General features: G+C 41.1%; 2 protein-coding genes across 7 annotated transcripts; one reads left to right on the forward strand and one right to left on the reverse strand.

Annotated features, from left to right (window-relative positions):
- The first annotated feature begins 34,827 nt into the window (after window positions 1–34,827).
- On the forward strand, window positions 34,828–112,155 carry LOC148022746 (PH, RCC1 and FYVE domains-containing protein 1-like). 4 transcript variants are annotated; one of them, XM_087695660.1, is made up of 10 exons: window positions 34,828–35,738; window positions 35,851–35,998; window positions 40,861–40,947; window positions 44,608–44,697; window positions 44,817–44,903; window positions 45,569–45,757; window positions 45,872–47,974; window positions 100,583–100,729; window positions 101,103–101,560; window positions 110,791–112,155. In XM_087695660.1, exons 2-10 carry the CDS (start codon window positions 35,951–35,953, stop codon window positions 110,936–110,938), a joined length of 3,357 nt encoding a protein of 1,118 aa, XP_087551786.1. In that variant the 5' UTR covers window positions 34,828–35,738; window positions 35,851–35,950; the 3' UTR covers window positions 110,939–112,155. The 4 variants fall into 4 exon arrangements, with proteins under 4 accessions (XP_087551786.1, XP_087551787.1, XP_087551785.1 ...); XM_087695661.1 differs by having other exon boundaries at window positions 34,828–35,587; window positions 35,736–35,998; XM_087695659.1 differs by having other exon boundaries at window positions 34,828–35,998.
- Window positions 112,156–126,293: 14,138 nt separating this feature from the next.
- On the reverse strand, window positions 126,294–132,294 carry LOC148022747 (uncharacterized). Of its 3 annotated transcripts, none has more exons than XR_015693484.1 (2): window positions 131,805–131,899; window positions 126,294–126,615 (listed from the first exon to the last, which is right to left on the reverse strand). XR_015693484.1 is itself a non-coding variant. In XM_087695121.1 (2 exons), exons 1-2 carry the CDS (start codon window positions 132,280–132,282, stop codon window positions 126,360–126,362), a joined length of 414 nt encoding a protein of 137 aa, XP_087551247.1. In that variant the 5' UTR covers window positions 132,283–132,294; the 3' UTR covers window positions 126,294–126,359. The 3 variants fall into 3 exon arrangements, 2 of the variants coding, with proteins under 2 accessions (XP_087551247.1, XP_087551248.1); XM_087695121.1 differs by lacking the exon at window positions 131,805–131,899 and adding an exon at window positions 132,125–132,294; XM_087695122.1 differs by lacking the exons at window positions 126,294–126,615; window positions 131,805–131,899 and adding exons at window positions 129,509–129,615; window positions 132,125–132,294.
- Window positions 132,295–144,179: the final 11,885 nt, after the last annotated feature.

Consider the following 144,179-nt stretch of genomic DNA (forward strand, 5'->3'; position numbering starts at 1 on the left):
TTCTCGATCTTCGTCTCCCTTAGACGTGATTCGCACGAGACTTCAAGCCATTTGCTCAAGAAGAGGAGCAATTGGCTTGTGGGTTAGGGGATGAGCTCAGAGAAAAGGAAAATAGAAAATGTGTGTGGCCACCCTCTAAGGAGGGAAAGAGAAGGAGATCCTTCAGAGAGTCTCTCTCTCTCTCTCTCTCTCTCTCTCTCTCTCTCTCTCTCTCTCTCTCTCTCTCTCTCTCTCTCTCCAACGTGATGTTCATCTAGGGCCCCCCCTACATTGTGATTGGGGGGGTTTATAATAGTGGAGGCAGTTGTTATTGGGTGGGGGTGGGGGGATTGTGAAGGGGGTTGTTATTTGGGGTGGGTGTGTGTGTGTGGGGTGGGTGGGGGGGGGGGGGGGGGGGGAGTGTGTAAGGGCTTTGTAGCTATACCATGCCGTTGCGACCGAATGCACCTATGTAGTAGTGACTCAAAGCCCTGCCTTGTTTCCACTCTACGTGTGATTCCCTATACCAAGTGGTGAACCCTCTTATGTGCGGCGTCACGAGGGTGTAGTCCTGGGATGTGTCTATGTTGTCACGCTTTTTGGATTGAATAATACAAGAGTATACCTTGAGCTCATATATCGTGTTACCTTTCTATGCCATGTTGAGTGCATAACGAGTGCAGGTTTATCACACTTAGTATCAGAGCGACTCTTGCTCAGAGTGAAGGAGTGCTCACGGAAGCAGGAGGAAAGATCCAGTGCCCCGAAGAGATCGAAGTCATAACGACCCACAGCACGACGCCCCGCGTCGTGTCGCCCCCCGTCGCGTTGCCCCACGTCGCGAAGCCCCCCTGATGCATCGGCCCCGGCATGACGCCCCAACCTCGACACCCCACCGTCTGAAGACGTGATGTGGCTTCCCCACGGCACGACCCACACCGCCACAGGCAAAACGCAGCTTCCACGCGTCGACACCACCACCAACCACATGGAGGATGAAAGGGAGAACGTCACCCTCCCAAGAATGGAGGAGAGGAAGAAGAGGGCAAGAATGGAGAGTGGCCCAAGAGGAGAAGGTGGCCGGACTAGAAAGACAATTAGATAGTATGTCAGGCATGCTGGAGTCAATATGGAGGAACATGCAGATGAAGGAAGAGGAGGAAGGAAGGAAGAAAAAACTAGAAGTGGAGCAGGGCTATAGAGAATGGGTGATACAACAACAAGAAGAGGAGAAAAGACACAGAATGCAAGAGGAGATGGATAGAATGGGTAGAGAGGAGACATCTAGGAGGGCGCAAGATACTAGGAAAGAGAAGGAGAAAGTAGTAGAATTAGGGAGTAAAAAGAAAGACAAGAAGAAGGAGAAGAAGTACCACCGTAAAGAGGACGAAGATAGTGATAGTTCAGAAGATGATTATGGAAAATTCAAGATGCCCCAACTAGCCAAGTACAAGGGAGAGAGAGATGGGTTGGTTCTGAAGAAATGGATCGCAGAGGTGGACAGCTACTTGAAGTATTCACGAATAACCGAAGACAGGAAGGCGGAGGTGGCAGCCATTTACTTGGAGGAGGATGCTGCCAGTTGGTACCTGCTAGAACAAGAGCAAGGCCACACCATCTTTTCGTGGGAAGAAATCCAGGAAGAATTGAAGGACTACTTCATTCCAAAGATGGAAAAATTCAAAGTGAGATATGAATGGAGGAACCTCAAGCAAACGCAGGGGAAGATGAAAGAATATGTCAGCAAATATAGGCAGATCATGCTGCAGCTACCAAACATGGATACAGACACTAAATTACATGGATTTTTGTTTGGGATGCAAGAATGGGCTAGAAGAGATGTGGAGAGACAAGAGCCAACAAGCTTAGCAGAAGCCATGAGAATGGCCGAAAGACTAGTGGACCTGGAAGGCAAAAGAACAGCACAAGGGAACCAAAACAGGTTCAACAACAACTTCAATAGCAACAACTCATGGAACCAAAGGCCGAATGCCCCTAGAGGGGTATTCACAGATACAAGGAGCCAAAACACCACCACCATCACCCCCATGTCACAAACCGCTTTAGTACCAAGAGGAGCAGCAGGAAGATGGGGAAACAATCACTACAAGCCAATACCTAGCACATCATATGGCCCGCAGGATCAAATACATCATGGTGGAGACCCCCAGGCCCGTCCGTCGAAATCAGATGCTTTAGATGCGGGGGTCCACACTACCAAAACAAATCCCCAATAGAAGATACAGCTTCATCAAGTGGATCAAGGGTGAATGCAACTAGCGCATATGGAGGAGCAGAACCACAACCACCGCGCATCCAAGAAATCCCAAATGGAAGTGAGGAAAGCATGGACCACCCAAGGGTAGGGTCAGTTAGCACCCGACCCCAATGCATGGCAGCCAAAGTAGTGACAGTTCACCATCTATACATCAAAGGTTGAGTGGGTGAAGGAAACCAACCTATCATGGTGGACACAGGAGCAACACACAACTTCATGACACCAGGGTGTGCAGCAAAACATGGATTAAAACTATCGAAGGCCCCAGAAGGATTAACAGTAACATTCGCACAAGGAGAAGCCAAGGAAGTGAAACAAGTCTTTGCAGTCCAAGTAGAAGCCGACAAGTGGAAAGCAAAACTCAACTTCTTAGTAATCTCCATGGATGATTTTGAAGTGATATTGGGCTTGGAATTCTATGACAAGTATGTCATTGCAATGTTTGGTAAAGGGGTAAATGAAATGATGCTAGATATGCAAGGAGAAGGCGTCAGATTACCATGTGAAAGAATGCAACTGCCTAGCAGGACCCCAATCAAAGTGCAAATGAAGGAGAATAAGCCAGGAGTATCATGCCAAATAGTGAAGCCAACTACAACCCAACCAAAGGGCCAGACCCAAAATGCACTGGTCCAAGGGACAGTTATCAGGCCACATATCATGACATGCAGTGCCAAGCAGGTCAAAAAATCAGTCAAACAAGGAGATATGGTCTATCTATGGCAAGAAACCCTGACAACAGAATAGGAACACAGAGGTGGCAGAAATACTTGAAGAATTCAAAGATGTAATGCCAGCCGAGCTACCCAAGGGTCTACCATCCAGGCAAGATGTGGATCACAAAATTGAGCTGATCCCACGGTCTGCCCCATCGGCTTGAGCTCCCTATCACATGAACCACACTGAGCTCATGGAATTGAAGAAGCAACTACATGAACTAGAAGAACAAGGGTTCATTCGCCCTAGCAAATCCCCCTTTGGTGCCCCAGTGTTATTTGTAAAGAAGAAGGATGGGGGACTTAGACTCTGTGTAGATTATAGGGCCCTTAACAAAATCACCATAAAAAACAAATACCCCATGCCCCTAGTGGAAGACCTCTTAGATAGACTGACGGGTCCAAGTACTTCAATTGTATTGATCTTAGATCAGGATACCACCAAATCTGCATAGCCGAAGAAGATATCCCAAAAACTGCCTTCCGCACCCGATATGGTAGTTTTGAGTGGTTAGTATCAGGATTCAGCCTAAGCAATGGGCCAGGCACATTTTGTAGCATCATGGATGGAGTCTTTACACCGGAGATAGATATCTTTGTCATTATCTACATAGATGACCTCCTAATCTACAGCAAAACCTTAGAAGAGCACAAGCAACACTTACGCCGAGTTTTTGAGAAACTGCGGCAGCATCAGTTATATGCCAAGCCTGAAAAATGTGAGTTCGCAGTGAAAGAGTTGGAGTTCTTAGGCTTTATTGTAGGAGCAGATGGAATCAAAGTGGACCCTAAGAAAGTGGAAGCCATCCAAAGATGGCCTGTACTGAAAACTGTAAGAGAAGTGCGGGAGTTCCTCGGCTTCACAGTATTTTGTTGGAGATTCATCAAAGATTACAGCCTCATCACTGCCCCCCCTCTCCCACCTCACCAAAGAAGATCACTCTTTTACATGGGGAAACGTGCAACAGGAAGCCTTTGAGCAGATGAAGAAGTGCATGAGCCAAACTCCCATCCTAAGGGTGCCGAATTTCACCAACCCCTTTGAAATCTCTACAGATGCATCCGACTATGGCATAAGAGGTGTATTGGTACAGGAAGGTCACCCCATTGCTTATGAGTCAAAGAAATTTACCGATGCTGAAACAAGGTGGAGCACACATGAGAAGGAAATGTTGGCAGTCATCCACTGCCTTAGAAAATGGAAGCACTATGTTCAAGACAAGCATACAATAGTCTTCACTGACAATATCTCCCTCAAATACTTCCAATCTCAACCCAAGTTATCGGCAAAGAAAGCCCACTGGCTAGACTTCCTAGCTGAATTCAACCTGGAGATTAAGCACAAGCCTGGCTCCACTAACAAGATAGCAGATGCCTTGAGCTGGAAAGCTGACTTGAAAGCTGTCAGTGTGGTCAGCAGACTTCATAGAACTAGTCAAAGAGGCCCTAGAGCAAGACCAAGAAATGCACAAGATAATCAGAGATGTGGAAGCAGAGAAGACCCCACATGGAATGTATACCTTAGAGGAGGGTATCCTATTTTTAGGCAAGAGATTGTATATCCCCAACAATTTGGAGTTGAAGAAACTCATCATGCATGAGATACATGATGGCAAAATTGGAGGCCACAAAGGGCAAAGCAAAACCTTGGAGGCCCTTAGGAAGCAGTTATTTTGGCCGAATATGAAGGAAGAAGTAATAGACTACATTAAAACTTGTCCCACTTGCCAACTGGTCAAAGCACCACAATCAAGACCAGCAGGACTACTACAACCATTACCGGTACCCAACCGCCCATGGAACGTCATCAACATGGACTTCATTGTGGAACTACCTGAGTCCCATGGGTACACAATCATCTTTGTAGTGGTGGACTATTTTTCCAAACAGGCCCACTTTATCCCGGCCAAACCACCACTGAATGCCAAGGAGGTGGCACACCTCTTCTTCACACATGTATTCAAACTTCATGGCTTACCACTGGCCATTGTATCAGATAGAGATGGAAGATTTATGAACAACATGTGGAAGGAACTTTTCAAGACCCTAGAAACATAATTGAGATTCTCATCATCCTTCCACCCGGAGATAGATGGATAGACAAAACAAGTCAACCAAGGCATCGAAGATTATCTCCGGAGCTATGCCCGAGTGGACCAAAAAGATTGGGCCTTGTACCTTGATGTCTTGGAATTCCACTATAATAGCTCCATCCACTCGGCAATGGGGTACACCCCCTTTGAGTTAGCCACAGGAAAAGAAGTCATCACCCCATTGGCCTTAGTATCTGGAGCGGCCAAAGCGAAAGATCAAGATACAGAAGAATTCTTGAAGAAATGGAGAGACCGAAATGTAGCAGCTAAGCAAAGCCTTGAGCAGAGCAAGATCACCATGACCAAGCAAGCAAACAAGAAGAGAAAGGCTGTACTATTCACCAAAGGAGACATGGTCCTAGTTAGCTCTAAGGATATGTCACTTCCCAAAAACATGACCCCCAAGTTCAATCACTACTATTATGGACCCTACCGAATCACTCAAGTGCTGAACGAAGTCACCTACAAACTGGACCTGCGAGATAGTGTTTGTGTTCATAATACATTTTATGCTCGTCTTCTGCGCAGGTTCTATCTCGACAACCAATGGGGGCGGCGCGTACCAATGCTCCATTCCAACGATACCTTTGAAGTAGAAGCATTCCTCCGACGCCGCGAACAAAGAGGCTTCCCCGAATACCTCACCAAGTGGCACGGATGTCCACTCAAGGAGGCCACTTGGATCTCAGAAGCGGAGGCCCGCGAACGCGGAAAGGATGCCTTCGCCCTTTGGCTCGAGGAGAACCCCCCTGCCTCTTCCAACGACCCTTGAGCCTCTCCAGCAAACCAACAAATAATGCGATTCTCAATCATAGACTCCAACATGCCTCCACTCCTCAAATGTAATCGAGTCGAGGGTGGACCCGCATGGTAACAATCATCAAATAACTCCAAAAAACAAAGCCCCAATCTTCTAGTCTAGATGGTTGGACACTAACCAGCTTGCTAGAAAAGGCTGTGTTAGGACCCCCAAGTCCTAGTGCAGCAGACACTGGCCAGTCTGATAGTATAGACTGTGTTATGACCCTTCGGTCCCCCTTAGACTGGCAGACACTGACCAACTTGCTAGGAAAAGCTGTGTTAAGACCCCGGATGAGTCAAATAACAAATGTTATCCTTAGATTGCTGAGGACAGCAATCCAGTAAGCGGGGGTGAGTGTAAGGACTTTGTAGTTATACAATGTCGTTGCTACCGAATGCACCTATATAGGGAGTAGTAGTGACTCAAAGCCCTGCCTTGTTTCCACTCTACGTGTGATTTCCTATACCCAGTGGTGAACCCTCTTATGTGCAGCGTCACGAGGGTGTAGTCCTGGGATGTGTCTATGTTGTCCCGCTTTTTGGATTGAGTAATACAAGAGTATACCTTGAGCTCATATATCGTGTTACCTTTCTGTGCCGTGTTGAGTGCATAATGAGTGTAGGTTTATCACAGGGGGGTGGTCTTCCCCATCCACTACCTATCACACTGCATGGCAGCACTACTGTGGACTAGTGGCAGTAGGCCCGTGGCCTCAGCTTCATCGACATTGTCTTCATCAGATCTGTCGTTGTCACCCACTCCATCCATGTCATCGTCGTCACACTGTCTCTCCTTCGTTCTTTCCCTTTCCCCCCTCGCCACTTGTCGTCCTCAATGGTAGGGAGGAAAAATTTTCAACTATTTTTAATTACTAAGGGGGGGTTCCCATACGAAGGGACGAGATGAGATATTACAATAGAATATTGGAGATAGGGGGTTTTGAAGTTCTGTAGGTGGATACCCTTCTCTCTTGGCATTAAAAAAGTTCCACAATAGATTTCATACAATGAAAGTGCACATCACTATCACATATAAACCAAGTAAGGAAGCCTTTGCAATGTAGTTTTGTCAAACTATTGAACTAAAGTGTAAATTTACCAATATAATGATGTTTACAAAAGGGGATTGTTTCCTCTTTGGTTGACCTTTTTGTTGTACAAGATATTACCCCAATGTTGTTGTTGGGTTTGGGTTTTGGAGATGGTTATAGATACTAATTTATATTTCTTCTACTAATGCTTATTGTGTGGAATAAAATAAACTAGGTCTGCTAGGTTGGTTTTAAGAGAGTGTCATTGGAAGAGGAGTCACTAACCAAACAATATGAGTAGACAAATAAGAGGACAAATCTCCAAAATTCCTATTCTACCTTCCTAAGAAATTTTTCTTAAGAAACACCTTTTCACATCATAACTTTTATTGCCTTTACAAGGATAATCTAACATTTGGGCATTCACCTCAACCAAGATCCATGGACAATAGTTTTATTGGAGAAATAGAAGAAATATGTTAACCTAAGCTTCAAGTTGACTCTAGTCGACCAAGTAGAAACTCTTCCTTAAAAAGTTTGGATGGAGATGTTAGGTTTACAGGAACATCTACAAGGCTTTTACCTAACACTTTGAAGTCATTTAACACAAGTATGCACCGTCTTGCAATAAGTTTAGATTGCCCTTCAAGAGGTTTATGGCCTTTAGTTAGAGAATGAAAGAATACATATTATAATGTTTTGAAAATAATATGTAAATTGCTCTTGCTTTGAAAAAACATTAAGCTAGGTGAAATTCAATCTATTATAATGTTTTGAAAGAGAATAAGTAAAGTGTTCTTGCTTTGCAAAAACGTTAAGCTAGGTGAAATTGAATCTAGAATTTTTTTATTTAGGGAAATGTTAGAAGTTCCAAGTGGCACTAGTTTTTAGTTGAAGAAATGTTCGTATGTTAGTGATGGGGAAGGCCATGTATCTATTATATGTCTTTCTCAAAACTTTCATTTTCTATATTTGCTTCAAAATTCAAATTGTTCCCCAACTCAATTAGTTTTGAATTTATTAAAGCATATGATGGGCATATGTTGGCTCAAAAAAGGTTATTATAATATAGCAACTCAATTTGCTAAGAGAGGAGAGTGAATATATTACATGGTAAGAGACGGGGGTGGCATGTGGCTTGCACACCAACCTCTCTATTTTATTACAAGTTTCTCATTCTTTCTATCATGATGCTACATGTAGCATGTTTGCATACTCGGATGAGAGAGAGAGAGAGAGAGAGAGAGAGAGAGAGAGAGAGAGAGAGAGAGAGAGAGAGAGAGAGAGAGAGAGAGAGAGAGAGAGAGAGAGAGAGAGAGAGATGTAGTATGTTTGTATGCTTGGGTGGAGATAGAAGCAAAGACAAAGATAGCGAGAGAGTAAGAGAAAGACAAAGTGTTGTCAATTGCCTTCCTTAAAAGGGAGATTGAGAAAGGGAAAGGCAGTGCCTTGGGTTTCAAGTCAAGATCCTAGGATGAGGTTGCATCCTTAATTTGAGTTTTATCAATATTACACATGGGACATGCAATTTTGGAACAAAACCCACCATTAGCCAAAAGGCCATTTGAATGAATGTTCTTTCTAATCCACATATCATATGGGAGAGAGAAAGGGAGCATTGCAATCTCAATGCTTTTAAAATTATAATGAAACTCGTTATAGAACACTCTATAGCCATTAAATGGGTAGGTCACAGTTTTCTTTGTGAACGAAGATCTATGATGGATGCTTTCTACCAAACAAGGATTTTATCATTTGCTTCTATCTAGGAGTTCTCATTAGAGAAGGCATTATATATGAGGAGATTGTATGGCTTGAAATCATTATGAAACACAAATCATGCTTCAAATTCTAGATCATCTAAGAGGTACCCTTAAAATTCTCACAAAGTTGGTGATTTGACTTCTTGTGCACAATCATATAGAAACTAGCTAACTCTCAAAATAACTTTATTCATAATATGCCTACATTGATGATCGACTAACTCAGTAAAAAATTTGAACTGAGTAATTATATTTTTGTTCAAAAAATGGTTGATAGACATTCCAATATTCTCAATTGCAAGACAAGAGCAGATTATTTGGAATTCCATAATTCCTAATGCAAGAGGCAAGAATAAATGGGCATGTGGTCATGCTTAGTAAGTATGGAAAAACTTATAACTTTCAAAGCCAAGCATTTCTTTGTAAGAATAAAAACTTAATTCATGTACGATTTTTGAAAGAAACTAAGAGAGCAATAGAAAGCTCATTGGGGGAGGGGGCACCAAAAGGATGTTAGGCAAAAATATGAACTGGAATACCAAAATCATGAACCCTAGAATACAAGACAACCTTCAATTTGTGGCCACAAGATATTCCACAATGCAAAAATCAAATAGTAGTGTAACTTAATCAATCAAACTCTACCCACAACCAATCTATTGTTGGCTTAGCTCCATAAACCTCAAAAATGGAAGGCAACTTGTCAAACATCTATGAGCCATAAACCCAAACATATCTTTTAGGAAAAAAGAAATAGACAAATTAGTTATTCTAGAGTGAATTTGGCATATCCTCCCAAGTAAAACCCCATATCCAAGACCTCACAACCATAATCCATATTGCAATCAACTTGCATAAATAAAATTTTGAACCATTAAATAATAAGAATAAGTGTTTCCTTGCATTATATAGAGTACTTATACATAAGTTTTACATTAAGTGAGGCGTCAGGAAGGCAACTTCAAGGAAGATTTACATATACCCGGGGGAAATAGACATGTGTGATCCAATAGGTACAAATTGTACCCAAAACACATTTGGAATGCATAGGGGGTGTAGTATTTTGAGATTGTGGGCCTACCAAATAGCCTTCAAAATAGCCATCAAATACTCTTCATTTAAGCTAATGTGTGGGTTGGAGGTTGTGGAATATCTTACTCCTAGTCCTCAAATGGAAATCAATGCTTGAATGATAGAGAATGGATCTTTGCAATACCGAATTGGTAAATTGGATCAACTCAAAGAAATACAAAAGCATAGACATCTAATTTTGAATATGGTCCAATGATAATAGAAAAAGTAGGTGGATCACCACTAAATTGTGGATTTTTTAGAAAGGTGATCTATTTTGGCCTTTAATACTAAACTAGGCTGCTTTTAATAGGTAGTGGTGCTCTTGCATTAACTACAATGGAACTAGAACATGTAACATTCTCAAAAGCACCAATTTCTACTACACCAATAGCTTCTATAGCCACAACAAGATGTATGTCAATTCCTTATATAATGTTCCACAATCATGATGCATCATATAAGCCCATAGTGGATAGTTTGTCCCATCCAACTTTTACTCAACGCCCAACATAAGAAATACGTGATTATTATGAACCATAGCCATTGAGTGCAATTGATACAAAAGTTGCATGTATAGACCAAAATATGTCCTTGTGTTGTATAGTGCAAGTAGAATATGAAAGGCCATATATTCATGAAATGAATGTAACATACTCAATTTTCTTGAGATGAGGACACTTCTATTTCTGTAAGGGAAAGAGAATGTAACATGCCCATGTGCTAAACAATTATAAGATTTTCTATGTGAACTCCCCCTTAGATATACATGGGTATGTATTTAATTGCACGTGCATGAACATGTGCAAATGACAAATTTTTGCAAGCCTTAAGAATTTAAACTTCTACTGCACATAAATGCACACCCCAAATTAATTTAAAAATGTTAAAAAAGACACACACATGCACATGCACATACATACATACATACATACATACATACATACATATGCATGCATACATATATGTATGTATATGTGTATCTATGCACACGCACACGCACACACACACACACGCACGCACACACACACCCCCCTCTAAGTGATTAAATATTAACTCTCATTCTTTCTTTTTAAAATAAGTAAATTGATAATTGAGTGATTAAGTATCAACTCTTATTCTTCATTTTTTAAATAAGTTAATTGATAATTAAATGAATAAACATGCAAATAAAATAATCAAACACATACACACATGTGTGTACACATATGTATGTATGTCTTTTTGGATTACTGGGTGTATTCATGGAAGATAGGAGTTTAAATTCTTCATGCTCACATAAATTTTTAGCCTTGTTGTTATCGCACAAGTATGTTACAATACATATGGAAGTTCTCAAGAATCAACACATTCTTTGTACTTGTTCTAGTTCTCTATACTTCATTCAAAGGCATTCCTTCCCATACGTTAAATATTGTAGGGTTTTTTGTCTTTTTGATGCATTCCCCTCTTATTTTAAAATTAAAGTCCCATGCTACCTTTTTCTTTTAGGTTTGCTTTTGGGCTCTATAGACTTTAAAAACTCTTCAACTTGGCATGATTTGAGCATGTCAATGTGGATGGCTACCATTTCTTTAGGATCTATTTTCACCAATCTCTCTCTAATTGTCTTGGCATTGATAAATTGGATTGTCCTTAATTAGAAATATTTTTATAAGCATTTTTAATATTGTAGGATTTATAGTAGCAAGCCCTTTGCGTTTTGAATATTAATTTATGAAATTTTCACCAAAAAAGTGTATTCTTGATACATGCAAGATGGAGCCCATGGGGAAATAGCTAATAATTTGATAAAGCTTTGTATCCATGGCAGCAATTATCTTATATATGCAATAAGCACAATTGGAAGTGTAGTTATTTATATCATAATGCAATAACATCTCATGGGCTTTCATCTTTACAACCTTAAAATTTGTTCAGGTCTTATACTAATATCTAGCTTATAGTTGTGCATTTGAAATATTTTTATATATCCCCATGGTCCTTAAGCATTCTAAGGATATGTTGAAGTAGCCCATGGCACTAATTCTTTTTTTAAGATCTCTTTACAAAGGTTGGCCAATTTGGCATTAACTATAGAAAAACTACGAACAAGGAGATGTGCCATAAGATACTCAATATCCTAATTAAGTCATCATTGTGCTCCTCACTAACTCCATTACATTGTGAATAGTGTGGTGCAATTTGCTTGTATTGAATTTCTACCTTCTCATAAAGATGATCAATCGAGTCACTTTTGAAATTTGGACCACTATTAGACAACTCTAAGTTACACCATGTTTGCAACAATTTTCTTCATGAATAAAACCTAACTATACCTAAGTTTCAACTTTCTTCACTACCTTAGCATGTCCCACTTTGATAGATGGTCCATTGAAGTACGAATGCATACCTTCTTTTTGGTCATCATCAATAAAGGACCAAAAATATCAAGGCCCCACTTGTGAAACATATCAAAAGTCATAAAAGCATTCCTCATCTTTAGAATCTCTTACCATGTGTTGCATCATAATTAAGACTTGCACCAATGTTCTATATCTTTCTAAATAGTGGGATGCAAACATAGGCTTCAAGTAAAAATTTATGCAATGTCTTCTTTAGAGCATGGTGTCCACCAAATGCCCCTTCAAGATTTGCTTCCAAGATTTTATAAATTTCCTCCCTCCAAGGTATTCTCCTAGGTGTAAGTCAACTCTTCTCATAAGCAAAATATATCATTGCAACAAATACTTAGTTACCTTCTCACAAATACATACTCCCTAACTTTTTCAACTACTTTTGACTACTTGTAAATGTTGGGGGTAAAGGTGCCTCTACCTAGCCGCCCATGTATTATTATATTGACGGTACTTCCCGCACCTGCACACTGCAAGTGGCAATGCCCATCACTGTCGCTTTATTCTTTATTTTTTTAGTGACATTTGAATAAAGGGATTGGCGGTATGCACATAGGTGAGCCTTTGGCTCTTGTTCAAAGCTCTGATGTGCTATACTTGGAATTTAGCAGAAGCTCACATTTTTCATCTCTTTTAGCATATCTTCTTCATTGGGCAAATATACAAGCACTTATACACTTGTTTTTATGCTTGGCATTGATCCTTCCACTCTTGGCATTTGATTTGAGTGCTAAGCTTCAATTTTGGATTGTTATATCAGTCCAAAAACTGTCATAAAATAGGGCAGCACTTATCTTTGATGTCTAGACACATAAGCCACTGTAGACTGGTGCTTCTTGAGTGACTCATATGACTACATGAATGTATATGAAGATTGGCACATGTCTTGTATTGCTCCGGAATGCCTTTTGAGCTTCAATCGAGCTCTATCTTGGTTGGCATTTGATTGACCATCTACAGTGGCATGCTTTGTGACAATCATTATGCCTATGGTCTAGGCTTGACCCTTCAGTACATGCTTTAATTAATATGTCAGAAATGCATGCTTTTTACATTGTCTTCGTTTGATTGCCACTTGGAGCTTCAATAGTTGGGCTTTCATTTGCATACTTTGGAGCTCTTCGATGCTTATTTGGGTTACCAAAGATTTGATATTGATTGTTACATGATATAATGGATGTTATAAGTGATGCTTGATTGATCCCTTGCTCTGGATACTCCATTGATATACAATCTTGGCTCCATGATGCCTTATGTATTCACCTTTGAGCTTGGTTGCTCGATTGACATCGATCTTTCTGCCAGTGGAAGCTTCATGCTATCTTTAGATATTGTAGAGCTTGTGGTATATGCAGTTGAGCTTCTTGAGTAGATGAGACTCGGATCTCTTACATGTATATGCTCTTGATAGATACTTGTCGGCATTGGATGCTTTTGGGTTGATTTGATCTTGACCATACACCAACCTTTTGTCAGGTCCTATCAGTTGGGCATACACCTAGCTTGGCTTACTCTCTGAGTTCTTTATGCCAGGGCTTGTATCCTTCTACTGACATTGATTACTCTAACACATTTGCGTGTTTGGCTCATGGTTCTTGGCTACCACAGTGTTTGTTACATTCTCGCTTTTCATGTAGGATCTGACCTGGCAGTCATACTTGACTTTGGATCATTGTTAACTCATTGTTTGCTCTCTTTTTCTCACTATTATGATTTATTACAGCAAGCTGTGATGTATTTACTAAGCTTCATCATGTCATTTTGACATTTTTTTGTACTATTTGGTGGATAGCTAGTCATTTTAGTAGTTTCTCTTATTTTTAGCTTGTTTTGGCAGTGGTTTTTGCATGTTTACTACTAAATACAACAGGTTGTTTTCTACATAGTTTGCCTCTATTTGACTCATTATGTCTGGTCATCTCAAAGATATGGCTTTGTTTAACATTGCCAAGTTGGATGGCACCAACTATGGCTACTGAAAGTCTCAAATATGGTAGGTTTTGCTGTAAAAATTATAGATTAAGCCACTAAGAAACAAAGGTATTAAACCCGAGAACATGGATGATGATGATTGGGGCGATTCAGATGCACTCTACAAGTCCACTATCATTTTATCACTATCTGAAGAGGTCCACAATAATGTTGTTGAAGATGAATCAAAGTGCATGGAATCTATGGAAAAAGATTCAGGAACTTTAAGCAAAGTAGAGCCCTACTTCATAGATGTATTGGCTTAAACAGTTGATGGATCCTCGCATGAAGGAGGGGATTCCATTGTCTACTCACTTTAGCCAGTTTCATTCTATCATGAAGAATTTGCTTCAATAGGGTGTTGAGTTTCAGGATAATCTGCATCCTTTGTTTCTGCTTGGCACTATACTTGAGTCATGGGATGTATTTCACACTGCGATCTGTACCAACAAACTTGATGGGTTGAAATTAAAAGATGTAGAGAGTGCTCTTTTGACTAAAGAAATTAAGAGAAAAAACAATGATGCTTCACACAATTCATATGATTTATCCATTAGAGGTGGAAAAAGTGGCAAGAAAGATAATGATCATCATGGGAAGAACTCTCAAAAGTCCCAATCTAAGTCACGTGGACACATCGAGTCCCATGGACATAAGTCCGATCTTACATGCCATTATTGTGGGAAAGTAGGACACATGCAGCCGCAATGCCATAAGATGCACGATGACAAGCGCAAGAAAAGGGAAAGAAAATATGCATGAAAAATCCAATGATCGTAGCATTATACCTATAAAGTCAAGTGTATTGAGGAGATAAATGTCATGCAGCCTGAGGAGTCTAATGGTGACTACATCTTAGCAGTCTCTTCATGTGATGCCTCTTATAGTTGATCGAGGCTTGATCTATGCATGCACAATGTTGGCTCTTAGATTTGAATGCGTCTTTTCATGTGACCCCCTACAGTGAGTGGTTTCATACCTATCGCAGTGTATTTGGTATTGTGTGCTTAGGTGATGATCGGTCTCTTGATATTCTTAGCATTGGTGATATCACTGTACAGTTTCCCTTTGGTAGCACTTTTCTTCGTATAATATACGTCATGTACCTGCACTAACTAAAAGCCTTATGTCTGTTGGGTAGCTTGATGATACAGGTTATGGTATATGCTTTGGTGATTCTGCATGGAAGATAACTCATGGCAGGCTTGTTCTTGTAAGAGGTGCCAAGTCTGGCAACCTCTACCCCTTGGTTCTATCTAGTACTATTGACCATGTTTTGTCAATGGGTTCTATCCCACATGTATCTCTCTGGCATGCTCGTCTTAGGCATATGTCGCTTAAGGAAATGATAATGCTTAGTGCTTTGCAGTATCTTCCACCCTTTTGACTACTCGCATTTTGAGTCATGCGATCATTGTTTATATGGCAAGAAAACTAGAAATTCTCATAAAAATTTTGGTATTCTACATATGGGTGAGCCTTTGACTCTTGTGCATTCAAATGTATGTGGAACCATGCCATGTCAATCATTAGGGGATGAAATTACTTTGTCACATTACTGATGATTATCAATGTAAGGTTTGGGCTTATCCCATAAAGTAAAAATTTGATGTCTTGGTCATCTTTCAGCATGTCTTGCTCTCACCAAGAACCAATCTGGGCATAGGCTGAAATGCCTAGGGACCGATAACAGGGGTGAGTACATCTCATGTGCCTTTAAGCAGTTTGGTGACCAGTAGGGTATTAAGCATTAGTTGACTGCCCCTTACAACCCTCCCCAAAATGGTATGGTTGAGCATATGAATAGGACTATCCAGGAGAGGGTCTGCAGCATGCTTAGCCAAGCATGCTTACCACAAGATTTTTGGGTTGAGGCAGTCTCTAGATGTGCATCTCATTTAGTAGGTCACCTTACAGTGGTATTGACTTCCAAGTTGCAAGAGGTATGGACAAGAAAGCCTCCCTCATATGCTCATTTGTGTGTCTTTGGATGTGAGGCCTTCTACCATATGCCCAAGGACAAACACAATAAGTTGGATCCAAAAAAAGTGTGAAATGCATTTTCCTTGGCTATGGAGATGTAGGTCAGATGGGATATCGTCTTTGGGATTTGCAAGTGTGAAAAGTGATCTGCAGCCATGATATTGTGTTCCATGAGGACAAAATGCATATGCAGCCTAAGAAAGTTGTTGAGATACACATAGTTATCTTTCAGGAGGAGCCCCTTACTCCTCCATAGCCAACCAGATAGCCTGCAATAACAACTCATGGCCAGGATGTTAAACAGGATGTTGGACAAGCAGTACAGCCTGCATTGAGGCATTCTATTAGAGAAAGATGACCTCCTGACCGTTATGAGCCCTCCATAAATTATGTATTGGTTACAGATATAGGAGAGCCTTTCATCCATGATGAGGCTATATGCAAGGGTGACAGTCACTTGTGGGAGAGGGCTATGCAGTCTAAGATTGACTCATTGCATAAGAATCGTACATGGGATTTGGTTTCCTTGCCTAGTGACAAGCCGACTTTTCCTTGCAAGTGGGTGTACAAGTTGAAAGGTACCCTTGGACACCCCAGGCCAACATACAAGGCCAGATTGGTAGCAAAGGGTTTTAAGTAGAAGCATGGTGTTGACTTTTATGAGGTCTTCTCTCCTTTGGTTAAGATGACCACCCTACGCTTAGTCTTGGCTTTGGCTACACAGCTTGACTTGGACTTATGTCAATTGGATGTCAAGACAGCTTTCTTACATGGGGACTTGCATGATGAGATATACATGGAGCAGCTTAAGGGCTTTGCAAAGCCTGGTAGGAAACACCTAGTGTGCAAATTGAGGAAGAGTCTTTATGGCTTGAAGCAAGCACCTAGGGAACGGTACCACAAATTTTATGCATTTATGCAGTCACAAGGCTACAACCGTAGTGCTATGTATTCATGCTTGTACATGAAGAAAGCCCATAATGATTCATTACTAATTTTTGTACTCTATGTGGATGACATGCTTTTAGCAGGGAAAGATCATGATGAGCTAGATGCTCTTAAGGCTCAGCTCAAGAAGAGCTTTGATATAAAACATCTGGGACAAGCCTCTCATATACTTGGTATGTGCATTACGTGTGTGATAGGTCTCAAGGACTACTCTATTTGTCATCACAAAAGGAGTATATCCAATAAAGTGCTTGAGCACTTCCATATACAAGATATGAAGCCTATCGGTTGTCCATTGCCTTCTCATATGAGGTATCATAGGCCGATTGCCCGCAGATAGATGAGTAGAGGGCCGAGATGGGCAAGATTCCCTATGCATCCATAGTGGGCAATCTTATGTATGCCATGCTAGCCACCCGTCCAAATATTGCATTTGCAGTTGGTGTTGTGGCATGTTATAGGCTACACTTGGCAAGAGGCATTGGGATGCCTTGAAGGGTATCATGAGTTACCTAAAGGGCACTGCTGATATGTGCATATATTATGGTAGCCAAGATACAAGAGTCGTGGGATACACTGACTCTGAGTATGCAGGACATGCAAATAGTATGAAGTACACTTATGGCTATGTGTTCACTTTTGCTGGAGATGTTGTTTCATGGATGTTCAAGGTGCAAAAATGCATGGCCCTTTCTACAGAGGGCGAGTATGTTGCAACCACTAAGGCTTGCAAGGAGGCCATTTGGTTGGGTCGTTTGGTTGATGACCTTGGTATTGTAGATGTTATCCCTATACTGCATTTAGAGTCTATGAGTGCTATTCAATTAGCCAAGAATTTGGTCTTCTATGTGAAGATAAAACACATTGAGGTGAGGTATTGGTTCATTCGTAAGGTCATTGAGGATAGGTCTGTTGACCTTGCCAAGATCTCAATTGACCAGAATCCTACAGACTTGCTCTAAAAAGCCTCTTTACAGAGTGCTTTGCCTTCTTTAGGAGATTGATGGGCATTGGATGAGATGACATCTTTCCTCATCCTATTGTATCTATGTATATGTTGTATTGTCTTTTCTTTTTTCTTTTCACTCCTCATCGAAGCAGATTCACCTTTAAGTGGGAGGTTTTGGGAGTAAAGGTGCCTCTGCCTAGTTGCTCGTGTATTACTACACTAATAGTACATGCATTTGCACACTGATTGCGGTGGGCGCCCATCACTGTCACTTCATTCTTTATTCTTTCAGTGACATTTGAATAATGGGAAGGCCGATCACACATTGTGAATGTTGGAGTTCCCACATTGTGTGTGTCTCTCTTTCTCTTGCTCTTGCTCCTTCCACCATAGCTCTTGCTCCACTCATGCTTCCACTTCAGGGCTCACCTCCCTTCAGTAAAAAAGATGTTCCCCTATCCAAGTAGAACAAATTAGTAGCTCAAAGTATGAACATTTCAAAACTATTTCGTTGGGTCACATTATGTCTCTTCGTATTTAGTAGAAGGTTTGATCATGTCCATAAAATTGAGGCCCTACTTTTAAATTGGCTCAAGTGGAAGTATCAATTGGTGCAAAATCTCATTTTTCTAAGTGGGATGACCTAGTCATTTGACAAACATATCATTCCTTGTAAGAACTTTCAAGCATCACTAAAGATGGTTGGCCACCATACTAGCTTGTATAATCTTTTGTGCTATTATTTCAATCGAAAAGTGGCCACCACTTATTCCTTGATGTGCTACCATCAAAACCGCTTACTAATCCAACAAATGGACACAACACTAGAGCATGCAGTGGAAGGAGCACTTATATAATTGACCAACAATCTTTGGAAAATGCAAGCTTCGCAAAGTAAGACATTTGTGTTGGTCCCTTGGTGAGGTATTTAGGCATCGTGCCCCTTAGCAAAAAATGTAGCATCTGGGAAATCATCAATCATTCCATCCAAAGATTCGCCCATTTTTAGACATGAATGATAATCAACAATCACATACCACCTGACATGGGACAATGTGTAACTTTAAAGTCACATTCTTGGAGGAGCCACATGCACTAGGCCTCACATGTCAAGTTGGGTTTACTCACCAAATACATGAGCATGAAATGATCCACATGAAAGATAACCACATTACTCAATATATAATGCCATATTCTATTAACAAAAAATGCATACCCACCAAGGCTTCCAACTTTGTAACAAAATAGTTCCAATCAATGTTGTAAATCTCTAACTAATGTAACCAATAGGACCATACCTATGCCCATCTAGATGCTCATGCATTAAATCACTTCCCAAAACCACATCAAAAGCACCAATAAATACATGAAAGGGCTTTGTCCAATCTAATGACTACAAGGGTTTTAGTCATGAGAAATTTCAAAGTCTTGAAAGGAATTATCACATTTCTCATTCCAAAGATAGCTTGTCTCCTTACACAATAGCAAATAGAGAGGGATAGAAATATCTACCAAAAGCCTCAAAAAATGATTCTACTTTTTAACTTGGCCCTGAAAGTAGCCCCATTCTTGATTCTTGGGCGTTGAGGCTCTCTAGATACCCTCAACTTAGTGTCAACCACTTTGCACAACAAAAGCACACTTCATTTGGATAAATTGAGCTTGGCTTCTTAACACTTCTGCAAACATAAAGTCAAATGGTGTAGATGCTACTCTTAGCACATTAGCACACTAAAATCATGTGGGAAAAATTTCATAAACTTATTAAATAGGGTTCCAAAACATATTGTACTCTAAAAGGCTGTTGGGGCAAGTTTTAGCTTCTACCCCATAATTGTGCAACTAAAAATACCCCATTCTATCACAAATGCAATCTTATCTTGATCATCAGGGTGCATTTGTAGCCATTAAGGAAAGAATACATTTCTTGCCCAACTACATCATCCAAAATTTGATCCATAATAAGCAATGCAAATGTATCAATAAGAGTGGCAGTATTTAAATTCCAAAAATTAATACATACTCAAAGATGCTTATTCTTCTTTGTCACGGCCATGATTGAGGGCAACTAGGTAGCCTGATCCAAAAGGCAGATAACCAATTACTTTCAAAAGTCTATCCAACTCCAATTTCACCAACTTGGCATGGTTCAAACTCATGCAGCCCATTGCTATTGACTAGGGACTACATCCTCTTTCAAATAAATCTACCGTTGGTTAAAATTTCAAGTTAATTCCCTTCATGTATCTAAGTCCATCAAACACATCTTTGTATTGTTCCAACAAGGAAATGAACAGCTCCAAAAGGCTATGGCACTTAGCAATATTGGATCATTGGAGGTGGCCAAATTGATCTCCTTCAAGTTATCATTTAATGAATTATGATGAGACCAAATCCTACTCAAAAGTGATTGCAACATCCATATCACTTCTCATAAGTTGGAAGATTAGGCATCTCTACATGCTTTGCAACCAAGTTTGCAATGTTGCCAAAGACATACTCACGTTGAAATGGTTGAGGCATCTCTACATGCTTTGCAACCAAGTTCACAAATGTGGCTAGAGACATACTCACATTGAAATGGTTGAGGATTCATAAGTTCAATAGAGAAAAGAAGTAAAAAATTCACCATTGATAGATAGGCCACTACATTTATCTTTTTCCTACATGCATTTGAAAATTTGAAGTGATACTCCTATTTTTGGCAATCAAACATGTGAGTTATCAACATTAGAACTAACTTTTAATAAGATTGACATGACTATTAGCACTACAAGTTTTGCAGAAAATGCATTAAGAAGACAATTCAAAGTTGATATAGGAGTAGACATTGCATGGCAAGATATTGATCAAAAGTTATTGGAGTATGCAAGCTTCTCCTGATGACTGCTAGTCCTCCCTAGCCACCTTCATTTAAATGTTGCCTTGCCTTCATCTTGTTCATCCATGTAAGCTTGATTGTAGTAGCCTTCACACACTTGTGTATTCTTTCGCAACCACCATCAAAGCCTAAGGCTCACTTTTTGGATTGACCTTTTTGTCTCATGCTAAGTCTATCAACCATCTAATTTTTTATTATTTTCATTTATCATTATGCATGTTTAAAGCCTTATTTATCCTAAGCTCACTCCTAACTCTCTTAGTGTGCTAAATAATGACTTTCAACTATTATTTCTACATTTGCCCTAAGCTACTAGGTGTTTAATTTTTCACTGCATAATGTCATCCAAAACAAATTGATGGTTGAAGTCATAAAAAGGGGCCATAATCAAAATCATGAGCCAAGTACTAGGCAAATATATTTGGCATATTAATGTAAAAAGAGTTACTAATTCTAAGTGATCTACAATAAATTGCTCTTCAATGTCCTCATCTAAGCCTTCAAACATATTGATACCTTCTACCTACATTGGCCAAACACCATGAACCAAGACCCTCTTAGCAACACTAGAAATACAAAACTTCTTCCTACCATGGTGTATAGTTAACTAATCCTTCACTGAATCATGCTTGCATGAAACTTGACAAAATTAAGGATGGCCTAATAAAAGGGGATTCTTGTTTTGAATGTCCTACATAAACTGGAAAAATAAAGATCCATAGAATTGAACATGATTAACAATATAGATCAAAGAATACCCAAGGATAGCACTTGGTGCTAATCCACCAATTTTATTGCAAAATGAACCAAATCCATGTTTGTCCAATCAAAATCCTTGTAGATTTGTTTGGAAACAATATTTTCTCCACAACCACCATCAATCAGAATGTCTAAAAACAAATGACCTTGTTGTTGGATCGATAAATAAGAAATCTCTAATTCCACTAGTGGTGCAACAAGAATTAGATAATTTTTGGAATTCTTGGAGTATTAGATGCATGCACCAAAATCCCATTCCAAGGATGAAGTAGTTGTTTATAGAAAGTTGGGACCAACAACCACAATTTTCCTATCAAGATATCCACTTCTAGGCCTTAACCTTTGTCCACGAAACAAAAGAACAATCCAATTCCTTGCTAAAAAAGAATAGAGTATCAAACAAGCTGCACCAACTAGTCTAACATAACTTCACCTCTAGAAGTAATGTATTAGAAGTTGGAGCCAACGGAGACTCTATAAGGGCCATAATCAATTACACATAGCCATCGTGTAATAGTGGTCCAACTACTTGCTCTATCCATGTGAAAGCTTCTTCTAGACTTTCTCTTAATCTGCCCATTTGGTCTTTGCAGACTTCTCGATCGAGATTTAGCAACACCAATGGCTAAGACTTAGAAAGATTAGATCCAATTATGAACAACCAACTCCATTAACTTTGATTGATCGATCTTCCAAAGGGACAAGTTGAACCATATTAATGGTTATTATCCCTTTTAATTACCTAGAGCTTCACAAGAGAAATAAACACCATTTGGAAGGGAGTTTCCATGACTACCATGGCCTCTATCAAAACCATGACCACCACCAAAGCCTCGATCTTTGTTGCATCCACAACTTGCCCCATAATGACCTCTAAATGAAGTTGGCTACCAAAATCCATCCATATGTATGTAAGTAACTAGCAATTTGGACTTCACTAAAACTATTGGGTATGGTTAAACATTTCAAACAAAAATTGGATGCCAACGACCATTCTATACATCATTATCCATTTGATGTGTCATAAGTTTAGCAAAAATCATACAACAATTGATTCAAGGCACACTTTAAAGCCATATTCTTGGATTTTGACATTTAGTGAATTAGATTCCAAGCCTTGACACCATGCCCAAGCTAGATTTACTAAAAAGTAGAGGTCCTAGTATCCTTCCTACTCTAGGACTTTTCAACCTTGTTATCTTTCTCCTTCTCGGCTTCTTTTGAGATTTCTGCTCGTTCTCATTATTCGACTTCATCAATTCTTACATCATTTGATGACAAAACCAATACCCATGAATTTGAGTTCTCATTTGAGGAAGAGGCATCATTTGATTACATACCCCTCATAGATTTTCAAGATGTGGTTTGGATAAATAATTCAATTTGACTTGGACTTTAACGACTTGGACAAATCATTGACTTGGACTTGGACTTCCAAGATTTGGAATTGATAAATTTTGGCATGATAACTAGCACATCCTTAGCTTTCACCATTTTCTCCATCAAATCATCTAAAGTGGTAATTGCCAAGTCCAATGTGGTTATAGCCATCTAAAGATATTTGTTCATGCCATTGAAAAGCTAATAATTGTTTTAGGATTAGATTGGTTAGGAGCAACCAATTGATTCCACAATTTGTGAAACTTAGCATCATAATCCTCAACAATGAATTTCTCCTATTCAACATTACAAAGTCATTCTAGCATATAACAATCAATTTTGTTCCATCGATCAACAAGACAAGTAATTGTGCTTACTAAGCTCATAAGTCATAGAATCACAAGTGATTGTTGATTTGCATGGTACAACAAGTCCATGGTCATCAAGCAACTTTTGGAAGTGTGAAGTGGTCACCAGCCAAGGCATGACATTGTTTCTAGATTCCTATTGATAAAGGCAACATCAGTGTTAAAGTAGTAATAGATTTCTACAATTCTAATAATCAAATCCATCTCCACTCAACGATGGCTACTAGTGGACTCATTTGCCTAATATGTTGATTATTCTTACAATAAGATAATGTTATTGACAATATCATTATTTGTTTTGATAAGATCACATTACATTAATACTCCTCTATTATCATATCTTAACAATATCATTAAGATTATATGCATCAATAATGTTGTACTATGTTAATACTTCTTCATAATTATAACATGATTCATGCTTCATAGTAGTGTTGATTACAATCACATTAGCATACAATGTACTTTTTAATAAACATAACACTAGTTACGATGGCCAAAAAACAAGTTTTCTTATTATGTTGTTATCCCAACCAAGCAAAAACATAGCAATTATCAATATCTATGACTTTGAAATATGACTTTTTCTCAATAAGTAAGCTTACTCTCTTTTTTATTCAATCTTTGTATATATCTCTAACTAAACAAAAAGTTGTTAGTGAGCATCAATTGGTAGAAATACTTATTTAAACAAAGTTTATTGATAAATATATTTTCTTTTTATATTGAAGAGAAAATCAAGGAGATTGAGATTGATCCCCTAATTAAGTTGATCTAGTAGCACCATGTATTTTCTTTTTGTATTAAAGAGAAAATCAAGGAGATTGAGATGGATCCCCTAATTAAGTTGATCTAGTGGCACCATGTATTTTCCTTTTGTATTAAAGAGGAAATCGAGGAGATTGAGATGGATCCCCTAATTAAGTTGATCTAGTAGCACCATGTATTTTCCTTTTGTATTGAAGAGAAATTTGAGGAGATTGAGATGGATCCCCTAACTAAGTTGATCTAGTAGCACCATGTATTGCTTAGGCATTCCCTTGAACTATTTTGCATAGCCCGTTAATTGGTTTGCTAATGGTTAAGGTGCCCCCTCCAAGCTGGAAAAACCTAGAAGAATCCAAATTAGGGGTTCAATTTGGTTCATTTGTGGAATTTTTTTCTTCAAACTCAAAAAAATAAAATAAAATTGAAGACTCTGTGACAAGTAGAGAAGTACCTGATGCCTGTCGCATCTAATGCGCATACCAAGTATGTGAGCGGCCTGTCCCAGATCTTTCATCTCAAAGCTCTTCTTGAGCTAAGCCTTAAGAGCATCTAGCTCATCATGAGCTTTCCCTGCTATCAACATATCATCCACATAGAGTACCAAAATCAATAAAGAACCATCATGGGCTTTCTTCGTGTAAAGACACGGATCCATAGCACTAATGTAATAGCCCTGTGATTGCATAAAGGCATCAAACTTATGATACCACTCCCTAGGTGCCTACTTCAAGCCATAAAGACTTTTCTTCAATTTCCACACTAGGTGCTCCCTGCTAGGTTCTGCAAAGCCCTTATGCTACTCCGTATAAATCTCATCATGCAAGTCCCCATGTAAGAAAGCCGTCTTGACATCCATCTGGTATAAATCCAAGTCAAGCCGAGCAACCAAAGCCAAGACTAAGTGCAGGGTGGTCATCTTAACCACAGAAGAAAAGACCTCATCAAAGTCCACACCATGCTCTTGCTTAAAACCCTTTGCAGTCTAGCCTTGTATGTCGTCTTGGGGTATCCAGGGGTACTTTTCAATTTGTATACCCACTTACATGGCAAAGCCTTATTGCCCTCATGCAAGGAAACTAAATCCCAAGTCTCATTCTTATGCAAGGAGTCTATCTTAGACTGCATAGCCCTCTCCCAGGAGTGATTGTCACCCCTGCACATAGCCTCATTGTAGGTGAAAGGCTCTCCTGCATTTGTAACCAAGACATAATGCATCGGCATCTGTTGTAGCTATAGGCTATCCAACTGGCTGTGCAGGAGCTCTCGGCTCCTCCTGAAATATGACCTTGCGGATCTCAACAACTCTCTCAGGCTGCCGATGCATCTTGTCTTCATGGAAGACTATATCATGACTGCGTATGACTTTCCGCGCCTGCGGATCCCAGAGACGGTAATCCATCTCGCATGCATCCCCATAACCAAGGAAAATGCATTTGACACTCTTAGGATCCGGCTTACTTCTCTTGTCCCTGGACACATGGCAAAATGCCTCACATCCAAAGACACGGAGATGTGCATAAGAGGAAGGTTTTCTAGTCCATACCTCCTTTGCAACCTGAAAATCCAAACCACTAGAAAGTGATCTATTTATGACATGCATAGATGTACTAATTGCCTCAGTCCAAAAGCTCTATGGTAGGCCTGCATGGCTAAGCATACTACGTACATGCTCCTGGATGGTTCTATTCATTCTCTCAGCCAAACCATTCTTGGGGGGGGGGGGGTGTAGGGGGTAGTCAACTGATGCTTAATACCCCGCTCATCACATAATTGCTTAAAAGCACATGAGACATACTCACCCCCATTATCTGTTCTTAGGCATTTTAGCATATACCCAGACTAGTTCTCAACTAATGCAAGCCATCTCTGAAACACAGCCAAGACATCGGATTTCAACTTAATGGGATAAGCCCAAACTTTTTGTGAAAAATCATCTATGAAAGTAACAAAATACTTGGCACCACCCATAGACTGACAAGGCATGGGCCCATAGACATCCGAATGTACCAATGCCCAGGGCTCACTCATGCATGGCCTACCAAACTTCTTACGCGTAGACCTAGTTTGCCTGCCATAAAGACAATGCTCACATGAATCAAAACATGCATAATCAAGGGGCGGTAAGTACTGCAAACCAGAAAGCATTTTCATTCCCTTCAAAGACATATGGCCCAAACGGGCATGCCAAAGAGATACATGTGGGATAGAACCAATAGACAAAACATGATCAAGGGAAGAAGCGAATACAATCAAGGGATAGAGGTGTCAAGGCTGCCAGCCTTAGCATCTCTCGCAATCACAAGTCTGCCACGTGTGATCTTCCATGTAGAGTCTCCAAAAGATACATGATAACCTGCGTCATCAAGCTGTCCAGCTGACATGAGATTGCGTGTCAAAGTAGGTACATGACGTACATCTTGCATAACAAAACTGCTGCCAAAAGGAAACTGCAGTTTAACATCACCAATGCCGACAATATCAAGAGAGCCCAAGCGCACAGAACCCGAAACAGTATGGTATGAATGAACCATTCTCGACAAGGTGTCACATGAAAGTATGCACTTGAGTCCAAGAGCCAATACTGTGCATACATAGAGTGTATCTCTGTCATCTGCAAAGCACTAGAAGAAGTAAGGATATAATCATCATCAACATCCTTAGGCTGCATAACATTGATCTCTTCAATTTTAACACTGGACTTTAGGCACTATGCTGCGATCAGAAGACTTATCCTGCACTTTGTCTTTCCCCTTATCTTTGCGCCTTTCATTGCGCAGTTCATAGCATTGTGGCCTAATATGACCCTTTTTCCCGCAATGGTGACAAGTAACATCTGCATTCCTGCCACGGGATTTGCTACGTGACTTCCCACAAGACTTGGACCGAGATTTCTGAGAATCCCATCCATGGCCACTGCCACTGCCATGCTTTCCATATCCATCATTCCTGCCTCTAACTGTCATAGCATGCAACACACGAGAGGCATCCAAATTCTTACGGTTAACCTCTTCCTGCAGAAGAGCACTCTCAACATCAAATAATTTCAAGGTAGCAGTAGAGGCACATAATGCAATGCGGAAAACATCCCATGACTCATTAAGAGTACCAAGCAAGAAAAGAGGAGTGACATCCTCTACAAAAGTGATGTCCTACAAAGTCAAGTTCTTAAGTATAGCATGGAACTGGCTCAAGTGAGCAGACATGGTCACATTCTCCTTCATGCGCAGATCCAGAAGCTGCTTCAGCCGATACATCTAACTCGCTGGACTTTTCTTGTCATAGAGATTCTTGATTTAATCCCACAACTGCCATGCACTCTGTTCTTCCTCAAATACATTGTAATGAACATGTTTTGTGAGAGATAATACAATAGTGGACTTGCATAACTCATCAAACTCAAACCATTTCTCATCTGGCATAGTTGCAGGCAGCTGCCCGTTGAACCTCAATGGTTTGATCTACGATTTCTACACCAATATCTGCCAAATCTGGCTCTTCCAATAAGAGTAATTCGTACCATCAAGCTTAGTGATGTTGAAAAAGGCATGATTAGTGGACGAACTCGCCATAATGCAGGTTGGAAGACTGCAGACAGTTCAAAACTGCTTGTTGTTTACTGCAGAAAATGGCAAAACAATCACCAAAATCGAGAGAAAATGGCGAGTAAAGTGTAACCAAAGCTGTTGTCCACCAAGTACTAGTGAAAGTACATCATTTGTCACTAAAGCATCCGTCAGTGAGTAGGCATACCCCTTGGACAATAGGGCAAATTATACATAACACTGGGGCAAGACCTGACACCAGTAGGTGTATGCTCACAAGAGTGCAAAGCCCAAGCTCAAGTCAAAAGCAATTCCAAGATATCAATGCATGAACCATGCAACATGTAAGTGTAAGAGATCCCAAAGTCTCAAGTATCTGAAAAATGCTCAAATAGCATAAACCTCCTGCTCAATGTCGGTCAAGCATACAAGATGCTCCCACTGGCTCAAAAGGCGGATAAACAGGCTCAACATCTCAAGCAAACCAAGTCAAAGTACCAAAGACAGATAACCAAGACAATACCTCAATAGCATCCAAGGTCGTAATGAGAAAAGCCAAGTCGTAACGAAAAAATCCAAGTCAATGTCCAACTGCTCAAGGGAATACTCAAATGAATGTCGAGACTAGCTCAAACAACTGCCATCCACAGCCAAAGTATAAAGCATTCACCAAGACATCATAACCCGTACTAGGTAGCCTAAGCATAAACCATGTTATAGATGAAACGCCAACTGCAAAGAAGTGACAGTCAGACCCAAATCGAGCTCTAATCTCAGCTCAAAAGCATTCTGGAGCATAAACAAGACATGTGGCATAGTCCAAATACATCATGACATCATACTGAGTAACCGAGAGCACCTCGTGACCAATAGGCATAACCCAATTGTAGCATAAATAGCTTCAACCCTGAAGTTTCCAGTGGCATATAACCTCTGTAAAATGAGCAAATCGGTGCTCAATCCAAGCTCAAATCCATAGGCAAACCATAGACATACATTCTCGTATGTATAGGCACCAAACGGGCATACTCGGGCATCAAATGCCGAGACCTATAAGCATAAAATTGAAGTAACAGGTGGCTGCCCTATTTTGGACAGATTTGGGATTGTTCAAAATAGTCAATGACTGATCTAAATCAGCTCCAAATGCGTCTCACATAAGAGGCATAACATCCACAAGTGATCCGGTATCAATAGACATCAGTAGAAGCATCACATAAGCCATAGGCATACAAATACATGCTATCTCAAACCTTAAATCTGTTGCAGAATATTCTGTCATCAGAATTTAGCAAATCTGACATCACTATCGCGTCCAGAGTGTGCCAAATCCTCAACTTAGTTACAGAATATTCTGTCATCATAATTTGGCAAATCTGACATCACCATCGCATCCGAAGCGTGCCAAAACCCCAACTTAGACTCTTACCTTGCCTGAATCGGGTTCCGAATGCCCGAGATATAACAAAAAGAGTGATTTTTGGGCCAGATTTTGAAACAGCCGCAAAAAAAACGTGAGCTGTCTGGGGGGGTCTGCTGTCCCACGTGTCAACAATGGGGCCCAAAGGGGGCACAAATGAGGGCCAAAGAAGACCTACACCAAGCCTCAACAAGCCTTGATAGGCTGGAAGTAAGATCTAGGTGAAGGAAGCTCCAAGAGGTGTGAGCTATGGCTGCCCACAACCTGTGAAAACCCTGTTTACCTAGACTTGTGGGCTGAGATAAATCTCTGAAATAATGAAGCAATACCTCAATGTCAATGCCTTGATGGTGCCTTAATAGCCCGGGAAGAAGCTCGGGAAGCCGGGGAGTGACGGGCGCTCAAAAGAATGAGCTGGCTACTGGGAAGGAGACCCAATGCGAGTGCGGAGTCAATGGGAAGTTGAGAATGCCACGAGCCAAGCTCAAGAGTCGGGAAGCCGTGCTCTGATACCAATTGAAAGGTGAGAAGGATTGAAGCTTGCACTTGAGAGCTATGGCGAGAGAGCAAGAGCAAGAAAGAGAGAGACAAGAAATGGAAACTCCAACAGTCACAATGTGTGACCGGGCCTTCCTTTATTCAAACTATCACTAAAAGAATAAAGAATTAAGTGACGGTGATGGGCGCCCGCCACCTACAGTGTGCAGTGGCGATGACTGTCAGTGTAGTAATACACGGGCAGCTAGGCAGAGACGCCTTTATCCCCAACATGTAATTCTAATGAGATAACAAGAAATCATGAAACTAAACAAGATAATAACATAGTAGAAAAATATGATAATTCATTAAAACAAGTTAATGAAATAAAATGAGGCAACAAAGAGGACAAAAACAATGAAGAATATTTCAATTTGAGCAATCGCTTTGACTATATATTGCATGTATTAAAATTAGAGGATATGATAAAACAATGTAAATTATCTTATGATTACTCTATATATTGGAGTAAATACTTACTATTAATATAGCAACACTTTCCAATTAATTTCAAAGAAAATCCTTTTAAATATCAAAGTAAAACTCCTTTAGAAGGTAAATTGAATGGAATGAGTAGAAACTCAAGGAGAAACTACTTACTAATGGAATTGAATAACTAGTATATCTACTTTTTCCACAAGACTATTAAAAACAAAAACATCATTCCAAACATGGCTAGGATTTCCAAGTTTTGATGGTAGGAAAGTATGGCCATTATTCTCATTTCCACTTATTTAATTTACTTTATCACCTCCCAAAGCTACAAAGATCATCTTATCCATGCATCATTATTAGTGTTCAACTGTTTACCTTTACTTCCATCAAAAGCCACACCATGATACGGCAAAAGCATGATCGCTATTCTTGTTGTTTCCAAGATTTTCTAGTTCCCTAAAAATGAAATAACTAGCACATGGTGGATTTATGAACATAATTCTATTGACTACAACTTATTAATGTACATGGTTAATGACTAGATCTACAATGTTGGCATATGTGAAAAAAGTAGAAAAAATGCTAGATCAAAGATAAAAGGATCCCAACCCTCCACTCTACATCTGAAACATAATTACTTCCAAACATGAGCATAGCAATAGGTATGCTAAGTGGTTTGGTGTGTTTCTAGGGGAACAATGATGGAATTGGTTGTTAGACCCCTGAACAACTGGTATTCCTGACTTGGGGATGAGGATGCAACTACCATAAACTTCATGGTTATTGCAAGAAAATGCTAAACTGCTATTTTTAAGACGAAGCACGTGCACATAGCTTAAATAAATTGACCAAGCCCATCCTTAACAATACAATCTCATGATTGACCAGTCAATCACCTATATGCAGGTGCCATTGGAGTCCTTTAAGGCTCCATTCACTGAATGAACAAGGATTATTGAGGTCATCTCGAGTCGACAGAGGTGCAATGGAAAGACATGATAGAATGGAATGTGTATAGTTGATCTATAAGTACTACCTATATTGCACTTCCTTGAGGGTGAATGGAGGAGTGATTCAAATCACACACAAGCAAAGGATACTTACAAGTTGTACTGCATGGTTCCATTTGGTTACTAATGGACTTGCAATATGTTGTAGCAAATTTCATGCAAAAGATTAGATGGCCCATGCCTTGTCAATTCAAGAAAAATAAGAATCAATCCGCAGCTTCTAATATGACAAACGTGCACTCTAACCAACTAAGCTATTTCCTCATGCGTAATCAGGCTTCTCAGCCTACCTTGAGATGCTCTATTAGAGCAAGACATCCTCCTGATCAATTTCAGCCCTCCGTTGATTATGTGATGGTGGCAAATGCAAATGAGCCTCTCACGTATGATGAGGCCATGCGCCATGGTGATAGTCACTCTTGGGAGAGGGCCATGCAATCATAGTTTGACTCTTTACAGAAAAATCATGTGGGAGTTGGTTCCTTTACTTGGTGGAAAGCGTGCATTGCCATGCAAGTGGGTGTACAAGTTGAAGAGTATCCCTAGACGCCCCAAGTCTGCCTTCTATAAGGCTTGATTGATTGCTAAGGGTTTTAAATAGGAGCATGGTATTGACTTCGAGGAAGTCTTTTTTCTTGTAGTCAAGATGACTAGCCTACACCTAGTACTAGCATTGGTTGCTTGGTTAATCTAGACCTTTATCAGATGGATGTTAAGACGGCTTTCTTACATGGGGACTTGCATGAGGATATTTATATGCAACATCCTAAGGGCTTCGAGAAAAAAGGCAAGGAACACCTAGTGTGCAAATTAAGAAAGAGTCTTTATGGCCTTAAGTAGGTACTTAGGGAATGATACCACAAATTTGATGCTTTTATGCATTCATAGGGCTATACATGCAGTGATATGGATCCATGTTTATAAACGAAGAAGGCTCATGATGTCAGCCTTTTGATTTTGGCACTCTATGTGGATGACATGTTGATTTTGCTGGGAAAGTTCTTGATGAGCTAGATGCTATGAAAAGTCACTTTAAGAAGAGCTTTGAGATAAAAGACATGGGACAAGCCTCACATATTCTTGGGATGCGCATTACGCGTGACTGCTCTCAGGGGCTTCTTTACTTGTCACAGAAGGAGTATATCCAAAAGGTCCTTGAATGATTTCATATATAGGATGTTAAGCCCATTGGCTATCCTTTGCCTTCTCATATGAAGGTGAGCCAGGCTAATTGTCCACAATGCCTGATGAGCATAAGGTCAAAATGGCTAAGATCCCTTATGCATCCGTAGTGGGAAATTTAATGTATGCCATGATAGCCACTCGTCATAACATCGCTTTTGCAGTGGGAGTTGTGGCATGCTATATGGCTACACATGGCAGCCAACATTGGGATGCCATCAAGTTCTCCTGTGGGGATGCGCGACATGTGATTAGCCATGTAATGTTGTTTTCCCTTTCGTACTACCATGGAGAAATCGAACTCTAGAAGCAAAAGGAGCCAGCGAGCTATGCGCCCTGTAGCACAAGGTTTGTTTACTAAATAGAGCAGGGCTTGTAAGGAGGCTCTCTGGTTAGACTACCTGATGGTAAAACTTGATATGACTAACATGGTATCTACATTGCATTTAGATTCTATGAGTGCTATCCAATTATCCAAGAATGTGGTCTTTCATGCAAAGACGAAGCACCTTGAGATGCGGTACCACATTATCAAAGAGGTCATTGAGGACAAGTCTGTTGACCTTGTCAAGATCTCAATTGACCAAAATCTTGTAGATCTGCTCACAAAAAGTCTATTAGCAGAGCGTTTTGCCTTCCTTAGGAAGTTGATGGGAGTTGGATGAGATGACCTCTATTCCTCATCCGATGCTATGTACTACACAATAAGTAAGGTCTGTAGTTAAGGAGCCAAGGTTACATAAACACAACATAAGAAATAGAGTATGCAAAAGGAATGAAGTCATTAAACCAACATAGAAATGATGAGCTCATAGTTCCTACATAATACACATCTTGTAAGGTTAAGTAATCTAGGTGTTAAAGCTAGATAGTACCATTTGATTTTGCATATTGTAGGCTCAACATACATGATCAAAATTGGAAATTGAAAGACAGCTACCCAAAACCCTAAAGCACATTATGCAAATCAAACAAGTGTATAGGCTCTTATGTCTCACCCACCTTCACATCAATAACTTTAACAAATAGTGATTGCACACTCTATCTTACAAATCGAAGAGGTATGAGGGAACATAAATTTGGAGTTCAAGATAACATCACGGCCTAGAGTTAGATGAAGGTTAAATACAGTGAACAAGAATTTTAGATTAAGTGATGAACGAGAATTTCTTGCTCAAAGAGTAAAAAAGAATAGTCTTTAGAAAGCTTGCAACATGCATGCTTGAGTAACATGCTTAAGTAGCGTGCAATCTCAATAGTGTGCAATGAGATCAAAGCATTTAGTCTAACTAACGTGCTTGGCACTTTTTAATGAATAGATTGAAAATTTTGAAGGCTACTAAAGAATAAACTTGTAGGAGTGATATAACTAGACCAATTGTTGTGCTTTGATGGAGACATGCCATGCTATAAATCAATCAATATGAACCAATTGACACGAAACACACAACATGAATCAATGACATTTCAATCATTATGATCAAGCGAGTGGAGAAATTAAAGATATGAGTGATGAGAGAATCTGGTCGTGAGACAGCCAATGAGTGATTACACATGTGGTGGGAGGTAGAGATTTTAGAACAATTCCACTCCATTAAGCACATAGGAGCTACCTGCAACAATAGACAGTGGCACGTCGTAAGCCGCTGGGAATGTTACAAAACTTTTGCTTGAGAGGCAAAAGTTATTGAAAGGAACTTGACTAACCTATATTCCAAGTTGTGTCACGAGATGCATCGTGTGAAGGGTAAAAAAGTGCATCTTCATGTGCAAAACCTTTTGCATGAAGACGCTCTGTACAACTTTGACATCCATCTTACTTTCTTGGAGTAGTGGCAAAGAATTCTAGTGAACCAAAAGTCATGCCCTTTGGAATGTAGTAAAACATCAGGTCCTTGCGATTTACAACCTAGACGTGCATAAGTCCCTCAACTTGCATGTTCAACCTGACATGTACAAGCAAACCATACCCACATAGTTAAAAGTAACAGACTGCATGTTATTGTGCAATTAAAAAAGGCATGTGAAAGAGAGAAAGAAGGCCTAAATTTGACAAGAGAGAGGGAGAGTTGAGAGGAGAGAGATTGTCAAAATGAGAGATAAGATGCATGCAAGCACATTAATACATGCCATATCCTCATTTCTTAGCAAGTAAATGGAGTATTCACTATTTTTGAGGATACTCCATTCACTCGATTAAGTTTTGTTTTTCAAGGAATCAAGGTTAAATCAAATCAATTCTGTCATCCTCATGAGTGTTTTATATCGATTAGGTTGACTCGTGCAGGTCAATTGACCTGCGCGTGTCTTGGCTCTTATGTCCGTGCAGCTCAACATGTAAACTTTGAACTTTGAAGGATCGATAGTAGATAGAAAGCATCTTAACACGTGCGAAAAATTCCTACTAATGTGGGGAGGGAGATGAAGCGTCATGTGAAGGCGCTCTTGAGAGACCTCTTTTGCCAGCTTGCGGAGCTGAAACCAATTATTAAATGAAATGAAATGAAACGCAGAGGAAATGCGGTCCAAATGGGGGGGCGGGGGGACGGAAGGAATGTTCGTCGTTTTGCTAAATTCTGCTGCCTGCACTCTCTTCCACAACAACAACAACAAACAAAAGCAACGGCAGTGGCAAAGTGGCGGTTGCTGCGAGCTGCGGAGGATATAGAACTTCGATACTTGCCTTTTTTGGTCGCTTTTGCGGCCCCATGACCAGAGCTTCCTCTCCTGCGGCGAATCACCGTCTCGCACCCCCTTTTCCGTTTTTGGTGTCCGCCGGGCCCTCCACTGTCTCCACTCCATACCTGTGCCTGCATTTTGCCCCGCCCCCCCGCCTTCCCTCGCCGAGTCGCTATCATTTGTGCCTCCCGCGCCTCGAAATCCCGTCAATTAAAAAGGAGCTTGAGGCAAAAGCCATGGTTTCCTCCTCCCTCTTCCTTTCGTCATGCATTTCCCTTAAACAATAGCAAGCAGGATGAAAGGCTCGCCTTCGATTTGTTTAAAGAGCAGACAGACCGTGCCGTGGACTTATTTTAAAGAGACGACAGGCAATGCAGTGGTGAACAGGTGGATTCTTCATGAATGCATGTTGCTCCCGACCTTCCCTTGCACGCGAGATCTCTCTGTGAGCTGAGGGAAGAACGAAGCTTTCCTCTTTTGGGTTGTCTGTCAAGAACAATTGCTCGTAGAGAATGGGAGATGCACGAGCTTCGGTCACGGCACCTTGAGAGAAAGAGCAGCGATTTTCTTCTGCTTGTTCTCAGAAAAATGCTGATCGATTTCCGGTCAAACTAAGCATACTGAAAATGCAGGCTGCTCTACAGCTGGTTCTGCTCTGAATTTTCTTCTTCTTCTTCCTCCCCTTTTGCTTCTTCCTCCTCCTCTCCTTCTTCGTCGTTTCCTTTTCAGACGACAAAGTTGTCTGGAGTGTCCAGCATCACATATGTAAGCGTGTGACGGCAATTTCTGTTGCAGGAGGTATGAAAGAAAAAGTTTAGTTTACATCTTCCAAATGTGGAATCTGAAAATCGTTTATCGCGGCTTATCGGTGGATCCCTCCTTGAAAATCGCTTTCTGTTGGCGTTTCAAGACAAGTCATGCTCCTGGATCTCGCTACGGGGAAGACGAGCTATTTACACTTAATAGTTTATGCGGACTAAGATTTCCAGGGCTTTAGAGGTACATTCTGAATGGCAGAATCAATGCGAGGAGGAACTCTGGAACGAGACATTGAACAGGTGCGTGTTTCTATTGCCTTTCTCGAGTCAGCAAATTTATTGTAGCATCTTTAGATATTCAATCTGATGCTAATATAGATATTGTTATCTTCCCTTCTGGAAGTTTGAAACCATATCAGTATCACAAATTTTGTGGCTGAGTAGAAGCATATAGGGACGGGTTTAGTGAAGTTAAAAAATGTGAAATGGACATGCATCATTGGTGCTATAATGGCTTATTTTTCTTTATGCAAAGGCTTCTTTATTCAAACATCGCACCTGCTTAGCTTGTCTAAGCTGCTATTTGTATGCTAAACTAGGCAGTGGCTCGCTTAAAGATCTCAATTTTTGTAGATCTAGACGGAAAATTGTCATTTTCATGGTCGACTCGGCATCAACTTGGATTGCTGTGGGAAGTTTGGATAAATGCTGACCAGTAAGCCTTTGTATGCTTTAAATAAGAGTCACACCGAGTGCTTGGTAGTTCTGAAAAAGACTACTGATGCTGAAATTTCATTGAACATTATTGTTGGGAGACTTTGGCTAGCTCAGTATAAGCAGCCTGGATCAGTTAAGGTAGGCACTGTGACACATCAGATCAACCAGTGGCAATTAGTAGCAATTTGAATTTTGGATCAGGCCTTGTCTAACCATAGTCTGGGACTGTAATTTTTGCTTTACGTTTCTGATGGATCCTCCACCGCAGGAAAGTCCAGCCATAGCTCCAGGCATGCCAAACCTAGGAAAAGGCAATCCCATGTCTTAATCAATAGGGAAGAGAGCATTTGTGTTGTCAACTGTGTGAAGCTACAAACTCTTAGGGGGGCATATGCAGTGTTGGGATTGTATGCAGCCTCAAAAGAATCTAAATTTACAGTCAAAAGAAGATTTACTTTGAACCTCCCCCCACCCCCAAAGGAAAAACGAAGAAGAAGAAGAAGAACAGGAAAAATAAACGTTTCTAGTAAGAGACGATAGAGCAAGGTAACCATTCTCTTGTAGACAGGTGGCTACACAATACCCGTTGCTTTGATGAATGAAAACTTCTTTCAATAAAATAGAAACTTCTGGTGCTGTCAGCCAAATGTAATTCTTCCTCTTCTTTCACCTCCAACATGTGCCCCACACAAGGATATTAGAAGCTGGAACTCTCCAGAACTCTGCCTCCTGATTGTTCTGTGCCAAGTCATGTACCCAAGGTGTCTTTCTTAACAGCAGTAATCAAGTGTACAAGGGGTGGAACTTGATCATGAGATATACTGATCTTGGTGGTAAACTGAATGCATTGCTGCACTGTCACTGCTGGTGTGACCTGACCTATGTGGTCTAATGGACTCTGAAAAGCTCTTCGTCCTTTGTCCATAGAGCTTACCAGTAATGGTTATGGTTGGATGCATGTTTATTTGGGATCTACAGTTTTAATTTAGCCAACTTAGGAATTGTAGACTACGTCCAAGAGTTGATACAGTGAAGTACATTCTCTGCAGTTCTAATGGGTGAGAGTGTACTGTGTAAGTCCTTTCATGCCATAACATGGAATTTTCCTTTATTAGAATTTGCTTTCAATAGTATTGTTTAGGGTCTTGCAAGTGGCAACTGTAGGTTGAATTTGCTTTATTAGAATTTGCTTTCAATAGTACTGTTTAGGGTCTTGGACCAATATTTATATTTATAGTGAGAAATTAATCTTGGATTGGATGGCACTCGAGCTTATGAGTGTGTGCAACAGAAGAAACAAGGACTTGGGGTGAGAAGAGAAGATGGAGATGAGAGAAACATAGTGGAATGGAAGGAACAAAACTGATTGAAACTGAACATGCAAGGCTTCAATCTGTCAGCCCCTATATGTAGCAGGAAGCATCAGGGGTGCCATACAAAGGCAGGATGATGACAAAATGATGAGGATGAGTGGCTGAACTGATGTGCAACACAGTGGAGTGGGGAAAAGCTACAAACAGCCCAATGATGGGAATCTGGCTGACCAGCAAATTGGCCAACTTGCATTTAATGCAGGTTGGATTAAGATATGACAGCTGCATGGCCAAAACAGGGCAATCCACCCATGAACAATGGGTCTACCTGCCCATGGCTATACAACTTTCCTAGGAATCAGAAAATTAGGCTGCCCATTGGTCATCAATGGCCTGACACATGGGCTGAGAAAATGCCATATGCAGGAAGGATCTCCACCTAAAATGTTTCAGAGAGAGATTGACAGACAAAGATTGTGTTAGAGCTCTTGATGTCCTTGTCTGATTCAAATTGAGGCTCACAGGTAGGAGATGACCATAGAAGACACATATGTTTGTGGATAAATTGGTCGTGTAGGCTCACAGGTAGGAGATGACCATAGAAGACACATATGTTTGTGGATAAATTGGTCGTGTTGTGCTGCCGTGGAATCATAGGTTTTTTTACTTAGATATGGTGTTCTCGGTCTTGACTGTGCTGAGAGCAATTGGAGATAGGTCCTCAAGTTCTTATCTTTATTGTCATGTTCATGTTCTTGATTATGTTTTACTATTCCTCTTTTGTGCATTCTCACATTTGTTTTTTAGATTGCAAGAGTTATGCTTGTATTTGAGGTTGCTTTACTTAAGTCTATTGCTGCATGCCATCACACTTGCTTTTGTTGACATTGATGTTGGCATGTGCTTGTGTGCTTATGTGTTTGTTTGTGTTGATTGACAAATAGTGGCAACAATGCACTGTTGCATTATCGTGGGATGCCTACTGTCGCAGGTTTCATTTGTCTCAAATGCCTTGTTTACCAAACATTGTGTGCTTATGTGTTTGTTTGTGTTGATTGACAAATAGTGGCAACAATGCACTGTTGCATTATCGTGGGATGCCTACTGTCGCAGGTTTCATTTGTCTCAAATGCCTTGTTTACCAAACACAATGCAATGCAAGGGCTAATGTTAAACAAATTCTTTCCCTTATGCTTGCACCATATTCATAGCTCATGGAGGAGATCCATGTCTTTGGTGTTTCTAGAGATTTTCTCGGAGGATGGTGGTTTACTATGTTCTTGGTCATTCTAGGTTCTTGGTGCTTGCTCTTTGGTGGCATCGGTGATAATTTGTGATGCTTCATAGATGAGTTGGTGTCATTCTTTCCAAGTGTTGGTCATTCTTTCCATGTGTTGGTCATGTAGATGGATCAATGATGGTGATCAATTCGAAGAGCTTCACCAGGTTTCTTAGTGGCATGACTAGGTTTGTTCTATCATTGAATAGATGGTTGCTAGATCCTTGATTCCTTGTTATGTCATGGTGGCTTTGTGGCAAAGCGAGTGGCTGCCTCTTCTTTTGTTACATTGTTGGATCTCCGGATGGGTGCTCCTAGCATTGGTCACAATGATCATGAAGTGACTTAGTGACTTAGTGCGAATGCACTAAGGACATTTCAAGGTTAGTGCGACAGACTCCTAAATTGGACTCAAGTTCCTAACCTTGAAGTACCGTTAAGTGTATTCCTACGAAGTCTCTTCATGATCACTATGATCAATGTCACTAGCGCCCATTTGGATGTCCAAGAATGTAACACATGTATCAGGTCTAGCATATCTGGCTCCTTGCTTGCTTGATGCTATTGTAAGTGGTGGACTTCGTTGGTATCCTGTGCAATGACACTTGCTCTCCTTTGGCCGACATCTTGGCGGGTGGGATGTTGTCATTGTTTAATAGTGGAGCGATACCTCACACTTCTTCTTGGGCCCAAGGGATAGTGAGGGGGCAGTAGTGGGGCATGCACGCCTCATGCATATGATATGGTGGATCCTTGTGTGTAGTCTTCCATCCATGTCGCTCTATTTGGTGGTTGACAAAATTTGATGCTGCTGTGCCTTCAAGTCTATGGTGGTATGGTGGGATGGCTTGACAATGAGCTAGTGATTGTTGCTACTTAGTTTCCACATTAGGGGTGTTTGGGGGGGGGGGGGGGGGCGCTCTAGTAGGATGGTTGAGCCTTGAGGGTAGGGAATCTAGGATTCATAGAGTTTCATTATTTCTACTCTTTAAGTTTAGAATGGGGCAACATTGACTTCGGTGCTTTCTCCGAGGTGCATCTAGCACAGTCGATGGTGCTAGAGTGTCCATGGTGCATCTACGCTCATTTTAAGTTTTGTCAACCACCAAATAGAGCAACACGTGTGTGTGTGTGGGGGGGTGTACCATGATGTTGTGTGTGTGGGGGGGTGTACCATGATGTTGAGGGTCTTCTAGTGGCTATTGTGGTGTGGGACTTGATGGACATTTGATGGAAGTTCTAGTGGCTGCTTTTGGTACTCCATCATTGTATCTTTTTATTGTATACCTCAGCCATGATCTAAGAGAGGGTGTTTTCCTTCTCATGTCATACTAACATAGAGAGAGAGTGTACTGATAGTATAACATTTTCAAGTTCTTGTTGGTCCACACTTGAGAAAAGAACTAAAATCATGTTTACCTTTTATAGAAGAAAATATTCTCTACAACATGAAATAAGAGAACAAACCACCCCCCCCCCCCCCCCCCCCCCCAAAAAAAAAACAAAACAAAACCAAAAAAGCCAGAGTAAAGGATAATTTTGGGATCATAGTTTTAATAGAACACTCTCACATATTGCAATCAAACCTGCTTTATGTACAGCAATGGGGTCTCATGTATAATGTCAATTCTTTGTTTAATTCCAAAGTTGTCAATATTGGAATGCTGTTTTTGGTTGTTGTCAAGTTTTGTTTTTAAGTTTGGATTTAACTTTATGTGTATTTTGTGGCTTAATATGCTAGGAGGTCCTATGCATGCTCAAGGCAGAAGGGAAGGCTATTGAATCTGCTATCATTTGGATTTGTATCCTATTTAAAGACTTTAGAGTATCTGACATCTTAGGTCATTTTGCAGGCTGTTGTTGCTTTGAAAAAAGGTGCACACCTATTGAAGTATGGGCGTAAGGGAAAACCTAGATTATGTCCCTTCAGACTTTCAAGTGTAAGTTTTGTCGTGTTTTACTTTTCTTTCTTGGGGCTTATCCAAAAGAACATGTATTTGCTTGTTTGCTTACATCTGCAGAAACACACACTGATTAATTCAACAGCCTACTAAACACATATATGCATGCATTTATAAGAGCTTCAGATGGAATACATGACATGAAATTAAGCATTACAGTATTATACTGTCAAATGGCTTGTCACCCCATCTCTGTGCCAGACCCTCCTAAGTGATGGTTTGTAGGGTAAAAATGTGGTCAAGGGTAGAGTATCCTTGTTTGAGGTGGTAGTCCGGTCCTGGAGCCAATGTGACAATGTTGCCTTTGGTAATGTGTCAAACGCCTTGAGCAAATCCACAAAGTAACATTTTATCCTCCAATCTCTATCCTTGGCAAACATTGTGGCCGTCCTCAATGATGGCCCGTAGGGTGAAAATGTGGTCAAGGGTGGAGTATCCAGATTCCACGTCTTAATGCTATCGGCCCATGGCTTTCCGCCCATTTGTTCAACTCATGCCCTAGAATGGAACTGAAATCTTGGCCAATTTCAGCCCATTTGTTCAACTTATGCTCTAGAATGGAACTGAAATCTTGGCCAATCACGATCAATTTGTAGTTGTTGGCTCCATCACATCTTCGGTTTTGTCCTGTCCCCTCTTGTATATATGCCATATCATTATTCTCTGTAGGTCATGCGATCTCAAGTCTTATTGGATTGGCACTACTTATTAATCTTCAGTCGCATACAATTTTAAGGGATTAGTAAGAGAGACCATACATAACATCCTTTCTGGAATTCCAAAGTTGACCTGGCCTTATTCTTTTCTATCTATGTCTGATCCATCCTTTTTTGGGATTTGAGGAATCTTAAGGGAAAGAGAGCATGAGTCACTGGTAACCATGGATTTTTTCCAGCCTGACATTGCTTGCATCCTTGTACTTGTTCGGGCTATGAACTTGTATACCTGTAGTGCCTTCATTCACATTGCCTCACAGATGACCCAGTTGTTTACACTTCTAATATGCATTTGGAAAGAATGAGTACACTGCAATATTTATTGGGGGAGTAGGGAGACCCCTTTTGCTACTGCACTAGTTTTCCCAGCAATTGTGCTAGTGGAAAAGATGAAGTAAAAGATTGGATTGCGATTCTGAGCAGTAAATGTCATAAACTCCTTGGCAGGATGACAATAGAGGTCCCAAGGCATATCTTATGCAAAATGATCAGCCCCCTGTACTCCTGCCATACTAATCAACTTATATTCAACATCAGGATCAGAGCTTTATGCAAAGTAAAAGCCTTAACATCAAAAGGAAAGCACAATCTTGTGCTCTCCAAACTGCATAATTAACCCATGCCTACAGGATAGGTTTGGTTATGACTTATATGCACTCCATATTCATAAAATCCTTAGTGTTGAGCCTCCTTATGGCTATTTAAGTATGGCTTCTCTTTGCAGCTCTCTTTGCCAAATGACTTGATACATAGGAATCAAGATGAAAAAGGCAAGATAGGAGGAGCCTGTTTTCACACTTAATCAATCGATTGCCCTGCTTTACAGTCTCCTCTTGATTCTCACATATGTGCTAAAAGGATTCAGAAGTGTGAGATGTACCTGCAGCCTTAAATCTGGAAATATGATCATCTTCTTCAGTCTTAATTACTGTAACAGGTTAAGTTTTTATGACAGATTTGATGTGCCACAGATGCTGGCTATAAGATGAGTAGCAGCAAAGTTGAAGAAAGAATAGGTCATGATACCATATATGTGTGAAATTTGGAAAAAGTTAAAACTGCTGGATAAAATGGTCACTGCTATTGGAGACTGGGAAATCATCTGTCAAAACTGCTGTTGAAGGTGGTGAGAGGGAGACCTGATATCACTGCTGAACGGGATTGGAAAAAAAGGACTGCTTGAAACCATGCGAAGAACAAAAGCAAAATTGTTGCACACGATTGCAACCAGGATTTCTCACCATCAAAACTATGCACATTCATGCCAATGAGAGGCATGCCACATAAGGACCAGAGATTTTTCTGGGAAGACTTTGGTCTGCTCACCCTAAGTAACTGTGGCTTTTTCCTATTGGAACTTTATCAGCATAGGCTACAATGCTCAAGGGAAACCTCAGCCAATGGACCACTTTAACCCTCCTCCAGCATGAGCCTACATGAAAATCACCTTGCTTTTTCATTGACAATTTATGCAACTACATGGGAGCATATGCTTAATTTGATATCACATGCAAAACTACCACCCTAGAGTGCTTGGGCAGTTATCACAATTTCATTGACAATTTATGCAACTACATGGGAGCATATGCTTAATTTGATATCACATGCAAAACTACCACCCTAGAGCTCTTGGGCAGTTATCTCAATAGAGTTGTCGACCTTGGTCCCTAGGAACTAGACCATAGTCAGCCCAACCAACTTGAGATTAGAGATGACTGGCAGTTGACAGCAGCATCTAAGGTTGGAGCAGTAGTGGATGTTGCATGGACCTGTCGAGGCAGCAGCAAGGGCTGTGTTTTGCACCAGGCATGCCCAGAGAGCAGCTTTTGATGATGTGGCAGCAGCATCGATGGCTAGAGCAGTCATGGATGTCTCTGGATCTGGGCCCTGGCAGCGTTCTGCAGGAGCCTGTGCTTTGGGGCAGGACAGCAGTGTACCTTAGCAGGAGAGGTTGCCAGGGCAGTCAGGTAGGTTGCTAGCATAGCAGTTGTGGACTGCAGGGGTGGCATCCGGGCTGATCAGAATGATGATGTCGAATCTCCAAGAGTCATGATGATGGGGGTGATGAAGCACAATGATTGGGCTGAGATGGAATGAAGAATAGCTATCTTGGGCAGGCCATCCTTCATCCCGATTCCCGTCCTTGGAATTGCAAGAGTCTGGCTGCATGGAGTTTATGGAAGTGCAGGTGTTCTTGGTTTTCTCATACAACCAGTCCTTTCTTCTGTTTTGTCTCATGTGCCATACTTCCTTGCTCTGTTCTTCCTCGTGAGAGAGTTTATATGCTTCTACAAATTTGCATTTTTGTTTCCCCCACAATTGATCTGTGGCCTTCCATGCCACAACCACCATGGGTTGCAGGTATGACCTGATAGATCTGTGACTTCTCCAGATTCAAGCATTTGAAGTTTGAACTCTGATGGATCAGTTTACCCTTTAAAAAACTCTGCCACCATTCGCAACATCATAATATGTTTAATATGCTTGCTTTATTTCTCAACCTCTTGTTACTGTTGAAGCTGTGCAGTTTCTCCAAAGCTTCAAGTACTTGTAAGTTTGAGCTCATGGGTAAGTTTACCCTTCAGAAATCTCTGCCACCATTTGCAACATATAACATGATTGATATGCCTGCTTCTTTATCTTAATGTCTTGTTATATTTGGATCAATTTGAAACTTTCTACATTAGTGGGCCAAAAACATTTTCTATAGATTTTTAAGTCCAGCCTTTGTGAGTGGTTCTTGGCTGAAAGTATAGAGTGAACATCTGCGGCTTTCTCTTTTCTACGTTGAAATGATAGAAAATCAATGTCACTGTTTAAGTTGCAGGCAGATATAATATTTTAGACAGGCTCATGAACTTTTTTTGGGTAAGTGTACCTAATTTAGTTCTGATTGTTGAGGTTGTGAACTTTCAATGTGCAGGATGAAAAATCTTTGATATGGTATTCTGGGAAAGAAGAGATGCAGCTGAGTCTTAGTGCAGTATCGAGGATTGTCCCGGGACAACGCACTGTAAGCTTCAAAAACGTAGTTGATAAGCCTATGCTTACTTGTAATGAGAGATTTTCTTTTGGCAGTTAGTACAGTATTACATTTTCAGATGCTCAAGTATTTTAAATCTGATTTTGCAGGCAAATTTTCAACGACACCCTCAACCAGATAAAGAATATCAATCATTTTCACTTATTTATGGACACGATGATCAATCCCTTGATCTCGTGAGTACCACTTTCTTGCTCTGTAATGATGGCTGCTTTGACTTGCATTAGTTTATGGGGATTATTTGTTTGAGGCACTCGATATGCACAGGGACAAGGTTGGAATACAGTCCTAATAAATTCCTTTTGCTTTAGGAGCAAGGCTTCTTGACCAAATGGAAAACTTGGTTCCTGTAAAATAGCTATATGAAAGTATTTCTGGGTAGATTGAAATGCTGTGTTGTGACCAGTGGATGAAGTTAAGAGTGCTTGTCTCTGCATTTTGAAATAGAGATGTCACAATCTTCATGTAGCAAGCTTGTCTGTGGCTGATGGGATTTGGGAGTGTGGTTCCTATTTATGATGTTTCATGTATAGACAATAAAAAGAGAAATAATTAGGTCTTTCTCCTGCTGCAATGGAATTGTTTAACGGAGAGGCCTGCTTTTGAGCAGAAGTGTATGAAGAAGAAGAAGAAGAAGAAGAAGAAGAAGAAGAAGAAGAATTTAGTAGTGTGCCTACTTGTACCATACATAATTTCTTTCTTAATCTTTTGAAGCATGCACAGGCAGGGTTGTATGGAATAGATATGTAACAAGTTATTTAGTCACTTGAATGCCTTACAGAATCTCAGTCTAATTCATATAGATGAATTTAATTGTATGTTGGGTATGTTGGATTTACAGATCTGTAAAGATAAGGACCAGGCGGAACTATGGTTCATAGGCATAAAGGCCTTAATTAATGGCAACCACTCACAGAAAGTGCAAGTTGATGTTAGAAATGATGCCATGATGGCCTTGGACACGAGCAGCCCCATAGGCTTTCTTGATAGAAGATTTACCTTAGCTTCAAGTGATGTGCAGTATCAACGGGTATGGTATAATTGTTTTGTTGAACGAGTTCTCTTCTTTGCAGATTTCGCATCGTAAATCCTCTTTGTCACACAGTGAGCGTGATAGATCAACATGGATTTTACATTTTTTCAGGATAAGTTTGATACATACAGGCATCAGAACTTATTTGGAAGCCCTCCACATTGTAATCTGGATAGAACTGTTTCAGCGGCCACATTATACTCGGTTGATTCAAGAAAGAGCGTTCCAGAGAGTTCTTTTGGAGATTCAGTGCATTCACGTGATTCAGGAGGAGGTTCAGATACCCTAAGGATACATGGCAAAGATAATGCAGTAGAGACCTTCAGGGTGAGCCTTTCTAGCGTAATTAGCTCCTCAAGCCAGGGGTCAGCTCAAGATGAAGATGCTTTGGGTGATGTTTACATGTGGGGGGAAGGTGTTGGTTGTGGCCATTTGGGTGGTGGGAAAACGGGCTCTCAGATGGATGCGCTCCTACCGAAACACCTTGATTCAGCTGTAGTTTTGGATGTACAAAATATTGCCTGTGGGAAAAGGCATGCTGCTTTAGTCAACAGACAGGGAGAGGTCTTTTCCTGGGGAGAAGAGTCAGGGGGTAGACTTGGACATGGAATGAATGTTAGTATGCCTCACCCCCAATTAGTAGAAACATTGGCATGCACAGCTACTGAGCTTGTAGCTTGTGGTGAGTATCACACTTGTGCCGTTACCTTAGCTGGTGACCTTTATACATGGGGTGATGGTAGTCGCAGCTTTGGGCTTCTAGGACACGGAAATGATGTAAGCCACTGGATGCCTCGAAGAGTCCCTCTTTCTGAAGGGATAAGAGTTTCCAGTGTTGCATGTGGGCCTTGGCATACAGCTCTAATAACTTCAGCAGGGCAACTGTTTACTTTTGGTGATGGTACATTTGGTGTTCTTGGCCATGGGGATAGAGAAAATGAATTGCTTCCAAGAGAAGTGGAGTCTTTAAAAGGTCTGAAGACTATCAAGGTGGCATGTGGGTTATGGCATACTGCTGCAGTAGTGGAAGTAATTACGAGCTACTCTGGAAGCACCTGTGCCTCAGGAAAACTTTTCACTTGGGGAGATGGTGACAAGGGGCAACTAGGACATGGGGGCAGGGAGACAAAACTTTTACCGACGTGTGTTGCAGCTTTGGTAGATTATGATTTCCGTCAAGTGGCTTGTGGGAACAGCCTTACTGCCGCTTTGACAACATCAGGGCAAGTTTACACAATGGGAAGCTCTATGTATGGACAGCTGGGTGATCCTCAAGCTGATGGAAAGCTCCCAGTTGTCGTTGAAGGGAAGCTTTGGGAGGCATTTGTAGAGGAGATATCATGTGGAGCATACCATGTTGCAGTTCTTACCTCAAAAACAGAAGTTTATACATGGGGGAGAGGTGCAAATGGAAGACTTGGGCATGGAGATGTCCATGATCGTCATACTCCAACAAGGGTGGAGGCTTTGAAAGACAAACAAGTAAAGAGTATCGCTTGCGGAGCAAGTTTTACTGCAGCTATTTGTTTACATAAATTGTTCTCAGGTGCTGACCAGTCAATATGCTCTGGATGCCGAATGCCTTTTGTATTTACAAGAAAAAGGCATAATTGCTACAACTGTGGGAATGCGTTTTGCCATGGGTGCAGCAGTAAAAAAGCTTCCAGGGCAACCTTGGCACCCAATCCCAAAAAATCTTACCGTGTTTGTGATTCCTGCTATGTCAAATTAAAGTCAGCAGCTGAAGCTGGTACTGCAAGCCAACACGGTAGAGCTAGAAAGGGTTTCTTGATGCAACAGCCGTTAGAAGTCCAAGGAAGAAAAGAAAAGTCTGAGATGAGAAACCAGGGCAGTCAGTTGTCAACACCCAGAATTCCTCTTTTTGATGGGAGAACCATCTTAAAACAAAATAAAAAGCACGAATCACTCAGGCGTGTATCACCCGTGCCTACTGATTTGATTTCTTGGGGTAGCATGCCTGGTACATTTGATCCTACTTCTGCACTAATCAAGTCACCAATGCTTCCAACATCTGTATCATCTTCAAGAAACATGGATAGGCTCAGCTTACCACCATCACAGCCACCCAGCCCCCCTCGGTCTACCAGCTCGAGTCTGACAACCACCAAGATATGGTCTCAGGACTTTATGATGAGTGAGCTGAAGGAGGCGAACAGAGCACTACATGAAGAAGTTTTGATGTTGCGAAAGCAGGTATACATTTAGCTTTTGCATCATTTATTAACTGATTTTCTATAGAGACTTAAACTATTGCATGCTAGGCAATGGACTTTTATCCACCTTTTATGACTATGGCCTACACTCTACCTGCTCTTCATAAGCCAAGCAGTTTGGCCTCAGTCCTGTATCCCAGAAAGTAGTGCTCTTTGCTTTTAGGGAGTGGTAGTGGCATCCTTGTTCACAATCGTGTGTTTCATGCTTGCACGAAACACATTGAGGTTCATTACCATTATGTCAGAGAGAGATGCTATGCAGAAGAGATCAGCTTGATGTATGTACCCACACCAGAAAATGTTGCAGACATTTTCACTAAGGTGCTACCACCACGGGAAGTTTGAGGCTTTTTGAAGGTCTTTAAGCTTACTACCCTTTGGTGATTGATCATCCTTGTACTTCATCACATTGGCAGTGTAGGGGGGTGTTAGAATTTGTCAATTCTGTAGTGCCCATGTAATTTGTGTGATGTGGGACACTTTAATAAGTGTCACTTTAGTGTGTGTACCTAGTGTCTTTAAAAGTAGTGACACTAGGGACTAGAGTTAGTTAGCTTAACTCTAGTCAATTGGTGGAGGGTTGGTTAGGTCAACCCTTGTTTTAACCTAGGTTGTATCCTCACTCTCTTTAGTCCAGTCTAGGAAGTACACTCTACTCTCTTGCTTCAACTCATTCAGTGTCATTGTCTCATTTCTCTCTCCTCCATAGTCGATTCATTTTCTCACAATCTCTACCTCTCCTCTAAATGTTAGAGAGCTTGAGTATAATATGAGATCAATGTCATAAGTGAGGGTGACTTTGTTGAGGATTGCAGTGAGTCCTTAATGGTAGTGAGCATCATTCTAGCTTTGATGCTGATAGTGAGATGACAATTAGATGATTGTAATTTATAGCCTCTAGATCCTTGCTCTTGAGTTTTGTCTTTGTCCACTATTTTTTTACACATACTACTTTTTGTATGAGTCACTAATTTTGGCTAATTATCTATTTGGCATGCTACTAGTAAACTCTTATTTCAACTCTCTTTTACAACTGTGTTTAAAGTAAAGTATCTAAATATTTGAAGTATATTGTTATAAGTTCCAACATCAAGTACATGCCTTAATTACATATATAATTTTTTCTTGCTTCAGACATAGCGGTGGATGTATGTCCAATATTTATTAGTTCAATTAGTATTGTTGTTACACCTTTGGAAGTCCAAGACAGAACAGAAAAGCCCAAAAAAAAGATGGAAATGGAAGATAGTCCAAGGCGAGGAAAAAAACGGAAGAGAAAGGCAAGCTCATAAAAATTCAAGAAAAGCCTCAATGTAAAAGGAAGTACACAATAACAAGTGCATCGAATATTCTAGCAAGGAAAGCGCTGGGCGCATTGTAATTCATTTTGTAAAAGAGCGTTAGGCTCCCTCCTATGCAATTTGTAAATGTAAACGGGCATGGGTGAAGGAACTGTGAAAATAGGAAGGAATAAGGAAAGAGGGCCTAGGCCAAAATGACCGGTCATGTAAAAAGGGATGGGTGCCCAAAGAGGAGGAGGGCATGTATGAAAGGGAAAAAAGTGAATGAAGAGGATCATTCTTGTGTGTGGCCAAAACTAGCTCTATTCTTCTCTTCTTTTTCTTATTCTTACTTGCTTAAGCTTGTGCTTGAGAGATGGAGTGTGAGGGAGTGTGTGAGGGTGAGGGACCATGGTGGAGAAGCTCTCCATCTTCTCCTCTCTTCTTTTCTCTTCTCTTGTCTTGCATGCGTGGCAATGGAGCATGGAGCTTGGAGCGTGAGGATTAAGCTTGCTTGAGCTTGCACCTTGGATTGTTGAGCTACTGGAGAGCTTGCGGGAGGAGGCAACTCGCTTGAGCATGAAGGTAAGCTCACTGCACTCGTAGGTGTGAGAGCGCGCACAGCTATGTGAGAGGTAGCCATTGCACTTGGCTTGAAACGCTTGAAGCAATTAGCGGTTCGTGGGTCTTGGCAGTTGAGCAAGAGCTCCCACGATTGTAACAACCTCAGACAGTACTAATTAGACGTCATTATTGTCACAACCTTGTAGATAAGATGGGTGTCCATATAGGGGCAAGGAGTGATAATGGTGGTAAGTTTTTTCTCCATGAATCTCATAAGTTCTTACACAAGCATGGCATGTGGTGCCAACTCACTGTAACGAACTTCCTATTTGAAAATGGAGTTGTTGGGTGTAGAAACTAGACAATGATGAACATGGCACATTCCTTTGTAGCTGAGTTGCTAGAGCGCTTATAGGGAGAAGTGATTGATACTTTGATGTATATTGCTCTCCAAAAAGACCCCCTTTGAGTATTTTATGCCACTTATCTTGTTACTTCCCATCTTTTGAGTCTTCAGATGTTTTGTATGTCACCAAAATGAGAAATGGACTTAATTAATTTGATCAAGTCCATTTTTGGTACCCCTAGCTCTTGGCATTGTGACTAGAGTTCATTTGATTAAAATGAACTCTTATTTTGGTATCCCTAGGTCTTGACACGGTGACCATTGCAGTTGTGGTGAAGGATTTGATAGTGGGATATGCAGTGGATGAGCATATAGGCTATGTGGTACAAGGATAGGGTAAAATGAACAAGATGTGAATTTTTCATTAAATTAAAATTTGGACCTTGGAATTATTTACATTGATAGTTTTGTCCAGTAAGCACCTTACCTATATAAAGCAAGCCCTGACCTTAAGTTTGGTTGAGTGAGCAGCTCACTTATGATTAAGGACCCAAGCTTTAATTAACCCTTAATAAAAAATGATATTTGATGGAGGAGGAGCTGCTTACTCATTTAAAAGCTGATCTTGGCTTTTGGGGTCTCTTTTTCTCTCATTTGAGAAGCACAAGTTTGGAGACGGCCATCCTTCTCTTCTTTGTTAAAGAAATTGCAAGTTTCAGCCATGGAGTTGTGGGTGTGGAACAGAAGAGAAGCACGAACATGGGAGAGAAGGGAATATAGAGATTGAATGGATTGAATTGATTTGAAATAGAGTGCTGAATACAAGGATGGATTGATCAGGCATACACATAGCTGATATGCATCATAGTGCAGGCATCGGGTTAGGCTAGACAGGTGAGGAACAACAGGCTGAGGTGAGAGAATGCTGGTGTAATGACTGGATGAAAGCAAGCAGCAGTGGGGGCAGCAATAAATAGCTGCTTGTGCCCTAAACTGGCTGGCCAGCAGCAGTTGGCTGCATTTAATGCAGCTGACTTATACAAAAAGATTGCTGCCCCATCAAACCAGCTGCCATATGTACAATCGAGTCCAAACCTTCTGTAGGGCAAGGTTAGGCACGGAGATCGAGGTAGACAGACCTTACGTGCAGTGAGAGAGACAGAGAGAGTGCGAGTAAGCAGAGTAGAGAGTGAACACGTTTTTCAGTACAATGACAAGAGTACCACTTTAGGTTTTAGACAGATATATGTATGAAAGTACAATGTGCTAAGGGTATGTTCACACCCGTGCACATTTAAAAGGCACGATGGGCCTTTATTCCCAACAACCTCCCACCTAAAGGCAATGTGCCTTAAGAGGAGAAAAGAATCAGCTAAGTCTAAGTATGTACAAAGCTGAAATAAATATATCTATCCAACTCCTATCATCTGTCGGCAATGAGCAAACCGCTCTGTTGGAAGACCCTTCGTGAGAAGGTCTGCAAGATTATCATCTGTATGCACTTTGACAAGCTCAATGCTCTTGCTGTCAAGTACATCTCTAATGAAGTGGTACTTCACCTGTATGTGCTTTGTCTTTGCATGAAAGACATGATTCCATGCTAGCATGATAGCACTCTAACTATCACAATGGAGAACATGTAACTCTGTGATGCCAAGCTCTCCCACCAGACGTGAAAGCCATAAAGCCTCCTTGCATGCCTCAGTGACAGCTACATACTCTGCCTCTGTAGTAGACAATGCAGTACACTTTTGTAGCCTGGAGATCCAAGAGACTACTGCTCCTGTGAAAGTAAACACATACCCAGAAGTGGACTTCCTGCAGTCCTCATGACCAGCATAGTCTGCATCCGTAAAGCCAACAACAGATGCCTTCTGCTTTCCAAAGCAGATGCACAACTCCTTTGTGCCTTTGAGGTATCTCATAATACCTTTCACAGCCTCCCAGTGCTTCTTGCTAGGGGTTGCCATGTATCTGCTAACCACTCCCACTGCAAAAGCAATGTCAGGACGTGTAGCAACCATAGCATACATCAAACTGCCAACAGCTGAAGCATATGGTATCTTGGCCATTTCAGCCTTCTCATCATCAGATGTAGGGCTGTCCTCTGCACTGAGTTTCACATATGGAGGCAATGGAACCCCAATTGTTTTTCCCCCCTCCATATTGAAACGTTGCAAAACTTTGGAGATATACTCCTGCTGAGATAGATAGAGTAAGCCTTTAGATCTATCTTTGAGTATTCACATGCCAAGAATGTGATTTGCATCACCCAGATCCTTCATGTCAAAGCTGCCATGAAGACTTTGTTTTAATGAATCCAAGGCACGAGTAGCTTTGACATGAAGACTTTGTTTTAATGAATCCAAGGCACGAGTATCCGTGCCAACTATCAGCATGTCATCAACATACAAAACCAAGATAATCAGGCTGCCATCTGCTGCCTTCTTGGTGTACAAGCAGTGATCCACTTGACTTCTATGAAAGCCTTGGGACTGCATGAATGTATCAAACTTATGATACCATTCTCTTGGTGTTTGTTTCAGCCCATACAAACTCCTTTTGAGTTTACATACTATTTTTTCTTTCCCTTGTTCAACAAACCCTTCAGGCTGCTGCATATATATGTTTTCATGTAGATCGCCATGTAAAAACGCAGTCTTTACATCCATCTGTATGAGCTCCATATCCTCAACTGCAACCAAGCCCAAAATGGTTCTCAATGTAGTCATCTTGACTACAGGAGAGAAAATCTCATCAAAGTAAATTCCATGCTTCTGCTTGTATTCCTTTGCAACCAATCTTGCTTTGTACTTTGGTGAGGAACCAGAAGTGACCATTTTGTAAACCCATTTGCATGGAAGGGTTTTCTGCCCTTTAGGCAATTGCACTAAGTCCCAAGTGCCATTTTTTTCAAGAGATTCCGTCTCTGACAGCATATCTTTATACCATTTCTTGCTGTCCTGTCTGTCCATTGCTTCCTTGAAGCAAGATGGTTCATCACAGTCTGTCAACATGACATACTCAGCCACATTAATTGCACCAGGAACAAATTTGTCAGGTTGTCTAGTAGCCCTAGACGATCTCCTAAACCAGTGGCCATTGTTTGCTGACTGTTCCTGCAAATTTCCATTTTCAGCATGCTGTCCTGGCATTTCAGCCTGCAAATCAGCATTAACAGCTTGCTGTTTTGGCCGTTCTTGCACATGTAATGGCTCATTTTCATGGGCAATAGCTGGCTGATCATTTCCAGCATCATTTCCTGCATTTACAGGCTCATTTACAGCAGGTATTTGCTACTGTACAGCGGGCATATTTTGCTGTCTAAAAGGTATTTCTTCCCGGAATACAACCCTATGGACCTCCTCAATCTTTTCGGGCTGTTTGTGCATGCGATTTTCCCGGAAGATAACGTCATTGTTGCGTACTATTTTCCTTTTCTCAGGATCCCACAATTTGTATCTCATTTTACCCTCGTCACCATATCCTAGGAAAATGCATTTACAGGACTTTGGCTCAAGTTTGCTGCGTTTTTCTTTACGAATGTACACAAAAGCCTTGCAGCCAAACACTTTTAGATGAGCATATGAAGGTGGCTTGCCTGACCATGCTTCTTGTGGAACTCCCCCCCCCCCCCCCCCCCCCCCCCCACCCAAAAGACCTGTTTGGTGACCGATTAATCAAGTGAACAGTTGTCATAACAGCCTCTGCCCAAAAACCATGGGGTAATGCAACATGAGACAACATTGTACGGACCTTATCCTATATGGTCCGATTCATATGCTCTGCAACTCCATTTTGGGGTGGATTATGAGGGATAGTGAGCTCCCTCTTTATCCCTTTGCTGTCACAAAATGCCTGAAAGGCTTTGGAAACATATTCCCCATCATTGACAGAGCGAAGACACTTTAGTGTCTTATCTGTCTGATTTTCAGCCAATGCCAAGAATTTTTAAAACTTGTCAAGCACCTCATCCTTGCTATGAATAGGGTAAACCCATACTTTTCGTGTAGCATCATCGACAAAGGTGATTCTTTCCCCCTAAAGATAATCCTGGCATTTGACATACATTCGAATGTACTAACTCTAGAGGAGAAGATTTCAAAGAAAGAGACTTTTTGTGAGAAGTTTGTGCATGTTTGCCATAAATACAATGATCACAATGCTCAAAATCAGCATAACGAAGACAAGGCAAGTAACCCAAACGAGAAAGCACTTTCATTCCTGTTTGACTCATGTGTCCCAACCGGCCATGCCACAAAGAAACACTTGGTTGCTTGGTCACGGCAACAACATGGTCATACACATTAGATACATGAAGTGGATACAACGTATCACTCTTGCAACCTCTGGCAATAACCCTAGATCCCTTACAGATACTTCATTTTCCATCACCAAAGGTGGTATGAAAACCATCATCATCTAGCTGCCCTGTGCTAATCAAGCTCTTCTTGAGCTGAGGTACATGCCGTACATGCTAAAGTGTAAAGACAGAGCCATGCTGAAACTGTAACTGCACACTGCCAATACCTGCAATCTCACATGCATAGTTGTCCCCAAGATGGACAACACCATGTCGACCCCCTGTATAGGCAGAAAACCACTCACGATGAGGGGTGACATGAAAGGAAGCACCTGAATCGAGAATCCAGGTATGCATGTCATCATCTGTATCTGCAAGTAGAGCATGTGCACCAAAATGTGGAGAGACAAAGAGTACATCACTCCCACTGTCACTGTCATGAGTGACTACATTCACCTCTTCAATTTTTACACTGCTATTCTTAGGCTGACTGTCCTTCTCTTTCTTGCAGTCATCTGTCTTCTTCCCTTTTCCTTTCTCTTTCTTCCAATTGTAGCTGTCACGTTTAAAGTGACCCTTCTTGCTAGAATGATGGCATTCAACATCTTTGCCACGTGATTTACTGCGTTCCTTGCCATCATATTTTCCCTTTTGCTGTGATCTGCCCCTAGTATGCAAAGCACTGGAAGACTTACTGGATGCATTGTTCTGCCGATTCATCTCTTCCATAAGTAGAGCACTCTCTACATCAGCATACAAAAGGATCACATCAGAATTGCTCATAGCAGTCCTGGATGTATCCCAACTCTGTGGTAGAGTGCAAAGCAAGAAAGTAGCCTTAAATTCCTCATCAATCATGAACTTCAAGGCAACCAGTTGGCTGAAAATGGAGTTAAACTCACTCAAGTGAGTAGACATTGCTGTACCTTCTTTCATACGCAAATCCATAAGCTTTTTCAGCCAATACACTTTACTTGCAGCACTTTTCTGTGCATACAGTTCTTCCAGTCTAGTCCATATAGCATATGCAAAATCCAAACCTTCAATGTTGAAGAGCAAGGCATCAGAAATTGATAGCTCTATGGTTGAGCGTGCAAGCTCATTAAACTCATCCCAATCGTCCTGATCCGTGTCCGCAGCTTTGCCCCTTTAGTTTTGATCGGCTTTGCCTGCTTCTTTTGTAACAGGATATTGTAGCACTGTTTTTGCCACACTGCAAAATTATGTGCGCCTTCAAGCTTCTTTATATGCATCAAATTACTGCTGTCATTGCTACCAGCCATGGTTTTCAGCCGAAGTGTGACCAAAAAACCAGTAAATGCAGGCCCAAACTGTCACCCGAGTGACCAAGGTACAAACAAGTACCAATCAGCAATAAATGACCATGCAGAAGTACAGATTTCAGATCTGTAATTAAATTTTCAGAAGTGCCAAAACAAGTGCTACAGCATTATCCAACTGATTACAGCTGTTCCAAGGGCATGTGCATCACATTACATGAGAAAACCCAAAATTTCAGCTGCAATTTCTGTTGTACATGTACCCACGGGCATAAAATTTGACACGAACGGTCAAAAGCTCCAAAATTTTGTGCTCAAAATCGTCAAACACACATATGCATTTCCTCTATCATGCATAGGACTGCCCAATTTTGCCAAAATAAAGCAATTTCAGCAAAACCCCCAAATTTCACCTAGTGTTGATGTCCAAATTGCGGGGAATTCAACCTGCATGTACATAAAATGACCAAATGCTGCACAAATTTTGCCCAAATCGCAAAAGCCCCAAATTACACGGGGTCCAGTGTGCCTCAATGTCGAGAAATTGGGTCAATTTCAGCCCAATTTGTGCATGTACATGAAAAGCCCCAAATGTTGGGGACAAAATGTCACAAATTCCTGCAATTTCTGAGACAAATATCACTGTTGCATCTTGCTCGCATGAAATCTGGACAAATCTCCAAATTTTCCAAGTCCTGCTGCACTAATTTCAGTGAAATTGAAAGAATTTCACTAAAATGTGAAAAGTCCCAAATTTCTCGGGCAAATGTACACCGACTTTGCAATTTCTGAGTCAGATTGTCCAATTCTACGTTGAGATCCCCAAATTCGAGAAAAACCCTAAATTTTTGAGCCGATTTTGCACAAATATGGGATCTTGTGTTTACACGCGCGAAACCCCGTCAGTGGGGTGAAGCAAATTTCAGAAAAAAAAAGGTTGAATTTTGAAAAAATCTGACGGATCAATGGACCCATCAGTATTGTGCTGTGACGCCCGCTGGACACGACGCTTGTTCGCCGGTCCCTCATGCCACATCAGCCAATCGCCCCCGTTGCCCTTTGTGTAGTCGCCCCGTCGCGTGCAGTTGTCGTGCCTGTCACCAGTTGTTGCAGTCGCCGTCAGCTACTGTTGATCGCCCGTCAGCTGGTCGCCCGCAATGCCTGCAACAACAGTCGCATACTCTCCAACATCCATGACTTGTCGTGTGCCCTGCAGTGACGATTGCAAACTGTCGTTTGTTGCTCGTCGGACTCTTGCAACACGAGCCTGTTTGCAACTTGCCAATTGCTTCTGTCGACTACCTCTTGCCAACTTTGATACCAGTTTGTAGGGCAATGTTAGGCACGGAGATCGAGGTAGACAGATCTTATGCGCAGTGAGAGACAGAGAGTGCGAGTAAGCAGAGTAGAGAGTGAACACGTTTTTTTGGTACAATGATAAGAGTACCACTTTAGGTTTTAGATAGATATATATATATGAAAGTACAATGTGCTAAGGGTGTGTTCACACCCGTGCACATATAAAGGCATGATGGCCCTTTATTCCCAATACCTTCTGCAGGTGATCGTGCGTAGTTGGCAATGGTTCAAGCCCATTGGGACAAACTGAATGCCCGCATCCGCTCTTTTCTCATCCTTTCATACTCGATCAAATGTACAACCGAATGACCGTTATGAAATGGGTATCTTTGGAGATGATATGGACATTGAATCCTAATAAGCCATCTTCTATGGGGGAGCATGTGAACAAGCTACGACAACGTCAAATGCAAGTTCAGAATGCATGGAAGGTAATTACATCCGAAGACATGGCGATAACTCTTTTGTCACAGTTGCTACTTAGGTTTGGTGCTTTTTACTCTGCCTTGATTGCTTCAGGGTGGGAGTCGACTGGTCGGTGGAAGGAGTTGGTTCCTATGGTCTTGGACCAAGAGAAACAATTTAAAGGGTTAAATGCTTCCAAGTCGAAGGCATCGATAGGTTAGTCATCTCAAAAGAAGGGGAAGAACAAGAAGAAGAAGGAGGGCTAACCTAAGAAGGACAAAGAGATGGACTCTACTTGTCACATTTGTGGCAAGATAGGTCATTGGAAGAAGGATTGCCTTGACAAGGATAAGAAGGACACCAATAAGAAGAAGGTTTCAGAGGATTTTGGAGTAGTGGCTGCTCCTTCATCAGTTGCTTTTCTCCATTTGGAGGTGGTTCAAGCATCGACCTCAAAGGTTTTTGATGTTATATTGATGGCCCCACACCCCCGTGAATGGATTGTTGATAGTGGTGCCTCTTGGCACATGGCCCCTTCTCTTGCAGGTGTTGCCCATTTGCGGCCTTCGCATGGGCAGATTCTCATAGGAGATAGCTCTTCTATTTCCATACAAGGTAAGGGTGATATATAGTTGATTCTAGATGGATGAGGTGTGGTACTCATACTTTCGATGTGCTTTATGTGCCAGGTTTGGATTACCATTTGCTTTCCGTGCACAAAATTTGTGCTCTTGGCATGTTGGTTGAGTTTGATACAGATTCTTTTAAGATTCTTGAGCGTGACTCGAGAAAGGTGCTTTCTACAGGTTATGAGGAGAATGGAGTCTACAAGTTGAGGTCTCCTTCTGCCTTGACTTCTCTTCTTTTTACTTCACAAACACAGTCCAAGCTTTGGCATGCTCGGTTTGGCCACTTGAATTATGACTACCTTTGGAAGGCGTCTAGGGGACAACTTGTCTGAGGTTTGTTGGACATAATGGTGAGCCAACAGCCTTGTGTATCTAATATATAACAATCACTATTACGGATTTCCTGGGAAGCTCAAAATTCATAGGTGTGGTTAGAACTTTTTAAGGTTATTAAAGTTTATGATAATGACACTACAGATGTGCAAGATATTAATGCCGAAAATGAGATCTTTAAGGCTAACGGCCTATGCCTTAAGCATTCTATGACTTAGAGTTAGCAAAGTATAGACTAGATTAATAGTTAGGAAAATCCCTGACTAATTTGACTTTTGGATTTCTTTTGTTTCAGGGGGTGCCCGGGGGGGGGGGGATCAAGTGCAGTGATGTGGAAGCATAGGACAAAGACTGAGAGAGAGTGAACATAGAGAGAGAGAGAGAGAGAGAGAGAGAGAGAGAGAGAGAGAGAGAGAGATTGTGTGTGTGTGTGTGTGTGTGTGTTTTACGAAAAAAGAGAGAGAGAGAGAGAGAGAGAGAGAGAGAGAGAGAGAGAGTGTGTGTGTGTGTGTGTAACACAGAAAATCTGCAGTATAGTAGATTGTATAGGAGTGCAAAAATATACACGGGTGTAGAGAAAATATCTGCGTGTGTCTCCGTCTTGAGAACCTCGATCTCCGTCAGCCCGCGCACTATCAATCTTAGCAGACCAACTCTGTCAGATGTTAGATCAGAATATTTGAAAGTGTGTCACAAAGTGACTATAAATAGCCAGGAAAAATAGCACCCAACACCAGGTTGGGTGTAGTAAATGCAGCCGACTGCATAAAATAATGATAAAAATTGTCTGCCGATTGCATGCTGCCACATGGCACGTGCACAGATTGCTGACGTGTCTTGCGCGCTGTCCGTACTGCTGACGTGGCACTGCTGTCCAAGAAATGACTCTCTAACACCCCCTCTCAGATTCTGGACAGGTCAAAAGATTGAGGGATCTGGCATGTTGCCGAAGTAGAGCTTGGGAAAGCGCCTTCGTGAACAAATCGGCAAGATTATCCTCCGTCTTGCAATACTCCACATCAATGGTCCCATCTAGAAGCTTCTCCCGAATGAAGTGATATTGGATCTCAATGTGTTTTGTCCGGGCATGGAATATAGAATTCCGTACCAAGGCAATGCAACTCTCATTGTCGCACTGCAGTAGAGTAGGACAAGTTTGAGGGCAGCCAAGCTCCTCCAACAATTTCCAAAGCCACACGACCTCACATATGGTGGAAGACGCGGCCCGATACTCCGCCTCAGTAGAAGAAAGGGCTATCGTGGGATGCTTCTTGCTACTGCAAGAGGTAACACCTGTACCCAAGGTAAAACAGTAGCTTGTAGTAGACTGTTGGTGGTCCACATTGCCAGCCCAATCCGAGTCGCTCCAACTTGCAAGAACAAGATCTGAAGCATCTGTACCTGCTGGATAAGAAATCCCTAAGTCAGAGGTCCCTCTCAAATACCGAAGAATCCTCAGGGCAGCCTGCCAATGCACCTGTTTGTGTTCACTCATGAACCCTGCTAAAAGACCCACAACAAAACAAAGATCAACATGAGTGTTGAGTAGCCAAATCAAGGATCCAATCAACTGATGGTAGTGAGAAGTATCCGTCAAGGGAGAATTTGAGTGTGAAGTGGCTTTCTAGTTCAGATCCATAGGAGTAGAAATGGGCCGACAAGTCTCCATCTCAAAAGTCACCAAGAGCTCTTGAATGTATCGCTACTAAGAGATGAAAATCCCCCTCTGAGATTGATAAATCTCGTGACCCAAGAAGAAATGAAGAAGCCCCAAATCCGTCATCTCGAACATCTGATGTAAAGTTGTCTTAGTCTCTTGGACCGTTTGTGCATGATCCCCTGTCAGAATCAAATCATCAATATACAACACAAACAACACATGACCAGCCTTGAAAGTGTGCACATAAAGCTGCGGATCGTCCTTGGAGCGCCGATATCCCAACTTTGACTGAAGAAACGAGTTAATCTTCTCGTTCCGTGCACACGGAGCCTGCTTGAGGCCATAGAAGGCTTTCTTCAACCTGTAAACCTTTCCATCCGAGGATCCAAAGCCATGAGGTTGTTCTACATAGATCTCCTCTTGCAAGTCACCATTGAGAAAGGCCGACTGATAGACAGGCCATCTCCTATGGCCAGCCAAGTCAAGAACAACTCGAATAGTCGCCATACGAGCAGTGGGGGCAAAAGTATCATGGAAGTCAATGCTTGGGCGTTGAGCAAAACCTTTAGCAACAAAGCAAGCCTTGTGCTTGTCCAAAGAACCATCGCTAAGGTACTTGGTCTTGAAGACTCACTTCACGCCAATCACCTTCTTGTGAGAGAGACGAGACACAAGAGACCAAGTGTCATTTCTCTCAATAGCCTCTAGGTCGGCTTCCATAGCCTTCTGCCAATGGTCAGATTGCAAAGATTCCTTCACTGAAGTGGGCTATCGATCTTGCATAACACGGGCCATTAAACAATAGTTAGAGCAAACAAGCTCTGTAGAATGTGCATGGGTTCTCGGTGACCTCTGCGGTCCATCTTGTAGTTGCCACTCCTCAGGGACCCTCTCGATCCCTGAATTTCGGAGTGTGTCATGGGCCCAACAAGGAGTAGGCCGAATCTCTCCCCGTCGCTCTCCATCTGCTGAAGACTCCGGAACATCCACTGGCGGCAGCTCCACTGGGGTGGCCGGTGGAAGAGAGGACTCTGAATCTAAAGAAGAAAGGCCATCAAGGGACTGTGGCTCCAAAAGAACTGTCTTAGGAGCCCAACTTTCCCTTGGATCTCCAAGGACGGGGTGCTTCTCACCCCCCTCTGTGAGCAGAACTTCCACGAATTGTTGGGGGTAAAGGCGCCTCTGCCTAGCCGCCCGTGTATTACTACACTGACAGTCACTGCCACTGCATACTGCAGGTGGCGGTCGTTCGTCACTGTCACTTTATTCTTTATTCTTTTAGTGACAGTTTGAATAAAAGAAAGGCCCGGTCACACATTGTGACTGTTGGAGTTTCCATTTCTTGTCTCTCCCTTTCTTGCTCTTGCTCTCCTGCCATAGCTCTCGAGTCCAACCTTCGATCCATTGCTTCCTTTCAATTGGTATCAGAGCTCGGCTTCCCGACTTTTGAGCTTGGTTCGTGGCATTCTCAGCATCCCATCGACTCCCTACTTGCATCGTGTCTCCTTCCCGGTAGCCATATCCGACTCCTTCGAGCTCCCATCACTCCCCGGCTTCCCGAGCACCTTCAGGGCATTACATCAGAGGTATTTGATCATTTTCTTTAGGGTTTACTTTAGTTCTTAGGTCTCACAGGCTGTAAATAAGTTGTAGGCAGCTATAGCTCACACCTCTTGGAGCTTCCTTCACCTGGATCTTGCTTCCAGCCTATCAAGGCTTGTTGAGGCTTGGTGTAGGCCTTCTTTGGCCCTTATTTGTGCCCCCTTTGGGCCCCATTGTTGACACGTGGGACAGCAGACCCCCCCCAGCCAGCTCAAGTTTTTTTTGCGCCTGTTTCAAAATCTGGCCCAAAAATCACTCTTTTTGTCATATCTCGGGCATTCGGAACCCGATTCAAGCAAGGTAAGAGTCTAAGTTGGGATTTTGGCACGCTCCGGACGCGATGATGATATCGGATTTGCCAAATTTTGATGACAGAATCTTCTGCAACAGATTTCAGGTCTGAGACAGCATGTATTTGTATGCCTATGCTTGTTTGGGCATGACTACATAACCGGTTTGATGCCTATTGTATCCCGATTGATTGGGGGATTGAAGCTACATGTAATGCTATGATTTTGACTTGATTTTGGGGCTGGAAATACACAGTTTATAACAGTAAATGCATGCTGAATACTCTTGGGCTGAAGCTATTTTTCATGCTTTGACATATGCCTATTGGTTCCGGATGTATGTCTTGGGTTATGCTATGATGTATTGATCATCGAGGGACGACTTTGAGCTTGTCATTGAGTCCGGATGCTTTTGGAAGCTTAAGCTTATTTCAGTCCGTACTTATTGACATTGGTATATGCTTTGACAGTGATGCTTCTTGGGTTTATATATACCTGTTGCCTACGGCTTGATGCTCATGTCACGGTTGATTACCCTATGCGTACGTTGAGCTTGAGTGCTCATTGAAGCTCCACCTTGGATGCATTTTGGATTATCTGGAGTAGTCTTGGATGTTACTTGGCTTGTCAAAGTTTGGATTGGGATGTATTTGATATCTTACATGCTTACGGATGCTACATACGGATGCTCTACCGCCTACATGTTCGGGATGTACTATTAATGTATTGTCTTGGACTTATGTCATTGGCATTGTGTCTTGCCTTGGCTTGAGCTCTTAAGCTCGTACATACGACTTTTGTGCCAGTGGGAGCATTCTTGAATGCTTATCAGATATTGAGCAGGTGGTACTTTTATGTATTGAGCAGTTATATGCTATTGAGCAGTTACAGACACTTCAAACTTTGGGACTTCTTACCTTTTGGGATGATACATCATATGTTTTGGTTCACTGTATGCTTATGAGCTAAGTCTCAGTTTTGGATCCTTATCTTTGTGAATTGACACCTACTTGTGTCAAGTTTTGGTAGTAGTAGGAACACTTTGCTCCGTTGCCTGGGGGGTGTGCCTACTCACTGGCAGATGTTTGTATGACATACTTGGGTGTTGGATTCATGCTTATCGACCGTTATATGCTTATGTTATGCCCGCATGATGCCGGCTTTGGTCTTGGCAGTATTTGATTGCCTTGGGATCCGATTTTGGCACTGTTAGCTCTCTTTTACTGAAATCTGAAATTTATTACAGCAAGCATATATGTATGGACTGACGTGGATTTTTCATGCTGAAACACTCTGAAATGATGTACTTTCTCTAGTACTTGGTGGACAGCAGCTTTGGTTCCACTTTCTTCGCCATTTTTCCTCGATTTTGGTGATTTTTTGGTCATTTTCTGTAGTAAACAGCAAGCAGTTTTGAATTGTCTACAGCCTTCCAGCCTGCATTATGGCGAGTTCGTTCACTGATCATGCTATTTTCAACATCACTAAGCTTGATGGTACGAATTACTCTTATTGGAAGAGCCAGATTTGGCAGGTGTTGGTGCAGAAATCGCAGATTAAACCTTTGAGATTAAGTGGACATCCGCCTGCAACTATGCCAGATGAGGAATGGCTTGAGCTTGATGAGTTATGCAAGTCCACCATTGTATTGTCTCTCACAGAACAGGTTCACTACAATGTATTTGAGGAAGAACAGAGTGCATGACAGTTGTGGGATAAAATCAATAATCTCTATGACAAGAAAAGTCCAGCGAGTCAAATGTATTGGTTGAAGCAGCTTATGGATCTGTGCATGAAAAAGAATGTGACTATGTCTGCTCACTTGAGCCAGTTCCATGCTATACTCAAGAACTTGACTTTGCAGGACATCACTTTTGCAGAGGATGTCACTCCTCTTTTCTTGCTTGGTACTCTAAATGAGTCATGGGATGTATTCCGCACTGCATTATGTGCCTCTACTGCTACCTTGAAATTATCTGATGTTGATAGTGCTCTTCTGCAGGAAGAGGTTAACCGTAAGAATTTGGATGCCTCTCCTGTGTCTCATGCTATGACAGTTAGAGGCAGGAATGATGGACCTGCTTTGACACGTAGTCTCATGTCAGCTGGATAGCTTGATGACACAGGTTATCATGTATCTTTTGGAGACTCTGCATGGAAGATCACTCGTAGCAGACTTGTGATTGCGAGAGGTGCCAAGGCTGGCAGTCTCTATCCCTTGATTGTATCAACTTCTTCCCTTGATCATGTTTTGTCTGTGGGTTCTATCCCACGTGTATCTCTTTGGCATGCCCATTTGGGCCATATGTCTTTGAAAGAAATGAAAATGCTTTCTGCTTTGCAGTACTTACCGCCCCTTGATTATGCATATTTTGATTTATGTCAGCATTGTCTTTATGGCAGGCAAACTAGGTCTATGCATAAGAAGTCTGGTAGGCCACGGATAAGTGAGCCCTTGGCATTGGTACATTCGGATGTCTGTGGGCCCATGCCTTGTCAGTTTATGGGTGGTGCAAAGTATTTTGTTATGTTCATAGATGATTTTTTACGGAAAGTTTGGGCTTATCCCATTAAGCTGAAATTCGATGTCTTGGCTATGTTTCAGAAATGGCTTGTATTGGTTGAGAACCAGTCTGGATATAGGCTAAAATGCCTAAGGACAGATAATGGGGGTGAGTATGTCTCACGTGCTTTTGAGCAGTTATGTGATGAGAGGGGTATTAAGCGTCAGTTGACCACCCTCTATACCTCCCCCAGAATGGTTTGGTTGAGCGGATGAATAGAACCATCCAGGAGTGTGTACGCAGTATGCTTAGCCATGTAGGCCTACCACAGAGCTTTTGGGCTGAGGCAGTTAGTACAGCTGTGCATGTCATAAACAAATCACCCTCTAGCGGTTTGGATTTTCAGGTTGCAGAGGAGGTATGGACTGGAAAACCTCCCTCTTATGCGCATCTCCGTGGCTTTGGATGTGAGACATTTTGCCATGTACCTAGGGACAAGAGAAGTAAGTTGGATCCCAAGAGTGTCAAATGCATTTTCCTTGGTTATGGGGATGCAGGCGAGATGGATTACCGTCTCTGGGATCCGCAGGCGCGGAAAGTCATCCGTAGTCATGATGCAGTCTTCCATGAAGACAAGATGCATAGGCAGCCTGAGAGAGTTGTTGAGATCCGCAGGGTCATATTTTAGGAGGAGCCGAGAGCTCCCACACAACCAGTTGGACAGCCTACAGTTGCAATAGATGCTCATGGTTAGGGCGTTGGACAGGCAGATGGGCAGGCAGTAGAGCCTGCCGTGAGACGGTCTACTAGAGACAGACGTCCACCAGATAGGTTTCAGCCCTTGATGCATTATGTCTTGGTCACAGATACAGGAGAGTCTTTCACTTATGATGAGACTATGCGTAAGGGTGAGTCACTCCTGGGAGAGGGATATGCAGTCTGAGATAGACTCCCTGCATAAGAATGATACTTGGGATTTGGTTTCCTTGCCTACGGGCAAGAAGGCTTTGCCATGCAAGTGGGTGTACAAGCTAAAAAGTATCCTTGGACACCCCAAGCCGGCATACAAGGTTAGATTGGTAGCAAAGGGTTTTAAGCAGGAGCATGGTGTGGACTTTGATGAGGTCTTTTCATCTGTGGTTAAGATGACCACCCTGCGCTTAGTCTTGGTTTTGGTGGCTCAGCTTGACTTGGATTTATACCAGATGGATGTCAAGATGGCTTTCTTACATGGGGACTTGCATGATGAGATTTATATGGAGCAACCTAAGGGCTTTGCAGAACCTGGCAGGGAGCACCTAGTGTGCAAATTGAAAAAAAGTCTTTATGGCTTGAAATAGGCACCTAGGGAGTGGTATCATAAGTTTGATGTCTTTATGCAGTCACAAGGCTACAGCCGGAGTGCTATGGATCCGTGTCTTGACATGAAGAAAGCTCGTGATGGTTCTTTATTGATTTTGGTACTTTATGTGGATGATATGTTGATAGTAGGGAAAGCTCATGATGAGCTAGATGCTCTTAAGGCTTAGCTCAAGAAGAGCTTTGAGGTGAAAGATCTGGGACAGGCCGCTCACATACTTGGTATGCGCATTAGACGTGACAGGCATCAGGGACTCCTTTACTTGTCACAGAGGGAGTATATTCATAAAGTCCTTGAGCGCTTCCGAATGCAGGACGTAAAGCCTATTGGCTGTCCATTGCCTTCTTATGTGAAGGTATCACAGGCTGATTGTTCGCAGATAGATGAGCAGAGGGCCGAGATGGCCAAGATTCCCTATGCATCCACAGTGGGTAGTCTTATGTATGCCATGATAGCCACTCGTCCAGATATTGTCTTTGCAGTTGGTGTTGTGGCACGCTATATGGCTACACCTGGCAAGAAGCATTGGGATGCCGTGAAGGGTATCATGAGGTAGCTGAAGGGCACTGCAGATATGTGCATATGCTATGGCAGCTAGGATATAGGAGTCGTGGGGTACACTGACTCTGATTATGCAGGACATGCAGATAGTAGGAAGTCCACTTTCGGCTATGTATTCACCTATGCTGGAGGTGCTGTTTCTTGGATGTCCAAGGTGCAGAAATGCACAGCCCATTCTACTACAGAGACCGAGTATGTTGCAGCCACTGACCTTGGTATTGATGCTATCCCTACACTGCATTCGGATTCTATGAGTGCTATTCAGTTAGCCAAGAATCCGGTCTTCCATGCGAAGACGAAACACATTGAAGTGAGGTATCACTTCATACATGGGGTCGTTGAGGACAAGTTTGTTGATCTTGTCAAGATCTCGACTGACCAGAATCCTGCAGATCTGCTCACGAAAAGCCTCTCTACAGAGCGCTTTGCCTTCCTCAGGAGGTTGATGGGCATGGAATGAGATGACGTCTTTTCTCATCCTGTAGTACATGTGTACATGTTGTACTGTCTTTTTTCTTTTTCTTTTCACTCCCCACTAGGGCAGATTCGCCTTTAAGTGGGAGGTGGTTGGGGGTAAAGGCGCCTCTGTCTAGCCACCCGTGTATTACTACACTGAAAGTCACCGCCACTGCACACTGCAGGTGGCGGGCGCCCGTCACCGTCACTTTATTCTTTATTCTTTTAGTGACAGTTTGAATAAAAGGAAGGCCCGGTCACACATTGTGACTGTTGGAGTTTCCATTTCTTGTCTCTCCCTTTCTTGCTCTTGCTCTCCCGCCATAGCTCTCGAGTCCAACCTTTGATCTGTCGCTCCCTTTCATGAACCGCATATCTCGGCTCGGGTAGACATCCCGCTTGACGGGATCAAACAGATGATAACCTTGGGACTGGGAGTTGTAGCCAACAAAAACCTATTGCCGAGAAGTCGCCTCAAACTTGCCACGTTGCGTCTTCGGGATGTGCACATAGGTGTCACACCCAAAGATCTGGAAATAAGAGACATCAGGCTTAGTCCCAAAGTAAGCCTAAAAAGGTGTCATCCTATCAATGGCCGAAGTGGGAGATCGATTGAGGATGTGAACTGCAATAGCCACGGCCTTGGCCCACAGAAACTGAGGTGTCTGTCGGTGCTTCATCTCGATCACACTTTTGTTCTTCCGCTCCAAAATGCCATTCATCTCGATCACACTACTGTTCTTCCACTCCAAAATGCCATTCTCTTGAGGAGTGTTGGTGTTAGCAAACTCTTGGTGAATGCCTTTATCTGCACAAAAACGAGCAAACTCAATAGATATAAATTCACCGCCCTTGTCGGAACACAAGGTCTTCAGTCGCCGGCCAGATCGGTTCTCCTCAAAGAGAAGCCAATCCTTGAAGTGAGAGAAAGCCTCCGACTTCAATGTCAAAAAATAGGTCCAAGTCATCTTGTTGTAGTCATCTACGATCAACATGAAGTACAAGCTCCCCTTCAGAGACTCGGTCCTCATCGGGCCACAAAGATCCGTAGATACAAGCTCCATAGGTGATGTAGACCGCCTCGAAGCTTTGTTGGGAATCACATCTTGATGCAGTTTCCCACGAATGTAGGATACACATGGCTGATGGCTCACCACTATGTTCGCAAACAAATGATCCTTGCAACGCCTTTTGAAGGTACTCATAGTTCAAGTGGCTAAACCGAGCATGCCATAGCTGGGACTGTGTTTGAGAGGGGAGAAGAAGAGAGGTAAGACCTATAGAAGACTTCAATTTATAGATGCTATTTTCCTCATACCCAGAAGAGAGAACCTTCCTTGATCCATGATCAAGGACTCGAACAGCATCACTGTCAAACTCCACCAAGAGACCAAGAGAACAAATCTTATGGACCAAAAGCAAATGATACCCCAAGCCTGGCACATGCAACACCTCAGAAGTGTGGGTACCAGCACGTCCATTTGGAATCAGCTGTATCTCACCCCGCGTAGCAATAGACAAAGAAGAGTTGTCTCCAGTGAGAATTTTCCCACCCGACGGTCGCAAATGGGCAACACCAACGGGAAGAGCCGTGTGCCGTGAGGCACCACTATCCACAATCCACTCTCGAGCCTGGGGAGCTGTCATCGCAGCATCAGAAGTTTTCGGTATAGAGTCCTCAATGACTGCTAAGTGTAGAAAAGTAGCTGATGAGGGTGCAGCCACGGCTCTAGAATCCTTTGTGTCCTTCTTGGTGTCCTTCTTGTCTTTGTTGGGGCAATCCTTCTTCCAATGACTGGTCTTACCACTAATATGGCAAGTCGATTCCTTCTCCTTGTCCTTCTTGGATTTGTTGTCCTCCTTTTTCTTCTTTTGGTCCTTCCTCTTCTTCTGAGAGGCTCGACCAACCAATGCCTCTGATTTGGAAGCATTGTGTCTCTTCAATTGTTCCTCTTGGTCAAAGACCATAGGAACCAACTCTTCCCACCGAAGAGTCGACTCTCGCCCTGATGCAATAAGAGCGGAATAAAAGGTGCCGAATCGTGGCAGCAACTGGGACAATAAAGTGATCGCCATGTCTTTCGAGAAAATGGGCTTCCCTGCATTTTGAACCTGCATCTGAAGCTACCGAAGCTTGTTGATGTGTTCCCGAAGCGAAGAAGACTTATTCACGGACAAGGTTTGCATTTGCACCTCTAAAGAAATCCTCTTCATCAGGGTCATCCGGTTATACATCTGATCGAGCTCTAGCCATATCTCTCGAGCCACCGTCAAGTGCTCGATGTGAGCTATCACAACTGTACTGCAAGATAGAAAAAGAAAAGAACGAATCTTGGCATTCAGTTTGTCCCAATGAGATTGGGCCTTGGTCAACTCCACACGAGCATTGGAAGAGAGTTTGGACTTATCTCTTATCGAGGGCCTGTTAATCTCCTCAATTACAAGCTCCGCCAAATCACAAGACTCCAGAATGGTCAACATCATCACCTGCCAGATGCGGTAATTGTCACCATCAAGCTTCTGATTTGATGGAAGAGCCGGCAGCACAAGCATCTTTCTGTCCATGATCGCCTGGAACTCCAAATTAGTCTCTGCAGACATGTTTAGCTGCAGTGCTTGCACAAACGCAAAATCAGGCCCCTTTGATTGTGTAAACGCAGCGTGTTAGGGCTGTTTCCTCTGCTTCCTGAACCTACTTCAGCCGCCGGAGGCGATGAAAAGGTAAAATTTGTAGTAGAAGGCCTAAAACACAGCCTTCCTCCCCTTCGAACAGCAATAACCTGCAGCAAATTCACCAGTTGGACTCCTTTCCCGCACGCCCACACTCGCTTCAGCCTTGTTCCGATGCGTAGCCCTCCCGCTCGCCCTCGAATGCTGAAAACGCAGCATTGTGTCGCGCTGAAATCTCCTCTTCAGGCCTCTTCAATCAGTCCGTCTGATTTCACTGCTCTGATACCATGTTAGAGTGCAGCGATGTGGAAGCGTAGGACAAAGACTGAGAGAGAGAGTGAACACAGAGAGGAGAGAGAGAGAAAAGGAGATAGTGTAACGCAGAAAATCTGCAGTATAGTAGGCTGTATAGGAGTGCAGAAATATACACGGGTGCAGAGAACATATCTGTGTGTCTCTACCTTGAGAACCTCGATCTCTGTCAGCCCGCGCATTGTCAGTCTTAGCAGACCAACTCTGTTAGATGTCAGGACTCAGATCAGAATATCTGAAAAATAATGATAAAAACTGTCCGCCAACTGCAGGCTGCCATGTGGCACCTGCACAGATTGCTGACGTGGCTGTTGACGTGTCATGTGCGCTGTCCGTACTGCTGATGTGGCACTCTGCTGTCCAAGAAATGACTCTCTAACAGGGGGAGGGGGGGATTTTTAATGGAATGCAAGTATAGATTGGAATAGTAGTTTCCCTAACTAATTTGACTTTTGGATTTCTTTTGTGGAAAACAACATTGTGAAGCCATTCCCAGCAAGGCTTCAAGGTGCCCTTCAACATCCTTGGAACTTGTTTCTACAGATCTTTGTGGACCTATGCAGACAGAGCCCCTTAAGGGGAGGTTGTATTTCATGCTTATTGTTGATGATTTCAGCAGGATGACATGGGCGTACTACTTGATGCTAAAGTTGGAGGCCTTCTCCAACTTCAAGGATTGGTTGCTCTTCGAGGAGAATCGACTAGGCCGGAAGCTAAAGACCTTGCATTCAGACAAGGAAGGAGAGTTCGTCTCTAACGAGCTTGCTAGATTTTGTGTAGATCATGGTATACACCAGGCATGGTTGTTGGGTAGGAAAGGTACGATATGGTACGGTATGATAAAATATAATACTAAATGGTACCTTGTAATTTTATAAGGTATGGTACGATATTAGTATGAAAAAAAGCTTAATTGAAAAAAAAAAAACCCTATAAATGATAAGATACATGTTTAAAGTGAAAATAGGCTATAGCAATGCCATTACAAAATAAGATCAATGATCATATATGATACAACTATCATTTGAGTCAGGAGTCGGGATGAGTCACGACGATCTCAAGAGTTAGAAGTGGAATCTGCCAATCTAGATACAATCATCAATGACACATCATCATCATCAGAGCGCTCATCAAGAGAGACTAAAGATGACCCCTCGGCATCAGATGATGAGACACTCTTATACTCATCCTCATTGATGAGGTTACCATCATCATCAAATGATGGCTCTCTAGGCAATGGTTATGTAACTGTAGGCAAGGTGGGGATGCCATCATTATGCACGAGATGAGAGCTACTAGAGCCCCGTTTCACATATGTTTGCAAACCACTTGAACCACCCCTTGTCGAACTTGAAGGATGTCAAATGACCATGCCTTTGCTCGAACTCCTTGCCCATGAGCATACTGATTGCGAGTGTCACGAGTGTCTACTGCTATGAGCTCTCTATAGAGCTCCGCAAAGATCAGCTCCTCCTTCTCATTAACCTGTTGGTGTACACTCAAAAGAGTGTCGCCCGTCCAACTTGAATGTATCACCATTCACCACACAATGCATGTGAGATTATAAATACTAAATTGTTAAATATAAAATTGAAAATAACAAATTTAAACTTGAGTTAACCAAAATGATAAGTGTTTACTTGCTTTGGACTATCCATGGTTATCATGGCCTTCATCATGTGCAAGTTAGTGCAGCAATAGAGTAGCCACTCTAATTGTCGTGTGCTAAGCTGATGGCAAATCTTGGTGTGAATGAGAGAATATGCATTCCAATCTCGCACACATGCACCCAAAGAGCAATCCTGAGCAAGGACTCTCATGGCCAAGGGCTAAAGAGTTTTCAATGCATATCCAAAATTCTACTACCAAAAGAGAGGCTTCACAAGTGACTCTCTTCTCCAACACGTGGGAGAAGCAAAAGCCACATGCCCTCTTTGATCCGCATAGCGTCCAAGCTACTCTAGAATTGTGTTGTGGTCATCCATGGAGACCACACAAGTGAGATATGCAAGCTGGTCACGGCAATCAGGATCCCATAGACTCTCTGCTAGAACTACTCATCGAGGCACAAGCGCTGCACAGCTTTCACGTCCTAGATCTCATGCTCATCCCACTCATTCCATAGAGTGGACACCACCGTCTCGGACTGCACCTCATAAAGGCAACAATAACCACATATAAGCAAAGCAAGTTGAATAAGGTTTTTTCAACTCAAGCGTGCTATGCTCTTGATACATCGCAAGCACCTTCACCTTAACCGTGAAGAAGGTGACAAATGATTTAGCCTTATGTACCATCCTCTTCACCCATTTAAGCTTCTTAGTGTTCTCCATGAGCAAGTCCAAACAATGACTCGGCCTCAAGCAAACGGCCCATGCGCCGACAATTGAATGCATTGTCGGTAACCACTTGCACCACATTTGACGGGCCCACCTACAACCATATCATACATGGCATAGTTCAAAATTATGATAAGGAAAGCTTTGAGGGGACACGAATTCAAAATTATAGTAATGAAAGCAACAACTTTAAAAAGACAATGTATAACTCAATGATAGCTTGTTGAATGTGCTAGTCGCTTTACTTCCCCTCTTGTCAGGTCTACGGCCCGTAAAAAATATGTGTTGAGTGGACATGAAACAAGTATGTTGATGATGTCTCATTTCTTTCGGTCTCTCCATCCATTGGTGAGAATGGAACAACCGTATTTTGTCCATGCGACCCGAATAGGATGAAGGGCTCTATAAATTCTCTCCTTCTCTTCATCAATCTTCTTCATCCTCATGTCATTATATGTAAGACTGCTCCATCCTTCACATGGATCCGCATTGGCGATGGTTCTCATCATCTTTCTCCATTGCTCATGTGTTAGAACATTGAATGCAAGATTGCACTCGGTCACCGTGTGTGCAATCTCAATGTCCGCTTGTTGTTGCCTTTCTTTAAGAAAGGCAATTGATCCAAACATATGACTAGGAGCTTAAGAGAGAGAGGATTGCCTCTCTAGTATTGTGTGAGCCTCCAATCTTTGCCTTTTGCCAATGCCAAAGCCGGCAGCGGATGTGGAGTTGCCACCACTAATGGTGGAGGCGTCACCTGCATCTGTTGAAGATACGCCTACATTTGAGGCTTCCTCACGAGTAGGCATAGGTGTGGGTGCCATCGCCGATGCGCCACTTTCTCCATCGCTAGTGGATCCCCCCCTCATTTTGGCAAGAATCTCGTCCGCAATGTGTTGTGCCGAAGTCGAGAGCGGATGTGGAGTTGGAACCACCAATGGAGAGGAGAGAGTTGAGACTCGTCACTCCCATCATGATGACGCTTAAAAAGGGAGGGGATGGAAGGAAGAGGAGAGAGTGAGAGCTTTAGAGGCTTGAAGATGGATGGGGTAGGGAGATGATGCTTGAAGAGGGAGGGGATGGCGGGAAGAGGAGATGATGTTTGAGGAGGGAGGGGATGCAAGTGGGAGGGGATGAGCTTTAAGGAGAGAGTGAGACTAGAGAGAGTGTGCAAATGAGCCCCAAGTCCAACACCCATCCCTTTTTGTGAAGCACTACCCTACAAAAATGTGCCAAAATCGTTCCAGATAGTTTGTTTTTTTCTGTAGGATGGGTGGCCAAAATGTGCCCAAAATCATGTATGGATTTGTAGAGTACGTATTGTATGATCCATACGATATTATCTGATGACTCGTCTTATGCAGGATAGGGACTCCACTCTGTGAAGGAGGCTTTGTAATCACTGCATTGAAAGAAGTTGGATGCTATTGAGCCGAATGGTATTTAGGATCTTGTGCCTCAACCTACTCATAGGAAGGTGATTGGTGTCAAATGGATCTTCCAGACCAAATATCATAGTGATGGTACTCTGGATAAGCACAAGGCGTGGCTTGTAGCAAAGGGTTTCGCCTAGCGGCGGCCAGGGGTGGATTTCCATGTCACCTTTGCTCCTACAGCTTGGATGGCTACCATTAGAGCTGTTCTTACCTTAGCCAGCCATAGGAGATGGTTGGTTTATCAACTTGATATGAAGTTTGCCTTCCTCAATGGTGATTTGAAGGAGGAAATCTATGTCGAGCAGCCTCTTGGCTTTTCCTCATCGGATGGACATGTATGCAAGTCAAGCAAGGCCCTTTATGGACTTAAACAAGCTCCACATGCTTGGAATGAGAATATAGGCTCATTCATTCAGCAAAGGAGGCAAAGTATTGAGTGGTGTCTTCTACCACACTTGAGATAGTGTGGCATTGGAGGTTGTTGGAGGAGCTCGGCTGTTAGCCAACAGGTCCTACTACACTTCATTGGGTTAATGAAAGTTGCATTGTCTTGGCCTGAAACCCTGTGTTTCATGCTAGGATGAAGCACATTGAGCTATAGTACCATTTCATTCAGGAGAAGCTTTTGGATGAGACTACTGATGTGGTTTACTGCAAGACAGAGGACAACCTAGCAGATTTTTTACAAAGATGCTTTCCTAGGTTTTACTTTGCCAGAATTCCAGTAAATCCCTTAGCCTTATGCCGTGTCTAAGATTTGAGAGGGGTGTTAGAGATATGGTCATTTGGTCATCCCCTGGACAGCTGATCCAGCTGTCAGCAGTTGCTATGTCAGCAGCCACATCAGCCGTTTCCACGTCAACAGTCGGACAGGCTGCCATGTGGCAGCTGTGCATTTGGACAGTTTTATTGCACAGTTGGCTGCATTTAATGCAGCCGACCTGTACCAGATTTTTCACCTATTTATTGCAGACTTCCAGCACACATTCTGGCATTCTCTAATCGCAGATTCTGGCTCGGGTCGGGGCAGAGATTGTACTGGCTGCTGCAGACTGCAAGGTGTACAGCAGGGTGACATCATCGAGGTGGAGATATGCAGACATATGAACTGCGCCCGTGTACATGTCTATATTCCTTATTCAACATTCTTCACATTACATATTCAGCATTCTTCACATTACAGCAGGGTGACATCATCGAGGTGGAGATATGCAGACATAGGAATTGTGCCTATGTACATATCTGTATTCCTTATTCAGCATTCTTCACATTATAGATCTGTGCTCTTCTGTATGTCTCTCTCTCTCTCTAGAGAGCTCTCTCTCTCTCTCTCTCTCTCTCTCTCTCTCTCTCTTTCCTTGTTTACACTCTCTCTCAGACTCGATCATACGCTTACGCACCGTTGCACTTTGACATATCCAGCTTATTAAATTAATTTTCAAAAGATTAATGATTAATTTAATAGTTATTCTGGTGCCCAAAAAATTAATTCCACTACCCAATAATTAAATTGGATAGGCCAATTTGTCTTCCAAGTATCCCTTAGTAGTTGTTAGTCTTTAGATCACCATTAATTAATTAATCAATGCCTAGTCTCTAATGTCACCATTGACATTAGTAGCCAATAAATTGGCCTAGGCCAAAATTTGACATTGGATACCACCTAGTACCTAATAGACATAACTTATTACAACTTTTGCATTTGTCATTAATTAATATCTCGGGGTCTTAGGTCCCACATTGTGTAATAAATAACTTGGAACTCACATGTGCAAGTCACATTGGCACATTTGATTAACTTTTAATCAAATGCTAAGCAAAGCAATAAAAATTCACATCCTCGTGATAGGAACATTGTGGGATTGCGTGGGGACTATGTGGGACAATTGTCAAAGCAAATGCTTTGTGAAATTGAGCTCAAATGGTAGTTATCATTTTTAGTGTTTGGTAGAGTGAAGTAGTAGCTTGAAGATATTAACTTGAATGGGATTTGGATCTTGGTAGATGGTCCTTGTCAGGAAGGCCATAGGAACCGAGTGGATTTTTCTTACTAAGTTTGAAGAATATGGGACCTTGGACAATTACAAGGCTAGAACGGTGGTACATGGTGTCTTGCAAAAACTTAATGCTAATTATGAAGCAACGTCGACTCCCATTCCTCACCTTGTATTCCAACTATTATTGGCTCTAGGTTTTCATCATGGTCGAGTTTATCAAATGGATATCAAAAGTGCTTTTTTGAATGGATAGTTGGGCTTGTTTTATGTGGTATAGATATTGAGCTTCTTGGTTCCAAGCCATGCGAAAAGAATCTTTTGCTTACATAAATCCCTTTATGGGCTCACGCAAGCTCCTCGCTCTTGGTACGATTAGATTGGATCAATTTTCTAAGGAACTCTCTCTCTATTTCTCCCCTTGTGATGCGAATCTCTATATTTATCACCCCTTAGAGGGGATGTGCTATGTGCTTCTGTATGTAGATGATCTTTCCTTATTGGCTTAGATCTTGCCATCATTTCTTCCATTAAGGCACAATTAAGCTCCACATTTGAGATGACTATCTTAGGTAAGGTCTTTTTAAATTTTGGACATAAAGATAGCTTAATGGTATTTTTGTGAGAGTACGCAATGAAAAAAGGAAAATGAACATGGAGAGAAGAGGAGACAAAGAGAGAATGTTGGACAGAGAAGGAACAATGCGATTGCAAGGGCTGAAGGTACAAGGTTGCAATAGCCAACCCCAACATGCAGCTCTATACATTAGTGTGGGCGCCATACAGTAGCAAGGGGATGAGAGAACGAGAAGGGCTGGCTGATCACCAAGGATCGGTGAGAATGGGAGGGCAGGTTACCTATATATAGGCAAAGTGGGGCCAAAAGTGGCCAAGCCGTGAATAGGGCAGCCATGATAACCAAAAGTTCTTGAAAAGAAATGCACTAATGTGTTCTCCATCTAAAGTATCTAAAACACATAAAATGACAGAAAAATACTATGTTAGAGCTCCTAATGTCCTTGTTTGTCTCAGATTGAGGCTCATAGGCAAGAGATGACCACACAAGATACACATGATTGCTGACATCCCCTCTTAGATCTTAGATGTGGTGAAAGGCCAAAGAAGAGGCAAATTTAAGGATGGTAGGAAGAGTGCCAATGTTGATGAAGTCTGTCGATGAAGAAAGCTAGCCAAGGAGCAAGATCCCCTCTTCATATAAAAATTCAATCAAACGGAAGGCCACCAAATAGCAATAGAAATGGAGAAGCCTCGAACGTATCACTCTTGAAAAGTCTAGTTGGAGAGGAGTAAGCCAAGTCTCTAACCCAACTAGGAGACTGTGATGAACTCACCATGGGTCTCTCTTGGGGCAGGGGTGACCGGGAACAGGCCTCATGGGGTATTACCCACCACTCGGTGATCCCACAAGCGCACGGAAACGTAACACGGCACGGCATGGAGATGGAACAAGTGAGTAGGGGGCAAAAACAAAGGGCCCCTCTTGAGGGCCAAGTTTATTTTGCAAGAGTGCACAAAGACAAGGGAGCATACAAGAAAGTGCTGATGGGCAAGAGGGACTTGGTTTCACGGGTGAGGGTGGTGGTATCAACATGTGATGCACTCGGCTCAACATCGTGGGGTGTGGGATTGGTACAAGAGGCTCATATCCCTCATACACACCTCGCCTTGAAGAACTCGACATCCTTGTTGAGTCCCCAAAACCATAACTCAGAGCCCGGACTCTTAAGTACAAAACTTTGAGGGTCTTCGCCGACTGGCTATCAAGCCGGCTAGGGTCTGCGTGCTAGATGCCATGCCCACTGACTCGATTACAAGTGTGGAACATGGTCTTTTCAGACTACAGTTAGGGTACCACCCATTGACTAAATTTACAATTGTGGAGTGGCCTGGGCATATTGACTAGGAAGAGTAAACTTTATTGTGCACTTCAATTTGTCCACCTGCTGACCATATTTACAAGCAGAGAGTGGAGGGTAACCTGACTAAGACAAGTCATGCGCACTTGTCTCAACACATGGCTTGGCAGCATGAGTGTGCAGAAACTGCCAGTGGACTTGGAGTCGAGGCGTGAAGCTCAGCGTGGAGCATGCCACACCGTGAAGGCAAGGGTCCAAGATGTAGCGCCTTGCGGGTGATGGCCCTGTTTGGCTAGATCTGTCAATCCGTAATCAAGGTAGGAGAGAGTATTTGACCACGTTGGAGTGGCCGTATCCCTCCACTTGCATGAGGCAGCATTTGACCACCACGGGGTAGTCGCATGCCTCACCATCCATGAGATGCGGTTTGAGGACACACCTCCCCTTGAAAAGAGTTGGGCCTTGGTTGCCCAAATCTTTGTTTTAGCATGAGCTTGTGCTGTCTTGCGAAGGTGGCATGTCTCCTTACGTGGAAGGTGCGATCCCAGTACTTCGCACCATTTGTCGGCTTGGATCTTTAAGGAACGAGAGCACATGGAACAGGAACGCGTCGAGGAACATAGGGTGTTGTTGCATGTCACCTTGCCCATTGCGAGAGATCTATTTCTCTTGCATCAAGCAACCTTTATCACGTTGAAGCACACTTGGATGCTAAAGGTGAGGAGAGAGCCCGTTCTGTGTGGACTGGATAGGCAGAGCACCTAGACAAAGCATGGTAACTTGACAGGTTGCATCAAATCATTGCGCATGCAATGCAAGGGTCACCTCCCGTGCGGTCAATACCATTGGGTCTCTGTCACCCATGCTAGGGTGTGAAGGCACCCTTACACTCTTGTACTTAATATATTATCAAAATCTAAAAAGTGGTATACTCATCTTTGTACCGAACATCCATTGTGTCGTGCTCACACTCCTCTCTACTGCTCTCTACTCTTTGTGCAATATTTGACACTCTCGCTCTCAGCTCACAGAGTCTAGATCCATCTGGCTCCATCAAATTGGTATCAGAGCCAGTGATGGGTATCAGGCCACGGGATAGGCAAGCATCTCCACATTGACATGTGGCGTGCAAACTCGTCGGCAGGTAGTAGATTGTCAAGACGAGCAGACTCGTGTTGTCACAAGCGGGCTCAACGGGTGGCAGGGTGTGTTGCAGACAGGCTCGACGGGTAGTAGGTGGCAGTTTGCAGACACCACAAGGCACACGATAAGCATCAGGCAACCGGCTGCAGCCCAGGTGGCATTTTCCACAAGTAGTCGATAGGCATAGGTACACCGGCAGGCAGTGGGATACTCCGGTGATAGGTCGCAGGCTAGGCGTCAGATTTGACGGGGGTCCCGGTCAATACCAGAACAGACCCTTCATGTCTTCCTTTCTTTTTTTCCCCCAAAAATTTCTCCTTAATTTTTGCAATTATTTTATTGAGCGCTCACATGTACAGGTACAAAGTGAAATTTTGCCCAAGAAAATGGAGGGTTTTCTCCAATTTGGGGACTTCAATGTGGGACAAGACAACCTGACTTAGAAATTGCACATTTCGTGCACATCTGCCGCAAAAATTTTGGGGATTCTCACATCTTAGTGGAATTTTTCTTCCATTTCACTAAAATTTGCGCACTCTGAATCCAATAAATTTGGGGCTTTTGCAAAATCCCTTCAATCTGTGCAACAAATATTTGGTACATGCACTTGGGCACATGTATTGATGCAATCTTGATAGATTACCCTCTATAAATTTGGGGCTTTTACCAGCTCTTGCATCTTACCTTTTTGCAGATTAGCATATGGATAGCTAGGAGTCCGGGTCTCAAAAAGGCATTCTAGATCTATCAGGCATTCCATCCATACCTCCTTTTCATCACATCTCTCTTGCATTGCCACTCTCAAGCTTGGAATGAAAAACTCCACTGGTAGAATCGCTTCGGTCCTATAGGTAAGCTTGAATGGTGTTTGCCCTACAGGCATCTTGTAGTTTGTTATATAGGCCCGTAGCGCTATCATGAGTTTATTATCCCAGTTGCTGCATGAGGCAGAGACTACCTTAGTTAGTACGTTCACTAGGATCTTGTTTGTGGATTCCACCTGACCGTTAGCTTGAGGGTAGAATGGTGATGATGTTCTATGGATGATTAAGAATGTGGATAGTAAATGGGCAATCACTTCATTAATGAAGTGTGTGTCTTGATCACTAACTAGCATGATTGGGCAGCTGAATCGCAAGATCATAGCTCCCAAAGGAACTTAGCCATGGTCCTAGTGCCATTCTTCTTGGTGGTCTGAGCTTCGACCCATTTCGTGAGGTAATCCGTCACTATGATGATGTATTTTGCTTGTGACAAATACGCTGCAGGGCTGATTGCCCCAATAAAGTCTATCCCCCACTTTTCAAAGGGCTATCCTATTATTATTGGGGTCAACTCTATCTTGTCCTTACGGATGGGTACTTTGGTCCTTTGACATTTGTCACAATGCTTCACGAACTTAGCAGCATCACAGAATAGGGTGGGCCACCACACCTGAGATTGCAGCAATCTCGGAAATTTTTCATTGCTGGTTGGTACTTTTGTGTGCCGTGGTTACTTGTGTCACATTTAGGCTTACCTTTGGTGACTGGTTAGTCAATTTGGGACTGCAAATTATGGCTGGAAACAGTGATAGCAGTAATCTTTTGCACATTAAGAAGCTTGACGGTGCACATAATTTTGCAACAAAAACAATGCTACAATGTCTTGGTGTAGAAGAAACATGTAAAGCCAATCAAAATAAAGGGAATCAAACCAACAGACATGGAACAAGATGAGTGGGATGGCTTGGATGTTAGAGATCATAGCCTATTTGGTGGGCAGGCAGGCCTGCACAGTCGGACCAGCAGGCTGCTGCACAGTCGGACTGTGCAGTCGGACTGCCACGTGGCAGTCCGACTGCCTGCAGCCGACTTATTCCAGGCTGCGCCCTATTTCTGGCGCCCCATTTCAGGCAGTTTTTCGGCTATATATTGCCGACGTTTCCAGCAGTCTGTCCATTCTTCTCTGTCGCAGATTACAGACCGGTGCCGTGCAGATTTCTAGCAGACCGTGCAGACTGCAGTAGACTTCGAGGTGGACAGCAGGTCGCATCGTCGAGGTGGAGACATGCAGTCCAGCGCACTGCGCCCGTGTATATCTTTGTATTCAGCATTCTTTATACAGCAGATCTTCATTGTCCACTGTATCTTTCTCTCCCTTCTCTCTCTGCGTTCTCTCACTCTTAGTCCTACGCTTCCGCACCGCTGCACTCTGACATGGTATCAGAGCAGTGTTTAAGGGCTGACTGAGCGCAGAATCAACCTGAAGAGGAGTTTCCATCGCGACACAAATTTGCGTTTTTTGCGTTTAAGGGCAGACAGGAGGGCTGCGCCTTGGAACAAGGCTGAAACGAGTGTGGGCGCACAGGAAAGGAGTACAGGTGGTGGATTTGCTGCTGTTTACTGCTGTTTGACGCGGAGGAAGTTTGAGTTTTCAACCTAAAAGTGCAGGTTTTGCTTTTTCATCGCCTCCGGCGGGTGAAGAAGCTTCGGGACGCGGAAGAGCCTTAGCAGGCTGAGTTTACCCAGTCAGAGGGGGCTGCTTTTGCGTTTGAGAAGGCATTGCAGGTGAAGATGTCTACAGAGATGGACTTGGAGTTCCAGGCGATTATGGACCGGAAGGTGCCTGTCCTACCGGCTCTTCCTACAGATCAGAAGCTCGACGGCGACAACTACCGCATTTGGCGCGTTATGATGTTGGCCATCCTTGAGTCCTATGATTTGGCGGAGTTGGTCCAGGAAGATATTGACCGGCCTTCGGTAAGAGATGAGTCCAAACTCTCTTCCGATGCTCGTGCGGAGTTGGCCAGGGCCCAGTCTCATTGGGACAAACCGAATGCCAGGATTCGATCCTTTCTCTTTCTATCATGCACTACAGCCGTGATCGCTCACATCGAGCACTTGACGGTGGCTCGTGAGATATGGCTGGAGCTTGATCAAATGTACAATCGGATGACCCTGATGAAGAGGGTTTCTTTGGAGGTCCAGATGCGGACTTTGTCTGTCAATAAGTCTTCTTCGCTAAGGGAACACATTAACAAGCTAAGGCAGCTACAGATGCAGGTTCAGAATGCTGGGAAGCCGATTTCCTCCGAAGACATGGCGATCACACTATTGTCCCAGTTGCCGCCACGATTCGGTACATTTTACTCTGCCCTTATTGCTTCGGGGCGAGAGTCTACTCTTCGGTGGGAAGAGTTGGTTCCTATGGTCTTGGACCAAGAGGAACAGTTAAAGGGACAGAATGCTTCCAAGATGGAGGCGTTGACAGGTCAAGCCTCTCAGAAGAAGGGGAAGGACCAAAAGAAGAAGAAGGGGGATAACAAGTCCAAGAAGGACAAGGACAAAGACTCCACATGCCATATTTGTGGAAAGACTGGCCATTGGAAGAAGGATTGCCCTGACAAAGACTCGAAGAACACCAAGAAGAAGGAAACCAAGGATTCTGGAGCGGTGGCTGCACCCTCATCAGCTGCATTTCTACATTTAGTTGTCATTGAGGACGCTTCACCGAATGCTTCTGATGCTGCGATGACGGCTCCCCAAGCTCGAGAGTGGATTGTTGATAGTGGTGCCTCACGGCACATGACTCCTTCATCAGATGGTGTTGCCCAGCTGCGACCTTCGCGTGGGCAGGTTCTCATTGGAGACAGCTCTTCAGTTTCTATTGCAGGTCGGGGTAAGATGCAGCTTATTCCGGATGGACGAGGTGGCACCCATACCTCAGAGGTTTTGCATGTACCAGGATTAGGGTACCATCTCCTTTCAGTTCATAAGATTTGCTCCCTTGGTCTTTTGGTGGAGTTTGACAGTTCTACTGTGCGAATCCTTGATCGTGAATCGAGGAAGTTCTATCATCTGGATATGAGGAGAACGGCATTTACAAACTGAAGTCTTCCACTGCCCTCTCTACTCTTCTTCTTACCTCACAGTCACAGTCTGAGTTATGGCATGCTCGGTTTGGTCACCTGAACTATGACTATCTTCGGAGGGCGTCACGTGGACAGCTTGTTCGAGGGTTGCCGGATATAGTGGTGAGCCAGCAGCCATGTGTCTCCTGCATACGGGGGAAGCAGCATAGAGATGCCATTCCCCACACCGCTTCGCGGCGGTCTACTTCACCGATGGAGTTAGTATCTACGGATCTATGTGGCCCTATGCGGAATGAGTCCCTGCGTGGGAGCTCGTACTTCATGCTGATCGTGGATGATTATAGCAGGATGACATGGGCCTATTTTTTGGCGCTAAAGTCAGAAGCTTTCTCGCACTTCAAGGATTGGCTTCTCTTTGAGGAGAACCGATCAGGCCGGAAGATGAAGACCTTGCGATCCGACAAGGGAGGTGAATTTGTGTCTAATGAATTTGCTCGGTTTTGTGCAGATAGAGGAATTCACCAGGAGTTTGCCAATACCAATACTCCTCAAGAAAATGGTATTCTAGAACGGAAGAACCGCAGTGTGATCGAGATGGCGCGCACCATGATGGAGCACCGACAAACCCCTCAGGTTCTCTGGGCCGAGGCTGTGGCTACTGCAGTCCACATCCTTAATCGATTCCCTACTTCGGCCGTGGAAGGGATGACTCCATTTGAGGCTTATTTTGGGACGAAGCCAGATGTTTCTTACTTTCAAGTCTTTGGGTGTGATGCCTATGTTCACATTCCCAAGGCTCACCGTGATAAATTTGAAGCGGCTTCCCGAAAACAGGTATTTGTTGGCTACAGCTCCCAGTCCCAAGGCTACCGACTGTATGATCCCGTCAAGCGGGATGTATATACTAGCCATGATGTGCGGTTTGTGGAGGTTCCGGTTACTTCAACGGGTGAGGAGCATCCCGTTCTTGGAGATCCAGGGGAGAGTTTGGCTCCTTCTACAGTTCCACTGGAGCCTGTGCCTTTTGATTATGATTCTGTTTCTGACATAGAGTCTACTGTTCCATCGGATCCTTCTGAGGAGTTACCACCGGTGGACATTCCAGAGTCTTCTACTGATGGAGAACGACGAGGGGAGGTTCGGCCTCCTCCTCGCTGGGCCGGTGACACACTCCGTGATTCAGGGATCTAGGGGGTTCCTGAGGAGTGGGGACCGCTACTGTTCCACCGGATCCTTCTGAGGAGTTACCACCGGTGGACATTCCAGAGTCTTCTACTGATGGAGAACGACGAGGGGAGGTTCGGCCTCCTCCTCGCTGGGCCCGTGACACACTCCGTGATTCAGGGATCGAGGGGGTTCCTGAGGAGTGGGGACCGCAGGATGGTCCGCGGCGGTCACGGAGGCACCAAGCGCATTCTTCGGAGCTTGTTTGCTCCAATTATTGTTTGATGTCCCGTGTTATGCAGGATTGAGAGCCCACCTCTGTGAAGGAGGCTTTACAGTCCGCCCCATGGAAGAAAGCTATGGAAGCTGAGTTGGAGGCTATTGCGAGGAATGGCACTTGGTCACTTGTGCCACGCCCCCCGAAGAAGAAGGTGATTGGAGTCAAGTGGGTCTTCAAGACCAAATATCTCAGTGATGGTACTTTGGATAAGCACAAGGCTCGCCTTGTTGCTAAGGGTTTTGCCCAGCGCCCAGGGATTGACTGTCATGACACCTTTGCCCCCACCGCTCGTATGGCAACCATTAGAGCTGTTCTTGCTTTGGCTGGCCATAGGAGGTGGCCTGTTTATCAGTTGGATGTGAAGTCGGCCTTTCTGAATGGTGATTTGAAGGAGGAGATCTACGTTGAGCAGCCTCCTGGCTTTGGTTCTTCAGATGGGAAAGTCTACAGGTTGAAGAAGGCCCTGTATGGTCTCAAGCAGGCCCCGCGAGCTTGGAATGAGAAGATTGATTCGTTCCTCCGGACTCAGTTGGGATATCGGCGGTCCAAGGCCGATCCGCAGCTGTATGTTTACACTTCCGAGGATGGTTGTGTGCTGTTTGTATTATATGTTGATGATTTGATTGTCACAGGTGATGATGCACAGCAGGTCCAGGAGACAAAGTCAGCTTTACATCGGACGTTCGAGATGACGGATTTGGGGCTACTCCATTTCTTTTTAGGACATGAGATTTATCAGTCTCAGAGGGGGATCTTTCTCTCCCAACAGAGATATGTACAGGAGCTCTTGGTGTCCTTTGAGATGGAAGATTGTAGGGCCCTCTCTACTCCTATGGATCCGAACTGGAAGGCCACTTCCCATTCAGCTTCTCCTTTGGCGGATGTGTCCCGCTATCGACAGTTGATAGGGTCCTTGATTTGGCTTCTCAACACGAGGGTTGATCTATGTTTTGCTGTTGGGCTCTTGGCAGGGTTCATGAATGAACCTAAGACGGCGCATTGGCAGGCTGCTCAGAGGATACTTCGGTATCTCAGGGGGACGTCTGATTTGGGGATTCATTATCCCGTAGGGACAGATGGGTCAGCTCTCGTACTTGCAGGTTGGAGCGACTCGGATTGGGCCGGTGACGTGGACCACAGGCGGTCTACAACAGGTTACTGCTTTACTTTGGGTACAGGTGTTATTTCATGGAGTAGCAAGAAGCAGCCCACGGTAGCCCTTTCGTCTACTGAGGCGGAGTATCGGGCCGCGTCTTCCACCACATGCGAGGTAGTGTGGCTTCGGAGATTGTTGGAGGAGCTTGGGTGCCCCCAGACTCGTCCTACATTGCTGCGATGTGACAATGAAAGTTGCATTGCCTTGGCGAGGAACCCTGTTTTTCATGCGCGGACGAAGCACATTGAGATTCAGTACCATTTCATCCGAGAAAAGCTTCTGGATGAGACCATCACTGTGGAGTATTGCAAGACGGAGGACAATCTTGCGGATCTGTTTACAAAGACGCTTCCTCAGGCTCTCCTTCGGCAACATTCCAGATCCCTCAGGCTTCTGCCCTGCCCAGGCTCTGAGAGGGGGTGTTAGAGATCATAGCCTGTTTGGTGGGCAGGCAGGCCTGCATAGTCGGACCAGCAGGCTGCTGCACAGTCGGACTGCCACGTGGCAGTCCGACTTATTCCAGGCTGCGCCCTATTTCTGGCGCCCCATTTCAGGCAGTTTTTCGGCTATATATTGCCGACGTTTCCAGCAGTCTGTCCATTCTTCTCTGTCGCAGATTACAGACCGGTGCCGTGCAGACTTCTGTCTCTGTTCACAGATTTCAGACAGCAGACAGTGCAGACTGCAGCAGACTTCGAGGTGGACAGCAGGTCGCATCGTCGAGGTGGAGACACGCAGTCCAGTGCACTGCGCCCGTGTATATCTTTGTATTCAGCATTCTTTATACAGCAGATCTTCATTGTCCACTGTCTCTTTCTCTCCCTTCTCTCTCTGCGTTCTCTCACTCTCAGTCCTACACTTCCGCACCGCTGCACTCTGACATTGGACAAGCTTGCTTGCTCTACCATTGAGCTCTCAGTGTCAAACAACTTGTTCTTTAACATTGAGAAGTTGAATTCGGCATATGCAATGTGGCAACGGCTTGAATAATTGTATGCTCAGAAAAGTGCAGCCAACAAGGTTTATTGGCAAAAAAAAATCAATGGACTTTCGTATGAAAGAAGGTAGAGCAATGTTTGTATTTTTGAATGAGTTTAACTTAATTTTCAGTTAGCTGATTGCTTTGGATTTCCATATTGATGAAGAGTTTAAGGCTACTTTCTTGCTATGTACTTTGCTTGAAAGTTGGGATACTTTTAGGATAGCTTTGAGTAATTCGAATGCTCAGCTGTTATACTTGGATGTGGAGAGTTTTTTGCTGATGGAAGAACTCAATAGGTAGAATAACTTAGCAAACAATTCTCTAATGCATTACACACTAGAGGCAGATTTCAGCACAAGGGCAGTTTTGGAAATAGAGCATGTAGAAGTCTTGTGGAAAAAATGTGGAGTGCCATCATTGTGGCAAAAAAGGGCACTACAAATATGACTATTTTCAATTGAAGAAAGAGAAGGACAAAAACAAAAACACTGAAGACAACAAGGTTGGAAAAAAGAACAGCTAGCCTACAAAGAATAGCAATGCGAAAATAGAAGAGGTTAATGTAGTCACTCATGATACTGACTGTGATCGTGATGCACTTATTGCTTTTTCTTTGAGTGCACATGCATCTTGCTTCTTCTTTGAGTGCACATGCATTGATTGCAGATTTTGAGGATGATATGCATACTTGGATACTTGATTCATTCTTTCATGTCACACCACATTTTGAGTGGTTCTCTGACTACAACGGTGGTGTACGTGGTGTTGTCCACTTGGGGGATAACTATGCATGTAAAATTGCAGGCATTGGCAGTGTGAAACTAGAATTTCAGCATGGCTCCGTGTTTGTTTTGCATAATGTGAGATATGTATCTCAGCTCAAGAAGAGCTTGATAAGCACATGGTAACTAGACAATGAAGGTTATCACACCACCTTTGGGGATAGCAAATGGAAAACTGTAAGGGCTCTCGCATTGTTGCCAAGGGGTCCAAAAGTAATACCTTGTATTCTTTGCATGTATCTAGTATGCGTGACCATGTAGTTGCTATAACTGAGCATCCAAGTGTTTCTTTGTGGCATAGTTGGTTGGGACACATGAGTCAATTTGGAATGAAAGTGCTCTCTCATTTGGGTTATTTACCGTCTTTGAGGCATAGTTACCTGGAACGGGGAACGAGAACGGGACCCCCTGGAACGGGGGGAATGTCCAAGGTCGGGAAACGAGAATGGGGGGAACGGCACATATCTTAAGTGTCCCAAATATGCCCTGCATGACCCAAATTGCCCCAAAGAATGTCCCTCTAATTGCCCCAATATCTCTCGATACTTGAAATTGACCCAGATGTCCCAAAATTGACTTGTTATCCCCATAGCTCCAAATTGCCTTGAATTGCCCCAATTATCCCAATTTCCCTTGAAATTAGACAATATAAATGGATGAATACCTTGGAATTGAGGATAGGTTGAAATTTGATTGTGATTTGCAAGAGTTGATAATGCATCAAATTTGAACTTTGCCTCCTAATTAGCTTGTGGGTTGTCTTGATACTTTGAATCTTCAACCTGTGTGAGAGAGAGAGAGAGAGAGAGAGAGAGAGAGAGAGAGAGAGAGAGAGAGATTAGTGTGTGCATATTAGGCAATGGAGATGGATGAACATGTGGTAGAAGGAGTGTGACCCAAGCAAAAAGAAAAAGCCGGAAAAGACGTCAATTTTCAGTCAACAGGCCTAGCCGTTCCAAATAGGGAACGACAGGGAATGGTAGGGAATGGCCTTGGGAACGGCAGGGAACGTTCCTTGGCTGTTTCACCTCCTTGGAGAGTTTGGAACGCATTAGTCCATTCCTACAGGCCGGAACGGCTGTTCCTTGTTTCTATGCTTTGAGATATGCTGATTTTGAAGAGTGCAATCATTGTATTTATGGTAAACATGTTCAAACGTCACATAAAAAATCTATTTCTCTAAAGTCTTCACCCCTTAGAGTTGGTACATTCAGGTGTATGTCAAATGCCAGGATTATCTTTAGGTGGGAAGAAGTATTTCATTACCTTTGTTGATGATGCCACATGCAAAGTATTGGTTTATCCAATCCGTCGCAAAGACGAGGCCTTGGATAAATTCAAAAAATTCTTGGCACTTGCTAAACTAGCAAGACATTAAAATTCATTCGCTCTGACAATGGTGGGGAATATGTGTTCAAAGCCTTTTAAGACTTTTGTGATAACAAAGGGATTAAAAGGGAGCTTACTACCCCCCATAATCCGCTCCAAAATGGTGTTGCAGAGCGAATGAACAGAACCATTCAAGACAAGGTCCCTACAATGCTTTCACATGTTGCTCTATCCCATGGATTTTGGGCAAAGGCTGTTATGACATTTGTACACTTGATTAATTGGTCACCAAATAGGTCTTTTTTGGGGGGGGGGGGAGTCCCTCAACAAGAAGAGTGGTTGGGCAAGCCACCTTCGTATGCTCACTTGAGAGTGTTTGGTTGTGAGGCATTGTGCACATTCGCAAGAAAGAATATAGTAAACTTGAGCCAAAGTTTTATAAATGTATTTTCCTAGGATATGGTGATGAAGGTGAGATGGGGTATCGATTATGGGATCTCGAGAAAAGAAAGGTAGTACGCAACAATGATGTTATCTCCCGGGAAGATGGCATGCACAAATAGCCCGAAAGAACAGAGGTCAGAAGGGTTGTATTTTGGGAGGATGTACCAATAGGATAGCAAAGAATGCCCGCTAGACAACATCAAATACTTGTTGTAAATGTCCTTGAAAATGCAGGAAATGATGTTGAAAATGATTAGCAGGATCTTGCCCATGATGATGTCCCACAAATTCAGCAAGAACATGTGCCTTTGGAACAACCTGAACCAGCTGTACAGCATGCTGAACTTGCAGAAAATCAAGCTCTTAATGCAGATTTGGAGGCTGAATAGCTAGCAAATCTTGACCATTGGGTCCGTAGGTCGACCAGGGTGCAAAAATAGCCAGATAGGTTCATTCTTGGTGTAAACTATGTGGTTGATTATGTCATGTTAAGAGATTATGGTGAATCGTCATGCTTCCAGGAAGCAATGGATAGACAAGATAGTAAGAAATGGCACAAAGCAATGCTATCAGAGATGGAATCCCTCATGAAGAATGCCACTTGTGATTTGGTGCATTAGCCAAAAGGACAAAAAGTGCTACCTTGCAAATGGTTTTACAAAATGAAAGTCACCTTTGGTTCTTTGTCAAAGTATAAGGCACACCTAGTTGCTAAAGGGTACAAGCAAGAATATGGAATTGATTTTGATGAAATCTTCTCTCTTGTAGTCAAAATGACTACTTTGCGAACCATCTTGGGCTTGGTTGCATCTGAAGACATGGAACTCATACAGATGGATGTAAAAACCGTTTTGCTACATGGTGATTTGCATGAGGAGATCTATATGCAACAGCTTGAAGGTTTTGTTGTAGAGGGAAAAGAGCACATGGTATGTAAACTCAACAAGAGTTTGTATGGGCTGAAGCAGGCACCACGAGAATGGTATCACAAATTTGATACATTCATGCAATCTTAGGAATTTCATCGTTCACTGCTTATACACCAAGAAGGCAACTGATGGCAGCCTTATTCTCTTGGTTTTATATGTGGATGACATGTTGATTGTTGCAGGCAAGGATGTTCATGCCTGGGACTCCTTAAAGCAGAGTTTACACAATAGCTTTGATACGAAGGATCTTGGTGAGGCCAATCACATTCTTGGCATGCGTATACTCAGAGACAGATCGAAGGGTCTTCTTTATCTGTCACAGTAGGAGTATGTCACTAAAGTTTTGCAGTGTTTCAATATGGAGGAGGGGAAAGCCATTAGTGTACCATTGCCTCCATATGTGAAACTTAGTGCCGATAACAGCCCTACATCAGATGATGGAAAGGTTGAAGTGGTCAAGATACCCTATGCTTCAGCTGTTGGTAGCTTGATGTATGTTATGGTTGCTACATGTCTTGACATTGTATTTGCGATGGGAGTGGTTAGGAGATACATGGCATATCCTGGCAAAAAGCATTCGAAAGTAGTGGAAGGGTATTATGAGATACCTCAAGGGCACAAAGGATTCATGTATCTGGTTTGGTAAGCAGAAGTCTGCTGGGTTCACGGATGTAGACTATGCTGGCCATCTTGATTGCAGGAAGTCTACTTTAGGATATGTGTTCATGTTCATAGGTGAAACAATCTCTTGGATATCTAGGTTGCAAAAGTGTATCGCATTGTCTACTATAGAGGCAAAATATGTGGCTACAACTGAGGCATGCAAAGAGGCTTTATGGCTTTCATGTCTGGTAAGAGAGCTTGGTATTACAGAGGTTCCTATCCTCCACTGTGATAGTCAGAGTGCTATCATGCTAGGACGGAATCTTGTCTTTTATGCAAAGACAAAGCACATGCAGATAAAGTATCGCTTTATTAGGGATGTACTTGACAGTAAGGGCATTGAGCTTGTCAAGGTACATACAGATGATAACCTTGTAGACCTTCTGATGAAGGGTCTTCCAGCCGAGCAGTTTGCTCGTTGTTGCCAGATGATGGGGGATGGATAGTATATGTGTCTTTCAGCTTTGTATATATATAGACTTAGCTGATTCTTTTCTCTACCTTCAGGCACATTGCCTTTAGGTGGGAGGTTGTTGGGAATAAAGACTCACCATGCCTTTTACAGTGTTCAGGTGTGAACGTACCCTTACTCTCTTGTACTTTATATATCATCAAAACCTAAAAAGTGGTACACTCGTCTTTGTACCGAACATCCATTGTGTCGTGCTCACACTCCTCTCTACTGCTTTCTACTCTCTGTGCAATATCTGATGCTCTCACCCTCAGCTGACATAGTCCAGATCTGTTTGGCTCCATCATAGATATAGCTTTATCACGCATGAGTTTGGTAGGCAGCCCTTAGGTAGATCTTCCCATGCTGTGCCTACATGTATGTTGTGACCCTTGAAGGCCGGATCAAGTGTTAAGGCATGGGACGAGAGTAGGACAGTCAAATGCATAGCATCAAACCGCCTAGCTTGCATAGCACAGGCCATGACCTGCATCGTGACAATTTTGACTTGGCCCTCAAGGGCTGCATAATACGTGCAGATATAGGAGGTTGGGTGTGGACTGGTGTTGTGCCCTTGCACAAGTTGATCCACATCTTTGTTGGACCTTGTCATGTCCGGATCTGTTTGCGGAGAGCATGCACGAGCTAAGTCTTCACACCTAGCTCACTCCAATCTTTCTTGCTCCATGATGAGTTGCATCCAATCGTGAGTGACGTGAAGGGTGAAGCCTCCTTATAACCAACTTGGTTTGATCATGTAGCCAACCAACCACCTTGATCTCACCAAGAAGATTACACCCTTTTAGTCTAGAGACCAGAATGGGCTTGAATGGAGAAGTAGGCCTTTCAGGCAAAGGGACTTCCTTGAAATTCACCTTCATGGTGAGCAGGGACTCCACATTGGTGTGTAACTCAGCCACTTGGGATTCGTGATAGCCAAAAGTTCTCGAAAAAAAATGCACTAATGTGCCCTCCATCTAAAGTATCTAAAACACATATAATGACAAAAAACACAATGTTAGAGCTCCTAATGTTCTTATTGTTGATCTGGAGTGCTCACTAGAATGTGAGCTTGGAATGAGCAGAGATAGAGCTAAGAGCTAAGAGAATCGAGTAAGAGAGTGTACCGGTATGTTGCACAGTATACAAAGAACAAAAATGTATTTATATGTTAGGGTACAAGTAAAGGGTGTGCTCACACCCGTAAGTTTATACACACGGGGTAAATGAGAGTTTACACCCGAAGGGGCTTTACACCCAACAACCTTCCACTTAAAGGCCCGAAGTGGTGCCTGTAAGCTATCCAACTCCCACCTGTCGAATGCAATGCTCATGCTGAGCCTTTGCAAGGCTTTTACTGAGAACATCTGTAGGGTTATCTTAGGTTTTGACCTTAGTCGATGTGGCAAGGCCATTATCCAAGACCTGTCGTATGAAATGATACCGAACATCTACGCGTTTGGTACGTGTATGAAACATGGCATTTTTAGCCAGACATACTGCACTCTGGCTATTACAACCAAGCACTAGAGAATGGGAAGAAAGACCAAAATCCTTGACAAAATGGCCAAGCCAAATAGCTTCCTTAGAAGCTTCTGTGGCTGAAATATATTCAGCCTGTGTAGTACTCAATGCTACAATTTTCTACAACCTTGAATACCAAGAAATGGCTCCACCATCCAAAGTAAAGACATACCCACTGGTGGACTTTCTAGTGTCAAGATCTCTTGCCATGTCCGAATCACAAAACCCCTACAGCTCTAGTGTACCCTTTCCATAGCATATACATTTGACTTGTGTACCTTTTAAGTATCTAAAGATACATTTCATTGTTTCCCAATGCGGTTTGCCAGGGTTAGACATGAATCTACTAACAACTCCCACTGCATGGGCAATGTCTGGAAGAGTTGCAACCATGGCATACATCAAAGAACCACAAGCTGATGCATAAGATATGTCTTTCATCATAGTAGTAGCTACATCATCTTTTGGGCAATCAGCTTTGGTAAGCTTTGTATATGGTGGTAAAGGCACATCAAGAGACTTAGCATCAGCCATATTAAATCTGTCAAGTACTTTGCTAATGTACTTGTCTTGTGAGAGAAACAACACGTGTTGTTCTCTATCTCTTTTAATGCGCATGCCCAAAATGTGTTCACAGCTGCTCCTAAATCTTTCATTGAGAAGGTTGAACTCAGCTGTCTTTTAAGAGTATGTAAAGTACTCTTATGCTTCCCTGCAATCAGCATGTCATCCACATATAAAACCAGCACAGTAAAGCTTCCATCATCAGCCTTCTTAGCGTATAAGCAGTGATGTGCATGGCTGCGTTTGAATCCATGGTTGGAGCATAAAGGTATAAAAAGTATACCACTGTCTAGGGGCCTTTTTCAGCCTATATAAGCTGCATTTCAACTTACAAACTAAATGCTCTTTCCCTAGAATAGCAAAACCTTTAGGTTGTTTCATGTATAGCTCTTCATCCAGGTTGCCATGAAGAGAGAGCAAACAAAACATGGAGTGTAGTCATCTTCACCACCAGTGAAAAAACCTCTTGGAAGTCTATGCCTTCCTTTTGTGAAAAGCCCTTAGCAACCAAACGTGCCTTGTATTTGGGTTTCCCATCAATACATCTCACCTTATAAACCCATTTGTTAGGTTGCTGTCCATTATCTTTTGGCTGTAGCACAATAGGTTGTTGCTCATTTTCAGCATCAAAATGGATAGAATCTTTAGCTAAAGGTTGCTGAATGGCTGGCTATTCATACTGAAACTTGACCTTTTTCTTGTCAAGGTCACCATGTGTAACATTTTTCAGCAACTTTGTCTCATTAAATACTATGTCTCGGCTACATACTATCTTTCTATCCCAAGGAATCCAAACTCTATATCCCATCTCTCCCTCATCTCCATATCCCATGAAGATGCCCTTGATGGATTTCATGTCTAGTTTAGTCCTCTGATTTACATGAATGTGCACAAAAGCATTACAACCAAAGACACGCAAATGATCGTATGAAGCAGGTTTGCCAGACCAAACCTCTTCAGGAATGCTATTTTCCAATGTGCGATTGGGAGAGTGATTGCACACATGAATTGCAGTTTTAAGAGCCTCTCCCTAAGACTGTTGCGGGAGATTAGCTGTGGACAGCATGTATCTGACTTTCTCACAAAGAGTGCGAGTATATCTTTCAGCCACGCCATTTGACGTAGGGTTGTAAGGGGCTGTTAAGTGCCTCTTAATGCCATGCATCTCACAAAATCTTTTAAAGTCATTGGAGATATACTCGCCTCCATTATTTATTTTTATAGCTTTTAACTTAAGCCCTTTCTGTGTGGTAACAAACTCATGAAACCTTTTAAAAGCATCAAACACTTCCTTTTTGCTCTTTATTACATACACCTATGACTTTCTATTGAAATCATCAATAAAAGTGACAAAGTACCGTGCATCCCCATGTGAATTAATAGGCGTAGTGCAGACATTTGAATGTACTAAGTCAAGAGCATTGGACTTCTTAACAACACCAGAGTAATAAGGAGACTTCACATGTTTTTTACATATGCAATCATTACAAAAGTCGAGATCAAAGCCTTTTACATTAAATCTCCTTGAAGAGAAGAGAACCCGAAGGCCTTTTTGGCTCATATGACCAAGTCTTTTGTGCCAAAGTTCCATCTGTGAATGAACTTTAGCCACAGCCAAAAACTTGCTAGAGGTAATGCTTTACAATGCATAATACCAAGTCCTCTTTTTGTTGCCTTTAACAATTAGCATAGAGCCCTTGTGGACCTTCCAAGATCCACCACCAAAGGTAGTAAAATACCCTCTTGCATCAAGCTGCCCAACTGATAGTTGACTTTTCTTTATGCCAGGTACATATTTGACATTATGCAAAATTAGCTCTTGACCATTTTCAAGGGCCAAGTGAATGGTACCTACACCCTCTATTTCACATGCATAATTGTTGCCCAAGTAAACCTTGCCTAGGCAACCTGAAGTGTATTCAGAAAATGACTCCAAAGAGGGAGTGACATGAAAAGAGACACTGCTGTTCACTATCTACGATTGAGACAGCCCATTATGAGCTAAAAGTAAGGCATCAATCACCTCCTTTTTAGTGATGTGCATATCACCTACTGCTGCCATAATATCTGCATCATTACATGAGGCTGCAACAAGTATCTCTCCAGTGTCAGAGAGCTCTTCAATAACCACACTAGATGCAACATTTGCCTTGGCAGCTTCTTTTAAGGGAGAGTTGTCATAATCTTTCTTGTCATCATTCTTTTTCTTTCCTTGTTATTTCTTTCTTTCTTGCTCTTTCTTGTAGTAGCGACAATCGGGCTTTTTATGCCCTTTACGTCCACATTGATAGTAGGTGATATCCTACTGTTTGCCCTTGCTTTTACTCCTGCTTTTTGCCTTTATTTCTTACATTACCCCTCTTTTCTGACCTGCCTCTAAGATGATAAGTTGAACCACTGCTTTCTCCATTGGGCTTTCTTCTAATCTCCTCGTTGAGAATAGAGCCTCTAACACCATCGAAGGTTAAAGCAGGGTTGTTGCTCAATGAAACAACCAAAGACTCCTAGCTATCAGGCAAAGTCATCAACAAGAAAATGGCCTTCAATTTATCATTGAAGGGTCCTGTAACTGGCTCAAAATCCTTGTGAAAGCACTCAAATGCTTCGGTGCTGGCTTAGACTCATCCAACTCCATGTTTACAAGATTGCGCATAAGATGAACTTGATTTACTGGAATTGTATTTTCATAAGTATCCATCAACTTTTTCCATATGGCATAAGCTGTATCAAGACGCTTAATGTTCGTAAGTACATCATCAGATACAACCATTTTAATGTATGCAATGGCCTTGTTGTTGAGTCTAGCCCAATCCTCATCTATCATAGCTGCAGGCTTGACTTCCAAAAGAGCATCATCACAATCCTCAAGAAACAAAATGCCTTGCATCTTGTCCTTCCACAAGTCGAAACCAATGCCATCAAATCTCTTGATTTCAAGAAGGGATTTAGTGTCGTTGCCGCTTGAAGCATTTGCAGCCATTGTTCAACAATGTACCCAAAAAAAAAAACTGCAATTTATAACAGCAAACAATGAGCTGAATGTCCAATTAATATCAGCCCAAATTTTCAGTCAATGAGTGCAAGGTTTAATCCAAGTACATATACAGCAGTAGAACTGATGACTTTCAGTAGTATAACTGAAATCTCAGCACATACTCAAAGCATACATCACTGCCAGGTGACTTCCACTTCAGTAGTATCACCAAAAGTACATCTGTAATAATCCCAGATCTGCAAATAATCACTAAGACCGCTGCAAAATGACTATTCACAATACATCAACTCAATGGAAGCTACCCAACATATGTACTGCATACATATGTCACCAAGTATTTCTGATACGTAGAAGAAACCAAGATTCTCTGCAATTTCTTCAATATTTCACAAGTGGGAATGAATCTCACTGCTTACAACTCCAAGATTGCATCAGCAATGTTTCCAATGTACATTTCAGACATCATTTTTGCCAAAATTCTCAAATTTCAGCAAAACCCCCAAAATTGTATTGACAAATCTGAACCGATTGCATCAATAAATAAACCTGAGACCATAAAATGGGCAAAATTGGCACAGTTTGCGAAAATCTTGCAAAAGCCCAAAAAATTCTTGGGTCAAATGTGCACGAATGTCAACAAATTTGACTCTGCTAAGCAAAATTTCATTGATATGAGAAAAGCCCCAAAATTTTTGGAACCAATGTGAATAATTTTTGCAATTTTCTGGTGAAATTGTCCTGTTATGTATAACCAGCATCAAATATGGGAAAACCCCAAATTTCACCGGGCGTAAAAATGCACCAGTCTGAAGACCGTGCTTGCGCACGCGAACTAGGGCTTAGAATAAGCCACTTCACAATAAAACTTTGAAAAGTTATCTGTTGGTTGTCACTTGACACATGATGTCGTTGACTGTGGCTGTCCCTATCGTGTTTCCGTCACATTAGAACTGGTCACCTGTTTGGTGCCCACTGGTGTTGTGGTCGACTGCTCGCTGGTCTCGTTGGACGCTAGTCTCGCTAGACACTGGTCGTCTCGTTGGATGCTGGTCTCGCTGGTCTCCGTGGTCGAGTGCTCGCTGGTCGCTTCTTTTACTTCTCAACTCTGTTTGCTGCACTCTGTCCTGGTCTACCACACGTGTCAAGTGCTGTTTGTAGACTGGTATCAATGTTGCGACTTGACACTCTTGGGAAGCGCGAACGCTGTAACTTTGCTCTGATACCAGTTTGTTGAGTTGGAGTGCTCACCAGAATGCTAGCTTGGAATGAGCAGAGATAGAGTTGAGAGCTAAGAGAATCGAGTAAGAGAGTGTATTAGTGTGTTGCACAGTACACAAAGAATAAAAATGTATTTATATGTTAGGGTACAAGTAAAGGGTGTGTTCACACTCGTAAGTTTATACACGTGGAATAAATGGAAGTTTACACCCAAAGGGGCTTTACACCCAACACTTGTTTGTCTCAGATTGAGGCTCAGAGGCAAGAGATGACTACAAGACACATGATTGCTAACATCTCCTCTTAGATCTTAGATGTGGTGAAAGGCCAAAGGAGAGGCAGATTTGAGGGTGGTAGGAAGAGTGCCAACGTTGATGAAGTCTGTCAATGAAGAAAGCCAACCAAGGAGCAAGACCCCCTCTCCATATAAAAATTCGATCAAACAGAAGGCCACCAAAGGGCAAGAGAAATGGAGAGGCCTTGAATGGATCACTCTTGCAAAGTCTAGTTGGAGAGGGGTAAGCCAAGTCTCTAACCCAACTAGGGGACGATAGTGAGGAACTGTTGAAGGTGCCATAAGATGCATAGAAACAAGGAATAAGAACCAAAGGACAGGGGATGGTGGTGTGATGTTGAAGAAAAGAGGTTGCCGCATAAAGAAAAGACCCAAAGTAGAGTGGAAATCTTGAAGGAACTTCTCACGAATATTGTCCCCCTTTGAAAGGGATGGGAGGTACAAGGGAACCACTAGAGGAGATGGTGGAGGATGGGATGGAACGGGTGCATCAATAGAAAGCTGCCTCGAAGGGCCTTGCACAATGGAAGGAGAATGGAGCATATATAACCTCCTCTCTTGCCAACTTGTCACAATTTACAAAAGTGGCTCCTATAAAAGTTTCATCAACAAAGACAGCTTGCTCAGTGAAGTCAACATGGGTCTCGAGTCTAGGAAGGCCATAAACTGAGAGAAGAGAGAAGCCCAAATCCAGAACATGTAGGGTTGCAGAAATGGAGCTCCATGGATGGTCAAACAATAGAGGCAAGGTGCCAACACCACGAATCGGCATCGAAGAGATGTCATCAACAATGATGATACCCTCTAACGGATGGAGATCTTGCAACAAATCACCTCCACGAGTCGTAACCACAGTCAATGAGCTAGGGCTGCTTGGAAGATGAGACAATTGAAGAAGCCACCTCCACTTGATAAATGTGTAGAAACATGGACTTAGTAGACAAAGGCTTTGATGTAGATTCACCCTTCACTCCTTGATGAAGGTGATGATATTTCCTCTAGCACTTCTCCTTAGAGTGTGAGATCCTCCCACAATGAGGACACGTGGGATATCCTCTACGCTTACCCACAAAATTTGTATTAGAGTCGAAAGATGACTCCAACTTCTTCCTCTTACTTTTCCTTTGCTGGTCATGTGCTTGTATATAAAAGCCACAAAAGCACGGTCACACACATGGGCTTGGCAAGAATCTGTCTCATTGTGATGCGCATCTTGCCCAAGCACCAGGGGGACTAGCTCCTTCCAAGTGAGTCTCCTGGCTACGAGAAGTGAGAAGACTAGTGTGTCATATGTTGGTGATGGAAGATGTGAGAGAAGTGTCACAGCAAGGCCCTTTGAAGAAATGTTTGTAGCAAGGGATGCAAGCTCATCCCAAAGCTCCTCCATCTTGTGGATGTGATTCCTCATCGTACATGATTCTGCGAAGAAAGCTATTGTCTCTTCAACTCAAGAGATAAGCAATGCCCAAAAGTTTGGACCCGGCATAGAGATGCCAATCTCTACCAAACCTTTACGATGGTGCAGATACGTTCAACATGCATGAGTTTAGAATTAGTATAACTCGAAAAGAGAAAAGAGCAGACTCTAGCATTCAACCGATTCCATAAAGTTGCTGAATCTGCGGTCACACCAGCATGAGAATCCACGGTAGGTCGTGGGTATGGGGACTATGACAAAATCCCAAAGGTCAAAATCATTGAGGTGGCACCCCATATGGCATGACAATAGAGGGTAGTTCAGCACATCTAGCTTGTCGGATGCGGGGGGAGAGGGTAGGATTGGCACCTACTCAAGAGATGCCGTCAATGCCAATAGGGGACTAGAATCTTCGGAAGAATATAGCGGGAAAGAGAGATAGGATGGTGGTTGGTCCGAATCATCCTGAACCAAACAATCCCCCAAAGCATACATGTCAGCCATAGATGTCCTTCAATAAACTACCTGCAAGAAAACAAAGAAAGATGCTGCCATTGGAATGAAAATGGCCAATAAGAGGTGTCCTTAGGATTGGGGTCTGTCAAGCCACGGGAAAGAAGAAGACTGACTTAGGCAAGGTAGATAGGGAGTATCTGATGCTGAAAAGAACACACAATGCTGGGCAAAGAGGTGGAGCAGTAAATGCATATGAAAAAGGTCTTCAACTTGTAAATGCAGCCAATCTAGGGGCTGGTAATGTACCAGAAGTGCCTGGAGATGCAATGCTTGCATTAAACGCAGATCCCTGTGCCCAGTAGAGAAAAGCTGCCGCTCAGCTGAGAGGAGGCTGCCTGGATACCCAAAACGCAGATCAGAGACAGCTACGTGCTCTGAAACGCAGGCCTGTACCTACAGAAATGGTACCACCCAGCTTGTAGAATGACCACCTAGCCTATCTGGAGCCTCCAGGGTGCAGGATTAGTACTGCCAAGCCTGAATGATGGCCACCCCAGTCAAATCACAAATTTGTCCTTGGTAAACGCAGCCTGAAGGGCTGGAATAGGCAACCCTGTTTGATGACAAACACAATGGCTGCAAGCCTTTATAAGATTACGTTAGTGTCCTGGGATTTTTTAACATGCTTTATGTAGCAAGCATGACCATGCTGATGCACTGCAACAGTAGGTATTCTTTACTTATTTGGCATATCTTTCTTGAGTTCAGGTCTATAAATTGAATTTGGCCTTTTCAGAGGTAACCTGATGTGCATGGGAATATGTGGTGCTTACAAGACATTCTATGTGATTACACATGTTATGCAAGTTCTAATAGCACTACAATCCAATGTGACCAAATCTTTCATGCCAAAATCTGCTTGGTGGCTGTTAGAGCACTAAGCTTATACAAGTTGTTCCTCCTTTCTCCTTTTGCCAACAAGCTTGTCACTAGTGAAGGTCCCAACAACTACATTTTGAAGGACTACTTCAACACTTCACAGCCAATCTCTTCAAACTTTCTAGTGTCTCCATGGCGTAAACATTCATCATACTACATTGGTATCTTGAAATTTTAACATACTTTATATAACAGGCATGTCCATGCTCATGCGCTGCAACAGTAGGTATCCTGCAGTTACTTGGTACAGCTTTCTTGAGTTTAGCTCGATAATTTGCAAAGATAATATGATGTGCACAGGAGTACATGGTGCGTGAAAGACCTCTGTGATTACAGATGGTATGCTCTGAGTTCTAACTCTCAAAATTTGTAGTGAAAGTTCTCTTTCCTTGTAAGGTAATGAATGACTACACCATGTGACAATATTGAATTTTTTTTGAGCAGGTGCGGACTCTTAAACAATGTTGTCAACGTCAGGAAACTGAACTGCAGAATGCTATGAAAGAAATTCAGGAAGGGAGATTGGTTGCAAAAGAAGAAGCTGCCAAATCCAGAGCTGCAAAAGAAGTCATTAAGTCTTTAACTCTACAGGTGTACCTCATCTTCAAGAAACTTCAGTTGTGTTTGTGCAGTTCACATAGATGCCAATGAGAAGCTACTGTAGACCTGATGTTACTTAAGTTATTCTGGTTTTTTTTTTCTTCACAATGTCCTTTTGTTTTCTAGACTCTTGTTCTTTCAAAATGGGGCTTCTTTTGAAAATTATCATTCTGGAATTTGTTAGATGCTCCAAGAATGATCTAAACAAAGTTTGTTTTGGTCTGTCATTAGGATGTATACATGTAATCAGAACTTAAGTAAGTGCAGGCTTAATGAGTGGTCTTTAACCTCCCGAAAACATCAATGTACATGTAGCATGAGGTTTAAGACTTGTATCTGATTGTGTACATTGTTATTGGTGCAGTTAAAAGACATGACATCTAAAATACCTACCAGGAGGGTGGATGAGAAAGGACCTAGCAAGAATTTGAACGACAAAGAGACTGATGCATCTCCATCAGCACCCTCTACTCATGTAGGAGGTCCCAGTCCACCATCAACAACATCAAGGTTCACAGGATTATCAGGAAAGGGAGCTAATGTGCTTGACTTGCAAGGTGTCTTCGATTCGAGTGTTCGGATAGCCCGAGATATGGAGTTTCATGGTGCCAAGAGTCCTTATCTTCCTCATCAAAGCATGGTGCATGGCCTGATGACTCCACCTTGCCGGAAAGAGGATCCAGTACACCTTACAAATGCTTTAGAAACACCTAATGGTGGCCATCAAGAGACTGAATGGGTGGAGCAAGATCAGCCTGGGGTTTACATCACATTTATGGCTCTACCTGGTGGTGGCAAAGACTTGAAGCGTGTACGTTTCAGGTTTGTGAAGCTCTCCTAACTCTTCTGTATGTATGCAACTTAGAGATCCAGATTCAACTAAATAAGATTCTAACAACCTTTAAATCTCTAAGCTCTTAATCTCATCCATGAATACATCCATGCATAAACACAATTTGCTCTCTTCATGTACGCCTTCCATTTCAACAACCGTCCGATTCCTTCTTTCAACAGCTCCCTTGGGGGAGAGACCAGGAAGTTGGTCAATTGATATTGGATGCCATTTTGTGTACAAACAGTCCTGAAGTCTCTGTAACAAATTCATTTGCATACCCCAGAAAATCTTCTAAACATTCATCATGTTTGTGTTGTTGAACGTCAGACATTCATAAAATGTGGGGAAAAACCCAGAACATCCATTGTCTGCAAATCTTTTTGAAACCCCTCTTAGAAATCGCTTCGTCACTACCTTAGTAAATGTTCTGAACATTGTTGCTCTGCCTGAATAAATTTACAATGAATGGGCCTGATTATCCATATGAACCAGGTCAAAGAAGTTGGAACTTCAGCATGTTATCAAACAAAGACTTTCATAGAGAACATACTTGAGTAGTAGTAGATACGCAAACTTAAATACTTTGCTCTACCTTGAGAATCTACACTCTGTGGGCTGAAATTGTGAATACAGAACTGATCTATAATATTCCTTTCTCTATGGTCAATGGCTTTAGGCAAGCAAGAAAAGTTTGACAGCCCCAAAGAAAAGGAACGTCAGTGACCGAAGCCTTCATTTTCTGCAAAGGTTTGACTGCTGAGTGATCAGTCTTGCGTGGCCAAAGACTGAGTTTACAGAAGATCATACAATGCTAGAATCTTGAACTTCCAAGGACTGCATCCTAACATTTTCTAAATGAGGCACAAGGAACTCAACAGCATATACGTTCTTGCAGATTGGAAATAACAGAAAGAAGATCCATATGAGATTTAAAAGAATAAAGAACATCCTTGAAGATGACATCAACTCATGAGTATCTTTCGTTTTCTCAATTCCATTGAATACGCAGACTGCATAGTCTATCAGCTGTCACAATGACCTTGCAGAGAGGCTTGGTTGGAAACTCCCTTTGATTTAATTGGTATGAAGTGGCTTCACTGTCCACCATATGTTTATCTAGCTAAGTGGCTCTCAAAATCAAAAATTTGAAGGGGTTTGGACCAAGTATTGAATCTCTTATATCATCTAAGATTAGCAAGCCACTAGAGGAAATTTTGAATCTTTCAGTAGCAGAGACAGACTCTGTGTTCTTCTTGAGCCAGGACTTTGAAGCTTTTCTCAATTATACTTGAAGCAATAAGAATTTAGGAGGCCCATATCCTTGCTTTAATATTAGTGGCAAGTCAAATCTTCATATGTTAGATTTGCCCTTGGATGGTGCAGCTGAGAGGAAGTAGCATCTTTCAGTAGCAGAGACAGATTCTGTGTTCTTCTTGAGCCAGGACTTTGAAGCTTTGATCAATTATACTTGAAGCAATTAGAATTTAGGAGGTCTGTATCCTTGCTTTAATAATAGTGGCAAGTCAAATCTTCATATGTTAGCTTTGCCTTTGGATGGTGAAGCTTAGAGGAAGTAGAATCTGTAACTTGTGGGATGATCCATAGTCTTCTTGTTTGCAAAAATACCTTTGTAGCAGTCTTTAATTTCTTGCCAGTCCAGAGACTTTGAGCCCACCAGTTTTTCAAAGCAGGCAGCAATAACTGCATAGGTATTGCAGTAAAAGAGAAACGCAGTAATATTATGGAAGCCAGGCAAATGCCTTCTAATGGCTGGATTATCAAAGTGGACCCTACAATTGTGTTCTGTTCTTGAGAGAGAGGGGGAGCTTTCTCCCATCTTGCTGAAAATGGAGTCTGCATTTTCTATCTTAACCTCATCAAATTGAGAGCTCTAGCAGCAGTCATGTTGGCTCAAAGTGCTATATGAAAGATTTTAGCCTCCCATAAAGCATGGATGATGAAAACTAGTATATAATCTTACTTTGCCAAGAGTTAGGGTGGAAAATCAATATCAAAGGAATTAGCCTCCGTGAAATCCAACTTATTTGTCCCAAAGGTGATGGCCTAGTGGTTTGCACTTGGCCTTATAATTGTAAGGTTGTGGCTTCAAGTCTCATTGGGTGCATCACACGGTTGTACAAACTATGCTCACATGGTGTGCTTATGTAAATCTGCTGTCCGGGCTCTCACTCCCTGAAACACTTGGTTGGTCCTCCTCCTTGGTAAGGTCACTAAGAGGGTTTCAATGCAATCAAGCTTGTTCATTCGGCTTGCCAACTATCTTGAGCTAACCTGTTTGCACATAGGAAAAGGGGGTTTGGAGGTGGTGTCCTATCTTGGAAAAAAAGACTTATTTCTAAGGTTTTCAGCCTAGAAATTGTTAGAATCCTTGGACTTCTAACCATGCGGCTAAATAAGGTTTAGTCCTTGTGATGAATAATCGAACATTTTCAGCATTTTTGACTTTGATTTATCATCAAGAGTCCACAAGCAACCCTCTTTAGTATTCTAATCTCAATGCTCTTTGCTTTTCTATTCTTAAGGTTTCTTGTTACTGTCAGAAGTGGGTGCAAGGATGGAAGTGTGTAAATATGTTGTTATAGATTGCGTAACACAAGAGAGAGGAGAAAGAGAAACACTATGAAGAAAAGAATGTTGCATAAAGAACTTAGAAGAAAGAGATGCTCAGGAAATGGAATCCATATACCAAGACATGAGACAGTACAGAAACAACATGAGTCACTAGTTGTGTGGGCATTGGCATTGGCTCCGTTTCTCCAATGGAACATTTCTAGGTGCATGTTGAATGAATCACTGGAAGAGAAGAGCCACCAGCCTATGAATAGGCCAAAATTATGATTAGGTCAGTGGTCAACATAAATGATACTAGTTGGCGATAAATTAGACACCCAAAAATTGAGCTGACCATATCACATATAAAATAAAATACCCAACCCACTAGAACATGCACAGACTCACACATGAACCGACTAATCCACTCTTTTACTTTGAGGAATTGAGACAAGTCTTATTCATGTAGCCCTTAGGCTGCATGTAATGCATTTCCTTGACCTTGAACCTCAAGCTTATTTGGAGGCAAAAGATGCGACTTAAATTCCCATTCAAAACTTGAATACGTGGGTCATTATCTAATCAAGTTTCAATGTCAGAGGCATGGGAGAGAGAAGTTCCAAAAATAGATCACTTGTTCGTCACCAACATGGTTGGATATCATGCCATTTTCCAAGCTTCATTTGACATCTTGTCTTGTCATGGTGTTAGTTCTAGCAGCTCTTCCCAAGTTAAAGCCACGAGGCATGCATCCCAATAGATCAAGGGATGTGTGTGAATGGGGTCACTATCTAATCAAGTTTCAATGTCAGAGGCATGGGAGAGAGAAGTTCCAAAAATAGATCACTTGTTCGTCACCAACATGGTTGGACATCATGCCATTTTCCAAGCTTCATTTGACATCTTGTCTTGTCATGGTGTTAGTTCTAGCAGCTCTTCCCAAGTTAAAGCCATGAGGCATGCATCCCAATAGATCAAGGGATGTGTGTGAATGGGGTTTTTGTTTTGCTATTTTATCCATAGTGTGGCATCAGTGGATTTTGAGTTTATTAGGCACCATCTTCAACTTCTACCCGACAACTACCTAGTTCCAACATCATGTGTAGTTGGTTTCACAAGCATCGACAAGTTTACTGTGAGGGGATGTCACGTACATCTTGTTTCAAGTATGATGGGAACATTTTTGGAGTACAAAGATGACCAATCAATCGCCAATAGCACAAAGTCTATTTGTGTATTTTTCTATTATGTGCTTGCAAGTTTCACAAGTCAAAATGTGTAAAATATGTTAAGTCATGTAAATACAAAGGCAATGTGCACAACTCAACATGGCTTTGGTCAAGACTTGGAAGTATCTTAGCCTACTTAAATCATTTGGATAAGTAAAAATGTAGGGATTGTGTCATGAGGACATGTATTTTTAAAATCTCACTTAACATGTGGATTAATTTTTAATCAGATGATTAAGTAACTATTACACATGTGAGGTGGAATTGGGGTTAAAGTAAAATTTCGAGCCCAAGAATTGAAGAAATCATGGGATGCCAAACACAAAAGTTGCTATAACTTATGTTGCACAGGTCCTTGGTGATATCTAGTGCCAGTTGCTGGCCTAGGTCATTCATTACATTGTTGGCGGGTCTTCTTTGCTCATCCCATTACATATATTGTTGGTGGATAAAACTAGCATTGTTCCATATCTCCCTTAACATGTGGATTAATTTTTAAAACCTCACTTAACATGTGGATTAATTTTTAATTAGATGATTAAGTAACTGTTACACATGTGAGGTGCAAATGGGGTTAAAGTAAATTTACGAGCCCGAGAACTGAAGAAATCACGGGATGTCAAACGCAAAAGTTGCTATAAGTTATGCCGCACATGTCCTTGGTCGTATCTAGTGCCAGTTGTTGGCCTAGGTCATTCATTACATTGTTGGCGGGTCTTCTTTGCTCATCCCATTACATATATTGTTGGTGGATAAAAGTAGCCTTGTTCCATATCTCCCTCTTTGCAGTATATCACATGTTTCGCAAAGTATTTTGTGCAACCTATCAATAGATTGAATTAAGAGCTTTGGCATGCTATTGTGCGGCAAGAGGAGGAGCAAATGCAGCAGCTGTCTCATGAGACTCTTGCCAAGTACAATGACGAAATTAAGTAGTAGTTCCTTCTTTGTGTGTTGGTATGTGTAGCGTGAGATTGGAAACTGGTCTATGTGGGAACTTTAGAAGAAGACTAGCCACATATGTAGTGTTTTCATCTTGTAACGTTGGATTAAGCTGTGCAATTGGCTCATTTATCGTTTGACTCTAGTCTACTCAAATTAACTCTCAGAAAATTTGGGCACATTGTATGTCAAAAGGTTAAGTTTCATTGCTAAAGGGCACCAAACTTGTTGCCCCATTATCCAATTTTGAATAGACCATGATAGAGAATTGTTGTGGATTTTATCTTTGAGCTTCCTAAGATACATACGAGTAACAATGGGATTTTGGGAATGTTATATGTGGGTTTAGTAAGAAGACCGATCTTATTCTAGTGCTAGAGAATATAAAAGTGGGTCATAGTGGTAAGGTGGCTCATACAGTAATATAAATCATTTTTGAAAAATACCTCTTAAAATGCATATCTTATGTACCTTTATGGCACCATGGCATGCCTTAGTCTATCGTCAATTAGAAATATTCTTGTATGATGAGGTTATTTTTGTGTTTCAGAGGAAATAATGATTCTATTAATAAATCTAGGACAAAGTTTTTTAAGGCAAAATACAAGAATAGCCCTATAAGGGACTTCCGAAACCAAAAGTATACGACAAAGGGAAAGTCTATTACAAGGCCTAAGTGAATAACTGATTAGGAGGATATCTCAGAAGTGGTGCAGCAATGGAAGCATAAACAACATGCTGAAATAAACTGTTGAAACACAAGACAAGAGAAAGAATGAATGAATGAGCACAAATACAGATGAGAACTCAGATGTATGCTCGGGAAACGGAATCCATATCGAACACGATTCAGCAGCACACAACAGTGAGTCACTGGCTGTGTGGGCACCTTGGCACTGGCTCCTCTCTCCCCAGAAGAATCCACAAATGATGGCTGAAGTATATCAGAGAAGGAGGAGCCCTAGCAATATGTAGGCATAAAATGGGGGGAGCAATAAATGCAGTCGGTCAACATTTAATGCTGGTCGGCCAGCATTAAATGCTCCCCTGCCCTAGACATCACTCTAGAAAATGCCAGATAAATACTACATAAAATGTTGTAGCCTCTGCAGCACAAACTCACACCTGAGCTGACTAATTTGCTAACACACTCTCTTAAATCAAGGGTGATCTGATACAATACAATAGTACAATGATAGGGAATCGTGAACTATACAACATAGAACCACTAGAAGAACCATGGATATCCAAGCAGTGAGTGGCCAACCCACCACCAAGATGCCTCAGAGAGACATCGATGTTGAGCATAACATCACCACCTGAAAATAGAGAAGAATCATAGCAGCTCTCTGTGTTATGTCACCTATGTCACTCAGGACATACAAGACCAATGTGCCAAACATGTCTCTGAACATGTGACCATGGAATCCCCGCCTTCGGCCAAAACTGCCAAAATGTCTCCTCATGGGAGCTCTAGACGAAAGCCTCCCGCTCTCTGTCAAGTAACCAACCCATCATGAACTTGGATGTCAATCATGAACGTGGATGTCAATCCCAGCTCCAGGATTTGTCCCTGCCAGACTTCGGTCGATACATCAGGGATGTCCCTCGCTGAATCTTGTGCATCTATATAGACATATAGATGAGGCATGGTTGCCCCATCTCACCACCCTCTCACACTCCCTCTGTGGCATAGGAGAGTCATGAGGGATGTCCTCATCACCACCACTAGAAAGCAGCTGAGGAAGGGGCCACTAAGCCCTTCCCACAATCTGAAGATGAGGATCCCTTCTGTGCCTTGGACTTTGCCTTGGCTGGAGGATCGGAATCGGAATCGGAATCTGAGGCAGATGATGACTCATCGGAGGAGTCCACATTCCGCTTTGTTTTCTTCTCCTTTTTCTTCTTGGAAGCCACTAACTCTTTGCAGTTCTTCCTTAAATGATCCTTTTTGTCACAGTGGTAACATTGGGCCTTCAACTTCATCTTCGAACCCCTCTCTGAAGCTACAAGAGTCTCACCTAAACCTCCATAATGTGACAGAAGCCTCCCCTGTAGTCGCAAAGTAGCCTCATGCTCAAGTAGCATGGAGGACATATGAAGAAAACTAACAGGAGTCGTAGATGTCTACGCCCGTAAAGCATTCGCCACTCCACCAAACTCCCAAGGAAGTTTGTAGAGTACCGTACCAACAAGATGGCCTCTAATAGGGCAGACTGCATAGTGCGAAGCTGGTCCTGGAGTTGGGTAACATGAAGTAGAAAGGATTGAATTGTATGTGTGGATTTAAACTTCAGTTGCTGGAGCTGGCCATAGAGAGTAACGGCCCTCATGGTGGAAGGAGCCTTGTACAACAACTGTAACTTCGGCCATACATTTGAAGCTGTCGTACAGGAGGTGACCGCCGGTAGGACTTCTTTGGAAATACACCGAAGTAATGCCGAATAAGCACGGGCATCATCCGAATCCATGTAAGCACAGCCTCCTCATGGTTGTCTTAATTAAAAGCAGATGGAACAAGAGAAGGTTGTCGAGGACGTGCCATAGCTCCGTTAACCACGTACCATAATCGCTTCTGAATAAACCAAGCCTTCATCACTGCAATCCACGTGTAATAATTAGGTCCATGGAGCTTGTCATCAGTGGATGTGCATGGAAGAGCCATCTGGAGAAGATTTAGAAAAGAAGTAGAGAAAAGAAGGGATTGGGAGAGGGAACAAAGCCAAACCACGAGCACAGATTGCAAAAAGCAAGAGTTCACATGCAATATAACCCAAAATCTGATCAAAGTAAGAACAAAAGTTGCTGTAAAAAGTCAAGAAATCTGTCAAAAACTGTCAAAAACAGCAAAATCGGCCCGATGATGTAAGCGCCCAGCTAGGAGGAGATGTAGAAACACCAAAACGCAGGCTGAAAAGGATGTGCAGGCTGTACGGATGCTGACGTCAGCAAAAAACGCTGGCAAAACTGGTCGCTTGATTGGAGCAGCAGCTGCCTAATCAGCAAGAGGGAAAATAGTCTTGAAATCAGCAATAAAAGACAGCAGAAACAAAATCCTGAAATCTAATACCATGTCAGAAGTGGTGCAGCAATGGAAGCATAAATAACGTGCTGAAATAAACTGCTGAAACACAAGACAAGAGAAAGAATGAATGAATGAACACAAATACAGATGAGAACTCAGATGTATGCTCGGGAAATGGAATCCGTATCGAACACGAGACAGCAGCATACAACAGTGAGTCACTGGTTGTGTGGGCACCCTAGCATCGGCTCCTCTCTCCCTAGAAGAATCCACAAATGATGGCTTAAGTACACCAGAGGAGGAGGAGCCCTAGCAATATATAGGCATGAAATGGGGGGAGCAATAAATGCAGTGGGCCAGCATTAAATGCTCCCCAGCCCTAGACAACACTCCAAAAAATGCCAGATAAATACTACATAAAATGCTGTAGCCTCTACAGCATGGACTCACACATGAGCTGACTAATCTGCTAATAGGATATAATGCTAAACAATGTGTAGGTACTACTTTCAAATTCTGATCTTCTTTTCATCCATAGACTAAATCCACTATTGTACATCTTTTGAAATGCTGTGTTCTAGAGCATAAGGCGAAGTGGGAACAATGTTTGCCATTAGTGGAGTTTTCTCATAACAACATTGTGCATTGGCAAGGCACCATTTTACATGGTGAAAGGGGAGAGGTAGTCCCACCTGTATTTGAGGTGGATGGGTATGTCAAGAATATGGATGAAGCGTATGCGAAAGCAACGTTAGCTCTTCAAAAGACTCGGGCAAACAAAAGTAATTGATATCTTTGAATAGCACAGTTAGAAATCCTTGCCTAGATGGAGTTGGAGACTTTTCTAGATACCAACAATCCAATGATCAAATTGAGGACATGAATACCACATTAAGTAATGGCTGACTGCATGGATAACAGTTGGAGTTAAAAAATGGCTATAACGTTTACATGTTTTCTCTCGCTGATATGAGGACTCAATTCTGTGAGCAAGCAAGTTATTATGGTTCTTTCGTATCCAGCTCATGGAAATGATTGAATGTACCAATGGTGAGGCCCTTAAAACTTGCTAGACAGCACACCCTTTAGAAGATTGTATAACGTATTAACAGCATCTGCATCTCCTGGTAATATTGATACTTCTTTTTAACAATTTCACATTATGTCTGATGGTGTGGGATGAAATAACTGCCCAATTTAACGGTTGTTAGATACAGAAGAAAATACTTGTTCTGATTGATTTGATTGTGAGCTGGTAAGAGACTCTGTGAAATGTCCAAAATTCATATTGCCAAACTTCACTTAAATTTATACTCAAATAAGAATTTTTGTGATTGGTTTGAGTACATTTCACTGCAAGAGCTTGTAAAGGTTGTAGAATTCATATTGCAAACAAAGTTTTTATTTGTTTTTGTAAATTTTTTCTCTGATAAACTGTTTGCATGTGCAGCCGCAAAAAATTCGGTGAAAAGCAAGCGGAGCAGTGGTGGGCTGAGAATCGAGCTCGTGTCTATGATCAATATAATATTCTGGGTTCAAATACCTCAGTTTTGAGTGTAATTGGGGAAACTCCCAGAGCAAATGGCAAGGTTTCCTAAAGAATCACTTTCATCTTCCCATCTATGGCAAGGTCATGCAATTGGAAGTGTTCTGCCAGCAAAGTGTGTCTCAATGTTGTGACAACAAAGCCTGGAACCTTGAACTTTGGCCCAGCAAGGACAAAGGACTAAGTTCTGTGTGGGACTTGAAACAATCAGTCAAGGCTGACCAGTATGATCATCATCAACGGGGCATGCTCAAGCATGCATAACTATGATGGTTATCATTGAGGTTACATACAAGTTTTGGTTACTCATTCATGAAGGTCATGTGGACCACATTGCCATAAATTTTGTATACCATGTTCAGGGGATCATGTCATAACCCCAAGCTTGATGGAAGCTATAAAACTAGAATGGGCTAGTTCACACTTGTAACATAATTTCACGTCGAGTATTTAAGATGCCATGGAGATGGCAGTCTTGTTACTTGTACAATACAAGGTTTATGTGGACCATATTTTTTGTAAGTTACATCTCACCGAGTTACTGAGGTGGAAACAAAGGTTGGCTGTCACACCTTGAGCATGGTTTATGTTTCACCAGGAAACTTAACATCAACCAACTAAAGTGTTCTGAGGGTGCATCCGAATCCTTTCCTACAAAACACCTTTGCTATCCAGCTAGACAAAAGGTTCCCAAAGGCATCTGAGGTTCAAAGAATCAATCCCTCTCTCTCTCACTCACCTGCAAGGTGTACCGCCAGGCAGTCCAAGATGTTTCCATCCATCAAGAGCTTATTGAGCCATGACGTTAATAGCAGTTCTTAGTCTCTTCTACAAAGCATTCTCAATATGGTGTAATCAATTTCCAAAGCTATCAAGTATTTCATGTTACCAGAAACGTTGCAGATTAGGAGTGGATAAGTCATTCAGATTGAGGCTCCATGGCTCCATTAACTTACTGTGCCAAATTCTTTTCTAATTGGTTGATTTTGCGGAGTTTGAGGTTTCGCATGCAGCTTAAAGATTACCTGATGTGAGGTTTTGGGCAAAGAGTCGTATGTGGATGAATTCTCCAAAATGGGAATGCTTGCAAAATCTAGTTTTGTTAGCCCTGCCCACGAGGGCATATATGCTTATACAAAGGTACAAATGGCATGGCGAGTCATGAATATGGAACTTTTTCCTTACTCACATATCCACAAGCTTGTGTTTGCTTCGGAGTCACAAGGTCCTTGTTCGATGTTTTAAGGTATATCCACCACTTGCACCCTCTATATTATATAGATGAAGTGAAGAAAGCCATCAATCTAGTAATATAATTATAGTTATCTACCTTACTAACTATGAATTCAAGAAGAGCATAAATTTAATTCCTTGTATGCAGTTGTCTTTTTGATGTATGTGTGGATATAATGGCTGGTTTTGTTGCTCCATATGTTTTCAATTTAGGGCATAAGGGTCATTGCTATATTACTGGTAATTGTAGGTGATAATTTGTTCGTGATAGTAGGCTTTCTATGTAAGGATGGAAAGGCCATAGCTTTGTGTAAGGATATGTGTCCTTAGTCGTCTTAGGGTCATTGCTATATTGTTGAGTAATTGTAGGTGATAATTTGCTTGTGATAGATAGGCTACATATGTAAGGATGGAAAGGGCATAGCTTTGCGTAAGGATATGCGTCCTTAGTTGTCTTAGGGTCATTGCCATATTATTTGGTAATTGTAGGTGAGAATTTGCTCATGATAGATGGATGGGCTTCATATGTAAGATTACAACACATACTACAAGAATAATAGGGGCTTGATAGGATGGAGACCTTATTCATATATTTGTTTTTAGTATCTTGAGTTATACGATGGTGTCCTTAAACCAAGCACTTGAACTCTAAGTGGATGTAAAGGGTCCTTCATAAATTTGAGGATTGTGCATGTGATGAAAATACTAGAGTAGGTAGTGTTATTCTATTGTGATTTACATTATGATTTTAGAGCAAACATCATAAGATACCATCAACTGGACAAAACAAGTTCCTGTGAAGGATCAAGGGATACTAGATTGATCAGGCCACTTGGAAGCAAATCAAAAAGCGGAATGAAAATATGCTAGAGTAAAAGTTGCTGAATCATACCCAATTCTGTGTGTATCCATTGACATACGAAAATACATATACCGCTAGAAAGGTCTAGTGATATATATTAGAAGGGAAATATTCCAATGTCGACACACAAGAGTAGGTTGCAATTTATCATGAACATTATGTAAATATAAATAGAGAATACTTTTTCAATAATGCAATTATAAAGGAAAGAGTAAGCATTCATCATCAAATATATTGTTAGCTTATAATACTTATGATGTGATTCAACATATAGTGTTGCTATAATCCCTTGCAAGTAACTTAAATATTCTATTATATTTGATGTACATAGTGTTATAATCTCTTGTAACTAGCTTAAATATTATATATATATATATATATATATATATATATATATATATATATATATATATATATATATATATATATATATATATATATATATATCAATATGGAGTGAGAGAAATGGTAAGGCAAACTTACTTTATATTGATTGAATAATCATAATGTCATGGTTGAGGATATCAATAGGAGGCACAATCAATGTCCATAAAACCTCTCACAAGAATAAAGATAATTTTTTTAAAAAATAATGTCAAAATAATAAGAATATGTAAAGCAATGAGATTAAGCATAAGCACTTCACACACATGGAATGGGTATGGAACATAGAATCGTGCTAGCATGGCAGAGAGTTGGCACAATACTCTCCAAGGTTTTATAATTATGGGGGAGTGTCCTTCCCCTATTAGTAGTAGCACTATACTTTTTAGTACTTTTTTGTGCCGTTATTTTCTTGGGTAGAAATCAAGACAAATAACACTAAATTTATCTAGACATTTAGTGCTTGGATGTCCATATTCCGATATCATTTGTATATTGGTCTTCATTCAAACATATAGCTTGTTAATCTACACCAACAATAAATTAACTTCAACATGACATTTGTAAAAAGTATACTATAAAGGAGCGCAAAGTAAATGGCCATAGTAGTAGAAGAGCTTATATGATGGAGGTTAAACTTATGACCATGGAAGTCTTCCACTTACACAATGCAAGAATAGAGGCAAATATAATAACTAAGTAAACAATGCTAAGTTCTTGTGATTATCTTATGACTTTTTGTGGGTGATTGAGACCCCTTCAAAAGATTGGGCTATCTTTGTTTTTTTTTTCGATCCTTGTCCTTAATGTATAATTTGATGCTCAAAAAGCTCTTATCATTTCCCCTCCATCCGTTTCTCCCCTCTATGAACATTAAACTAAGTAATATGGCATACGACACAATCTAATGACAAAAGTATGCTCAACTGCACAACAAACATTGTGTAATGGCAAATCAACTAATAGTTGATGATACAATAGTACGATAGTATGGATGCAGGATACATGTACCTTGATGTGAGAGTCCCACATCAAAAAGAGCAAACAAAATAGATGAGGATAATTGTTTGTAAGTTTTAGATTTGATTTTGATTTTGCTTTCATAATGTCATCGTTCTTAAAGCTTCCACCTTCTTCATCTTTTTCTTGTCTAATCCATCCTTGGTTATATCAATAACCTGCTTGTGTGCAATGCAAGAGGGGGGATGCCATATTGGCAGGGGGAGGGGATCGAAGAAGGTGTTGTCGTTGAGGTCAAGGAAGCTGCGAGAATAAAGGTTGGAGAAAGTGGAGGACGCGAGGGACAGCAATCATCATCGTCCCAAAGCCCGCCATGAGCATCGAGAGATTAGCAGTCACTCACACACACACACACACACACACAATCTCTCTCTCTCTCGGTTGCTCATTTTGTGGCAGAAAGCAAACCTTCAAGATCCTCTTATATGTACATTTGGCGGGCCTCCTTCGACAAGCAGCAGGAAGCCATGCTTAATGCCAGATCAAAATCATTATGAAGGAGCATCTCTATCTCAAGAATTGAGTAACCCAGGGGGAGTAGGAATGCACTCATCAGCTAGAGGCACACCTCGTTTCAATGGATGGGGATCTGTATCTCAATGAATTGAGTAACTGAGGAGGAGGAGGAGGAGGAGGAGGAGGAGGAGGAGGAGGAGGAGGAGGAGGAGGAGGAGGAGGAGGAGGAGGAGGAGGAGGAGGAGGAGGAGGAGGAGGCGGCTTTCTGCCTATATGTATACAACTGGTATACGTGCTGCTAACGAGGATACCTCCGTGTCCGAAGGAGCAGGGTGGTGGTGGTGGTGGGCAGATGCAGCACGGGTGAGGGAGGGCGCTGGTACAACTGGTATACGTGCTGCTAACGAGGATACCTCCGTGTCCGAAGGAGCAGGGTGGTGGTGGTGGTGGGCAGATGCAGCACGGGTGAGGGAGGGCGCTGGTATATATAATTCTGTGTCCTGATCACCTCAATGGCGTTCATGCGAGGCATGGGCAACCCCCAGTGTTCATGTAGGACATACGAAGATGTTTCCATGTTCTTCTTTTCAGTGTCCAATCGCGTTCCTTTCATTGTTCAGCCTTCAGCTTCTCTTGACCTTACATAATTTACTAAAAGAAATTGAATATTGAAAAAGAGAAAGATGCGATAAGTATGTCAAATATGTAAAAATTTTAAAAAAGGGAGAAATTATATAAATAAATATTGACGATGATTAGCTGCACGTGTAACTAGTGAATTCTACGATTGAAAGGGGAACATGAAAGACTCCTATAAGCAATAACCAGCTAGATTTATAAGTTTGCTTGACACAAGGTATTGCTTATTCCACCATGTCTTGCATAAGAGTGTTGCTAGATTTATAAGTTTGCTTGACATAAGGTATGCTTATTCCACCATGTCTTGCATAAGAGTGTTGCAATGTTCGCTCCAACAAAAGAAGGCTATTGAAAACAATGGCAACAGGGAAAAGCAATAATGGAGGCAATACTAGAAGAGCAATGAATGAGCATTTGGAAGTTCACAACTCAACTATTCAAGATAATGAAAGAGGAGAAAATACAAAAGATAGCCCTAAATGTGATTTGGGGTGAAGTGCGCACTACTCCACGAGAGAAAACCTCTTAAGAAGGGAAGGAATTTAGATGGTCCAAAGTGCATTCACACATCACTATATAGTTTATACTATGAATTTGCTCAAGGGGTGATGATATGAACATAAACAAGCATATGGTGGATCATAGTGAAAGGGATAGGATGTTAGAAAACTTTGTGGAACGCTTCAAACATTTCACAAGTGAGCCTTTGGGAATCAATTTACTATAGGCACACAAATTGTGGTGATCTTTGTTTGTTGAAGTTGCTCCCACGTATAATGAGAATGCACCTCAACTAGCTTTGTGAGAGCGTGAAAGACTAGATTTTTATCAATTGCCAAGGCACTCTTATTATTTAAAGAGACAAGGGTAGGGGTTGATCCATTGACACCCAAGTTGGAAATAAGTAGTTTGAGGTGCACACTTGATTGTACCTATGAAGGTTGCTTTGTACTCAGCTTTATAGATGAAAATGGCCACTGTGGGTTTCTTTTTGCTCAACCATAATAACTTGCTAGTGCACACTCATAGTGTAATGAGAGTCTCCCCAATTAGAATCATAAGAAGCATGTAGTTGTAGATCACCACCACGTAGATAGAACATAGCATACTCTATGTGTTCTTTGAGTAACGAAGTATCCTTTTCACAACTTGCCAATACTTTGAACATGGGCAAATGCATAAAGTTGCTCACATCTCATATTGCAAACTACACATCCACCCTATTGTGACAAATATAAAGAAGATGTCCAATAACATGCTAATGATGGATCTACTAGAACTTTTGGACCTTGAAGATGAAGACAATCTGATTAATCAATCATCATTGATCCCATCCTGTATGGATCATAGACAAGTAGCCACAAGCTTACATGTATCAAGATCAAACATTTTCAACAATTTGAATGTACTTTGATTGTTGCATAATGATGTCATCATTTTATTTTGTAAACTAAAGTACTAGGATAGCAATCCTCAGTTTGACATCTCAAAAGCTAAGTACAATATTGCTTTTAAGGCTAAAATTGCAGCCTCATCCAAACTCATGAGTAGTAAATCATTGATGTAGTTCAATAACCAACAAAGGAACTTTATCTTCCTTCACATTGAGTGATAGACTTAGTGGAAGTATTGCAAAAACCACAAGCCAACAATTATGCATGTCTTTTTGCATACCAAGCTTAAGGTTATTTGCTACCATAAAGAGCCTTTCTCAACTTGCACACTTTTGTCTCATGTCCTTAAATTGGAAAATCGAGAGCTATGTAAACACAAACATCCTTATGAAATTATTCATCAAGGAAATTAGTATCAATATGCAAATGATTTACATTTCACCCATAATGTGTAGCCAATGCGCTAGGAGACTAAATGGTAGTCGTACAGTGATTAGTGCTACCATCTTCTTTCCAATTCAACTTTTAGACGGACACACTACCAATGGCCTTTTTTCTCTCATGCAAATCAACCAAATCCCATTTGTTATTTTCAACATTGAATCATACTCATGCCACATGGCATGCATGCAGTTAATACTTTCTTTGCTTCATCAAATGAGATTGGTCCCTCTCCATTCCAAATGAAAGCAACAAGAGAATGACCATTAACAAGTGAAGCATGAAAATGAGTCCTAGCACGTGTGTTGTTAAGCAAAGGGCGAGTAGCCAATCTATTATCTTTGATAGTTTGTAAGCCCCATTCGGGCAACTATTTTGACTCATCAATGGTTCCTTTCTTTAGAAATGTGTAATTATCCATGAATGTGACAAAGTGAAAATAGCCACCAATCAAATGTGTTTGTACATGACCACAAACATCACTATGTACAATCTTAGTTGCCCAAACATAACCATCCTTAAGAAATTCAACATGTTGCAATTCACCAAGAATACCACCCTCATATAATGTTTTCCAAGAGCATACAATTATGACAAATTAGACATCATGTCTTGGCTGATAAGGTGAAATGAGGAACCATAACTCTGGTAGCCAAAACATGTATGCTACAAGATTGTGAACTAGTGTGAAGTATGTACTAGCTTGAGGGATAAAAACTTGTTAAGTAGGAAAAACCCTCATCTGGTCTTGTGCATATTCACACATTATTACCATGGTATATGCTATAGAGGCTAAAGTATCTTGAAAAGAGTCAAATTTCTTATGGGGGTTACTAGCTTGGATTGTTAATATACTAGTGTGGCAACAATGACTTGCTTAGCATAAGTGTGGTGGCTCACTCTAAGGTGACTCCATGTAAATATTCCTAGACTTGGAGGTGTGGCCATTGAGAGAGGGGAAGACTTAAGAGTCAAACCCTTTTTTAAGATTCAGTTCCTTGGCTTGTCATAAGTTATAGCACTTTTTGGACATTCTACACTAGCCTACCCTATCCTCGCACCAAGCCAACAATCCACTTAAATTCATCATTAACTTCCCATTCCCGTACTCACACCCACCCCACCATTACACTTGATCACTATCACCATTTAAAACATGGTTACCTTTTGGATATGATGCAAATTTTATCTAACGATGTTTTTTAGTTTTGATGGAGAACCCAAGAAAAGATAAGTAGATTCTCAACTTTTTGGCATATTCATAAATGAACAAATTTTGAGATTTTTGTGCTTGTTTTAAATATGTATGGGTTTTTCTTTTATTGATTGTTGAGGAAGAGGCTTTTTGGGCTTCAAAATGTCTCTTGCATTCTCTCTAAATCATCCAAATTCTCAAAAACATTGCAACATGTTAAATGCGGATGAGTGAATCCTTATCATGAACCCTTTAAAATAGTATCTTGTGTAAATGGATCAAATGTCAATAGTTAATTGCACCATGTTGCTTGCATTTGTACCTTTGTCTAGTGTAAGTCAAGTAAGAAACATGTGTGTTGTCAAGTGTGTGAAATTTCTTGCTTGTCCATGGGACATGCATTGATGGTAATATTTTGAAAACTTTAGTAACTAGTAATGAGTAATATTTAGTCTACCACAACTTATGAAGTTTTTGCTCCAAATTCATATGAGAAAATCAATACATGAGTATCTATAACAAATTATGAATTAATAAAAATAAATTATAATTGGGTGTCTTGTTTGCTAGAATGTGATCCTCAGATTTCAAGCCATCAGTGACTAATCCTTCCCATAATATTTGAACTCCCCTTTGAGGAATACATATTGGACCTCTAATGTTGCCATTAACTTCATCCACATAGCTTCATTGTTAATTAATGTTCATAGAGTACATTCTTTAAAACTAATACAAAAATATTCACCCTTAGTTATTTCACAAAAATTTTCTTAAATTTTGCAAGTTTTTGAATCATATCATATAAAGTGCCCCTAGAACTCAGAACTAAAACATTTGTAAATCTCAAAGTGAGAGGTGCCAAATGAGAGGTGCCATGTTGTAGTCTAGGGAAATATTGTAAACCATGTTTGGGCATTATCAAGGTTAAATGATAGGTGCCTTGTTGTAGTCTAGGGAAATATTGTAAACCATGTTTGGGCATTATCAAGGTTAAATGATAGGTGCCTTGTTGTAGTCTAGGGAAATATTGTAAACCATGTTTGGGCATTATCAAGGTTAACAATGGAGATTATCTAGGTATAGAACATGCATATGATTGCAAACAAGCACTTGTTTATAGAGATCATTTCCAATGTTCACAAAGAACATTTTTGGGACTTCATACAAAAGCCTTCAATATTGTTTAAAATTTTGTAGGTACTTTTATCATGATATAAATAAAGCAGTCCCAGATCTTAAATTTAAATCATTTTCTCCCCTAAATCTCACACAAACCTCATTTTTTTTGTGAAGATGTACACTCTTCGATAACCCCCAAAGTCACTGGTAAGTAATTTAATAATAGATACTTTTGTTTGTAATGACACCATTTGTAACAAAATTTTGCAAGAAGTATTAGTATCACAAATCCTTGTATCTTGAGGAACATCAAGTAAGTACCATAACTTGATATTGGAGATTTTGTTAGGCTGCCATTTTATTTAGGCAGTTTGTTATCTCTTACTTGTGAGCAACTTTAAAGTTTGATGGAGATAGAGGAGCTCAAACTGTGTTTGTCATTTTGTTTTGTGTGCATTTCTTCCCCCGTGCACTCTCACATGGTATAAAAGCCTAAGTGAGGACATTGAGGTTTCCTTTAGAGAAGACCACCCTACTACTGCAAACACAAATTTTTTTGCATTTTACATGTGCTTCAACAAAGCGGGACATCTACAACTATTTCCTTGCAAGTGTAGGTAATTATTCTCTCCCTTCACACTCTAATATAACCAAATGCAATAGATTTAGAGTGTTTGCAAGTTTATAGACATGGAATATCACTAGTTCCAAGGCTTTTGATGACTCCTATGAGGGGTCTATTCCTACCCCTCTAAGAGATAGTGTGATCATCACATGAAGATCAAAGGTTCTAGCCATGTTCTGAATGGGAACCCTCTCTTGACCAATTCATTCACCATTGGTGACAACTCTTCCATGCACATGCATGGAGTGGGGACCATTCCCCTTTTACATGATCATCAGGCCTCAGTGTGGCCAAGGTCTTTTATGTTCCAGATTTGAACTTTAACCTTATTTTTGTCCATGGTTTGGTGCAACTAGGTACCCATGTCGTCTTTATCCAGGATGTTGTGACTGTTGAAGATTCTTCTACAAGTTCTATCTTCTGGACAGGTACTCAAGAGGGTGGGCTTTATAAGCTCAGAGCCCTTGTTGTGTTGCAAGACTTCTCATGAGGTTGGGCTTCTTTGGCATGCCCATTATGGGCATCTAAACTTCAACCCCATACACAAGGCTTCTCAAAAGAAGTTGCTGGAGGATCTCCTAGATTTTCATAAGTAGCCTCATCCACATGTTGCTTCATGAAGGGCTACTACACTCCTAGAGTTGATTCACACCAACTAATGTGAATCTATGGGCATGGGCATGGGCATGGGAAGGCCAACTATTTGATGTTGATTATTGATTATTTCAGCAAATATGTGTGGCCATACTTCTTGGAGTACAAGAGTGACATGTACTCCCACTTATGCACGAGAGAAAGGTGTTTGCTAAAACCCTATTGAAACACAAATGTCTTTCAAGACTTAAGGTGTATGAACTAACCATGATGACGAGTTTTGCTTTGACATTTTTTCTAAGTTTTGTAGGGATCATAGCATTTGAATGGAGTGTTCCCACCCAAATTCACCATCAAAGAATGGTGTGGTGTGCTTGAGATGGCCCATTCAATGTTGGAACATCAAAGTCTGTGCTTCCTTTGGGATGAGGTAGTTGCTACAAAAGTGCATATACACAATAGGTCTCGGACTTTTGCATTGCAAGACATGACTCCATATGAGGCTTTCTTTGGGAAGAAGCCATCTGTGTCCCACTTTCACATCTTTGGGTATGATATGTATGTCCATGTGGATAAGAAGAAATGAGACAATAAAATTCACCCAAAGTCAAATAAGCTTATCTTCACGGGTTACTAGATTTAAGGTTTCACACAATTATTCTAGCACTACTGCACATAAACTTAGCTCTTCTCTAATCATTCCTACATTGACACAAGGTCCTCCAAGTCCCAAGGCCTCCATCTTTCATGTACTTATTTAATAAGTACCTCAATAGAAAAATGCATTCACCATTTGACCATGCAAGGCTAGCCTTTTATGGTGGGATAATGGGGTCAAATTGAGAACTATAAAATTAGAGAAAATCACTTGAGTTTAGTGGGCCATGCTCTTCATGTCCAATCTTTTGTTTTATGAAATTGGTTTCCAAAACAACAACCATCTAGCTTATGTTGGTTTCTATTTCTAGAAAACAAGTTGTGTGCATAATTTTCTAGAGATGTAAGCACTGATATCACCAAACTCATATCAAATTCAAAAATCATCTATCCTAAATAATTTTCTTTTATTTCGGGTCAAAATATAGATGAGAAAATTTCAAGTTTAGTCTTATTAGTGGATCATGCTTTGTTGTAAGACAATAATATTATAATGTCAATATGGATTTAGAAAAGGTTTATTACACGATAAGACGGGACTTTACACAACTTGTACTAGCTATGATTGGTTTTGTTTTGCATTTTGTAAGGTAGTTAATTTTTTGTTCTCTAATGCATCAAAGTTCTTATCCTTGAATGGTTATTAGTAGTCACCTTTCAATTTGAAAAGGTCTATTAGATAGGGATGTCCACTAACTCCCCTCTTGTTCTCAATGTTCTCAAATCCTTTGCTAAGAAACAAAGATTATACTCTTGAGAAATAGGTTGTAAAAGGATTGTCTATGCCTAATAGAAGTGTTTTTAGTGCTCAAACATTGGTTGATGATAATGTCAACATTGTAGAAAAAGATGGAGTGCATTAGCTCTTTGAAGTGCTCGAATCCAAAAATAATTTGGCCAATATAGATTTACCCAAGCTTCACCCTTGTAATGCTAACAATAATGTTATAAGTAGATTTTGTCTTTAGTAACATTGGACTTGGCAAAACTATTAGGCATTTGAGATGCGCTATTGGTTTAAAAATAACTATGAGGCCAAGATTAACTTGGTTAAAATATAAACCAAGTGAAATTATGAGAAGGTGGAAGAATGTTAAGGGAGACTCGAGAATGGTTAAACATATCTTGCAATCAAGTATGTTTTTTCCTACTTCTATCTTCCCTTTCAACAAGTAGGCTCAAGGCAAAGTTCAAAAAAAAAAGAAGAAGAGATAATAGTGGCATTTAGTAGAATGGCAATAAATTATGACTTAAGAGATGTACAAAGGTAGAAAGAAGACAGAGCTTGCAGGGAATGGAATATTCTTCTATGACCATTCTTATATTGTCCCCATGTAGCGTAGCCAATGGGGATCAATATCCCCCCTTCCTTTGCCAGATTTTTTAAGCTTTGAGCGGCCTTTGCCAAGTCCAGCTACTAGTGAGGACTATAGATGTAACATATTTTCTAATATACAGAGAGCATTAAAACCTAGTATCTCAAGTAGGCTAAGCAAAGTTACTTTGTTCATGCCTATTAATATATTTGTTGACTTCTTTTCTAATGTTGAGATAAGAAAACCAAAGGCTATGCTTTCAGTGAAGAGATTAACATATGATCATGTTATATAATTTGTTGATGAGGGATGGAACACTAGGATAGAAGGGAAATTTATATGTAAGATAGATCAAGACTCTATAGCTTGTAAATATATGATTGCTACTCAAAATTTTATCCTTACCTTTTATTATAGTAGATGGCATTATGTTGGCGATAGTCTGGTCACTTTAGACCAAAATCTTGATCATTTTAGCAAAGATCCTATAGTGGATCTTGATCTTTGATACAATGAGGACATTGTTACAATCCTAAAGGTTAGATTATCATGTACGCTACATCAAGTGAGAATGGATTTACAGAATGAACATATTGAACTACCATACTCATTTGTGTTCCAACTTAATAACAAACTAACAAGTTTTTATTTCATATTATATCCACTTAGGTGTATATCTTATTTCACTTCCTAATTAATAAACATTTGTAACATGTTTTTTACATATATCAATGAGGAGAGAGAATAATATACAATGCAAGGATATTGAAGAAAATATCTCTTTACTATCAATATAAAATACATGTACAAACTTTTGTCAGCCATCTCTGTGACTTATACACAAGGGCTTACAATCTGAGGCAAATCTACTTTTTTTTAGAACTTTTCTTAGAAGAAGGGACATCCTTTCTAGGAGTCCTTTTGCCTATCTTTGATGCTTTGGTTGCCTTGGGTGTTGAAGGCATAGCTTCGCCTGCTATAGTTACATGCACCTTCTCTCCTTCAATGTCCAAGCCCCCATTGTTGTCAATTCTTGTCGGTTGTATACAATTGGCCATTATATACTTCATGAGCTTTGCTCTTATATACCAAACGTGCTCACTTGTATAGCAATCCCTTATAGATTGCCATACATTTGTAAGAAAATAATTTTAGTTCATTGTTATTTTTTACAATGGACTATTTTGCAATAAAACTATATCTTAAAGTTTAGTATGTTTCACATTACCTTTATAAGTTTATCATCATTGAGATAAATAAATTGAACCAATCTTCTTGCATTTACAATTACTCTCCAGTCAGAAGAATAACTATTATCATGATGAGGACACTGCAATCAACAATATAAAGTAAAAGTAAGAAACTTGTTTATGGTAGTTTTTAGAATAAATTATCTTTGTATGTTCCAACCATATTAATCAAGACCTTACCACAACTTGTCTATATTGCATTGTTGCAAGTATGTCATAAGGCATGGGAGGCCTTTTCTCTAGCACTTCAATCAATCTTTTTACAACTCTATACCAAAAAGGCAATAAAATTTAGAGTTATTACAAAAGAATTATCAAAATATTTAGAGTACTTGCAACAAAAAGATCAAAATATCAAGGAAACCTTAGATTATATAACTTAGAACTTGACATTTCCATGGCTTCCTTTTATAGAATGGATGAGGAAACATTGCCTCTCCACACAATCTATTCCAATTAGGCTCCAATGAGAACTGAAAATAAAAATATTTCAATAATCTAGCAAAACAAGATCTCATAAAATCTAACAAAATATCAAATTACTTACTTTTCATTGTATGGAATTAGAAGAAGCTCCAAAGATTCAGTAGACTTAGAAATGGAAATCTCTTATTTGCAAGACCACATAACAAGATTGGAATGGAAGTGGCTGCACAATATCAACTCTCTTAAAGCTTGGGATCTTCAAATTGAAAATTGTATTTCTCAAATCTCTAGTTGGAAAGAGAGTATGTGATAGACTAAATGTCAACCTAGCCAAACATAGCATCAAACAATCAAAAATTGCCAATCTAAGTGTTAATGCATGGTAGCTCTACTTTAAAAAAGACAAATGGTTCCTCTCTTTCTTTAAGCATTTGATGGAATCTAGTTGCACACATAGATGGACACTCAATGATTGTTTCAAACTTCAAGAAAGTTTTAAGCTTGTATGACAAGAGGATATGAGTTTGGAAAAATATCAAGGACACATACTCAATGGATAAGAGGGCCTCTTGAAAAAGTGAAAGGAGATGAGAACACCAATGGATGTTATATGTTCAATTGAGAAGGAGAGAAGATTGGCCAACATCTCTACTCTTATTGTAATGCATAAAATATCACTTTGGGAGATCAATGAAGCTTCTTTCATAAGTACAAACCAAAGCAATCAAATGTACCTTCACTTTCGATTATTATGGCAAAGGAATATTACAGAATATATGACATGAGTATAAAGACATCTTTAATGCAAAAGTGGGTTCACAAGGCATGGAAAATCACATCTTCTTCTAAGGTCAATTTTTTTGTGTTAGAAAGTATTCATGAACAAATTGTGAGCTTGAGAGAGGTATAAATGGGCTCTAGGCCCAATTGTGTGCCTCTTTTGTCATATTGAAAGTTAATCAATCTACCACCATTTTGTTCATGCAAAACAATCAAACCATTTGGGACATTGTATATTTTGATAGAGCTTTAGCTACATAATAACATGAAGAACCTTACAAAGTGTTGACATATTGAAAATCTTTTTGAAAAAAAGGAAATGCCTTTGAGAATGTGGATGCAAGTGGTGCATGGTGGGGGTTTACTTCCAAATAACAAGGGAATATTAGCCTTGTCTATTATTGGTATGGCACATATTAAGAGGGTTGATACTTCAAGTTATTTGGAAGCTAGAGATCAAGTTGTTTTTTCGAAGCAATACCTAAGGTTATGGTTGTGCCTTGCTGCTCAAAGTCAACAAGGCATCTCATGGCATAACTTATTATGCATGTTTTGTGGAGAATGTAGCAAAGCTACCTTTTTGAAACTTAAGACATCTATATGAGGTTCTTATTATGTTTCATATAGATGTTAATATTTTCATTGGTACATACTAGGATACAACTAAAAAACATACAAACACTTGTACACAAGCAATTTAAGCCTTATAGACAATAAAGAATATCATCTAGACTTCACCTTAGAATACTATCACAACTATTAAAAACTTCCAACTTTGATAATATGAGTTAATAAACATTCAAATGTGGTGTTCAATATTGTCCACATGCCATTGCTCACTTCTTGTTTATTCAAATCACAAAGAATATTGCTTTTAGTCCAACTAGATCTTGCAAAATGGAAGCATAATTATGTACCATTCATCTATCATCATCATCATCAATAATAGCATTTGAAAGAACATGAATAAGATCATCATTGTCATCAAATGATAGTATTAAATAATAATAGCTGAGAAAATTATAACATAGAGTTTGATTTTGATGATCAAAATGGAAATATCTCAAAATGAATGTAGCAACCTAATATCCAAACTTGCACACTTGTAGATGTATTACAAGATGCCAAGATTTGGGATGAGGCATAGTCAAGGCAACCAAAGCAAGTTCGACAATCATTGTTCGAAGAGAAGGTGGTGGCATCACAAGTGGCCTCCCCATATACTCTTTCGATGCCACTGAAGTAATTGGCATTGTAAGTGGATCCATTGGATGGGGTGTTGCCCACAAGGTCAGGCAAAAGGCCCCTTTGTAGAATGGATGGCAATAGGCTGTTGGCCTGTATCAATGCCAAAAGTATTCATTCAATTTGATTCCCATTTCCATGCAAAAGCTAACCATCTTAACACAAATCTCCCTTTAATTTTTTTTCATAACTTCAAATTTAAGTATAAAAGTCCTTTTGTTTAAAAACAAAAGTCTCAAAAGCTATAGAGAAGAATATGCACTTGAAAGAAATAACTTCCAAATTGAAAGATAGAAGGACTTGAACCTTGTAGACTTTAAGACATTTTCATGATTGAAAATAGCACAAAACCACATGTCCAATACGAGTGAATCAACTCAAGTGGACATAGTTTCGACCTTGAAAGCCTTTGCATCTATACCTCACTTCTTCTTTTGTTTTGTTATTTATAAAGAAGTTTCAAAAGTGGGCAAACAAATATGTGCAACCAATTTGAATATAACTTACTAAATTTACCCCAATGTATGTACCAATACCTTTTTTTAGCAAATTGCCATGAATTCTAGCTATCTTCATGTACAAACCTTGCTTTGAGGTGGTTTTACTATAGGAAGACAATGATACATAGTAAAACTATTGATCCCTTTCCTTGAATGACATCATGCAATATGCCTAAATGCTATGCATTGTTTTTCATAGCTATGCTTTTGAACATATGATCTTTGAAACAATAGGAGCTAGACTATTCCCACAAATAGCACATAGATACCAATTTGTTGAAAACCCTTGTACCACTTATATTATTTCTTTGCCAACATTTTTTTCCTAAACTCTGCTTACCTCATTCCTCCCCTCCATGGTGTTTCTATGGAATAGATGCTATTTTCTTATACAAAGAGTTTTGATGAAATAATAGTTGAACCTCTACCATCATGGTAAAACACATGAACATAAATAATTGGATTAAAAATATAAGTGGCCAAAATAAGATGGGAAGGTCCTAAATTTAGGACAATGACAAAAATTTGGAAAAAGCGGACCAAACCATGAAAGGATGCAACTTCTAATATCCCTTAGTAACTCAATGTAGGACTCACAACTAAAAGATCACCATTAACAAACTCTCCAGTTACTAGTTTCACCATGTGTCTAAATCCCAATCAAAATATAACTTTCAATGACTCAAAATATCTACGCATCAACTCAAAGTATCAATTCATCAACACTTTTATACATTGCAAACATAAGAAATTCAAAATGTCGCCCATTAGTCAAGGCCAAAAACCATTGTAAACAAATCTACATAACCTAACCTTCCAATATTCCTCCAAGTAGGAAGAAGGCTAAGTAAGAGCCCCTCATCATTATCCATATCTTCAAATTCAAGAAAAACTTGAATGTTTTCTCTTCTATCTCTAGCTACCAAACTATCTTCTTCATAATCCAATACCATGATTTTGATGCCTTCAATGTTATCTCTTCTATCTCTAGCTACTAAGCTATGTTCTTCACAATCCAATACCATGATTTCGGTCTTCTTCATCACAAACATTTAGATCACCTTCATTATCTTCAATGCCACTATTCATGTGCTCCATAGCATGATTTATCTCAATCATTTGTATTATTGTTATTGATTACTTTCATCATGATTCAAATCACACATCAAGATTGAGGTTCCACATTGATAACATAGAATCCTCATCATCTTTAGGATAAGGTTAAAAGAATAGTTGCAAACAATATTCTAGATTCCCAATATTCCAATTTCTTGCAAAAAATGCTTTCCACAATTAATGGAAAATGAGACCATTGTGAAGTGACTTTTGTTCAAGTATAATGTTTGTCTAAATAATATATTATTAAAATTGAAAACAAAATTTTGGATAGATAAACTTGATACAACTAAGGATGTTGATTTATGCTTGTACAAATTTCTTTCCACAATGGGTGCAACAAGAGCTTCAAAACTGGTAGACAAATATATGCAAAATTTATTGGAATATACACTTAATGAATTGGGAACAAGTAGGGGTGTAGACATATGCTTACAGAAGGATCTTTCCACGAGTGTTGCAAAATGAGGCAATCAAGAAGTATCAAAATCTTCTAAACTATCATTATTAGAACTAAAAGCACCAAAAGTTGGTCCAAAAAAGTAAATTTTATCCTTGAATGCACTAAAAGGTCTTTTTTTTCAAACACTAATGCAAAGACAACATAGTGTTGAGGTAATTTTGGAAGACTTGTATACACCTTCTTCTTCTTATTTGTCTCATCACACATGAAGGGACCATCTTCTTCTTTTGCTTCTTCTTCACTCTTACCTTACATGACACCTCTCTTGAGAAACTCATAGTTGATACCTACCCTACTTTGCCCACCATCAACATGCCCCTCAACTATGACAATAACAAGCTAAGAAGCCCCATCATGGTACCAAAGTAGCCAAATGACAATGAATTGTAAATGAAAATGAGGGAAGAGTAGTTAAGATACAAAGAGAGCTATCACACACACACACACACACACACACACACACACACACACACACACACGTATGCTTTGTAATTGGTAGGATTTTGCACATCATTACCTACAGAGCATGCCATTTATTGTGTCCAAAGCATGAAGTCTGATCTTTTTTGCGAGCAAAGTTAAGCACATTTTGCTAATATTCTTTGCTTAGAAATACATGAAGCAAGTAAGGCATAGCCTTGCAAGCTTCACAATAATACCAACCATGCTTGATTAGTGTGTGTGTGTGCGCACACACACACACACACACACATAGAGAGTGTGTGTGCGTGTGTGTGAAAACTGTTAAGAAAACCAATGCAAAAACTTGTAATTTAGAATCTTTAAAAAATTTTCCAAGGCCCTCAATAATATGAGATAAAACTATAACTAAAATTAGCTTTAACTTTCATTTTTCTAAATTGTGACCTAAGCCTCCAACAAATACTAAGAGATAGCATAAACTTGCCTGCATCTCCCCACTACATGCCTTCTCTTGGACTTTGTAAGATTGTTGGCTAGATTTCTCTATCATCATTAACATCATCACAATTATTATCAATGCCATAGACATAACTGCAATATGGTCAACAAACTGTCTTAGTGCTAAATTGTTCTAGTAACCATGATATAAAACAAATAGAAAATGACCAAAATGCCTTTTTGGGATCGTTTAATAAGTTGAAAATGCAAAAAATTATATGATAATTTAGGAGAGGCACATTTTGGTAGCTCAACACCTCCACCCAAGACTCGAAAGGATTATCAAAGAGAGTAAAGAGACAACTCAAACCTAATCCAAAAGCTCTCAACCCAAAGAGACCAAGGTATCATGTGTCATTTTGAACTAATCAAGGACCCCAAAATCATAGAGGTGGTGCATCTCTTCTTTCATGTCACACCCAAATGAATGAGTAGTTCATTCAAAAGTAAAACCCATTTACACACAAATATAATGGTTAGTGCTATTGTAGAAGTATCAAAGAAGTAAAGGATATATGTATGCAGTAGCTTCTCAAGATCTTGGGTAAGGCTTAGTCTAAGGTAGCCAAAATAGGCCTAAATAGTCGAAATGTTTGTTCGACCCCCTAAATAAAGACATGCCTAACTTAACCTAAAGGGTTGTAGTCTAAGTAGTCTAAGGGTCTTAAGGGTCAATTTTGAATCCTAATAATTTAGCCTAATGGTGGAAAATGGCCAAACCAATCAGACAAGATATAAGACACTTAGGGAGAGATTTGCCAAGTATATATGGTTACCTAACCAACAACTTATGTGCTTGCCCAACTATCCAAATACAATCAAAAAGATCCACGAATATAGTAATGCTAATATCCTCTCTGTAATCATGGGTGACAAGGATAATGAAACACACAATGATGAAAGACCCACTATAGTATATACAGCAATGACAATTAAAGATGACCAACAATACCTAATTGGTGGGTGACCAAGCCACCGCCAAGGTGCCTCAAAAAGATATGAATGTCACACTCTGCGAAAAGCACATAGTGACCACTTCATGTTTGGCCAAACCACAGAACGTGTCCCCTCCTACAAGAACAAACTGGGAGCTTTGGATAGGGTAGATTGCAGGTTGTGAAGCTAGTCTTGAATCTGAGTAACTTGAAGAATGAATATATACTTTGGCACCATCAGTATCCCAATCAAGGACCTCTTTCTCAAAATTTTCTTTGTTACATCCAAGGAAGAGGAGATGATTGTCAAGGACAATAAGATCAATCATGAAACAAGATATCACAATTGTCAATGTCATGCCCCTTCTATGTTTCGAAGTCATAGATAATCCTTTGCGAACCTAAGACCATCTTGCTTTAGTAATGTGATGCTCTTGCATTATGCATGCTTTTGTGCTTGAAATAAATGTTAATAAGCATAGTGCTAGGGTTGATAGATATTTTATTGAAATACACATGTAAAGCATAGTGCTAGCTAGGGCTTTAGTAATGTGATGCTCTTACATCATGCATGTTTTTGTGCTTGGAATAAATGTTAATAAGCATAGTGCTAGGGCTTATAGATATTATTTTCAAATACACATGTAAAGCTTACCTTGGTTTTGTATAATACCCTAGTGTCATAGCTATTTTGTTGAGTGCTCCACAATGAGCCTACGATTCCAATTAGCTATAGCCTCTAAGACTCATACATTTGGTAACCTCTAATGCACAATAGCCATAAGTGCACTGAAAATCCATGAATATACTTTCCTTTTGGATTTAATCATCATGTCTAGCAATTAATGTAATCAATCCAGTGTTGGAAGCTCGTTGAACACTTCTTGTGCATTTCCAAACAAACTGCACTTTGCATAGATGCTCAACAATGCGTTGCTTAACACAAAACTATGACTCTCCATTAGCCTCGAAATGTATCCCTTTGCACTTTGCTAGTGCCCCTATGATGCTGCAAGCTTCCAAAATGCAAGTAAAGGTGACTACATCTATGAAGATGCTCTTCTCTCAATGCACCCAAAGCATTTCAAAGCTTCATCATCATGTTTGTACTTAGCATGTCTAGCAATCAAGGCATTCCAAGCAATTACATTCGAAGGTGGAAGCTTGTGAAACACTCCTTGAACGTTCATTGAATGCATTGCACACGTATGAAGTGAGATGGCATTAACGTGAATGTCTTTTTCAAGTAGTCTGCTTTGGTGAGAGTATTTGCACATTACTTAGCATATTGAATGATTAGAGCATTCTAGATTACTTAATTTGGTGCTAGAAGCTCATGAAGCACACCTCGTGTAGAACTTTAATTTCCAATGAGCCTTAGCACGTAGACTTTGACATGTATCGCTTTGTCCTTGGGAGTCGCTTCTACACTATCACAAGCTTTCAAAATGCAAGGAAAGGTGAATGCATGCAGGGAAATACCCTCATCTTGCATGTGTCCAAAGCTTCACGAGTGGTGTGAATGCTAATAGCTGCCCACCAAGAGGCTACATCCACGCCGGAAGCTGTCAACTACAGAATGGGCTTTTGAGAGGGCAGTCCGTTGAACAGAGATGCATCTCCCTTCTCATGCATCCAAGAGACAAATGCAGAGCGGAGGGGCTTACCTCGCTGTGATGAGAGGCTCGCCGTTCACCTCTTCCATCCACGTCCCCGCCTCAGGAAATATACAACAGTTATCTTTTGGGCGGCGGCCGCGTTCCACAATAATATTATTACTCCATATCTTATCGATGATGGCTGGTACAGCTTGTTGGGAGGCCATCGGGGCCCGCGGATTTTTGGCCTTAGGGCCCTTAGTCCCCCCCCCCCCCCCCCCAAAGAAGGAGGGGGGATGGGACTTCCTTTCCTCAACGTTTAGAAACCCTAGCTTTTGCCGACATCGGGACATTAGACACATCCCTAGGCTTGCTTAAGATCTCATCAAATTGTTCGTACACCATTGCTAGGCTCTCTTTCTGATTATCCAAGAAATGCCCAGGTTTACCGTCAAATAAAATCCAAAACAAAACTTTGAAATTCCTAAAGAGAAGGTTCTTAAATTTTAAGATCTCGAGTCGTTCAAGTGAGTATTTTCGTTACAATTTGACTCAACAGCTTGTAAAATCTCAAACCAGAATTACAAATCGTCCAAGTTGAAATCTTTCTTATCAGCTTTGGAAAATCTTTTCCACAAATATTTGGCGAGTACCTTTTGAAACTAGGTGCACAAATCAAAGCCCCATCTCACCCAATATCCGTGAGCAATAAACATCTGCAAACGAAGCCTTGTCCTCCCACCATTTGTAAGAGTGGTCTATTTTGTGCTTTATCAACAAAATTTGTGCTATCAGACTTATCAATGAGAAAATATCAAAAGAAAAGCTCAAAATTTTGAAGAACCTTACCACAATTTTGGAAATACTATGAAAAGGTCGTATGTCTGTAGGGGATGCTTACCCCTCCTATTTTCCTATCTTAGAACCATGTTATGACTATATATCAAACATAGTGGTAGTGAAGCTCCACAATTACAACCGTCAAGTCCAACATGGCTCCCAATCATTCAAAGAAATTCAATTATAATAACCTAGTCATGAGAGTTATCATAAAGCCTGCTCTTTTAATGTGCTTTTAAATGTTGAAGCATTTGTATGAAGTTAGACTTGCTATAGCGAGGCCCACTAATCACTTTGCCTTATATTAGTGTCATTGTTAGGCTACACTTCACTTGCTTCATATTTTCGTGAACAAAGAGAAGCACCAGATGATCACATGACTGCTTTCTTTTGCTCACAAAAAATTAGACAAACAATTCAATTTGTAAGTAAAATAGCATACTCCATGTATAATTACGTATTTTCCTAAGCTACTTGAAGTTATAATACAAATTCTTAGATATTGAATGTAGGTTTTATTATGTGAGCCAAACAATTCGTACTTTTACATCTTCATTTTTGTAAAACCTCCAAACAAGACATCCTTTATTAGCCCCTCATAGCCAATTTATTCTATATATTATTTACAAGTTTGCCTCAGGGATCGCGAACCAACCAAAAGGCTCCCGAACCTATGTGGCACAAAGAGAAGAAGTTTGGTATTCAAAAAATAAAGAGGGTTTTTTCTTGAAGGGTGAGTGGGAGTTATATTTATTTCTATCATCTCTCGCTTTCTCTCAATTGAACAACTTACCCACACACGCGCACACACACACACACACACACACACACACACACTCTCTCTCTCTCTCTCTCTCTCTCTCTCTCTCTCTCTCTCTCTCTCTCTCTCTCTCTCTCTCTCTCTCTCTCTCTCTCTCTCTCTCTCTCTCTCTCTCTCTCTCTCTCTCTCTCTCTCTCTCTCTCTCTCTCACATCAATCTTTGAAAATCTATATGGATCTCCCTCTCATATGAAATAATATAATATTTTAATAATTAAACATTTGTATGCAATATGTACATGCTCTAAAAATATTCACAAATGTTCATATACCATACGAAAAAGAGTTAAATTTTAAAAAATTGAACATATGGGATGATATAATAATTTTAATGATTGAATATGTTCATGCAATATATACATGCTCTAAAACCACACACAAATACACATTGACTATAAATACACATGAACTATACATGCATAAATACACATGTGCACATATGTGCAAACACATATGCACATGTATGCACATATGCACATGTATGCATATATGCATGTATGCTCACATACACAAAAACATATATGAGTGAGAGAAAAAATGGAAGAGAGAGAAGCAAAGGAGAGAGAATGGACACACACTTATAAAGCACAAATACATACATGCATACATGAGCATATACAAATATGCACATCCATACACAAATATATACATGTAATGTATACACACACATGCACACATAAATATACACGTGTATATATGCATATACATGAGGTGAAGAAATATGAGAGACAAGAGGAAGAAAAAGAAAGGAGAGAAAATAGAAAGAATGAGAGTGAGAGAGAGGACACAAATTTATGATACCACACAAATAGACACATACCTATTAAACAAGGGTATACTATCGCACACAAGAGCATTGCCCTTTCTTTTGCATGAGAGAGAGAGAGAGAGAGAGAGAGAGAGAGAGAGAGAGAGAGAGAGAGAGAGAGAGAGAGAGAGAGAGAGAGAGAGAGAGAGAGAGAGAGAGAGAGAAAACCATTTTTCTTTACTTTTCTAAATAAGCTCCTCTTCTTGAAAAGTAGCAGATCCACACATTTCAAGGATGAGTGAACCACTCAACTAAAGTTAATAGGTGGGTAATTTTTTTAGGACCTGGACTACCTTGTCACATACCATTGTACAAGCATATGCCATAAAGGGCAATGTTAACAAACATACGAATATCCACATATAATTACTATAGACACACTACACATGACATATGTAGAAAGATATACCCTTCACTTTCCTTATAAGAAAAAATATAAACATTAATAACTAGATAGATGCACATGTGGATAAACCTACATACAGATGCACATGCAAATGCACCATCACATATATATAATAAAAAAGAGTAATGTGGGACAAGTTGTGGGGATATGGACAAAATCAGGTACAAAGACAAAAAATTTCATGTCCTATCACCTAAGAGGAGCTCTAACATGGGCATAGAACTAGCATGATTCAAGGATGTGATGGGACTAGATGGGAAGCTACAGAATGGCCATCCAGTGTTACTATGCATTTTGATCTTACCCTTAATTAGATATATGGAAAAGGAGGGTTTTCATGAGAGTATTGGGTGTCCAATCATACATACATATATAGATAAAGCATGCATAAATGTATGTACAAAATATTACATCTATGATGAAGGAGAGTTTTCGCAACATTCAATCATACATACATAGCAAGAACCCATGCATAAATGCATGCACAATGGAACGTTCTCTCTCATTTTTTGGTTTGCTAGGGGGCAACGGGCTCAGACTTAGGAGGCAACTAGCTATCTTTTCTCAAATTTTAAGCCATAGTAAAGAAAGGGCTGAACTAGTTTGGTTAGTTCACAGCTTAAGAGCACCATAAGACTTCCTTTTTGTTGTTGTTAACATGGTAGAAAATAAGGAAATTTTGTTTACATATACATGTACCATAGGGGCTTATTCAACCTACTAATATGGACGACCATAAGCATTAGTATGCTAGCCATTATATTTGTGTGATACTATCACTTCTTGACATTAGGAAATAGTAAATAAAGGGTTGGACTATTTTGATTAATTAGCAAATCCTTATTCATTGGTGACAATGAGCCTGCTAATATGGAAAACCATCGTACAATCAATTGTATATTGGCCATGATGTTCATGAAGTACTAATTTTTTTAAGACCTTAAGGAATAGTAAAGAAAGGGTTGGACTAGTTTCATTAATTCAAAGCTTCCCTCTCCTTAAGATTGACATGACAAGAAATGAAACTCTCTTAACTCGCCTCCTTATCTTACTACAATTGATTGGAGACAAATGGATACTAGGTATGGGCGCGATTGTGAACAAAAGAGATAGATGACAATTTGAACATGTCAGCCTGTTAGGTTTAAGTCTTTTTTTCATTAAACATGGCTCCAATAGACCGTTGTAATGTGCATAGGTTCAATATCCATCTCTAATGTGGTAGACTTGAAACATGTTATGACTCTCTTTTCCCCCTTAGATCTTGCCATCATCTACTATATTGCCATTGTATTTCTTCTCCTTCTTCCTCCAGCCATACAATACATCATCATTCTAAAATGTCCTAGTATTTGGATTAACAAGACAATTAATGAAGCATTACTCCTCTCTAGAAAAAAAGGCTACTCTCACTCTTCTCCCTTCCTTTGTCATGTAGAGTCACATGCTCAACAATATTCATCACACATGCAAATGGAAGAGATACCTAAATATTATGAGATTATATGATAGCACTTCATATGGGTTCATCAAAGATGGAATGCATGCTTCACTTACATAATATCATCATAAAATAATGCAACTCACAACAATACAACTAGTTTGTGTTATGAGAATCACATATTTTGCATAACAATGATAACAATCCAAACCACTATGACACAAGTGGAGATTGCTAGTGTCAAACTGGAACAAAGAGCAAGTATTAATGAAGCCACACAATAATGAAAATAGAACAAATCATATTACCATCATATATTAAGCAAGAAGAATCCAAGAAAGAAGGAGACAACAGATGAAGATCTTTACCCCTAAAACTAAACTTCTAGAAAGTCCATAAATGTCTACATCTAGGTTTATTAGACTTGAGCTTGAGAGCAGTTCCTTGCACCTAATTGAAGCTCTACAATGCAATGCTTGCCTTCAATCGATGGTACAATACACATGAGCTTTTTCTTCACCTTCCTGTCATCCCATACAATGACAACACGTTTGACATTCTTTCCTAAAAGTACTCCACTTAAGTCAAGTTAATAGTAGGTAAATTTCTTTGCACGACACTTTCTTGTCACCACGCCATTATAAAGAATATGATCTAATTGAAAATGCTAACAAACATGCACTAAATGCACTTGAATTTTAGGAAATGAATTTATCAAATTAGCATACACTCTCTTCATGAACACACTATGAAAATCTAAGTGACAAAAGCCCCTTATATTATATAAAGTGCCATCTCATGATACACAAGGAAAATGCAAACCTACCAACAAATTCTATGTAGTCAAATGCCGTAAAGCTCTTAGGATCATGTAAATAAAGCATTGATATTATGAAACATTCTCTTCCATGATATCAACAGCTCCATTTAACCCTTAGAAGTCATTAGTTGCATTGTTTTACAAGAGCTCTATAAGCACTACCTCATACATGCTCTAGCATGGTTTTCAAAGGGGCAAAAAAACACCTACATCACTCAATGCTTAGATGGTAGCTTTACTTTGTGCGCAAGAAGTATCATGCCAAGAACTATATAAATCCACTAATACATTGTTGTAAGTGATACAACCACTTAAGAAAAAAAGGATTCTACCAACTCTTGCAATTTCACAATCCTCTCAACCACATGCACTAACCTTTCCATGCACTACTGGCAAATCTAGTGCCTCAAATAATCAATAGGCTTAACTTTGCATATGACATGACAACATGACCATGGATCCATTGCCACATTTCTTTCCCAAAAATGAGCCATCTAAGCAAATGTATGAAGGGCCAAACAAGCTCTACTAACAATGACAAGATTAGCGATAAATCTAGCGTAAGTAATATATGCAGTGGGGTGGCCCAAGTTGTCATGCTTTCTATGTGTTTGGAGATTCTTTTTCTCCTCTTCTTCAAAAGCTAATGCACCAAAATATTGATTGCATGATTGTGCATCCATTGTCTTATGTTTCTTTAAAGACGTAGAAATGGCCAAGGGCAAGTCCTAGGATAGGGCTACGATAAGCAACAATAACTAGCTACCAACCCCAAGCAATTGTAGTTTTTAAGAACAATATTCTCTTTGTTATTACGACCTCTTCAACTAAAGCATTGACAATGCCAGACTTGTAACTTTTGTAATCAGCATTGTTTAGGTGGCAACCTGCTAGCAAATATGGTTCTAAGATATTCAAGGCTTTTGGATGGTATATTGAATGTGCGAGCATCGAGAGTGTAGCAATTTCTCTCATGCAAGCAACTAGGCAAGGGCACATTTCCTCGATTGATAAGACCGGAGATAAAGATATTGTAAGTAACAACACGTTGCCAACAGTCCACAAAGATCATAGTTCTAAATAGACTTATAGTTTTTTCTATTCCCCCTCCCTCAAAAAAGCCAATGCACAAGAAAATTGAGTGCGGGCTTATTAGGAGTGCAACTTATCTACCATTTGAGTTGTTGTGGAAAGGACGGAAGTATCTTAGCTTGGTGAGGTAGAATAGCATGTAGCAGTCATTGTTTCAAAAAGACTTGAGGTTTCTTTGTCATCACTTTCTTGAAAAGCTAGTGCCCTAGAATATTAAATGTGCCAACATTGGGAATGCACTAATCATCTATTGATTTGAGCAAACGTGTGAAGCTCCATAAGTCCTTTGCTCAAACTGACGACAAGACCCCAAATAAGGTTATCAAAAATAGCACCATCTAGCATCCAGCCAACAATAGTCATGGTCTCAAAATTTCTCAAGGCTTCCTCTATTTTCCTCTAATTTAAAAGCCAATGCAACTAAATATTGAACATACTAACATTGAGAGTGCATCCATTGTCTACCATCCAGGAAATTTTAGAAAGGTCTAAGGTACCATGGCCCACAATGATAAGAGTGGAGATTAGGTGATTGTGAGAAACCATATCTAGCCAATATCCCACAACAATAATCATGCTTTTGAAGAGACACAAAGCTCTCTTTGGTTTCCCCTACTTCATAAGTCAGTGCCTCAAAACATCAACTGTGTGAGAATCTATCATATGAGTGAATGTGGAAAGGCCAAGGTACCTTAGCCTACCTTGCAAAGGCAAGACATAAGGCTGATGTAGGTAACACTGTCTAGCTAGTAACCACAACAATCATAGTTTCCAAGAGACTCAGGGCTTCCTCTATTTTCCCCTCATTCAAAAGAATGTGTGATATATCATTGAATGTGTAAATGTTAGGATTACATCCATTTTCTATCTTGCGAGTGATTATGGAAAGGGCGAAGGTACCTTTATGCCTTGAAAAAGTCAAAAATAAGGTAGTCATAGGTGTGAGTGTCTAGCTAACAGCCTAGTGGTCATGATTTCCGAGAGACTTAAGGCCTCTTTTGTTTTCCCCTCATTCAAAAGCCAATGCAACAAAGCATTGAATGTGGAAGTGTTGGGAGTACACCCATTTTCCATCATCCCCTTAAAAAGGCTAGAGATAGGGCTGGTATATATCACAGTCTCTAAGTGGTAGCCCACAGCAGTCACAATTTCCAACAAACACATTCTTTCCTTAGTTTGTTGCCCCTTTCAAAACCCAATGCATCAAAACATTGAATGTGTGAGCCTCAGGCATACCACTAGTGTCTATCATGTGAAAGAGTACGGAATGATCCAAGCTACCTTTGCATGCCTTAACAAGGCTAGATATAAGACTATTATAAGTTACTTTGTCTAAGGGATAATCAAGAGGATTCATGTGTTGGAGAAATTTCATGGCTTTTTGTAGCCTTCATTTGACCAATCTACCAATGATAATGTTGAAAGTTGGAGAATTAGGGGAGAATCCACATCCAAGTCCCCTAGGCATCATGATATCCAAAATGGATAAAGCATCATGGGCTATGTCTACTTTTAGATTGCCGTCATTAATGTCAATATTGCAAGTGTCATTGTTGAGATGGAAGCTAGTGTTGGCTAAATGAGATGGACGACCTCATTGAATCTACTCAGGTCCGCATGCAACACACAAAAAAGGGCATATTTGATAGCTTGTACCTCATGTTTGCATCCAAAGCTATGCATGGAATAAATCTCCTAGATGGATTCTATGGGGATTTGAGCCTCTACATGCCTCTTGATTAGTGTAGAGCATTGCATCGTGCTCTTCCTGGCAACCATTGTGAGGGTGTATCTATTTGTAGCCCTTAAAATTTGAAGGTTTCTGCTTAAGCACCCCTTTGAAGGGTGATTATTCTTCATTCTAAGAATCAACACAATTAGAAATAATCAATACATAGTTTGATTATGATTTAAAAATTTCCAAGTATAGCACATCAAAGCTTTGAACAAGAGCAAGAAGTTCACCTATGCACATAATGCTAGACTTCTTACGCAAACTACGTGTCTAAATGACATAAAGACAATGATCACAAGAATCAAAACATTTATAGTCAAGAAACGGAAGACACTACAAATGAATAAGTATTTTAAATCCCTTTAATGACATGTGTCTAAGGTGACAATACCATAACAATATATATGATACTACAACCAATATCAAAGCATAGTCAATAGATCTAAATATAAGTGATAAAGAGGACCAAACTTGGCACCTCGTGCAAGGACAAGATTCCCATGAGTAATCTTCCATGAGGAATCGCCAAAAGATACAAAGTAACTTGCATCATTCAACTATTCAGCAAAGAGTAGGCTTTTAGTCAAAGCTAGAACATGCCGTACTGAAGGGAGGTGAGCCATGAAGTGGAAACATGAGTGGGAGCAAGAGCTATGGTGGAAGGAGCAAGAGCAAGAGAGAGAGAGAGAGAGAGTCCAAATGTGGGAACTCCAACAGTCACAATGTGTGACTGGCATAGTAATGGGCGCCCGCTGTCTGCAGTGTACAAGTGCAGGTAATGTCAATGTAGTAATATATGGGCATCTAGGTAGAGGTGCCTTTACCCCCAATAACCTCCCACTTTTAAAGGACTCATCCTATGCCCATCATCTTCCTAATGAAGGCAAAATGCTCGAGTGAGAGGCTTTTTGTGAGCAAGTCTGCAAGATGCTGGTTAGTGAAGATCTTGACAATATCAACAGTCCTGTCTTCAATGACCTCACGAATGAGGTGATACCTCACCTCAATGTGTTTCATCTTATCATGGAAGACCGAATTCTTAGCTAATTGAATAGCACTTAGAGAATCCGAATGCAATGTAGGGATAGCATCTATCATACCAAGGTCAACAAAACAGCCTAACCAAATGGCCTCCTTTGCAAGCCTCAGTGGTTGCAACATAGTCGCCCTCTGTAGTAGATAGGGCCATACATTTTTCCTGGACATCCATGAAACAGCACCTCCAGCAAAAGTGAACCCATAGCCACATAAGAAACTTCCTACTGTCTGTATGTCATGCATAGTTAGAGTCAGTGTATCCCATAGCTCCTATATCCTAGCTGCCATAACAAATGCACATATCAACAGTGCCCTTCAGGTGCCTCATGATACCTTTTACGGCATCCCAATGCCTCTTGCCAAGTGTAGCTATATAATGTGCCACAACACCAACTATAAAAGCAATATCTGGATGGGTGGCTATCATGGCATACATAAGACTGCCCACTATGGATGCATAGGAAATCTTAGCCATGTCGACCTTCTATTCATTTGTTTGTGAATAATTGGCCTATGATATCTTCACATGAAAAGGCAATGGACAGCCAATAGGCTTCACTTCTTGCATATGGAAGCGCTCAAGGACTTTATGGATATAGTCCTTTTGTGATAGATTGTTGAGACATGTCACACATAATGCACATACCAAGTATATGAAAGGCATGTCCCAGATCTTTCATCTCAAACCTCTTTTTAACCTGAGCCTTAAGAGCATCTAGCTCATCATGAGCTTTCCTTGCCAAAAGCATGTCATCCACATAGAGTACCAAAATCAATCATGAACCATCATGGGCTTTCTTCGTGTACAAGCAAGGGTCCATAGCACTATGACTGTAGCCCTCTGACTGCATAAAAGCATCAAACTTGTGGTACCATTCCCTAGGTACCTACTTTAGACCATAAAGACTCTTCCTCAGTCTACACATTAGGTGTTCCTTACCAGGCTCTGCAAAACCCTTAGATTGCTCCATGTATATGTTATCATGCAAGTGCCCATGTAAGAAGGTCATCTTGACATCCAATTGATAAAGATCCAAGTCAAGATGGGCAACTAAATCTAGGACTAAGCACAGGGTAGTCATCTTGACCACAAGAGAAAAGACTTCATCAAAGTCAACACCATGTTTCTACTTAAAACCCTTAGCAATCAATCCGGTCTTGTATGTTGGCTTGAAGTGGCCATGGGTACTTTTCAACTTGTACACCCACTTGCAAGGCGAAGCCTTATTGCCACTAGGCAATGAAACCAGGTCCAACGTATGATTCTTATTCAATGAGTCAATCTTAGACTGCATAGCCCTCTCCCAGAAGTGACAATCACCCCTGCACATAGCCTCACCAAGACATAATCCATGGAGGGCGTATAATGGTCAAGAAGTCACCTATCTCTAGTAGAATACATCAATGTAGACTATGCTTCTTGCCAAGATCCTGTCCGGCTGTGTGTGGGAGCAGGGGCTCCTCCTGAAAGATAACCATGCGTATCTCAACCACTTTCTCAAGCTACCTATACATCTTGTCTTTATGGAAGACTACATCATGGCTGCGGATGACTTTTCACATGCCTATGGATCCCAAAGACGATAACCCATCTCACCTACATCACCATAGCCAAGGAAAATGCATTTCATACTTTTTGGATCAAGCTTATTGTGTTGGTCCTTGGGCACATGGTAGATTTCCTAGGTGTAGAAATGCATGGCCCTATCTACTACAAAGGTGTTAATCCTATGCAAAGAAAGCGAAAAGAAAATTTTAAAAACATAGGGCAAAGAGTAAAAAGGCATCTCAGCTAAAGAAACAGGAGGAAAAAATGCCAAAACTACAAGGACAACCTTAATAGTTTTCAAGGCAAGCACAAAAGAGGAAAGGCGTTTTAAATATAAAAGCGCACTCTAAATCTTTGTAAAAGAGTGCCAAGCTCCCTCCTATGCAATTTGTAAATGTAGACAAGCATGGGTAAAGGCACAATGCATATAAGAAGGGAATAGGAAAAGAGAACCCAGGCTAAAATGGCCGAACATGTAAAAAAGGGATAGGTGCCCAAAGGGGATTAGGGTTTTGTATAAAAGGCAAAAAGTAAATGAAGAAGCTCATTTTTGTGTGTGGCCAAAGCTAGCTCTCCTCTTCCTCTTCTTTTTCTTGTTCTTGCTTGCTTGATCTTGTGCTTGAGAGAGTGTGTGTGAGGAAGCATTGTAACTATTCTATTTCACTCATTATGAATTCCATTGGCCCATTCATGATCAACATGCATTATGGTTCATTTTCTTCCTTGTTTGCTACCATTGAAATATTTTATAACTTTAACAAAACTTATGGTGCCATATGAACAAAAAACATCCTACCAAAAGAGGCTTAGCCCATTCAAAGAGAAATGCAAAACTTTATCATGTTAAGCTCTTCTTACATACATTCTCAAGAGTCCATGCATACATCACCATGTTTAACTACTGTTACCATCCACCCTCTAGCACTTTTAGGTTGAAACTTCTTAACAAACCTATTAACATGTTTTCCTTATCATTTCACTAAGTCTTCCAATTTTCCAATGTAATATAATACTTACAAACTACCATATTTCAATGTACCTAAATAGCTTAACATCTTTCCTTCTTTTATGTAATGAAGTAGACAAAAAATCTAATAAACTACCACCATTCTTCAAGATAGATGCTAAGGCTTTATTAAATCATCACTAGGAACCTTAACTAATAATAAAGATAACATGATCTTACCAATAATAGAAATGATATCATGAATATAGCAATGTGTTGAAAAAACCTGAAGCTTTTGCACAACTAAGCGAAAAGAGAGTTGAAGCAAATCAAAGACAAGTGAATGACCCTTGGAATGCACACATACACATAAACGTATATACTTACTCTAATGTTACATCAATAGTTGTAAGGTACTGTGGGAGATGACCCCCTCAATGAGATTTAAGACTCGCCTCCTTCCTCCAAAAAAAATAAGGATTAATGAGGTTCAAGTAGCATGAACTACCCATGACCCATGACCTTCCCCTCATTAAACCCATAAACCATCGTATGGTTCACTTTTCTTCTAACCCTTCACTTGTGGTCAACTATAGGTGATGACTCGTGAGCCATTTTCTACCCATTAAA

Source organism: Lygodium microphyllum, chromosome 16 (genome assembly GCF_053477565.2).
Source record: "Lygodium microphyllum isolate KBCC chromosome 16, Lygodium_microphyllum_v1.1.10, whole genome shotgun sequence".
NCBI classification, from domain to species: Eukaryota; Viridiplantae; Streptophyta; class Polypodiopsida; order Schizaeales; family Lygodiaceae; genus Lygodium; species Lygodium microphyllum.

Excerpts from the sequence above, each read along its gene's own strand:
- LOC148022747 (XM_087695121.1), bottom strand. The coding sequence starts at position 132,282 with ATGGCCTCCCAACAAGCTGTACCAGCCATCATCGATAAGATATGGAGT. Across the intron at positions 126,616-132,124 it reads GAGCCTCTCATCACAGCGAG|GCCAACAGCCTATTGCCATC; the intron begins GTAAGCCCCTCC and ends GCATTGATACAG.
- LOC148022746 (XM_087695659.1), top strand. The coding sequence starts at position 35,951 with ATGGCAGAATCAATGCGAGGAGGAACTCTGGAACGAGACATTGAACAG. Across the intron at positions 35,999-40,860 it reads TGGAACGAGACATTGAACAG|GCTGTTGTTGCTTTGAAAAA; the intron begins GTGCGTGTTTCT and ends GTCATTTTGCAG. Across the intron at positions 47,975-100,582 it reads TTTTGATGTTGCGAAAGCAG|GTGCGGACTCTTAAACAATG; the intron begins GTATACATTTAG and ends TTTTTTGAGCAG.